This window comes from Sander lucioperca, chromosome 10 (genome assembly GCF_008315115.2).
Source record: "Sander lucioperca isolate FBNREF2018 chromosome 10, SLUC_FBN_1.2, whole genome shotgun sequence".
NCBI classification, from domain to species: domain Eukaryota; kingdom Metazoa; phylum Chordata; class Actinopteri; order Perciformes; family Percidae; genus Sander; species Sander lucioperca.
Window position 1 is genome coordinate 36741707 of NC_050182.1, and position 136887 is coordinate 36878593.

Genomic DNA, 136887 nt, shown 5'->3' on the forward strand with positions numbered 1-136887 from the left:
TTGTATCGCCATCTGGTCCACATTGGGGACTGCCACTGTCATCTGCTGATAATTACTGTCACCTGCACCTTGCGCAGTGCGATAAACACTTGGCGTTACCAGTGGCGAGCCGCGGCACCACAGCGCTTGTTTAGGATGCCTCAAAGCAAAGGGATAGAGAGCTGGCAGCAAACAGAGAGAGAGGAGAGCATCTCAATTGCAATATGATGTGCATTTTTCATAAATCTCCATCAACTGTAAAAAGACTGTACCTGTGTTAGGGTTCAGGCCAACCATTTCTAACAGGATTCATTGCCACGCTAACTTTGCCACATCCCCTGTTTGGCGTTACGGCTCTGATTTTCAGGTCAAGGCACATGTTTATACATCTAAATCACTGACCTTTGCTTGCACAGGAAACCCATCTGTGCTGATATACAGTATCTCAAATGATAAATACTTCCCTTCAAATATTTATAATAGGATCAGGAAACCACAAGAACATAATAGTTTAAATTAGGCCCATCAAATGGAAGTGGCTTGTTAGACAACATCTATTTTTTTTAAAGTTCAGGACACTCTTTTCACACGCTGTGGTGGGTACGAAAAAGAAAAGAAAAAAAAGAAAAACCCCAGGAGTCAAGGGTTGCAATCATAATGATTTAATGATGGGCTTATCCTCGCTGCAGTACAGTGTAAATCCTACCAGCCAGAGAATATAGCTTTGTCCCCTCTAGTGGTTTATCCTCCGGTGCTTTAGTCTCTAAATCTGCCGGTGACACTGACAATTATTTGACCCTTGTGAGGAAGTTGAACGCTCAACCGCTAAAAACACAAAGGTTCATAAGTTTGGAAGCAAAGCAATTATGTTTTATGTTTTAAATACATGTGCAGACTTCCTTTCGGTCTTTAAAAATATTCTGTGTGTAAAGGCGTTCTAATTTTGTTAAACAAGGACTCAAATTGTCTCTTATGCATCACAGAACATGCTGTCCTTGTTATGTTTTTTTGGTTCAAACAGTGATGTTTCATTGTTTTTGCAGTGTCATTTAGCTGTAATGTAGACCACATGTTAATATGGTTGTTTGATTGAAATAAAAAGAAGTTGAATAATACATTTCTGCAAATATGTAATTCCTATTATCTGTGTGTATTTTGGAGGGGTTCTATAGAGTATCATGTCCATTTTTTTTTAAGAATACCAACCAACAATGTTTATTCTTTTTTCTTAAAGTCAAACTGAATGTAAAAAATGGAAACTGTTTTGTATGCTATAACTAATGATTTCTATAGCTTTATTCTTTTTCTTAAAGTCAAACAGAATTTAAAATATAGAAAAAAATTTTTGTATAACTAATGATACTACAGCTTTTTCTATTTCACAAAAATAGGATAAAACAGCTTTCGGGCATGTTTGTGGAAACAGCGTCTATACTTTAATCCTCTGGGTGACTGACATTTAAGAGTCTATGTTGCTAGGAAACGCATTATCAACTGCTGTGGTGCACCAAATACTGGAGGACATCATATCCATGTATAGCCAATGAACGTTGATTACATAATGTTTTTTTTACACTTTTTAAACAAGCCCACATGGTGTTGCTTATACCACCAATCGGGAGGAGCCATCATGCTGTCACATTTGTAGGCTATGCGTTATTATGGATCCCACGTAACTTCTAGGCAAGTCCCGCCCTACGAAGCAGCTCGATTGGTTGGGGTTAGGAATTGACCTTGAGTTGGTCAGGGGATAGGACCTGAACAAATCGGGTTACGTTACCTTGCGTTAAGCATGGACGGCTGGCCAATAGTAGTGTGTGAATGCTATTGAAGGGCGGGTCTTGCCTAGAAGTTGCGTGGGTTCCGTAATAACGTGTAGGCTACTCAGAAAGTGGAGCTATTTAGCCTAGCTGGCTAACATTAGCATTGAATCCCACTAAAAGTTACTTTTTGTTCATGTTATTTCAACGCCTGCTGTGTCATCAGCAGCTCTCAGACACTGTTGTTGTCATTTTTGGTTACACAAATGAGGGGAACTAGCTAGCGTTAGCCGTCTCTGTTTCATGGGTCGTGGTTGTGGTGACGGCAAAAAACCAGAATGTGAAAACTCACAGCAACGGGCAGTCCTGTATCCTGAGCGCTCCATACTTTACTTTGTGATTTAAATCACGACACTGAGTAACGTAAAGAGTCACACAGTAATGTAGGCTTAATTTCACTTGGACTTGAGTTTGGACTTTAGTTTCAATATTTAGAGCTGCAAAGAAGACATGCATTTATTTACCCCGCAAGGGGAAATTCACATTTTCACTCTGTTGGTACGTTTTTTACACACATTACACACAGGCTTGATATACACACACATGGTCAGGACCTAAAAATGCACCAACATAAGTAAAATTAAGGGATTAGTTTATAAATATTAAATTAATCGCCAACTTTTTCGATAATCAATTAATCGGTTTGAGTCATTTTTACAAACAAAGTAAACAAAATCTCTGATTCCAGCTTCGTAATTGTGAATATTTTGTACTTTCTTTGCTCCTGTGACAGGAAACTAAATATCTTTAAGTTGTGGACAAAACAAGACATTTGAGGACGTCATCTTGTTCTGGAAAACGCTGATCGGCATTTTTCACAATTTTCGGACATTTTATAGACCAAACAACTAATTGATTAATCGAGAAAATAATCGACAGATTGACAATGACAATAAGCGTTAGTTGCAGCACCACTACGATTCCTACATTTTTGTTTAATTAATTAAAAAGTATTTGCGTCGTTACTTAATGTCTAAATGTTATCATATTTTACATGCATCAATGCTTCCAAGGGTTATAAACTTGTAGACATGTAGAGTATAAAAATCTTCCAAAGCAGCACTGGGTGCGACTCGATCTGTCTACTCTTACAGAATTACATGAATGCCTTTTCCTTGACAATTGAAGAGTGGGGAGAAAATGCCCCTGTTTGGAGTTCCTAAACTGTCCCCAGTGGCCTGAGAGCAGCTGATAATTGTGAGGGGGATATATATGTATATTAAATAGTTTACAAAATGAAGCCAGCTGTGTTTCCCTTGCATACTGTGGCTTCCTGACATGCACCATTAAACCTTATTAGCTACTTCCTTTAACTGAGATCCTCCTCACCCCATCATCCACCCCTCATATTAACGTTTTTCTGTTCCTCCAACTGGAAATTATTTGCTTTATTGCAGAGTGTCAACCTCTCACTGTAGTTTTCTGACTCGACATAATTGGCACTTTGGAATATAATCATGGATGAGAGCCGTGTGATTGTGGTCTTTTATGCACAAATTTCAGCAGATTGTTGATCACTTTGTTCTGTCTTCGTTCCCCTCAGTCTCACTGTGGACACGACTCATCTCTGATCCCCCTGTCAGTCTGGGTACCTTCTCCCAAAGGTCCTCTCTTCGCCGCGCCGCTCAACAAGCCATAAGCTTTGAAATGACTCATAAAGAATCAATTGAAAATGATCACAATAGGAAGTGAATATCAGTAGGGGACGCTGCGCGGCTCATGAACAGATGTCGGCATACACGCTGCATGTCAGACACATTATTGCTTTATACAGACATTAGTAGCGCAGCCAAATGGGAGACATAATTGCAGCGATGTTTAGATATGACAATCATTTCTTGGAATGCGAGAGAGGGGGGGGAAAGCACGCTAAAATCACTCCAAATATATGAATAGGTTGGTACAGCTAGTGGAGGGACCAGACAAGTCAGCCAATCATAAATCAGGACATGCCTTAAAGTGCAGGATGTTTTATTTTCTGGAGGTTACCATATGAAGCTCAGTCTTTCATAAGCCAAGCTATGAAGATGATGTATTGCTGGGAGTTGAGAGTGTTGCTGTAACCCAAAGATGTTGAAGTAATTACCTCTTGTACCTGGGTGGTCCCAGTGAGAATAGAGTGCTTGATATGTGCATGTGTGTGTGTGTGTGTGTGTGTGTGTGTGTGTGTGTCTACGTGTGTGTGTAGGGTTGGTGCTGGCTTCTTACAATTGATAGCTTCCTATGTGGACAGATATAGTAACAGCAAAGGCAGCACAGTTGTCTGATGATAATATAAAATTAGAGCAGTTAACCCCTGCAGCGCTGGCTGGATTGATGGAAGCCTCTTACAATGGGGCCCCTATACAGGGCAGGAAGTTATGCTGATGATTGTGAGAACCATGGGTGAAAAGTGACAACGCACCAAGTGATTCGTTATTTTGACATAATTGGTTTTTACTTCCCTGTAACATGGTTCAGGCCAACACATTCTCACTCCTAACTCGTCAAATACAGCAGTTTGGTCAGGACCCCTTTGGTGCAACACATTTTTACTTTCAATTGCGTCAGAAAGCGACACTTGGTCCGGTGCCTTTGGCATTTGTTATTGACGCAAAAAGTCTCCTGTAGCGTCACTTTTTGACGCTCTGGGTCGGGACTATTGGCGTCACTTTTTGATGCTCTGGGTCGGGACTATTGGCGTCACTTTTTGATGCTCTGGGTCGGGACTATTGGCGTCACTTTTTGACCCTCTGGGTATCCCTAGTGAAATTATTGTTGGTTTCGGCAACAAACTTGGTTAGGTTTTGGAAAAGATTGTGGTTTGGGTTAGATAAGTATGTTTTTGCGTTTGTTACATAACTTACGTATGTGACGTTAGTATGTTACATAAGTAAGTTAACTTACGTTTGTAAGTTAAAATAAGTCAACGTTGACTTAGTTTCACACAAGACACGAACAGCAGTCTCCTGGGTGAAAGTCCTGTGTTTGTTAGACCCATCCTTCCAACCCAATCTCCTCCGTACGGGAACTTTGTCAGCCTTTTTCCCAGTGGACTATGTCGCTCTTTAAACTACGTCATCTCACAGTGCCACAGTGGAAGCCCGGTGCGTGTGATATAGACACTAAAGGGTGCTTTGTGCATCGCATCAGACGCTGAGGGCCACTGACCAAGCTTCCGTATTTGATGAGTTGGGAATGAGATTTTTTTAACATAATAAAGTGATTTGATTTATGTTATTATTGTTATTTTTATCATTGCAATTATGTGTATGTTGTTAGTTGCATTTTTGGAATATTTTTTTACACCATATTCAGCATGTGCCTGGGTCAAAGGGAATTCATATTTACATCATTTATGTACACAAATGATTGCCATTATGTGTAGTATACTTAAGTGCTTGTAGCATATTTCAAGTTTCAATTCTGATGGCACTTTTTGTTTGCTGTGTTGTCGATAAGGTTTGCAACAGTCATAATGTTTCCTTGAAATTGTTATCAAATATTTAAAGGTGCCCTGCCACACGTATTTCATTACTTTGTGGTAACGTCTGAAGTTCTACCATGGACTCTGTAACATTTTTTTGTGGAAAAAAAATGCCTTGGTTACCTTGTTTCAAGCCATTCTAGCGTGGTATAGAAAGCCTGCAGTAAGACTCAGCTCGATTTGTGCCAGTTCTCATTAATATTCAATGAGCTAAGCTGCTTGACTCTTATTGGCTAACAGCTAGCCAGTGAGAGCCTAGCTATCAGCATCCATTACCCAGCGCAACTGGGCAAGCTCATGAATAGTAATGAGCTCAGGCAACACCACATCAGACTGACCAGCTTTTGTAATTGGCCTGATTCCTCGCTTATTTCTTTTCAGTGGCTAGAGCTGACAGAAGAGGTAGCAGGTAGCATTTTCACATTCACGACATAACACAAACACATATCGACCTAACATATTTCAAAAAATGCAAGTAAAAATGGGCAGGGCACCTTTAAGGAAAGGTTTTGGTCATATGTGTGAGCATGTGAGAAGATTACATAATTAATCCATGACCATAAACTCTGGATGACGCTGCAGTTACACCTGACACCGCAGCTCTTTTTGAGTAGCTGCATGGCATGAAAGCTTAGTCTACTGCAGACAAAGGAGAGGCAGGTAGCACAACATGAAGTTCTATTTAATAAAAAAAAAAAAAAATAATCTTTTTCTTTATTGCATCTTTTCGTTTTTGATATGCTGATTTTTTTTTTTCATGTCAGTCAAATGGAATTTTTTTTAAATTGAAAATATGCATAAAATCAGTTCCCTTCACTAAACTGCATCCATAATCACTTGCCACCTTTTACCATTTCTACTGGCAAGCCTCGACTCTCATTGGAGGAGAACCCATTAATGAGGAAAGTGACATGAAAGTTATATGATTGAAGCACATGAAAACTGATTCAGTAAAACAACTCTGTAGTGTAATTGCATGAGAAGAGGCCTCACTTTATTTTAATGTAATTATTTCATAATGGAAGTAAAGGTGAAATATATGGTGCACATGTACAAGAAACATATCGTCGCTGTTGGCCCGAAACCTTGCGTCTCCATATTTCATCATTTACATTTTTTTTCTTCATAAATCAGTGCCAATGGTCACCATTTACGTTTGTCTGTTAATGCTTTACAATGACTCAAACAGTGACGAGGCAATTTCGTCTGATTTTGTCTCAGGCATTTAGCTCAATAAAATGATTTCAAATTATCCTTTTTTTCCATTTCCTGAAAAGCAACGGTTTTGGACATACAAAGTTTCTGCAGCATTATTTAATAAAATAATGTAATAAGATAACATCTTTTCAGATGCCATCATCTTTCATTTTTCATTCATTAAACAATTTAGAAACAAATATGCATTACAGATATTGTTATCACTTATTAACCTTTTATCCACGTGCTCTGTAATGCATCGCTCTGCCTCACATGGGACAGCCAGATTAATGTGTAACTTGACTATATTGAGGGCTAGAAACAGATATTTCTTCCCCCTTTTGTCTTAGAGGAGCCCAACATGTCCTTGAAGCTTTGCGAAGTGTGATTTGTAAATGAGATAGGCGAGTATTACAGACCCTTGGTATTTCTCTTGGCGCCCTGCGATCAATTAAAGAGCGACAATAATAAATGTATACATTTAGAGGGATTTCTCTGTGGTGACAAATGATTTTACCCTTGAGCTATTGACATTGTCTGGGAATAAGCGGTGTCTGTCCCTGTTGTGTATTCTGTCTGAGGGTCCCTTCCTCTGCTCGGGGAGTCTGAGGACATAGCAGACACATATTCATCATTAACATGTGAGCACACAGGCGCACACACAAGCACACATTTTCTCATGCATGCAAGTATCCTCATCTTAATGGGCGGGAAGTCGCTGCGTTTTTGCACATCTCTTGGCTCACAGGTCAAAAGAAAAGTTAGGTGTAATCATTGTTCCTCCTTATTATGGGATTTAGAAAGAAATATTTGTGAGGTTGTGTTGCTCGCTGATACCATCTTTAGATGGAGGTAATTGGATCCCCTGTAGTCAACTGAATGATGATTGTGAGCGCTCTTATTAAGTGGGACGAGAAAATTGAAGACTCAATGTGTGCTTTGTTGTACGCGTGGCATTTGCTTTGCTCATTAATTTCACAACTCTCTTTTCAAATGTTTGTTCCATTTCTCTCTCTCCATGGTGAACACATTTACTCCTGTGTGCTCCAACTCGCCCACTTTTCATAATTTATTATTTCATTTTTTTTCGCACCTGACATGAAAATTGGAAAATATATCTTCTAATCCCCTTTTGATTTTTTATTCATGGCTTTGATATGTTACCTAGTTCATATGATTGATTGGTTGAGGGGTGATGGAATCGTAGTATAAGAAGTCATTAAGCTGGTGGGGATCTAATATTACCAATCTGCTAGCCCTTGAGAGATCCATCAATAGGTGAGATATTTTCTCGCGGAGGGGGGGGGGTGACACATTTAACATATTTCAGTAACGTAATTTTCATGTGAGGCAGGTCAGGCTCTGAGTACAAAGGGCAATAGTGTTGGAGTGTGTGAGTTGAATCGGGCGTATGCTAAGCAAATCAATAAAACATTAAAGGCAGCATGCAGAGCGCAGCCCATTTGGTACCTGTCTGCCAAGGGCAATGGTCTAGCCACTCAGAAAGAGAGAAGGATTGGAGTTGCTGGGCTTGAGGAATGCTCTGGCACTAACATAATTGGAAGGTAGTTGCCTTATGACTGCAAATTGGGTTTTTTGCGCTTCATCAATAGGCATTTTGACAAGCAGCGTCCATCACGGCACATCTCACTCTCGCCACGGCGAGCACAGAACAGAGTGTCTCAATAATTACATTAAATCTCTCCCTCTCGCCCACCCCCAGCAACCTTCCTTATTGTTGGACAAGAAAAGCAATATGGTATAATTAGGTTTGATTGGGATGGTGGCGGCGGTGGTGGTGGTGGTGGAAACGAGAGGGGGTTAGATACGTTTCCGGTGAGATTTGCAGATGAAAGAAGTTACCATAGCGACGTGCATCTGTGTCCACTAGTGCGTAAAGCATAAAGCAAGGCACGTGGGCACGCAGGACAACACATAGCATCTGTTAACTGAGAGCATGCCAGGCGTATTGACACTGACCCGCTGGGATAGGTGAGCTAACGGTGTCTAAATGCAGATGTGTACCAGTTCTAGATGACCTGCTGGATACATTATGTACAGTTTTTCACCTGTGACTTGCTGGGTAAAAATATGGCAGCACAAAGGTTTGCGTGTGTTGGGTTTAACTCTTTCCCTGGCAGGCTGGTGAGCTGGGGACTGGCTGATATAATAAAGGTTTATAAAAACCTGTTAATTGGTTTTATTTAGCAAGATTTCTGACTGAAAATATACAAACGAGCATGGGTTTGGTTTCAGGTGGTGAAAGGGAATTAGAGTGGCATTAGAGGTGCTTATACCAATCTAGCAAATATCAAATTATAACCGTTATCAGGCTAAAAATAAAATGTAAAACAAATCCTAATGTCGGGTGAAAACCCTGTATGTCCAAAATCGCTGTTTTTCAGGAAATGAAACGGCTCATTTGAAAACATTTTATTGAGCTATTTACCTCAGACGAAGTCAGACCAAATTGCCTCGTCACTGTTTATAAACCCACAGACAGACGTGAATCAGAAAAAAAAAAAGATTTCGAAAAAGTTGTATTGCCAGGTAGGTAGCACTTATTAGGAATTTGCCTCGGTTGATGATGCATACACAAAAACATACACACGTACAAAGGTTGACCAATAGCATTGATTAATAAACAAAAATTGATATGACGTGATATGGAGATAGAAGGTTTCTGCGTGACACTGATTATATGCATCTTTACTAAAAAATCCCTTACTGCTGTCCAAAAAGCATATTTCTTTGAGGGCCCAGTAATAACAAAAGGCCTCTCAGATGAGCTTATCAACATTTCTATCAGCTCCTCTTGTCTCTCATCTGGATTTTAGCAGCTGGACTGTTTCGCGAGATTTTATCTCTCTGTAAATCCTAGTGACACTGTAAAAGTTAACAAGAGAGAGGTTACTTTATTCTCTATTATTTCTCCCATAATTAATTATTGTAGACACATTAACAGGATTCATTCGGGTGAGCAGCATACATTCATATACTTTCAAATAAGTCCCTGACCTTTTCATTCTGTGTCTCTGTCCGTACTGTAGTTTGAAGGTGTATTCCTCTCATTTTCATGGAATGTGTAATGTAATGTGCAATACGATGTTACTGCTTAACCACAAGTGAGTTCTACAGTTGGAAAATTTCAGAAAACATCTTAGGATGACAGCGACAACTTCTTTACAGACCACTCACAGTGTTGCCAACTCGTTTCCAATGAAGGTAGCTAGCACCAGCTCCAAAAGTTGCTAAAAGTTTTCATTTGTATATTTGTGACGTCATTATGCAAACATTTGCATAAAGCTTAGTGGTTGTGTCAGCAAGGTAGATAGAAAGAAATAGAAATCTTTAGCCAAATAATCATAAATTCAATACAGGAATTTATTTTACCTTATAATTATTACTTAGGTAGCCTATCGTTGAAGTAAATAAAAGAAATTCTACAACGGGAGGGAAAAAGATCGATAAAGAATTCTCAAAGAAGGCTGGCTTGCCTAGGGCCAGGCCAGCTCAGCGGCATCTTTCTCCCGTACCTCTGTACCTACACCGGCCCTCGCACCCTGTCGCCCCTCCCCTTCTACCTGCCAGCGCAGTGAGGAGAGTGCAGAGAGGGGAGGGGCTGCTCCTCAGTCACAGAACAGAAGACTGTTTTGGCGGCCACAAGAGAGAAATACCTTGCGTGCTCGCTGGACAATACTGGCGTCTTTTCTACAGAAAGTCTCTGTCTTTTCTACAGAAAGTCGCCAGATTTGTCGCTAGTCGCTTTTTTGAAGAAAAAAAAAGTGGGGGTCTGAAAAGTTGCTAAATGTAGAAGATAAAGTCTCTAAGTTGGCAACACTGACCACTCATACAGCAGACCTGTTCCCATCCAATGAAACTGCATTTTCAGTTACGTTTCGAGAGAAAACGTATTTTGTCCCGGATTTCATTTCTCTTTGACGTATCACAAACGTTTTGAATCGAAATCTGTGAAAGTCCGCACAGGGAGGAGGTCGGGTTGGATGGACGAGTCAAACAACCACATTCACCCAAGAGACCGCTGTTTATGTCCCGCGCAAAACCTAAATCAACATTGACTTGTTTACGTAACGTACTCAACCTAACTTTACATTTGTACGTATTATACTATGTAACAAACTTGTTTTTAATATACTTATTATAAACCCAAAAATATCATATCATCAACCCAAACCACAAAACCGCAATCGTTTGTTTTTGAACGTGTTAACCGTTTTACAACGTGTGCCGGCCCGTAATTGTAATTGCATAATTGAGAATGCAGTTTTGTTGTATGGGAACTTTAATTTTTTTAGGAGACAGGGTTGCATTTGTTTGAAAAGTCAAAGTTATCACAAGTTTCTTCCGCCTCCGTAGACCAGAATCAGTCTGGTATATAGTACTTGAAAGCAATACTTGAGTAAAAGTACAAGTATCTTACCAGAAAATGACTTTGGTAGTTAAAGTCTTCTTTTAGATTATTACTTGAGTATAAAGTATCTGATACTTACTGTACTTAAGTATCAAAAGTAATTTTCTGAAATTAAATGTACTTATATATTTACGTATACGTATTAGAAGTAAAAGTAAAAAAAACTTTGATTATGAACTTTATGTGTGTAACGTTATCTTTATCACCACTGTCGTCGGGGTGGTCATCGTCTGTTACCATGGCGGCAGAGCCTGCACCAGGTGCTTTCATTATGCTTCCTCCTCCTTTTCTTCTTTAGTTTTGGCCTATGGTTTGTTTTTTTTTCCCGCTTGGCAACAAACAGGCATCAGGTCACCAACTGGAATGGAGGGTGCATTATCTTGGCAATTTAGGAGCAATAATTCGCCAAACCTGCTTTTTTCCAGTGTAACAAATTTCTTAGTAAGTAATTAAGATGCTTAGAGGAAATTTAGTGGAGTAAAATTCTACATTTTATTTAGGAAATGTAGTGGAGTAAAAGTAAAAGTTTCTGGAAATATAAATAACGAAGTAAAGTACAGATACATGAAAATTCTGTTACACTTTACTTGAAGGTATCTACATAAGAGTGACATGACACTGTCATGAAACACATAAACATTATAAACAAGTCATAAACGTTTATGACATAACGCTTCTGTCATTAAGTGTCATTCGGTTTTTGTCATGACAAGTTAGGGTTAGGGTTAGAGTTAGGGTTCATGTGTCATGACAGTGTCATGTGTTACCGAAAAATCTACTTAAGTACAGTAGCGAAGTATTTGTACTTTGTTACATGCAGCCAGTATACTGTACATTCAGTGCGATTGACAGGACTTGGTTGTTGACAGGAAAAAACAGTTTCTCCACTATCATCATCATTATTGCTGCCTGCACTCACTCATGGAACCCACAGTTGAGCGCAACACGTTAACACAGCAGGGTGAGGAAAAGTGGGTTCATCAAAGTAAATCAGAATACACTGAGATGTAACCCCTGCATTGAACAGCACAGATTGATAAGATAACAGGATTCACAGTCAAAACTAATTAACAGAATCCTCTAAACCAGGGATCTTCAACGTTTTTTGGGCCAAGGACCACTCTGCTGAAAAAGAGATGGAGCAGGGACCCCATACTATATTATACATATATATATATATATATATATATATATATATATATATATATATGTATATATATATATTTTAGCGGTCAAAAGTTTGGGGTCACTTAGACATTTCCATTCCACTCCATTACAGACAGAATACCAGCTGAGATCAGTTGCATTGCTTTTTTTTAACCAGGGCAGCAGTTTTCAGATTACATTATGTGCTTACGTAATTGCAAAAGGGTTCTCGACTGTTGTAGAAAGAAGTGGCTGATCTTTAATGCAATATCTACATGCCCATTATCAGCAAACATTCATCCAATGTTCCAAAGGCACATTCTGTTTACAAAATCATTTTAAAAGGCTAACTGAGAAAACATTGGAGAACCCTTTTGCAATTATGTAAGCAATTATGTTGTATCCATATTAATGTATATTTTCAGAAATATTTTTTTTCTTTCATTTAAATCTATCGAACAATAATTTGGTGGCCCCCATGCGGCAACTCTGAGGACCCCCCTGTAGAAGATCTCTGCTCTAACAACACCTGATTGGCCGCTGTTGATGTCACACACACGTGCACACCTTAAAGCAAGTGCTCACTGAACATATGTTCACACAGAAGCATTAAAGACGAGAAATTAGCTCTAAAGTCTTGCACAACTGTCTATTTCTGTGTGAAGTGGAGGACAGGGTACTGCATTAGCAAGTGGGAGTTTCAACTTAACTGCCCACAGGGTGGGGGGGGGCGGTGAAGGTTTTAAGGTGACGCTGTTTCTCGCAAGACTAACATGTGAATGGATGGAACTCTGAAAACATAGATTTCTTGTTGATGCGCTTGTCACTTGAAGTTGCAAAATCCTGGAACAAAGCAGTCAATCCTCACTCTATGGTCCGGGAGTTCATCATCCATCCAGATATTGTCTGGAGTGCTACGAGCCCCGTCGTCTTTGTGTCTGCTTCTTATAAACACAGAAGAGGACAAATAAAACAACAGGAAGTGTATGACAGAGTAGCTCTGCTTGGTGCACGGTTTGATGTGTCATCACATTCGGTTTATGGATGTTTCTGCTCTTGTTTTTGTTTTAAAATTGTGTAAACTTTTTTGCAAGAGATGTACACAGATGAGTGCTTGTTTGGATTGCTGCTTGTTTAGTCATCCGTGTGTCTGTTATTGCAGTTGTAATGACAAGCAATAATTGCAAATATCATTTTAACGATGAGGCTACACAGACACGTACTTTTATAGAGTACTTGAAAGCAATACTTGAGTAAAAGTGCAAGTATCTTAGCAAGAAAATGACTTTTGTAAAAGTAAAGTCACCTTTTAGAATATTACCAGAGTAAAAGTATCTGATATTTACTGTACTTAAGATTTAAAAATAAAATTCTGATATTAAATGTAAAAGTAAAAAAAAACTACTTTGATTATAGACTTTGCTGTGGCTTCCTTATAGTAAAGCATAATATTCAGGGTTTCCACACTTTCCTAAACATCAAATTCAAAATCTTTTCCAGGACTTTCCGGACACTGGATGTTAGACAATGACGGTAGATCAGATGGGACAACTGAGTGTGATATTGTGCTGTTGAATCTTTCTTAAAATTGGACCTCATTTGTTAACTAAAAGAACGTGTAAAACTACTTCCATCCTCTTCTCATTATGCATCGCCACCGCTCAGGTTTCATAACATCTAGCTTGGGTGTCATGTGCGATTTTCCTTTGCAGGAATCGCCTGAAAAAACTAAAAACAATTATCCTGCTATTTTGGAGGCATGTTTCTTTAAAATTGGACAGTCTGGGGATCTGTAATAAACCTAAGTGCAGGAATGAAGAAAAAGCTCCTTTTAAAGGCGTCCACCTTGGGGAGCATGCCACTGGAAATCCTCTGGCTCTTTTTAATTCATCAAAGCAGCAAATTAATCCTGAATACAACACATGTACAGGCAGGTAAATGAAGACAAAGCCACAGTGGACCTAGGCTACATGCCTCTTATTACAGGCCGCTGATAAACTCCACCTCAAGCCTTACAAATGGCTTATTGGGAGGTGTGGGAGAAACTTATTCTTAATAAGCCTGTCACTTTACAAGAGAAGTGTAAGCAAGAGAAAAATGGAGTTCAGAACACAAAGACAGTCTCTGCACAAACAGGTGGTGCTCTTATCTTTTCAAATACACTAAATCATGTACTTATAAATCATCAAAAGAAGAAACATGTGTTCCATAGATTAAGTAGTTAAAAGAAGGAAAGATAAAGAAGGCATCACGGTTGCCAAAAATTGCGATGGGCTCCAATCATTTGCCCACTTAGCCTCCTAAATAATACCCAAATACTGTAACTCCTCGTTATTTGTCTCCGTTCTCACTGTGACTACGCTCTTACTCATTGCCATGACAAAGAAGGACGAGCCATGGAATTGTTGTGGAAGATTTATGGTTTGGAGCAATGACTCAGGAGTGGCTGACGTGAAGCTCCAGGACGTCAGAATTGTCAACGGGCTCTTAATTGCAGTTATTAGTCAGTTTTAATTGTTGCATGATGGGGATCAGTGGATCGTCCCCTAATAAGGGATGTGCAACCCTCATTTAATGCTACAACAAACAAAGGGAAGATTTATTATCTCATCAACAACTCAACAACAAAATATATGCATATTTTTTCTAAACGGAATATTCAAAGATCAAAACAGCTGCACGTTTAAAAAAAAAAAAAAACTAGTCATGCTAATTCATTACAACAGTATGGGAAATACATGTTACTCTACATTTAGAATGTCAGTCAAGACTTTTCTCTCATTTCTGGTAGTTGACAAGAAGGGACCTAAATGTTTAATATTTTCTTTAACTTTTTAATCGCAAATTCTCTCTGAACTAGGGCTGGGCAGTATATCGATACTATATTGATATCGTGATATGAGACTAGATATCGTCTGAGATTTTGGATATCGTAATATCGTAAATGGCTTAAGTGTTGTCTTTTCGTGGTTTTAAAGGTTGCATTACAGTAAAGTGATGACATTTTCTATTACCAGACTGGTCTAGCTCTTCTGTTATTTTTACCTTTACCCACTTAGTGATTATATCTACATTACTGAAGACTATTTATCTAAAATCTCATTGTGAAGATAGTTATTAAATCACCGATTGTCAACCCTATAATATCGCCACAATATCGACATCAAGGTATTAGGACAAGAATATCACAATATCTGATTTTCTCCATATCGCCCAGTCCTGCTCTGGACAGCAGTGAGTACTCATCAAACAGAAAGTTGTGCACGGGCCTAAAACTGAGCCCTGAACCCAGCTCATACCCGCATCGGTCAGACCTGACCCACCTGCATTCTGCAGAACCCAAACCTGCCTAAGACCAAGGATATATTTTTAGTATTTCTTCTTTAAATGACAATATTATATGCTTTCTTTGGAAAAGCTCTCTCAAAAATAAAAGAGAACTAGACACAGAACACAGAATAGGTTTTATGTCAGAAAACCATATGTCAAAATAGCTTTGCAATCTACTGTACCTTTTTTAAAGTTTCAGCTTTATATCATCCATTGGTATGGGGTTAAGTGCCATTATAGAGCATGATTAATTTGCGTTGAATTAACGGGTTTATTTTGACAGCTCTAGTTTTTACTGCTCTCTACCACCTCTAACTGAGTAGGGGACCTTTTCTCCACAGACATCACTTTATTTTTTCGTTAAATAAGTAAAATATTCAAAGGTTACATGGTTATCTTTGATTGCCACTTGGGTGGTGCCAAACTGTGACGTTTTCACCAGTAATGGTGAACATTACTCATCTAGCTTTGCTACCTTTGCTGTGAAAATACATATATAGTGTGAAATGTTTCATCAATAGAATAAGGAGTATGTTGGATGTCAAAGTGAGACATATATATTGTGAGACGTAGTCATCAATCAACACGCAAACTTTCATTTGCATGTTTGTGCTTGTGCAGAAAGCGATCCAGAGTCAAAAGGCAAATCTGTAACAATAATTAGTAGTTGACAAATTCCCAGTGGTTTCATGATTTTCATTAGTGATAATACAAAGGTATTTGTTAAGAAGGATTGGCCAGTGAGGTTGACAAATGTGACGTAACCTAAGAAAATGTTTGGACCAGCCAACTGAGCCATAATGGAAAAGTGTGTCTAAAAGTTCTTTCACATTCTGGCAGATTATTAACACAACTTTCAAATGTGCTTTCATTGAGACTGAATTTCCAACTGGGGGGCCGTAATGGAATTTTATACTATTACAGTTTTGATATTTGCACCTAATTTTCTAAAGGGTCAAACAGAGTATAGTTCTGTGTCATTATTGACACAGCTGTGTGACTGAGGTGACATATTTTATTCCCTGCAGGGCTAGAGGACAGTTTAATCCCCCAGAGATGACTTCCTTTTGATAGCGCGCTCTGAAAGCTTCCTGTCACTTAGTGCAGTTTGACGGCATCATCTCAGCGGCCACTGATCCGTTTCCTTGACTCTGCATTATTAAGATGACAATTGTGTACGTGGGCGTGCGCTTTGTGTGTCCCAACTGTAATGCGTGTCTCAGATCCATTATAACCCGATTAGATTACCCTCTCCTGGAAGTGCTGCTCTGTGACAGAGAGCATAATCTTTAATGGAATTTGTGTGAAATTAAATTATACGAGCATCAATAAACATAACATAATTCAGAAGAGTAAATGGGCTTAATTTATTGGATGGGCAGGCGTAATGGCACCGGTGTGTATAGAATGAAGATGTCAGGGAGACAGGTTTGAAACAGTGGGGTAAAAGGGGTTGACAAATACATCATCAGTGTGTGTGTGTGTGTGTGTGTGTGTGTGTGTGTGTGAGAGAGAGAGAGAGAGAGAGAGAGAAAGACAGAACATTTCTATGTTAGCATGTGTGACACTTTAAGTGAGAGAGATAAATGTTAACGATGAGGCATAGCAGGTTCTTCACTGTTCTTACTGTTCTGTGTGTGTGTGTGTGTGTGTGTGTGTGTGTGTGTGTGTGTATGTGTGTGTCCAATATTCCGAGGCAGGAATTTGGAACAGCAGGAAACTGGCAGATTCTTCATCCACATGAGTGGGTAAAGAAAGTTCAACCTTTTATTAGAGAGGACTGTAATTTAATGGGCAGGGTGCACACATGGACATGGAGAGAGCCGAGCGAGAGATGAAGACAGAGGGTGGCGAGGGAGGGAAAGAGAGAGAGAGATAGAGGAAGAGAGAGAGGAAGAAAAAGATTAGATTGAGAGACAAATGAAAAGATAGCAAGAAAGAAATGGAGATGGAGAGGGAGTCAGATGGAGAAGGGGTGGAAAAAAAGGTTGAAAAGGCTGGGGTGAAAACATATTGAGGGATGGGGTGAGAAATAAAGGGTTGAAGTGTGTGTGTGTGTGTGTGTGTGTGTGTGTGTGTGTGTGTGTGTGTGTGTGTGTGTGTGTGCTTTGAAAGGAAGATTTGATGGAGTAGCTCTGCAGCTGTAACAGTCAAGTGTTTGATTGCCCGGTTGGGAATCGTGCGAGGTTGTCATTTTGCATCTTAACCTTTTCGGGGGAGCTTTTCTTTTTTTGGGTGGGAGGTTAATAATCAAAAATGATATGCTTCACTAGAGCAGATAAATAGTGTCAAACACAGCTGGGACAGAGAGGGGCTGACTGGCCACCACAGAGCTAAATTGATGGTTGTAGCTGCAGAGGAGACGGGGGGAAAAGCCCCCTCGCTCTACTGTATGACATGAATAGACTTCTAGGTGTCGCTTTATTTTCTGCTCTGTCGTTTTTGTGATGAGCCGCAGTCAGAAGCCAGGAGGCGCAGATGTAAAGTGTGTGTCGCCCGAGACATGAGAGCACGCGGCAGCTGAACCGACAGAGTGCCGACACAACGGCCTTTCAATTTACAATCTGAGAGGTTGACACTTTTATTCATTATTTTCTTCCTTTCAATCAGGTTGTGTGTGTTTAAGAAATGCTTGCCACAGTGTTGACTCTGTGTGAGGGATTATGTCATAGTCAGACACTCACACGCACACACACACAATAAGACCGAAAAGGCGCAAGCTGTTGAAGACATATGTCATTGTCACATTTTTTCTCCTCCTCCCACAAGGACTGTTTTTGAAAGATATACTGTCCACAAAAGCCTCTTCTTCTTTATCCCATAAATCTGTTTGTGTGGCGGATAAAAGGAGATGGACTGAGAGGAAAAAGAAAAGCAACTCAGTTTACTTTATCATCTTTCACTCTCCCACCCTCCCTCACCCCCCCCGTTCCGCCCACCCCTGCCCTCGCTCCAGCACCAGATTTGTGGCCATAATCGCGGATAACTTACAGTATAATCTTGTTTGTTCCTTTCTTAAATGGAGCGATAACATCTCTCCGGATCATGAGTGGAACGACAGCAGGGGGGAGAGTAGAGAAGAAGGGGGGTGGGGGGGTCCATAGTGGAGGGTTAGAAGCGGGAGGAGGGGTTGGGAGTAGAGCAACGGGGGAGGTGGGAAAGGATAGAGAGGCTGTTGCACTTCTTTTCTTTATGTGTTATATAGTGCTGGCGTTTATGACCCGCTGCCTGGCTGCTTCCACTCCAAGATTTACAAACCCCCTCTCATACACACACACACACACACACACACACACACACACTCAACTGGCAATGTAGGCACAGTGCTATCTGGAGAAAGAACAGTAATAAATATCTGCAATATAAGAGGTCAGCAAAGGTCGATCGGTGCAGGAGATCGCCTGTCATAATTTGTTTAAGGACCTGCATCCAATAGCTGTTTTGGGGATTGTCAATGTGGTGTGTGTGTGTGTGTGTGTGTGTGTGTGTGGGGGGGGGGGGGTAATGCAAACAGTTCATTATTCGGTGAAGTGAAATGGGTTTTTGTTTAGATCAGTCACAGCCGTAAGAGCTCCCAGTCACACTGCCATATAAACTGGGTTAAAAAACCCTTACTGGGAGCAGCGCTTTGTGATGATTGGTGATGTTTATCTTATTAAATACAGTGGAAATCAATGATGGTGGGTGAAGCCCATGCACTCGGTTTAGTTTAACTTTTGACTTGTGTCCTTTGGTGAACAAACTGCATGTGGTAAATTCAAAAGGTGATGCAATTGAAGGTAAAAAGGTTGAATTCTGAAGCACTATGGTTTTTGGTTGATTGTGTACATTAGATCAGGGATCATCTGTATGTTGGTCATTCATTTTACTAAAGTAATGAAAGTAGTGATGAAAGCTAAAAAGCAGAAGTGCGTAAATATGGTTATATGGTTTAAAACACACCATGATGTAGCTGTAAGCAGATATACGTGTTTACAGGAAAACACTATTATGTACTATTATTATATTAATGTTAACTAAACATTTAAAAATGTTGCATATTTGCTTACAGCTACATGATATGATAGTGTCCTATAAACCGTTTATTAAATGTTTTATAGGACTATACATGTAAAATAGGGGGGGAGTTAAAGTAACATGTTACCAGAGTAGTATAGTTTTTCACATTACAACCACTGACACATAAAACAATTCAATATTTGGAAAATCGAAAATTCTAAGATTAAATTGAAATGAAAGTGTCTCCTGACTGTGGTTTCACTGCTATCAAATGCCACAGTATAAACTTAATTCTTGGTCTTTAATTGTTGTTTTTTTTTTATTTGGGATTTTAATGAGATTGTGTATCTTATAATGCATTTGTTTTGAAAGAGTGTGATGTTCCTGTGCAAAAGTAATGCGAGGCCTGGCTGAAGCTGCACTTTCTTTCTTAAAGCCTGTTGTTTATGCCCCTGTTCCTGGGAGGACAGGAGCCGGGGCATAAACAACAGCTCTGGGCATTAAGGACAGCTCGGAGATGCAGATCCCTCATCAGGAGGGCTACAGAAAATGTACGCCTTGTTAATTATTTAAATGGCTGCGCAGGCTCAGAAGCTTTACCGATAACGTCGATCAGAGATGAGGGGTTGTTTGCTCACTGTCAGAAACACGATAAGGAAGACCCCAGCCTTTAGACCTTCCCAGCCAAACCTTTGCTGTGTTCAGGGTGGGGCTGATGGATGGGCCTGCATTTTCTAAGCTTGGGAATCGGCCTCCATAAACACACACACACACACACACACACACACACACACACACACCCTGTGCTTGCTGCCCACCCCCCCTCCAGCCTCCCCCCTCTACCCGGCTTGGACAGGTGATACAAGTGTATATTTATTTATTTCCTTTAATACTCTTCTTTATCTCCTCCGTTGTTCGTAGGCCTGTGAGATTGATCAATATTTAATTTTCTAGGGAGAAGGAGTGGGGAGGAATTGGGGGCTGCAGTGACACTCAGGAAATCTCTGCATTCTCACATCCTCTCCCTTCCTCATCCCTTGTCTCATCCCATTGCTCTATCTCCCCGACATCTTCTCTTTCACACCTTCTTCCTGTTACTCTGTTAACCACTGTTTCCCCATGCTGAACAAAAGTGCCTGCTCGCTCTGATCGCCCCACCCCCCCCGATGGAACAAAAGGGCTGAGGTTAACCTCTAATGTAATGAAGGATCATAAAGGGAGTTGCTGTGCCATCTTGCAGGAAGGCCTTGCTATGAACAGGGTCCTTTGGTGACCTTTGATCCCATATGGTCATTGCCCAGTGCTTGGATGTGCACTTTAATGACTGAGCAGTCTAATCAATGGATCATTTTTCACAACAGGAAAGAAGCAGAAAAAAAAAAAAAAGGTTTTTCAACATTGTCTTTTTCTAAGTCTTTATCTGTATCTGGTGGCAATCTTAGAAGATGCTGACACTTAAAAAAAAAATAAAGGATGAGCAGTGACAAAAAAAACACTGCGTTGCTTTGGTTTGAAAATGAGAAATTGGAGGCCGGGGCCCTGCCAATAAAGCCTTGAGACAACTGCTTAGTCAGGTTCAACTTATCATGTGTTTTTGTCAATGTATTTGAAACGAGCGAATTGTCATCGGTGACATAAGCCATTATTATCTTGACCGTTGAGCCCTGTTTAATTAACCCATATGTGTGATTTAATACTGACAAAACTGAATCTTTCTCTTCTTTTTTTTCTTTTGGACATACAGATGTTACACACTGGAAAGTTTCAAAGATCTTTGTTTATTTTAAATGGCTTGAAATCTTTTGATACAAATCAGAGTCTAAGCTCGCTTTAGGCATCAAAGGAACGAACACGTGTTGTGGAAAAGGAGGATATATATATATTTTTTTTTTTTTCCTTTTTGATGCCATTTTACAGAAGAATGTTAAATGGCTCTCTGCGGATTGAACACATTCTCGCAGTGACTGATGAAGCATCCCTGTTTCGCTCCTTGCATTATCAGTGCTGCTGTACAGTAGATGATCATGAAAGGGAGCTGATAGTTTTGACTGCAGGCCATCGAGAGTTCCAGATAGAGGGCAGTGCCACCGCGGCTCTCATTATGCCCCCCTTCCCTCTGCCCCTCTTGGTAATCACCACCATAAGGATGAAGGAATTTCTCAGCACATGCTGGTGGTTTCTGGCTCGTTTCAACCTCTGCTTCCCATTGAGAGACGAGGAATTTAAATTTTCATACACAGCGAGGAGAAATTACTCTCGCAAAGTTGTTCCTGTCTCAGTATGTCTGGCTTGCTTTGAAATATCCCCGCTAAAGACTTTGAAAGAGGGTGATAAAATGTTATCAGGAGGGCAAAAATAGAGGGAGGGGGGAAGGCTATTCTTTTATAGGTCTCTCACTCTCTGTGACGTGGCAGCAGCCAGTTTTAGCTCTGTCTATCTGTGATCCACATAGCTGACTAATAGTGTTGTGCAGCATGTGGTCTCTGGAGCTTCAGGCCAGGTGTTGCTGTTAATGCTGGAGCCCTCACAACACCTGTTAGGGCCAGCTTCAGCATCCATACAGATGTCTGCTCTGGTTACCCTGCTGCTTAACCAACTGGACGTACTCTCACTGAGACGTTAAGTCATCTGGAAATCATTACAAAGGAAGTCATATTGCCAACATTTTTATTAAATGTAGGAGTTATTTTGTCATAACTACTATCATATTACTTTCATTGAGTGACACGAGCAGGTTATTTCATTTGATTGCTTGGAATTAAGTAAGAGAATAAGTGCAAGACGGATTAGTAATGGTTCCTCCAACCTGAAGGCCACACTTACCTCATACATACAAAAAAAAGATAATTTGCCATTACCTTCCAAAACAACTCATAAGACTTGTTAACCCTAAACCTAACCCATAACCCCTAACCCCATACGTTTTTTTAATAAAAAATATCTTAACGCAAGGTCCACTTTTCTTTTAGCTTGCAGCCTTCATCGATGGATGGAGATAGCTCAGTTGACATTATGACCTGTACCAGGTTTTCCCAGTAACCAACCTACACTCGCCAATGGTATCACCACGCACAAGGAAGCGTACTCATGAGAGGCTCATGGTCCGACATTGCTAGCTTGTGGAGATTAGTTTATAGCTAGTCTTGCATTGCCAGCCCTTCCTCCACAGCGCTGCGGAGGAGGGTCTGGCTAGTCCCCACAGCATTCCAGGATTAGGGAAAAATGTGCTCTGGTTTATTTTCATTTGTTTTAACCAATCACAATCAACTTGTGCGATACTAAGCGCTGAACGGAGCAACCGTGCCACTGAAAAATAGCTTCGGGAAGGAACTTGTTTTCATGGAACGTGTATGTTCAGTAGTTGTTTTAGTCATGCAACAGAAAACTCAGATTGGACAGATAGTATAGCTAGCTGTCTGGATTTACCCTGCAGAGATCTGAGAAACAGTTAACCATAGTCCTCATAAATCGACCGGAGTTTAGAATGCCAACACAAAGAAAGCGGAAGGCCGAAATGAGGGACATCCAACAGACTTTCCAGTGGCACCTGAACAATCCCGGAAATTAAACGTTGTCGATATAGACTAGTAGCCTGGAAATCCAGACCCAAATCCGAAAGATTAAGGGTCTGGCAATGAGTAATGAAAATGGCCCAACTCGAGGGGCGGCACCAAGAATGCATTTGAAAATCTCACTGCACACATTTGGATAACACTACGACCAATCACAACAGTACACGGGGTGACGTATCCACAGTGTACCCATACGCTTAGCTACCAGGGGAGCTAACTGGTAGATTAAACTCTTGCTGTATCCGGTCGGCAAAACAGCAAAAACGTCCTTCTTGCAAAGGAACGATTCGAGCGCCGTCTTCTGTTCCTCTTTTAGATAAAAAGCCAAGTCTAACTCGTTCATTTCAGCGGCCAAAGCCGTTTCAAACAACTGGTGTTCATCCGTAGCCATCTTGCAATGTTTACTAATGACTTTGACGTTGCAGCGCTATCGTCATCTGTTTAGCTCGCCTCTGGCCCACCTATATCAGATACACCGATGTGATTGGCGCAGCTCGGCTACAAGGTTATAGTTAATAAGCATCATTACTGAATGCCAGAGTGACTCGCTGAGCAAATTCAAATTGTGCTCTCGTGAGAACTCTGGATTTCCAGGGTAATAGACTAGTTTATAGCTAACTGATACTGCTACCTCACCTGAGCTAGCTAAGGTTACAGCTCAGCTGAGAAGGACGCCGTTAATCTTTACATCTCGCGTTACAAGCCTCTTGTCCATGAGTACGCTTCCTTCTGCGCGGTGATATGGTTGGCAGGTGTAGTTTGGCAGAAAGAAAACAGTTTCTACATGAAACTGCTCACAACCAGGTCTGTGGATGATCATAGGTATCTTGACTGGCCAGGTAATGATTTCTGGAAAGAGACATTGCTGTTCGGTATCAGACGCTGATGGCCGTGTCAAACGTACACTGTAAAAAAAAAAAAAGTGTTGCATAAAAATACAGAAAAATACTTTTATAAAAAAAAAAAAATATTAAATAAAGGTTGTAATCTGTAAATTGATATAATGAGACAATATAGTTGTTTAACAGGATAATTACAGTGCTTAATGGTCTTGAAAGTTACATTGAAAATTACATTGAATTTTATGTAAAAAGACAAAAAATACACATTGTTTCTCTGGGTGAAAATTGAGGCATCTTTCTGTTTTTTTGTTTTTTTTTACAGTTTAACCTTCAATTTAATGTAAAGAAACAAAAAAAAAAAAGTCTGGCAGCAAAAATTGCCAACCACTTACCGTGAAGTGACAGTAAAAAACATTATTCTGCAAAGAACCTCTTCTTAAAATACAGATATTTACTGTACATTTTCTGCATTGTCACAGTCCAACTGTAGAATTAAAAAGAATTGTAATCATAAAACATATTTAGAATGTTAAACAAATGTATCAATCTGAACAAAATATTGCAAAATACCCTAAAAGTACATAATTTAAATAATTACATTTTCTTTGGTAAAACAACTTCTGTAAAAATACAGGAAATAACTGTATTTAAAAAAGAAAAATTCTGTAAAATAATCTAATGTTTTTTACTGTCATTTGACGGTAAGTGCTTAGCAACTTTGCTCCCAGACATTTTTACCGTTTTTTTACAATTCTTTAGCAAGTGGCATGGTCACAGGTTATCATTTGTCCTATTGATTGGCTAGACAAATGTCAAGTAGGCGGGTCTTATCTAATATGAACTTGTCAGAGGGCAAACGTCACAGGAGAAAAAGAAAAGAGAAAGAGAGAGGGAGGAGGAAGGAGGCATTTTAAAATTGGTGTGTGGCAAATATAGCAAGATGGTTGTGACCGTAATGGACAGTGTATGATTACTCATCCCTGCCTGAATTATTTTTGTTTTATCTGTGTTCGTGAGTTAAACTAAATGAACTGAAACCAACGCAGAGCACTGAGCCGTCAGGGTTCGTTCACTGACGCAAAAGGACACGACACAATACACTTTGTCCAAGTTGTCCCCTTAACACTTCTTCTTGTTTTGATCTTCTTGTTTTAAAAGGGTGATAGAATGCAAAACCGATTTTACCTTGTTATAGCTGAATAACGACAGTTTGGTGAGTAAATAGGACATACATAGAACCTTAAAATCCCAATGACACCTCTTTCCTCTGCAAATCTCACAATTTGAAACTGCCTCTGAAAACGGGCAAATCTCAACGGTGGCTCCTTCTTATTTGGCTCTAGTTTCTACCTTTGTCACGCCCCAACATTTACGTAGGCTACACCACTGATCTGCGATCAGGTAGTCTTCTGAATAGGTCGCTCAGATCTCAGAAATGTATACATTGTTCGTCTGCTATTTCATCACTAAATTCACTCCTGAGACTTTTTTATGTGAGAAATCAACTATGTAGAGGTCAAATATGGGCCCTTTTACGAAAATTGATGGCTCATTGCAAATTTTGTCCGACTGTGTGTCGGAGTTCAGCGACCGGTGCTGCCTGTGTTGCTGCCTCGCCACCCGGCCTGTCCTCCTTCACAGACCCCGGCCCGCTGTGAGCTAGATGGAGCTCTGTCACGGCCGACAGCCCGCGGCGCTCCATACCCGCGCAAAGTCACCGTTTCTGGGTTACTGGACTACCAAATGCTGCTGCCCTGACAGAGCTCCAGGGCCTGCAGCTCCCCTCTTCCTGCTAAATGGCCGGTGTGTGTGAGTGAGAGCGCGGTCAGCGAGCTTGTTACGCCAGCAATCTCTTACCACAGGTTCCACTTAATCTTATAATGGATATGTGTGTTGAGTTATTTAAACAAACGATCGGGGAAATAAACGCATCTTGTCCGCGAGTGAGCTGGATGGAGCTCTTATCAATGAAAGCTAGCTAGCCTCCTCCTAACGAACCTCAGAAATTCACAAAAATGCATTAAATTGAAATCGGACAAAAGTGTTAGCTAAGCTTTGTATGACCTTAGGGTAGTTGTGATATACATACCATGACAAAATTCAAAGTGTAAATATACTATAGTTATGCCAAAAGTGTATCCAGGGTCTGTGAAAGGACAGGTCGGGCGCCGAGGCAGCAACCGAGGCAGCACCGGACAAAATTTGCAATTATCCATACATTTTCGTAAAACGGCCCATATTTGATCTCTACATAGTTGATTTATCACATAAAAAAGTCTCAGAAGTGAATTTAGTAATGAAATAGCAGACGAACATTGCAGTGTCTGAAATATGAGACCTGCTGTCTCGTCTCCACTGTATGTGTATGTGGTTCGCTCAACCAATCAGCGCGCAGCTCATCTAAATATTCATGAGCATATCATATTTGGAAGAAAAGCTCTCGTTCCAAATAGGGCCAAAACACAGGGATGCATTAGGACCCATAGAATAGCACCCGGGCCATTTTCAGCCCAACCAATGTTACATACCCTGTAAGGAGACAGTGTGAAATACCCTATATAATCATTCTTTCACCCCTTTAAGATTGACCTCAATTTGGAGAAACTCTGCAAAAAGAGAGCTAGTGGGAAAATAATGCCTGTAGACATCGAGAGAGGATTACAGAGTGGGACAGCACTATTCTTTATCTAACCATGAGAATGGGAAGGGTCAAGAGTGAGGCCGTATGAAGGAAGTTTGACACAGAGTGAAACACAGAAAAAGGAGAATTTCCCCATTGGAAAGAAGGTATATTAAATCATATTCAATGCTCCACAGCTTGCCCTTTGGCTCTTCTCTCCGATATCATTATGTGACCCAGCAGCAGCCACACACAGCTTTACAAGATGTTATGACCTCTTAAACAGTGGCACTTTAAAGTATTCCTCTCCTGCTCAATGGTCCACAGAGGCCAAGTTCTTGCCAGGGATTATCAAAGTTAACAGGATTTTAATGGGTCCGGGGAGACTGGTAAAGACCCTACCAGGGCCAGGTATAGTGCCGTTCTCCTGCTACCCCTCTCGCTCCCTAATGCAGTCAGGCTGCACATCCAAGCACCAGCTAAATAATAAACAGATGGCCACTACCAAATATAGCCAGCCCCAGTTCAAACTACAAAGGGACCCCAAAATGAAATGATAGGGTATTAAAGGGGAGATACAATTTGCAGGTCAAAATGTAATGGTAACCCTTCACTGTGCAAATTGAAAATTAACCTTTGGTGGCACTGAATCATTCACAGCTGATGTGGTACATGCACGGGAGGTGTTTTTCCCGCTGTGGCAGAGAAAAAGCTGTAGGGGGAAACGGTGAAATCGCTGATGATGAAGTTGAATCGTGTTTATGACTTTGGAGTTTTTCTTTCATTTGTCTCCCGTCTTCAGGACCCATTGCAGACAAGAAAATCATGAACGGGACGGAATGCTGAGAGAGCACATGTAGTGCCTTTGAGTTCTGCGGCTGTCCTGTGGTCACATTTTATTCCCACCGCATATCACTTTTAAAAAGTGTTGCTTTGCGCCCCGCTGATCATAAATCTGCCATTTTCAGTGTGGCTAGAAGGTACGAGAGCTACATTTCCAAATTATTACGTTTGCAAAACAAAATGCCACTCATTTTTCAACGAATTATGGAATCCAAAAAACAAATGAGCCATGGTCCAGTGTAATTTTTCCCCTGGATTAATGCCATTATACAAATAGGATAACCTCTTTTCACTGTTCCTCGGGCATTAATCCATGCCCTAAACCCCCTCTGCAAGAAAAGGCTTATGATGCTAACCTTGTCATATTCAGCAGCTGTCAGCGAAATGGCCACTGTACCGGGCCAAGCTGGTAAAGTGGCCTATTCATTATCCTAATCTGATTAGTTAAGATCTGTTAAGTAGAGACCGGTTTTAATGCATGCTTTTCCCTTTTAATTATTGACCATAAATACATTGGAGTGCATTAGGGTTCCTGGGGCGAAGAGCAGAGCGGCTCCTAATAGATTAGGGGACAAGCACATTATCTAAATGTATATATCTAACTAATCATGCATCAGCCGCAGCCATGTGAGCATTGTGACATCAATTGCAGTTTGACCATTGACCCCCGACTGCGCCTCTCAGAGGTCCAGTCACAATAAGGTCTGACGTCAGGATTGCAGTAAACGGGCTTACAAACGCAGCCCCCCCCCACACACACACACACACACACACACTTAGTTTCCCATAATGATTAAGACTATAGTGTTATTTCTGAATGCTAACAGATTATTTCTAAATTGCTCCATGGTTAACCATGTTACAGATTAAATCATTTGGGGATTAGCTTTGAATATGTGAATAAGCATTGTACTGTACTGTGCTGCATGTTTGCCTGCATGCTGCTGATTGGGGGAGGTCTATCTCTCTTGTCTCTCCTTTCTCCTGCTTTCCTTTTTCTTTTTTGTCACTTTAGCTTTCCATCTGTCTTATACGAGCATTTCTCTCTTTCTCTCTCTCTCTCTCTCTCTCTCTCTCTCTCTCTCTCTCTTTCTCTCTCTCTCTGCTTCTACAACACACACACTCAGACACACATTCATTCTCTCAGTGATGAGGGAGAGAAGTGCTCCGTTTGCCACAGAGGGGCTCTTTTACAGTTGTGAGAGGCCATTGTGTAAAACAAGAGCGAGGGCATGCTGCTTAGAAGTAGCATCCCAGCTGAGGATCATGCTAGCCTTGTGTGTGTGTGTGTGTGTGTGTGTGTGTGTGTGTGTGTGTGTGTGTTATACTGTATATACTTTTTATTCTCTCTCTGTAAGCACATGGATGTATTTCCAGTATCCTTTGGACTAAAAGTCAAAGGAGCTTTTATTACGTTCTCATAATTTTGCCTGACGCACATCATTATGATTTACATATGACCTTGTTTTATTTTTTTATTTTACCATGAGGCAATGATGAATCTATTTCAAGATAACCTCCTCACAATAGTGGATCCTGATTGGCCAACTATGCCCTCTTTCAAATGGGCTAATTCCGCTGTTTAAATGCAGTCCTGATTCTTAAGGGATGGGAGACAATCATGATCAAGACCAGCTGTGATGCGTTCACTGGGAGATAATCAGAAAAAATGGCGTTTTGGACAATGGCTTTAAATTTCGAGCCTCAAGCTAAATTTAACACACAGACATTAATTCCATGAACTGACAACATCATATTTGTCATTTTATAAAATAAAGGTAATAATCGATTGAATAAAAATATAATATATATATATATAAAAGAGAGAGAGAGAGAGAGAGAGAGAGAGAGAGAGAGAGAGAGAGTAAAAAACGGCCCCTTTAAACTCGATCCCTCACCTTTATTCTGTACTTTACCTTCTGCAGGTTGACTTACTGTAAACCTTTACAAATAAAAATTATAAAAATATGTATTTTGAATCATACATCATGCTATCTAGTCAATGTATAACAAAGGAGATTTTTTTCTGAAAATATTTGTACTGGTTAATGCAGCAGCAGGCTACAGAGCAGCTGTTGAACTCACAATACAATTCTCTCCTCACTCCATATCCAGTCAGAGACGCACAGAATAACGACTATTGTCTCGTCCAGCAGATATCCGTAACAGCATACAGTGTGTTTGTGTGTGAAATAAGAGCCTCAGTGTTACTTAGCCTTAATGACAAAGTCACCAGTCGCAGTATGGTAAAGCACATGTGCAATGTAATGGAAGTAATGTGGATTCTGTGCATCTCTGCACTTTGGGTCTTACACTAACACTCAGTTTTGTGGCCTATCTGTGTCGTATTTGCATCACTGTTTCCAACAACACCTTGTAATATTCCCATATTGTCAATTCAGGGAGAAATAATTGCTGTTTTAAAAAAAAAAGAGAGAAAAAAATAATAAATCCTGCAGAATTGAATCAACTCACACAAAGATAAAAATTTGGAGTTACAGGTTTTACACATGTCGCAAACAACAGTGTCATGCTTCTACAGTCTTTTCTCTATAACACCCTTGCAGCATGTGTACGTTTAATAAGCTACTAAAAGGATTATGAGTTTTCAGCATCATTATGTATTGAGATCTCTGGTTAAAATTATACACTGCACATGCAAAAATGCAGTAATTACTGTGTTCTTTTCTAATGCTAAATACAGGTGATGCATTTGCAGTGTTTCCCTTTAATCCATTTAATTACTGTATGTATGACAACATGTGTGCGTGCATGCGTGTGTGTGTGTGTGTGTGTGTGTGTGTGTGTGTGTGTGTGTGTGTGTGTGTGTACACTTCCTTCCAACCTCTGCTTCATTATTATTAGGCTGCTTCATACATTATGGTCTATTTTAAACTGAGGCAATTATTGCTCGGCTAACATGTATGGATGGATGTCTGAGAGCGGCAGGTCATAACAGTCATATTGTATCGGCCATATTAGCGAGTCAATAAGAGCCCAGGGCAGGTTGATTTAATTACACTACTAGCCTGATTAGACTGCTGTTCCTGGGGTAAGTACAGACTATATGTCATAATCATAACAATGGTGCAAATTATGAACAGGTCAAAGTAATATCCCTTTGTGGTTTGTCATTGCTAATCATTCTGGTAAATGATTGTGTGCGGATGTGTATTCATGCTGTGCCTGCGGTGTTGATTTTATTGGGTTTTGACAAATTGTAAAGAGCATGAAAAATGACTCAATACTAGAATAGACCAAAAACACATTTAAGCGCTTTTAACTATTTCCTTTCTTCCCTATTAAAAAAGGAATAGAACAAATGAATAGTCTTAAATTGTGAGGGTAAATACAGACGTGCTTAAATGACACCCTTGGGCTCAGATATTCATATCTCCTGAAAGCATGCTGGAGTGAAAAAAAATGAAATGATTTTCTCTGTAATGTTCGGAGACTTAATGACTAATAACTAACTATCCCAATCATAGCAAACTTGACATTTAGTCACTTTCTTAAAATACGTAAATACATAAATGAATAAGGTTCATGTTTGTGTTGTCTTTGTTTTAAATGAAGGATTGTACCTACCGAACCGAGCACCCATCACAAAGCAAAATAATTAATTTGGGGGAATGTTATTTAGACACAATTTACATATAAATGTGGTTTGTATTAAAATAAAGAAACAATACAAATACACCATGGTGATAAATGACACCCTCAAGACTAAAATTTACAATTCAAATGTTAAAACATGCTGATTGTATTCGGGAACAATTTCTTCTTGACCTTTTCGTCATTCAGAGCATTTGGGCCTCAATTGAAATTTCACATTTTTCTGTTGACATCGAGATTGTCATGGTTGACTTGTCATCCTATGCAACTTCATAACAGGACTTTTGAGAATCACTATGCTTTGTGATGGTGATAATAATGAGGTGTAAGGGACGCTACAACTCATTCATATTGTAACCAGAGGGGGAAAGTGCAGTACTTTTTTAAGGTGCAAGCACTTTTTACTTCAGTATGTTCAATTCATGCTACTTTATATTTCTTCTCTGCTGTATTTTAGAGAGAGAGATGTTGTACTTTTTACTCCACTACATTAGTTGAATTGCTGTTGTTACTAATGACTTCAAATGTACATAGTAAACATATGGGCAGCTTGTTATATTATGATGTAATATTATAAATGAAAGGCCCTGCCCAGCCTCCCAGGTGTTCTCAGTCACTGGGGCTGATCAGACCTTCTCAGGTTGGAGCTGTGCAGAGCTCTGCTGGTTTTTAGGTGAGGTCATCATGCGCTTATAGGAATAATACATTATAAATTGTATCATTCCCTACAACAGTTACGTGTGTGTGCAAATGAATATCTTGTGTGCATAAGATTTAAACATATTTCAGGACCTTAGGGGCTCCATAACTTCATTTTGCATAGTGAGTTACTTTAGATACTTATTTTTGCCTCAATATTTACTACTTGCCTCTATACTTTGACTCAAGTTGAATTTTGAATGCACTTGTACCATAGTATTTTTACACTGTGGTAGAAATGTAGTACTTCTTCCACCACTGATTGTAATCAGAGCATGAAATAATGAAGACAAGGTGCACAAATGTAGGCATAATGGAAACTAAAATAATATTTCTGACGTCGGTCAGAAATATTGACCAAATATTGACCAAATATTCTTCTTAGAAATTTTTCTTTTCTTCTGCATACATACATCTCTTATGTAAGAATTAAAACAAATACAGATCACAGTATTTTAACATTGTATGATATAAATGATTTTATTAATGTAGCTCCAACCTAAATTTCTTTCACTTAAAAAAATGTGTAAGTGGATATGGACCATCAACATCCCATTTTGGCTTCCAGAGGCAGATATGTCATGTCTCATCCACATGGTGGCAGCAAAGTAATAGAATTTGCATGTGTTCACATGTGTCCCCGTGTCCCTGTGTGTGTGTGTGTATGTGTGTGTGTGTGTGTGTGTGCGTGTGTTTGTATGTTTTGGATGTGTGTGCACATGTGTATACCATCACATGTTTTGACATGCACTGATCTGACCCATGCTAATGAATGCTGCCGACATGGCTGACACAGAGTGACACCAGGACAAGAAAAAGACCCTCTTCTCTCCAACGCCTCCATTTCTGAGCCTTTAAATAGCCCCACGTAGCCTGCTGCATGTTTATTAGTCATGTATCAGACCAGTGGCTGATGGACATGGATGCTCATTACCAGTTAGTGTTGCTTCAGAAGAGACCAATACATGCCCTGTGAGGGTCATCACTCAGAAGCAAACCGTCCTGACACAGAGAGAAGTTGAACTCGAATAGAAATTATATTTAACTGAATGAAAAGGCAGGGAAAAAATGTCCCTGATCAGATCAGTCTGCATGAAGTATAATAGGTATATTGTGCTAACACTGCAGAATGTTCCCATGACAGTTTTGACTAATAATAATGCCCCTGTCCGTACTTTTACCCGCCTCTCCAGGTATTTTCTCAGTAGGTTAGGTTACCTTACATCTGCATAAGTACCACACATCCCTTTTTTTTCTATATTGAGATATCTGATATTTTGGCAATTGTGCAGTGTGACATGCACAGGCCTGCGAGGCAGACCTGCTCTCTCTCTCTCTCTCTCTCTCTCTCTCTCTCTCTCTCTCTCTCTCTCTCTCTCTCTCTCTCTCTCTCTCCCGCCTTCCATGCATGACATCACCATGTCTGCTTTTAATTAAAAAGACACAAATTGGCAGTCATGGGAAATATGAGCAAAATATGTGAATTTCAATCGCTATTACATTTCCCTTATTTCACACACACTGCATCCGTGGAATGTGCCATACTGCTGCATATCCAATGATGGGGATCAGTCACTGAGCATTAGGCCTGGGAGCAGAGCAGAAAGGAGAGGGCCGAATAAAGTTCACACAGGGACTGAAGAATGCAGTACAGTCTGTCTGTAGCAGCAGGTACTTCTTATATAGGAGGGCTCAGTGTGCAGTGATGGTCACGTTTTTACTTGATGGCCCATGGAGCCTCTACAATTCACCAGCAGAGGTACAAATGTTAAATAGTAGCAGACGAAATCGAAAAAACAAAAAACAAAAACTGTATTCTCCACCAGAGGCCACGAAGGCTCCATAACCGATTATTTTTAAGTCTTCAAATATGCATACATGAAACATGCATTTTTGAGGCAAACCGTATCAAAGTCATCCCTCATCATTATCCATTTTTTTAAACTCACCATTGGAGCACATAATAGTGCTCTAACACCCGTGTAGGGACTGATAATGGAAATTTCAGTCAGGAACCCTCACGTCATTTATTGCAACAAATGGAAATACAGTTATGCTTGGCGCTGAGGGTTCCGCTCCTAATAATGCTCCCTGGATCAGCCAGACAGCATGCTAAGCTAAGAAAATCCCTAATCAGGATACAAGAGTGGGCCCAAAGCAGGACATTGGAAACCATTTCACTCTTTGGGTCATGTTAGGACTCTGAATAAGGAAGGTAGAGGCTGGGGTGGTCCAGGCAAAGCTTTGCCAGTGGTTAAGTGACACATCATTGGTGTAGCATGGAGCAGTAAGGAGGGAGTCATATTTAAATGGACTCCCTTGATGTGAGAATGGCTGTGATTGGTGCGTGACTCATAGAAATGATCATTTGCGGGCGTATGACTTCCCTGTCCTGCATGAACTAACGCAATGCTTCATTTGTAGTACTCATAATGTACGTTTTCACACTGATGCCATTTTTGTATTTAGTCTTGTGATATTTCTTTAATATTCCTACAGGCTGTTGACAGGATGTGAAATATGTTCTATGATGTATTGTACTTGTAGTTATTTATGAGGAAGCAATTTGTCATTTTACAAACATTAAGTAAATTATTATTAGTAAATTTAAGGTGGCACATCTCAAGCTGCCACGTTGGGACAAAATACTCAAATTTTTGATCCTCATACGCTCACATTTTGTCTTCCTTAACTTGGGAACTTGAGATGTGCTACATTTTCTTCACTTTTTGAATATGCCTATTGGATTTTAGGTTTAGCACTCCACCAAGAATCTCCTTTGTGCAAGCGCAACCTTTTTTCAACTCAGTGAAGGAAATTGTCTAAGTGTAAACACAATGTAGGGTTGTTTTTCTAGTTTGTTAGTTAGTTTAGTTTTGTTATTTGTTCAGTTTATTAAAACTGTACGGTAAATACATTGACTATAATTTATTTCATGCACAAAAGAGCTTGCGGTACAGAGCAAAAATAATGTAATACATCAGTAACCCAGCAGATGGCAGCAACAACTCATGGACCAGCATCACCATTTGACAGTCCATGCTTGGAGAAAAAAAGAGCTCTCTGCAGATACCCACAACCTGTCACTGACACACCCTCAATAATGTAAAGACCATGATGCATTAACTCAGCCATACTGCTTGAAGCCTGACAACTTTCATTAGTCACGTTTAATTTCAGTCAGATGTGCTCTGTCAGTGCATTGCAAGGCCACACGATCTGTAAAGTGACAGCTCATCTAAGTTATTAATATCCCATAATACTCGATGATGGTACGGTTGATGGCAGGTGGACTGATGTGCATGAAAGCAAATTCAACCTTTCAAAACTTTTTATCTGACTACAGATTCTAAAACGTTCAATATCCTAAAAGAATATCCTGAAAAAATATAGCCCTTTAAGTGACTCCAGTTTTGCCAAATTTATACCAGAACAGTTCACCATTACAGATACCGTACTAGGCTAAGCTAAGACTGATTTTGTTTCCTGAAATGAAATCGAGTCAAACATTTGTCGGGAAATGGTTACTACTGATGTACTGAATAAATGCCTAAATGTTATGTAATGTGTGTCTGTCTGTGTGTGTGTGTGTGTGTGTGTGTGTGTGTAAAAGATTGAAACATATTTCATGGTTGACTAAACTGATTTCAAAGATGTGTTGAAGAGAATCACGGATGTTGAGATTGTTGACAGCATGAACGCTGACTGACTGCAGACTGCAGAAGATATTCCAACATACTGTACCTCTAGCTTTGTGACCGTTTCCCTTTTCAAAATGTATTCTCTGATCTTTTAACTTCAGCAAATTTAATTAAAATAATGTGTGAAGTACTTTGTCAGTATGCCGGTAATAATTTGTCACTAAAAGTAGTTCCTTTTAGTCAAGAGCCAACCTTCTCAACTGGTTTCAAATCAACTGAAAATTAGGGATGCCCCGATCGTTATCAGCCGATAATCAGCAATAACATGGAATTCGGAGATCAGCAATTTTGCTTATAGTCACCTTTTTTTTTTATTTTGTATGTAGAATGATGCACATAATGTGGAACCAAACTTCACAAGCCTGAGTTCCGGTCAGACATTTTTATTAGCTGTTAGCAACATGTACTGAAGTTAGCACAACATGCGGATTGCCGTGTAAGTCAGTCAAGGCCTCTTGACAGTCGCCGTTCAGAGGTCATGCACCACTCTATTTTTTTTCAGCGGCGCACAACAAAGCAGAAACAGGAAGCATGGACGAGCTCGAGGGCAAGCTTTCCGAGCAAGTGCGCCAATAGCAACTGCATTCTGACTGGTACCGGACGCCAGGACTCTCTGCAAGTCTCTCTTGTTAACTTACTGGGTTAAGATGCGTTCTTTTATGGTGAATGAAAGGCTTGATCTGCCATTGTTTACATTTTTCTTCTTCTTCTAGTCTGTAGAAATAGCAAAGTCGGTAGCTGAGGCGTTTCCTCAGTTGCGACACCTCTGTTCAGGAGAAGACTGCAACTAGTGTTGCCACCACCACGCGCGAGTATAAATATTTACACCGCTCCCATGACATCACAGTCGCGTGACAGGTTGGGAATGGCGAGTACAATGAGCGCTTCAGACTGTGGCAAGCGCAAATGAAACGTTCCCAGTCACCTACAACAGCAACAGAGAGAGAGTTGTGTATAAGACGAGGACGGTGTGTTGGCGTTCCTCCACCGTTGTAGTGAATAAAAACACAGCCAACATAATCCTCATTATGGAAGCACTGGGCTGCTGTCTTCTTCTCCCACTCTCCCTCGCGTAGCCAACACTCTACCAGATCGCTAATGGCAGAATGATATCAGATCAAAATATGTCCTGATTATCCAGATGACCCGCCCAGTAAATTGCCAACATCCTGTGGCAAACCCAACCAGATATGTTTATGAAAAAATGCCGTGGTTCAAGGAAATGTTCCTTGCTGCCTCCAAGATTCTGAAGTTTGAAAGACATCCACATACAGTAATTATAAAGTCAAACATGTCTGGCTAGTGTTTCCATAATCCTACTGTGTGCTTTTTCAAAGACTCATGTAAGAACAGGAGTCTATTAAAAATGAGTCGGGGGGTGGGGGGGGGGGGGGGGGGGGGGGGGGGGGGGGGAATAAATGAAACATCTATAGCGCTACATATAGGCTAGTTGTTTTTTACCCTAATTTCCTCTGTGAACTGATACAGAGCTTTTCTGCACTAACAAGGAAGATTTACAAAATGCTTTCAGCTCTACCTACAGCATACACAGCCCACTGTGCAGTAGCGGCATGTTAATAAAGGGCGCTAGGGCGCCGCCCCCGTCAAATTTCCAGAAATATAAATGTATACTTAAACACAAAAATGATATAAAAATGAAATAAAAATAAAATAAAATAGTTTACTCATACAATGTGCCTAGCTCTGGGGAGCTTATTCCCCGGAGTCCTTATGTTTTTTTCACCCAGCAGTTTTCCTTGGATTAGGGTGGCACCTAAATCATAGTTGCAGCTGTCGCCGTGGTCCTGCTCCGCGCCCTGCTACACCCTGTAACGCCCTGCAGTGCCCTGCTACGCCATGAACTACTACAACTACTATTTCTAGTCATAGTTCCATTATCTTTATTGTGACTATTATTGCCACTGTTCATCGTACGCCCAACTGGCACCGTCAGACACCGCCTACCAAGAGCCTGGGTCTGTCCGAAGTTTCTCCCTAAAAGGAAGTTTTCCTCACCACCAGAGGTTTCTCCCTGAAAGGAGTTTTTCCTCGCCACTGTCGCACTAAATGCTTGCTCTTGGGGGAATTACTGGAATTATTGGGTCTTTGTAAATTATAGTGTGGTCTAGACCTACTCTATCTGTAAAGTGTCTTGAGATAACTCTCTGTCTTGAGTTTTTTGGCAGAGTTAGCTTTGCTGAACAGCTAGATAAAGGCTACAGGATTGACATTAGATGGCACAACAAAGAGGTGACAAAAAATCGACACATACTGTCCGGAATAATAGAATGTGAAATGTTGTGGAGCCTTTGAGTTGGCTTTACCTGGCCATGAGAGTGAGAGCTCAGATAACCCGCGGGTTGGTGGATTTAGTTGCCTCTCTTGATGGAGCTTTGAAAGAGCACCTTGACAGCGCCACTGTATTTTAGGGAACGTCAAAAACTATACAGAACGAGCTTCTGGACTGAATGTTGTCTGTTACAAGAGAAAAAATAATCAACAAAGTCCAGACAAGTGCAGTGAAGACAGAGCTCAGTCTCATCTACAGCAAGGAACAGTGGTGCTGTGGAGCTATTCCAGCCGTCAATCTTTTCCAAAACTGTCACTCTCATGAAAGTTGTCATAACCACATCCATGACTACGGCTAAAGCTGAGAGGTGCTTCTCAACCTTGAAAAGAATAAAAACTTTTCTCAGAAACACCATGACCCAGGAGAGGCTGAATGCACTGGCCATGCTGTCCATGGAAAAAAAGACTTGTTACTGAGATGACTGACTTTAATCAGAGAGTCATTGTGAAATTTGCTGGCCAGAAGGAAAGGAGAGCAACATTTATGTTCGAGTAGTCAACATGCTTTATAATAGTGGGTGGGAGGATATAGTTAAAAAAAAAAAAACTCAGTCAGAGTCACTATCTTCTTATGTTTGTAACTTGAATCTTGTATCGTATTGTCTTGCTCTTCTTAAATACATAGTTGTTTAAATAAAGTAGTGCTGGTTGTTTTGCCAGTTTCAAAGTACTTCTTTGTATTTATTTGCCCCCCCCCCCAGCTCACAAAAAATAATTATCACCAGCCGCACAGCCACTGTGTACAGTATAACTCCACAGAGCCACCGCACAAACCTCAACTGCAATCTGCAAACATTCATTTGTGTGAGTGCATGTGTACCATGAAACTACTCCATCATTAATGTGGTGCTTTATAAAGACAGCCATTTGTGTGTGCATTAAAATCAAGGATGACTGAAACTGTGCAAGTAAAAAGTTACTACATGACCAATATTGTTTAGAAAGGCTTTGGCAGGCAAACTAATGGATGAAGAAAGCAGTGACTGTTGGTCAATATTACTCTGTTCTATAGTTCATTAAGGCTTAACAATGGATTTTATAGCTAAGTAAATAGTTTACACAGTCCAAAAAAAAAAATATTGTGTATGCCTTCACTGGTGGGCCCAGGAGGAACTGCTTGTTCAGCTTGGAGACTTCAGAAGACATTTCCCTCTGAAACCATATCATGGAACCATAACTGAGACATAATAACCTATTTGCTCTGTGAGTTTTGTTACTGCTTTGAAAAAAAATAAGCCACCATGGCAGTCAGTCTGAATTCTGTACTTAATGTGAAGCTAGGACACAGATATGTAAAAAACTTTCAGAGCTAATTTTTCCACTTTAAGGATCTTGGAGCTCTGTAAAGCCCACAAGAGAACACACACACACACACACACACACACACACACACACACACACACACACACACACACACACACACACACACAGACACGTACACAGACACAGATACACACACACACACACACACACACACAGACAGACAGACAGACAGACAGACAGACAGACAGACACACACACACACACACACACACACACACACACACAGAGAGACACAGTACTAATGTGTTCCGATGGGAGAGCGATCTAGAGCCCGACCGATGCAAAAGTGGGAAATCTCTGTCATCTGGAGGTCTTCTCACTCCTAGCCTGGCATGGCTTTCTGGGAAGTGCGGGAAGCCGAGGCACTGAGTCACTCTAGACGATGGGTCAGGGTGGTTTCAGGCTGTTGGAGGAGAATTATGTTGGAGGGGCTGATATGGAGTGTGTATTCTCAGCTGGGGTAGCAGGGATTCCCTCTGACAAGACCAAGAGTTTTATTTTCTTACAGAGGGAATGGAGGATGGGAGGGTGGTTGTGTGAAGGTGACGATGTGTGAAATTATATTGTCCAGATGTATTTATACATACAGACCCAATTGAGGGAGTAGAGATAGCCATTATATTTGGCAACAAACCTTTCCTGACATGTGTGGGCACGTTGCGTACATAGCTTTCTATGTACATGCACTCGCTTGTGCACATGTGTGCATTTCTCGGCATGCTTGTGTATTTATCTTTGGCAGCGTCGCGGCTCCTGATCTCCTTTTACTGGACGCTGATTATGGGCCCAGACGGTTTCCCAGAAGCCATAGCAGTTACGTAGATTGGTAAGGTTGTGACACACATGGGAAACATGGAAGCTGCTGAGTAACACTGCCTCCTGCTGCCAGAGCTGACAAACTAACAAACCATGAAGGCATGCAGGCTTTCGCAATCTCATTTCTTTCACTAGGGGTTGTGTGGGGTGGGTGGACGCTTCATTATCCCAAAATCCATCATGCATGTAGGGCTAATATTCACTAAGGCATTATTAAACCATATGCTCTGGTAAATATTATACCATACGCAGGACCGATCAATCCATCATACCACCTGTGCCGGAAAAGACAAATGTGCTTTCTCAGAATAAACTCTATATCCTGACTAATGCTTTGGATGAATAAAACAATCATCACACTGTTTAATTTGAGATATTTATGTACACACAAATGACTTAAACTGCAGCCATGCCCTGTTAGAAAACATCACAGTATGCACAGTGTAAGCTGCAACACACAACTTCTGGCTGTCCTGTCAATCAAAACGCCCAGTGCCAGGCGGGTGGGCACGCACTCCCGCCCTGCTCTTTGAAAGTCAGTGCAGTTGAGGCTAATCCTGGACACACTCGCTTGCTTGCACAGGACAGGAGGAGAGTATCCTGTTTATTGTCTGAATGTATAGAAGTGCGCAATTGGTGTTCACCTCAGCTCTACCCTGAATGTTTTATCAATTGCACAACATCCACACAACCGCGATACAATCCACATCAGGCTCTGGTCTTGTTGGAAAAGAATTGGAATTCATGATTCATTACATTTTGAGTCACTGTGCAAGAAAATATGACAATGTTTAAACTGAAAATGCTGATTTGTACTGCGGGCAGCAAATATGACTGTAACATTGGCTGCCACAACTGAGAGACTACAAAAAAAAAAATGAATCCCAGACCCCGACAGTCATTGAATACAAAATGGTAATTTGTAAATTGAGACTATTACTTACTGAAATTGTACTTTTATAATAAACCATGCAAGTTAACAGCAGAAGCAGGAGCCAGTTTTCCTACTTGAGTCTGTTTCCTGGATAGGGATCCCTCATTCCACGATTATACTATTTGGTTTCAGCATAGAGGGTCCAAACTGCAGCATCAGGGTATTCTTCCTGATTGGGATCACTGTCTGAGGTCAGGAACACCACTGTAGGATTCAAGTGAAAAACACACCGCCTGATCAGGTTTCCAGAGACTGGGGAGACGCTTAAGGCTGCAGGGTTGAAGGGAATGACTTCAGATGAAGCCACAGCAGGGCAGCATGTTCTCTCCCTGCGGAGCAGCACTTTATTATGTCTGGTTTCATCTCAACAGTGCTTTAATGGCGTAAAATGTGCTGAAAGAAGAAGAAAACGTTTCTCCTCTTGGCTTGGTGTGTGTACGAATATGTTAGTTTGTGGAACTCAGTCGTGAGTCATGAGTTTTTCATCCAGACGAAAACAATTCTAATTTGAACTGTGTGTGTCGTGCACACTGAACCCATGCTTTTAAATGTACGTATGTGTGGTGGGTGTTAAACGCCTTAAAAAGCAGAACACAGCCTGGTGTAAACCTGACATCCATCGGTGTTATCCGTACACGTGTGATGTGAGGGGATGTGCAGGTCCAGCGGAGTCTTCCAACACTTTAGCGCTACAATATGTGGCTCATTCCTCATGTGATACATTCTCGTCCCGGCCGGTGCAGAGCCAGATGGGGATGAATCAAAGGAGAGGGTTGACTAATAGCACAGTGTGAATCACAACATGGCCATAAAGGTTTTGAGTGTACGTGTTGAACAATCTACATTCCAAAACATGAAAAGGTTAGTTTGAGGAAAGAGTGAAGGTAAGATTTATGCGAACAAAAAAAATAAAAAAAATAAAATATGGTTTCAGCCCGACAGCGACGATATAATCACCTTGTAGGGAGCCAAAGTCATCCCTGAACTTCCAGTTTCTGTTCCAGAAGTGCAAAAAATATATATTCTTGATCACGCTGACATTTGCAATAAAGCTAACTAAATATCCTGCCTTGGAAGAGGGCCTTGTATGGACAATAATTAAAAAAAGGGCTGGACGATATGAGGAAAATATTCAATTGTGATTATTTTTTACTAATATTGCGATTGCGATATGAATCACGATATTTGAGGGAATGATCATTTTTGTATTATTATTATTCTCAGTTAAAAATATTGAAATTCATTTTTTTTTTAATGATTATAGTGTGATTTTTGCAAGGATCTGTACCAAACAAAGGTTTTTTTCTTTAGTCTGTAGGATAGGATTTGTAGGCTGGGACGCATCTGCAGCACTACAATACTTCAGAATGGTTTTACACATATTTTGTATGTATGTATGTATTTTGTATGTGCTAGTAAAATGTTATTGGAGCTGTAATTCTTTGTACACCAATAATTGAATTGTTGTAGTGGAGGATAATTAGCTTTAGATTATGGGGTTCATCACTGCACATTTTTCTTTGGGTAATATACAGCTTGGGGCAACTTTTATGCAAAATATGGTCAGGGATGTAGAGGCACATAAAAGATTGGTAAAGTTGGAACAGTTGATATTAATCATAACTAATATTAACAAAAATACATTGTTTTGAAACATTATGATTTAAATTTTCAAATTCCTTAATAATATAACTTTAATCAATTTGATAATGTGTATTACAATATTTTATTAAATATTGGTATCTACACATTATTTTAAGGTTAAAGCGGAGGCCAAACCAGTTTAGTTGAACAGAGCATTACTTTTGCCCATAAATCAAAATGCCAACATAAAAACTGTGAAGCATCCCACCCATATGCTGACCTCGTAACCTCCCAAACCCCCCAGTCACGCCAGTAAAAAGAAAAAGAAAATCCCTCCCAACTGGACAGCTGCCATGGTTTCCAAGCAACCCACACAAACAACAGGAAACAGAAGAGGGGATCCCATCAGAGGGGCCATGAAAGAAGGAAGGCATGGACTAGAGACAGGAAAAGGAGAGAAAAAAGAGGAAGGAGACAGGGGTTGGTCCTTCAGTTGACCCCTTCTCATAAATGTCCAGCGGGGTTATTTTTCTCGATTCCTCAGTCAGAATGACTGTCAGCCGATCTTAGACTAGAGTGTGACTTGCTGCAGCACTGTACGCCAGGATCAAGTTATTTTTAATCTTTTTATGACATGTCAATACCAACACCAAGGACAGGTCATAGAATCACAGCAACAGCAGTGTAAGTGGCCTGCCTCGAGCTTTCTCTGGGTCTGTAAATCACACCTCTGCAGCAGCACTGAAGGACACTAACTTCAACTAACATCGTCCTCCTTTCAATCGTTGTCACACTTTCAGATTCCATGAATAATACATTTAAGTAACTCATGTTAAACTTGAACTAAAGTGGGAAAGAATGCAGCACAGTACCCTGATGGATGGGATCTTGTTTTAACCTGTTCCTGAAAATCGGCTGCTCTATGAGTGTGTGGCAAAGTTAAAGAAGGTGCAAGCTGCTACTCTGAAACGTGAAAGAACATGTGGACAGTTTGGTGGAATCCATACCTCATTTGACAGAGGCATCAGTTAGTGTGACAGCACCAGGGACACCCGCCAACCTGCCAAATGCGGGTAGAAATGAACTTTGGTGGGTAACATTGTAAAGTTACTAGCCAATTTGGCTGGTGATGACTGAAGCAAAGCGTCTGTTTGATTCGGCAGGCTGCAGAAACGATGCGACAAGTCAGTGTTGCCAGATTGGTCTGTTTTCCGCCAAGAAATTTGGGCGGTTTTGTGTGTGTTTGTCTTGGAAACGTTATCTTTATCTTGCAACACTGCTTGTTGAACTAATCCTACATTTCTCATTAACAACCGTTGGATACGTGCCTAACGTGTGCGGTATCGATTACGAGCTACGCTGAAACGGAGAAGACAAACAGAACGGCGCGAAACAACCCAGAGGAGCTGAAATCAATTAGTAAAGTTAGTTATAGTTAGACAGCACGCTCAGTCCCTTTTTCCAGTCAAAATCTAAGGAAGAAACATGGTTGGAGTGAATACGTATTCCTCTGTGAATGATGAATCCCAATCTACGCCAATCAGGAGGAAACGCAGAATGTTACGTTGTGGAACATGATTTATTTAAAGGGACCTATCACTTATTGGACTGAACTATTATGTGTTTATTTTTTTAGTAGATCCCATATTACAAGAAATACCAGAAGGGCACTCGGAGAACACAGACCTCCACCAAGGCTGTGCCATGTCTTGCAATGTTAACGAAAATGAAAAAATAATTTGTGTATCCACCTCGTGATTTGGATCCGCTCCAAAATGTAATGGGTTATTCCTTGGCCGATGCTACACCTCTCCACCATGTTTCATGGAAATCGGGCCAATAATTGTTGCGTAATCCTGCTGACAAACAGACAAAGAAACCGACTAAGAAACCAAACCGAAAACATAACCTCCTTGGCAGTGGTAACAATTACTGATTAGAGCAGAGGCATCCAAGAAGGCCTAAAGATCAACCCAGTTAGCTGTTACTTTTTACAGTCTTGCAATGTGTGGATGACTGAATAACTACTTTTGAGTAAGTTTGGCCTGTTGGCGGCGCTAGGAAAAAGGTCACCAAAATCAATAGGTTTCTTTCTATTGGGAGCAGAAAAGCCAACATCAAATATTGCGTGTTTCATGACCAAAGACTCAGGAGATATAGAGCTATTTGAAAATGGGAAGGTTGGCTTGATATGGTGCCAGAAAAAGAAAGGTCATGGAGTCACCAAAACTGGCTATTTTCCACCTCCTGGGATATTGAGTGTACGCAGCAAATTCCATGCCAATCAGGTCAATAACGATGGAAAATTAAATTTTTGAGGCAACAGACTAATTAATAATGGGGCCGCAACATCTTCACAGAAGTAAAAATAACAATGACATTTGAAAGAGGAACATAAACAAAAACTAACACCACATACGCAAGTTATGTAACAAACATACTTATTTTATATTTTATATACATGCTTATGTGTTGCTTCAACCTGTTCTGCACTGCAGGGGCCTGCACAGGGCCACTGATCGCTCGTCTTGCTGGACATTCATGGGAGAGAACGACAAATTTGCATACATTTTCGTAAAATATACGAACCGTTGTATGAGGATAGGTTGCACACTGATGGACCCTGAGAAAAATGTGAATACAAAGTAAAGTTGGCTACTGCGTTCTTCATGCAAGGTTTTACTGGTTATTAAATAGTGATTACACCCACTGTTCCACCCACTAACATGATTTCAAAAGAATAGTTGAACATTTTGGGAAATAAGGATATTAGCTTCCTTATGGAGAGTTAGATGATGGGATTGATACCACTCATATCAGTTAAATATGAAGCTGGAGCCAAAAGATTGTTAGCTTAGCTTAGCACAAAGACTGGGAACAGATAGCCTGCTTCTGTCCAAAGTTAAAACTATCCAAACAAAAACGGAAATTAAAAAAACATGTATTCATTTATTGGTGATGCCAGACTATTACCTGGCCGAGAGCAGTGACTTCTTGGAGTCTTGAGTCTTAAGGCAGCCAGGCACGAATCCAGGAAGTTACTGCTCCTTTTCACTTTGTTTTTTTGTACAGATTAAACAATTACAAAACAAAATGGCAACAAGTGAGCTTTAAAGGTACTGCAGAATTTTATTGTTGTACTGTTTTCCCCTGCATCTAGTCTTCATGCTAAGCTAAGCTAACTTTCTCCTGGCTCCAGCTTCATAATTAACTGACATGAGGGTGATAGTAATCTTATCATCTAACTCTCAGCAAGAAAGCAAATAAGCACATTTCCCAAAATGTCAAACTGTTCCTTTAAATATTTCTATGAGTCATCGGATCAAATTTCTGTTCAATTAACGACCCAGTGATGCCATTGAGAATTGGAAAGCAGCAGAATGGGGAATGTTTGATCCTCACCTGTGTCTGTAGCACCATGCAGCCTTGAGTAAGGTGAATGCTTGAATGATGCACCACACACTGGCAGTCAGCATAAGAACAAATATAATGCAGGTTCATCACAGCCTGTTATTCAATACTACACAACTGCTACTTTGCAAAGTAGAAAATGATCTTCGCTAATTGTAAGTGTGTATTAATTTAGAGCGCCTTGCGTTTTTCTTTAAATAAAAGACATCATTAAACCGCCTGTCCTGTCATCTTTCGATAAAACAGCAATGGAAACAATGACTGCCTGTGACAAATCACCTCTTAGTATTTATTCGACAAAATGATTCAAGACGCTGGGAGATTGAGCTCAGATTTGTGAGTGACCCTTTCGCATAAGTAGGACGCTGGCTGTGCAGGACTATATAAATGTGTTTTAATGTAGAGCAGCCAAGCTGGAGAGCCCTGCAGTAAAAATGGCCTTGGCATATATGCTTGGGTTTAAATCACCGTAATGGACCTGGATGTGACAGTCATAGGCTAGAAAAATGAAACCATCCGCCCTCATAATCCCATAACCATTACTGGGATTGCAACAAAACTGAATGGATAGACATTTTGTTCGAGGAAAAAAAAACAAAGCTCATATCGTACTGTTTAGTTTGAAACTGACAATATGGCCCTCCTCAGATGTCTTGCCTGAGTAATTATCTGCGTTAGAAGTGATGTCGGAAAATTGTCTCATAGGTCATATGTCTTTGACCTATAGAAGCTGTTATTGGCCACAGGTTTTGAATTAGCTACACATGTGGGTAAGATGCAGTACCCATGGCGGAGCTGTTATCACATCTCACACTGTCAGCAAAAGCAGTCACAGAGAAAACAACACCGACAGGGTGCAGTAATAGGTCATTAGTTTAAAAAAAAAAACTTCAACCCTGTGGAGCTGTGTTTAATCTAGACTATTTTTATTCTTCTCCTTTATTTTATAAAGGACAACACACATTAATTAACATTTCTGTAAATGTGCCAGTGTTAGCCAGCCGGCTAATTTTCAACTGTAGTCCTTTGGCCGGATGATTTTAGACCAGAGCAACAGGAAACAGCAAGACATTAGTACAGGTTAAAATATACAGACAGACGTCAATAAGACACCATACAGACAGCTAGAGCAACAAATAAGCTTTCTCAGTAAGCCATGCAGAGCTACAGGAAGCAGCAAGACATTAGCACAGTTACACATCAACAATATCCCCATTCAGTATAAGAAGCCATGAAAGCATCAAAACAGAGCCAAGAAACACAGACCCGAGCCATCTTCTTGCACCGTTCAACCATGCAAAGCAGTAACAAGCAGTAATAAAAGGATGAAATAGGCTACATCACTCACGAGGGAGGTGTTACTACAGCACAGGTTAATAAGTTAAAATACAAGTTAATCTTTCATACATACCCAAGGAATGCAGAGCGGGCTATATTTGACAACAATAACAAACAAGAGAGCCTTATCATACTTTTTCTGATTTTGTTTTCTCTCGTAGTCTTGTATTTAGGGTTTTGTATTCTGGATAGGGATGGAACAAAATAGTGATATGGCAATATATATATCGCCATTTATGTGATACGGGAATCAATACACTGGCGCCAATTATCAATATTTTAATTAATAAAATAAGGCGCTCTAAATAGATTTTCCTGCTCCCAGCATTGATACGTCGTGGCTCCTCAAGGTGGCGCTCAACACATGAATGAGGAAAACTTGAGCATAAGTTAACTAGCCGAAGAGGAAGAGGTTTTCAACGGGACGGCGGACAACAGCTTGAGGAAAATAAAAGATGCCCCAGCCACGTTTAAGTCCAAAGTCTGGACTGGCTTCAGCTTTTATACTATTGACCAGCACTTGACCTTTTCACGGGAATATTGATAGTTAGACCGATATCGGGATATATCATTATAGGATTGTCTAGCAATATATTGATTATCACAGAATTGCTGTATCGTGATATTTTGCTATCATTAGCCATGTATTGTTTATCTTATCGTGAGGTACCCTGTGGTTCCCACCCCCAATTCTGGATGCATTTGCAATGTTTTCCCATCATTTCTTTTTTTTTTATTTATTTTTTTTACAGTTTTTGTCTTTTTATTTCACTTTTAAAGCACAGTTGCAGGATATCAGCTCTATGGGAAGCAATCATACCAAACCTGCAACAAAGGGACTAGACCCCAGACACATGTTAAACAAAAGATCTGTCTGAAGTATAGCATGTAAACAACCATGACAAAGTGCCAGCCTCACACTGTTCCTTCCCTTTTTTCTTCCAGCACAGAATCTTAGTCAATGGCCGTGTGACAATGACAGCCCTGCTCCAGACATGTACGTTACTTCCTGTTCATAAGAGGAATCTCTGAAAAAAGCCAGTAGCTAAACATACAGCAGTGTCCAGACATGCCTAAGATAGCTCCAAGCAGTTCTCCATTGTGAGCCCTGAAGTACGCGCCTCCATGTGTCTAAATACTAACAAAGGGAAAAGGAGAAGTGAGGAAGTGTGTACAACTGGCTGTGCGTGTGTGCTGCACTTAAGCCAAAGGATGGACCTGACCACAGCCATTCACAACTCGCCTTCATTAACCGCAGACACAATTGCCTCTCATATCAGACGACAATCAAAAGATATGACTTGTAATCACGTCTGTAGCTGCAGTAGTAGCCACAGATCGTGCAGGGCTCAACACGGCTGAGTAACAAACTTGTATCAACAGAGTGCACACAAATGAGTGTTTACAGCTATTAAAAGCTGCATGATTCAAGTTATGGCTCATAGAAAAACTTAGAAAATAGATAATAATAGTGTAGGGAACTCAAGATGCCAGTGTGCACATTTCTCCGGATATGTCAAACATGAATTATATGTTGTAAAAAGGAGAGGATTAACTGTGCAGCTTTGAGGGAAGAGCTTGGGGTTTTTGCAGCCTTGAAAGTTATGTAGCACAGGGATTCACCCAGAGTTAGCTACACTTCTCTTGGTTTGCATGTCTTGTTAGTGTCCACATTAATATCTGCCTAAAGCTCTCTTTTAAAAATCCAAATGGTAGCATGCCTGATGTCTAGACAAACAAATACAACAAGATGAAGCCCACAGCTTGGAGAGCCTTAGATGTGATTATTTATACCTGTCAACTTTGGACATTTACATGTAATTTCTTTAAATCTTTATGGAGAGTTCTAAGAAACAGTTTCTGGCCATGCCAATATGTAGCCTGAATCCTGGGCCAAACCACTGGTAGTAAATATTATAGAAACTGGCATTAAGTACAGAACGCATACTGAAAAACCCACTCTTGTCATTTATTGTATAATTAGCACGGTTGGCAAAGATGTCCAGTCCCCTGACAGTAATGCATCATACTGAAGCAATACACCAACAGCAGAAAACAGGAGGACCTTGATCTCAGTTTTTGGCACATTATGATGTGTGTGTATCACAAATAGCCTTGTTTTATGGGATGGAACAAGGAAAGGAAAGGAAAGGAAAGGGAAAAGTGCAAAACAAAAAACATAACAGCAACATCTCAATCTGTGCAAATGTAAAAGCAGCGTGTGTCTGCTTACAAGACACGAGCAATGATTATTTTCTGTGAAACACGCGAGCGAGGAGCGAGCCGCCCATAAATCTGAGCGCAAGACGTAGTGTGTCTCTAATGCTCTCCGCAGACATGTTGTGGCTGCTCAGTACGTGCAGTGTCACAGGGCCAGATGGAGCAGCACAATAAATTAGAATCCTACACTTCCAGAGAAGATGTGAAGTGAAGGCAAATTCTTTCCGGATGCTTTATACAACCTGTTTAGAGCTTAAGCTTCACAGATAATTTGTAGCTAATCAAAGTATTAAGTCAGATAGACAGAACGACTAACTCCAACAGTAGTGCTGTCAAAGAAAATGACATATGAAGGGATAAGAGACTGGTAATTGTAGCATGAGTGGTGCATTATACAGTATAATGTATGAAGGCTCCAAATGCCATTCAGAGATAACTTCTTTTTTAAAGTGTAATACTTAGAAATAGAAACTTCACCACTGTTCAGGACACATTGTGGATTTGAACCCCTGTTAACCTGTTAATAACCATGGTAAGGGTTATTATTATTATTATTATTATTATTACATTTTCAGAAACTAGATGAATGTAGGTTTCAAATGAAGCCTCATACATACATACATACATACATACATGATATTGCAGTTCTTCTGTTAAATTTTGGGTATGGCTAATAGGTGAAACTCAGACAAAAAGAGGATATGAACAAGTTAAGTTATGATTTGGCCCTTCCTGCAAGTGCAGGAGTGTCCAACACTGTATGGTGTATTTTGGCAAGTCAACACAGTCTCAGTATGGATATTTTTTTACATAAAAACCTTACCTCATTGTGTAGTTAAACTTTAGCAGGGATTTGAACCTGAGCCTGAATCACACAGCGCCAGACTTATGAACTGATCCTGACCAAAAGGTAAAGTTACTTTACATACATTATGAGAAGCATTACACCAGCAGGTTTTTAGATTACACACGTCTTTTTAATGAAGTATAGACTGCTTAAGGACCTGATGGCGTAAATGTCTGTCGCTGTCGATGGTCTGAAGTGCTCTGACTTTTGTTGACAGACACTAATGGTACTTTCCTCAGTAGCACAGAATCCATCAAGATAAGCCTTCAGACGGCCGTCGAACCACGCCACACCACAGGGTTTTAAAGTTGTTCAACAACTACAGGGTAAGCCCATCCCAGTGACAGCGTCAATCAGTTGTGCAGCAACTTTTTTTTTTTCCTACCACTGGTTCATATCATAATTCATCTCCTAAAGTATGTGATGCCCCTTTTTCATCTTTGAGCTCACACACGTGCACGTCAGCCAAGCCGCAGCTGACGCCACAGAGCTACTGTAGGCAAAGAAAACACAGCGTACTATTACTTTCCCCCCGTGCAGTCAGCTTATGCTTGCCCCACAGCCTGCCTGCCTGCCCCCAAAACGCAGTCTGCTTCTGATTATGTGTGATCATCCCAGAGCTTGCCAGCTCCATTTCAGACTCACAGGAGTCATTTTTCTCTTCAAATCTGGCCCCGGTTCAAAAGGAATTACATTGTAGCTTGTCTAAGCCATTGTTAATTGCACTCATGGCAGCTACCAGCACTCAGCGATCCTCCTGCTCTACTTGTTTTATATGGAGTTTTTTTACTTGTCATTATCATTTCCAAACTATTTGTAGCCCACATAATGGAGACTCTATTTTCAGTGCTTTGCACTTGCCAAAAAGATATCCATTCAACGGTACCCCTCATCAGACTCTGTTAATTTTAAAAAGCCCCATCAAGTATGATGATGACACATTATCATTACAAATTAAATCTCCATTATTCTGCCAAGTGCTTCTGTTCCTATTAGGAAATCCCCGCCACCAAAGATATAAGTGTGATTTTAATTCTTAGCAATGTATATTTGAATGTATTAATATGCAATGTGTGCATGCTATTTAAATTCTATAACATGTGTTAGCCATATCTAACGACACATCCATGTGTTTTCACCTTTCTGTATCAGTTTGTATTATTAACCCCAAACTATTACAACAAAGTCATATAATGGGAACTATTACTTTGATAAATGGTGATAGGAGTGCATTTAAGGAATTAAACTGAAAAGTAAACCCCAATTATTTCCCTTAACATAGGCAAAGCAGAAGGCTTTGTGCCCGCAGAATCACAAGGGACTGACTTGATACAAAGTAGTGGAAAACAGAGATGGGGAACACGGTGTGTTTGTGCCCTCAGTGGTTCACGATAGTTATTCTGGGCGAATCTGTGAAAACCGTATTTCCCTCGAACACGAGGAAAACGCATTTGGAAGTGAAACTTGATAGCAGTTGTGTTTTGATTTGAATCATGGGGATACGCTGAATGTTTGAATGATGTTCGTGCTGATATAATAACACCATTGCCAACATTAACGAGGAAGGACATTATAGTCATATCAGTAGAAAGGACTGCAATATGATACTTTGTTTTTGGTGGAGGACACCCCCGCCCCTCTCCCTCCCCTTCCTCTGTACGGAAGTCACAGGTCAGGGTCAGCTACAGAAAAACATTGGGGAAAATGATATTCGTTGCATGTATCCTAATAATATACAGTAGCTGCCACTGCGCTATGGTACATTTATATAGCAACCCTGACAATAATGCTGGAATTATTCATCAGGCTTATTGATACTCCAGAGTGACTTTTAACCATATAATGTCATTCATAAAATTGAAATTCTATGTCAATATTTAAGCCATCGTGGAAGAAAAAAATGACAATTTAACATCTAAAATTCCTTGACAACTGGGCAAACTCCATCGACTGAGGAAGAGTGAAGGGAAGGGCACAACCGAAAGCTCCAGAACAGCAACTAAATGGACCTTGTGCTGAAATCGTTTGTTAAATATGTGTACTATAAAAAGGTCCAGCTATAAATAAATTGACAATTATTTAAATTAACTCAAGTTAGAAATATAATTAAAAAAAAACTGTTTAATTAGCAACTTAGGGATATTTAGAATCTATTGTGACTTATATACACTGTTTTGGAATTTAAATGTAATTTCAATCTAAGACTGAATATATGTACTACAGTTTTAAGGGCAGCATTATCTTGACAAAATGATGCCTAGTGATGTAAAAACAATATGAAATTGTGACTGTAGAATAAACTTTGGGGCATGCAGGGTCTCTCTCTGTTTTTCTCTCTGTCGCTCTCTCTCACAGACCACACACACGCACGCACGCACGCGCACACACACGCACGCACACACACACACACACACACACACACACACACACACACACACACACACCTCCCACCTCCACCGATGGGATCCCAGGGTAGAAGACATCAGCAGGCGGTCCAGGAGGTTGCAGGAGTCGGTCGCGTCATCCCTGGATGGGCGGCGCACTGACAGGAGGACGGAGGGTGTTTTCCAGCTTTAAAAGCACCGGAGCCGGCCCCTCTGACAAACCGCGCTGCGTCATCGACCTGGGGAGACTCTTGAAAACCTTCATTGGGCTAAAGAGAGAGCCAAACTCACCTCCACCGCGGTGCCCGTAGCACCCCTACCTGCGCCGCTCTCCATTTCCAACAGTACACGGTTTCTCCCCGGCCGTTCGGTGCGCACAGTCCGCCTCGCTGGGCTTTCCAAGCTGTATACTCGCTTTGCCATAACTTCGCTGCGAATTATGGTTTTATTTGATGGTGTGTGAAGTGATCTAGCTCTTGCCACAGTGTCATTGGCGTTTGCTCCTTACAGTCTCACAGCCGGAGAAAGTTGCGCACCGCTTGTTGAATGCAGGATACCTTCTGCCTGAGCGGCACTTCCAAGTTCAGCTTTGGAACAGCAGCCGGTAAGGAGCGAGGACTCCAGTTTCTCACCTCTCTCGCCGCCGATATGAAGTCTGCAGAAGAAGGTAAAAAACATATTTCTTTCATTTCGATGGCATTTTTCATCCATCGTTCATCAGCTGGCGTAGCTGTGGGCTACTCATTTGATTTTAAGCTGTGTTTACACCCGGTGCTGCGGCTATAATGCAAATTGATAGGGATCTTGTGCACTACTGTAAAGTCTAGTTAAAGCATTTGGTAGGTCATAGTACAGTGAAAAAGAGCTGTCAGTGTTGGTGAACTAAAATTTATTTTTTATTTATTAATTTAAGTAGGCCTATGTTTTTTAAATAGCCTATGAAAAAATAAAACATGATAACGAGTATTATTATTTGTTTATTTTGATGAATTATTACTAGTTATTACAAGTTGTATTACTGTTCATTTTGGATGACAGTGTGACAGTTGTTTTCTAAAGATGTCACCAAATAAATGGTAGGCCTAGACACCTTTTTGCATGATCTTTGCTCTGCATGAGGATCAAATTAGCACTCACTCAACTATGAGTGCCATGCACCCATTTTACACCCACACCATTAGGTGTCTCCAGCAGCTGTCTTTGCAGGTGCTTCTCAACATGTTCAACATGTTGATGAGGGTTACACTGTGGCTGTCATCTGCACTCCTCTTGATAAGAGCTTTAAATACTTTGATTTTTATAAAAGCCTGTTAAAAAATCAGGGAGATTGTCTATTCTCCAAATGCAGAGCGAGGTCAGAGGTCAACCATACAACAGCAACATCAGTGGTTGGTTAAGATTCTGTTTCTTGTGTGGCGATACTTTATCTTGGAGGATGATTCAGCCCTACCATTAGAAGGAAAGTCTTGTTTGTTTTTAAGCTCTTTGATTCTGCATTTATGGTAGCAAAATTTGATTTGGTCCATCAGAAGTCATTGATAGTATGTCTTGTCATAATTCACAGAGTCTTCCAGTGCTGATATAACTGGCTTTTTGTGGATTTTGATAATTTCATTTTGTCTTTGAGGTTTCAGACGGACGGGTGCAGGTTGTATTATTATTAATTTCAGTCCCTCAGTCCAAAGCCTTATAATCGGTAACAGACGTGTGTGTGTGTGTGTGTGTGTGTGTGTGTGTGTGTGTGTGTGTGTGCGTGTGTGTGTGCGCGCAAGAGAGAGAGATAGAGAGTTGTGATCTGTGCATTTAGAGATCACGGGTATAGCTAGCTTGAGACGTGCTTAACCACATACAGCTTCAGCAATATGCCAAGGCCTGCTTTATTATCACACATAAAGGCCTACATAAACTCAAACGCACAGCAGATGCAAGCACGAGACACACAGACCCTTTACTGGTGTTTTGCCATAGCCCATAGTCAGCCATGTGTGATAAGTGGCCCCTGGGTTCTTAGTTCCAGAGACTGCAGATGACTTCTGTGGGCGACCACCTATCTCTCCCTGAGGTCCTGTCAGTCTGAGCCCCAGCCTAGACCACAATCCCTGTCCATAAACCCCTCCATTCTTTAGTCACGCTGGTTTGGTTGTGGGGACAGCGTGTTTTGATCGTGATAACATAATTGAGAAAAATTGTGGAGGACAGAAAGAGCACGCTATAATCTATGTGATAGTCAGTGTTTTTCGAATGAACTGCTTACACCACATTTCAAATGCACTACAAACAATTGCAGATGCTTTGACTTGAGTGCAAGAGTGAGTCATTTTCTTTTTCTTTCATTTGTTTTTGCCCCACAAACTATGATCTGGTATCATTTCATTAGTTCAGCAGATGTGACGTGTGTGACCCGGAAAAAGCCAAGTTTCAAGATCACGAGGCACACAAGAGTGAAAGTTCCAGTGTGTGTTTGAGTGGGTGGTAGAAGAAGTCAAGTATGTTGCGGCCTTTAGCGCACTGATCGCGTATACATTCAAAAGGGAAGAAGAATAACAGCTGCAACTCTGAGCAAAGTCAGTCAGGCCTGAAGTAAGGAGGTGTCACACCGGGTGGAGTGGGCAGGAGATCATCATCTGTTTACCACTAGAAGAGACCAAACCAGAGGAGAAACACATCAGAGGAGACTGAGCTGAAGGCACATGCTAGTTTTTATGTTGAAACTTAGTGTATATTGAGGCGGAGATGAGTTTCCAACATGAAGAGCAAGAGTTTGATTTCAGCTATCTGTTTGAGTACAGCCAAGGGGTCCAGAATGAACCAGAGAGAGGTGGGTACAGTGCAGGGTGTCTTTACTTTATTTTATGTCTTGTACATTGCACAGTGTGAGGGCACTCCTGTGTACTGGGATCAAAAAGACTTCAGAAGTCAGTGTGTTTCTGTGTAGGACTGTAAACGACTCTGCATTTAGAGATGACTAGTTTTATTTGAATTTTATAATGTTCTGAAGTCTTGGTTTTGTGAATATGTGTCAAAAGTAATGAAAGGTGTGACTGAACGTATCTCATATTTCATAATCACCTCTGAAAATAGACTCGTATAAACTAATTTTAGACTGCCTACCCACATATTATGTGGTGTGTGACAGATTCATCATTTCGTGTGATGCACAGCATTGTGGTTAACAAATATAGCGCGCTGCTTTAAGGGGAATGCCCTTCACCGAGTTTCAGACCGAATGGTATTCATTCTTTGACCACTTTTAACCTCACTGACATTATCAATAAAAAGGCTGGCATTAGGTTTACAACTTATGACACAGCCAAGGCTAACTGAAGTGGCATACCTGCGAGGCTGCATGTGCTTCGACTGACTGAGTTTGTATGTCAGTGCACTTGTCTGCCCGTGATTTCGCTTGCTTGTGCCTGCCCTTTGTTTGTGTGTGCACCGCGGCGCATCTGTGTGTAACGCTGCAGCAAACTCCCTTTGACTTAATCACAAGCTCAGAGCGATGCGAGAGTGCTGTCAGTTTTCCACAGGGGAGGGCCTAATTCACTCAGTGAGTGATGCAATCAATCAAATAAAGCATCCATCAGCGCTGCTGGAGGAATTTGTGTGGAGTACATATGACGGCAGGGAGTGCCAAGTAGAGCCTTAGATGAACTGATCAAACAAACAGAGTGGCTGTGCAACTTGCGACTACACAGCAACCACATACAGTAACTGCTTTGAGATGATTGCTAAGCTTCTTCAGATGTTTATAAAGAAGGGAGGCAGTCATTCACTGCGAGACATATTGGTATGATTTGTGTAGGGGTATTGTTCTAAAATGTAATCAGAGTTCATTACCGGCATAATGTTATGGTTCTGAGCATTTGCAGTGGCATGTTGTCATATACTATATTTCAATATACTTACAGTATGCTTCTTTTTTCAGATGCATACAGCTACACACCAAATGTCAGCCTGTCCCTTCCACTGGGCATGGGCAACCCCTGTCTGGCTAATCACTACCACACCTTACAGTCCAGCCCAGTCATCTCCGTTTCCTCCTGCCACCAAACAGGCTACAGCCTCCAAAATGATAACCATGCAGCATCAGGCTATTACCTGCCCCACGGCCTGAGACCCAATGGAGCCCCTGCTCTGGAAAGCCCCCGTATTGAGATAACTGCCTACAGCCAGTACCCCGAGGATGAGGTCGAAGAGAGCAGCAGTGAGGACCACATCATCAAGCGAGGTGTAAACTCCATTGTGACGCTGACGCTGCCCAATGCAGACGGCTACCGTGACCCCAGTTGCCTCAGCCCTGCAAGTAGCATTTCCTCACGTAGCTGTAACTCAGAGGCTTCTTCTTACGAGTCCGGCTTCTACAACTACGACAACTCCCCACAGAACTCCCCCTGGCAGTCTCCCTGCGTTTCTCCCAAAGGCTCATCTTCGCTAATGTCTTGCCCACATGCCAGCGGTCCTGTAGCTTCCCCGCACCATTCACCCTCCACCTCTCCTCAGATAGGAGCCGTGGCCGAGGAAGGCTGGCCGACACAACTTCGTGGCTCCAGGCCTAACTCCCCTTCCTGCAGCGGAGGCGGTGGAGTCAACGGCGGAAGCATGGGGAAGAGAAAGTACAGCCTCAATGACACCACCTACCGTCAGACATCCTGCTCACCCAAGCAGTCACCCATCCCATCCCCACATGGCTCCCCCAGGGTTAGCATCACAGATGAGAACTGGCTCGACAACACCAACCAGTACACCAACTCTGCCATCGTGGCCGCCATCAACGCTCTGACCACAGATGGAGTGGTAGACATGGGGGAGGGAATCCCAATCAAGACGCGGAAGACCATGCTGGACCACTCCATGAGCCTGAAGGTGGAGCCTGCTGGCGAAGTGCTGGGTCTTGATGGGGAGCTCTGCCATGAGGACTACCCCTCCCGCCTGGCCCTCAAGAAGGAGAACTACTGCGGAGGGTTCCTGGATGTGCCCCAGCATCCGTACTCCTGGTCTAAACCCAAGCCTTACCTCAGGTAGGTGGAGCTGCTTCAGCAACTCAGCAAACAGTGTTAAACCAATCCAGTAGTACTTATTTGGACAGACACATTCTGTCTGAGGAATACTTTAATATTTTTCAGACAGTGCAAAGGAAAAACAATCCAATGCCACTACGTTGCCCCGTTGTTGTCTTTTCATTTCCATTTAGTGTTAATTTATTGCAAGGACAAGATTTCTAGGGCTGCAACTATCGATTAATCTGTCGATTGTTTTCTCGACAGAAAATGGTGAATAGATGAGTGAAGAAACTAGAAAATATTCCCATTTAAGAAGCTAGAATCAGATGATAATAAATAGTTGGCGATTAATTTAATAGTTGACAACTAACCAATTAATCGAGTAATCTGTGCAGATCTAAATATTTCAGTTTTAGTTTTTCATCTTCAAAGGCCTTATCAAAAGAAAGAAAGAAAGTTGAATGCTCTTCACTTCCAAAGGAATTCTCTTTGAAGATCAAAACTATTTCATAAATCATATTTCACAGGGTGGAATTGCCCAGCATGTTTGTGGCATTGTTGCTATAGCAACCCTCACACAAAAACGCATATAGACACAATCATACAAATACACACATGCCCTCACCTACATCATTGATTTTGACTTTTGAGCAAAACAAGCTTTTTCATTTCAATTGTGTCTCTTTTTCCCAAGCCAATAACACACTCGCCTGTCGGAAATCAAGTGTTTGATTAAGATAGCGGGCAACAGGAAGTATTGCTGACAGGCCTGACTGAAGGGGAAGCAGCCTGTGGGTTAATCAGCTGGCTCGCTGCTGTGGTCTGTCGCGCCATCAGCCCATCTCTTTCTGTGCAGCTAACCTGATGTCATGCACTGACTGGGCAGATAAAGCCCCGCGGGGGGAAATCAGTTCGTTTTGGGTCAACAAACAGCCCGCAAGTTCCACAAAGATGCCAGAGATTGTTTTCAGTTGAGCCACCCTTCGGGTCAGGGCTTTGCCTTTACCAGGCATCCGGCATATCGAAATATTGTCTTGCAAATGTTTGTTTTGGTTTAGATATCTCCACGGTGTTCACATGGGAAGCTCTGACTCTCCATCTCGAGAACAATGATGTTAAAAGAGGCCAGCTGTAGCTCTGAGAAAGAGATATCATGCTTCAAGGCAGGGTGTGCTGCTGACCTTATTCCATGGTATAACACTATTGTCTTTAATACTTGTGTGGCTGTTCTTTAGAATTATACAATCATTAATTTGGAATGGTTAATAATTGTATCAAAGGACGATTGCCAGTTTGTGAGATTTGTTTTTGTGCCCTAGAAATGTCTGTCCTCCCACTGTCACTCACTTAACTCCCTGTGTCTGTTTCCACCTGTCACACCATAATACAAAACACACTGCTGTGTAATCAGGGCACATTCGTCTCTCATTTATTTTTCATAAAAAGGGCCACTAATTATTACCCAGGCCAGAGGAATTACACACGTCAACGTATGACTTCAATTGATTAGATTACAGAGCATGATGAAATGGAGAAGGATCAAGCCAGGTGGATTACAACAAAGTGTCCTAATTTGAGGCTAATTTAAAAGCAAGTTTAGAACTTTTTGATTCCAGTAACCATGGCAAAAATGCAAGCACGCTGTTACTACATTGGCAAATCAAATGTGACTATGGTTTTAAGAATATAATAGAATCAAATAAAATACAGAAAGAAACATAAACATAACCATGTTCCATGTTTTATTCTAAGCAGAGAATATTAGACGCTGAGTTTTTAGCACAGAAAGTACAAATCGTGCATGGACTAGATACAAGGTAATTTACTATGATAGCAATCAGTGGTAGAGTAAGAAACAGACATTGTGTGTATTGTTATTTTATCCTAATAAAAATGTGTCATGTAATTGCAGCCCATCTATGCCAGCTCTTGACTGGCAGCTTCCGTCCTGCTCTGGCCCATACAACCTACAGATCGAGGTGCAGCCAAAGTCCCACCACAGGGCCCACTATGAGACTGAAGGCAGCCGCGGGGCGGTGAAGGCGCTGTGTGGTAGCCACCCTGTAGTACAGGTATGTCACCAGCACTGTGTTAGCCAGCAAATGTTTTTCAGATTCACTGTGCACACTTGTGTTTATCAGAGAGGAGGTTAGCTTTGTGTGTTTAAGTACCAAGTAGAGAAGTGCATGCTGACTGATTAAAGACTGTCCAACAACGAGCTAGCTAAGTTTGGCTGTTGTTGACTTTATGACAGCATGTAGTCTCCGAGCAAAGTCAGAGCAGCCATGACATGTCTTTCATTAGTCTAGACTCTGACATTATCTTGCTATTTATTTCTTTATTTTTTCTTTATTCAGAGAAATCTTGGTTACGCTTTACTTGAAGGTATCTACATAAGCGTGACATGACACTGTCATGAACGTGTCATAAACATTATAAACAAGTCATAAACGTTTATGACATAATGCTTCTGTCAGACAGTGTCATTCGGTTTTTGTCATGACAAGTTAGGGTTAGAGTTAGGGTTAGGGTTCATGTGTCATGACAGTGTCATGTCACTCTTATGTAGATACCTTCAAGTAAAGTGTTACCGAAATCTTTAAATCCACCAACAGATTTGAGCAGCAGGTCTTTATCTATTAAAGTTTGCATTAGACTATTATAAACTTTTTGGAAAAATAAACCACTAGTCAAATATAACTTTACAGAATATTCAATGTGTCATTCAATTAGCATTGCAAACTTGTCAAACCACTTGACAACAGCAGATCTCAAAAGCCCTTAAGCCATTCCTGTAACTTTTCCATACGCACTTCACTGTCTATATGTGTCCGTATGTGCTCGTACGCTATGTTATTAATGCTCCCTGAAGCCGGGAGTCAATCTACTGCTGCAAAAGGTCGCCCTGACCAGCAGCAGTGCATGCTGACTCAATTAGTATAGAGCAGGACCCTCGCCTCTCACTATTGTGCTTGGCGAACACTTAAAGAGCACACGTCAGCCTCACTGGCAGCGCACCACAGAGCTCCTTTCTCTTCTACACTGTCATCACACTGCGCTGACATCTTGGTTTACTCAAGGTGGAGATCCAGCGGTGTGTTTGCTTGTCCTTAGGGTTGAGCGTCAATTTGCCTTTAATCCTTTGAACTCTGCAATAGAAATAGTCCGCCCGTGCCTACATTGGTATTTTTGCTTATTGCGATGTCATCTCTTGTAGTAAATGCTCCATATCCCTAAAATCAGTACAACCTAAGCTAAAAGGTTACGTAGGTCAATAAACCATAATACTTATTACAAGTATTTATCATCAATAAAAAGAAATACAAAAATCTGTGTTTTCATCAAATATGACTCAATAAACACACAAAACGTTTTGATCCAAAAGATTTCTAAATGTAGAAACATGGACAAAATACTTCTTAACACTCCAGAAGTTATCATCATCACAAGTGTAGAACGTAATGGCGCAAAGACAGAAGCCTTAGCTTTCGGCTGCAGTAAGAATGAATGCTCTAGCTGTTATGGTTTTTAATTTTAATCGATTTAAACAGGATCATGGAAACAATGATCTCTTGGGCCGCCAGCCAGAGGTCGGTTCTCTAAGGGTTAATGTCAAAATGAAACTGCATTTAACCCTAATAATATATGTTCATTGATTATGATTTTGTTACTGGATTTAAAGATTTCAGGTAGCATTATGTTCTATTATATATCATGCATGCGGCCAAAGCAAACACTGCACCCTGAGAATTTTTTTTTCCGAATCGGTACACTTTCAGGTTGGTGGTCCATCCTTGTCACACACGTAGCAATAGACGTCGTTAGCACCCCAGCTGTTTTGTAAATAGATGTTGTCAGCACACCCTGGTCTGCTCCACGTCAAACGCACTTGACAGCAGCTGTTGGCCAACGTGGTGTTATAAACACAGGCCTGTCAGCCTTCAGGTTCTCTCTGTAAATACAGGTAATCATTCCCCTTCATTACAAATCTTTGTATATCAACATGCGGGTGGATCAACGTTTTACCCTCGCACCTCCCCCATGAGGCTGACCAGACTGGGCCAGCCATGCACGGCTGTGGCAGGTGAGGCTGGTTTTGATTTCGGTTACATTACTTTCTGACTCTCTTTCGAGGGCCAGAGTAAAAAGTCCTGAGTAAGCGTCCTGTGTCTCTTTGCATACACAATGTTGTCCAGATTTAGATGGATGACTCAAGTTGTTTATTTCATACTACGAAGGCACTGATTTATTTGCCAACTTTGCGAGGTTGGTTATTAGTAAGTAGAAGTCATGGAGAAAATATGATGACAGCTGCTTTATCATCACCCCCCCCCCCAACACACCCACACCCACACACACACACACACACTTGCATACCTCACAATTTACTCTTACTTTTGAGTGAGGAGTGATTTATGCATGTGCAGTCAATTGGAATATCTTAAGGGTTTCATAACGGTGGAAACCACTGGAAGCATGGCAGTTGGTAGAGAGACAAATTTGTAAGGACTACGCAATCATGTGTACATGCTCAAGGGTACAGTGTAGAAAAAAAGAGCATGTAGTGTATCTTTCAGGGATGTTTTTGCACAGTTTGGGAGTACAAATCCTAAATCAGACTGCCTCGCTCTCTGTTGCTCTCTTAGTCTTTTGTTGTGGTGTTGGGTTAAACTGTGTTGTCTTGGAGGATAGAGCATGCTGTAGTCCCCAGTGCCCTATGATAATGAGTGGCAGTCGCTGGATGGGTGAGGCGCAGTCAAGGAGAATGAGCGTATAATGACACAGAGACATGGGTGTAGGAAGCAGCTAAAGGAAGTGTCTCTCTGTGTGTGTGTGTGTGTGTGTGTGTGTGTGTGTGTGTTTGGTGTGTGTGTGTGCTTAAGATTGGAGCGAGTAGAGAGAAAGAGAGGGTAGGGGCAGAGGGAGGCACCAGGCAGCTGGGGCTTGGCTACCCCTGGAGATGTTCTGTATCCTGCTGATTAGGGCCTGGGTGGTACTGAGGTTGGATGAGCATAGCAGTGGTGGGGGGTGGTGGTGGATAGGAGTCCCAGCACCCATCGGACACCACCTCCCCTTTCCATGCACCGGTGCCTCTCTGCCTCCCTGGGGGGCCTGAGGATGTCACTCCTTGTGAACCGTTCATCCTTCAACCATCTCCCAAAACCCACACCAGCGGGCCTCCCTCGGTCCAAGCCCAGTCATCCACAGCGCTTTCGTGTTTTTAGCTCATGGACGATCAGACTCGCGCGCTATGAGCGATAGTGACATGACAGATGAAAAACATGAAGGGACACACTGTTTCTACAGCTTCCAGTTCCCCCCGGAGAGACAGCAACTGACAGATAATCAAAGCAAGGCGCTCAACTGCACAATTACAGTTGTTGTCTTGTTCTTCAATAACGAGCAGAGGTGTTTTCGTGACAAGAGTTAAGCGTCTGTAAGGTCTGACATCATCCTAGGCTGCAGCAGATCAACCACACCACATTCAGTGCACCCATTGTGGGATGGGTGGGTGGGTGGGGAGAATGGAGTGTCTGTGCTCCAGCCACACACCGATGAAAACCTCTAGATTATAGGTTAACTCGACTCATTACCCCTCTGCTGCTTGCACCGGCTCTCTGCGCTTCCTGTTCCAAATCTCAGTCATTTATTCTGGACTCGCGCTCCGTCCTTCCATCCCCTCCTCCGCATCCGCAGCCTTTTACCCTCCTCTCTCCTGATTGGTCCACTCTGTGACCCCCGCGGCTGCTTTTCCACTTTATTTACTGCAGCAGACCACAACGCCATTAAGAGGATCTAGGGTACTCTATCGGCTCCTCTCACACTGTTCCAGTCTCTCCCCTCTCTCACCACAGCTAAGCCAAACGTCTACAGGGTGATTTTTGAAGCCGTGCTCAGAAAAAAAAACAACCTGGTCTACCTTCACTCAGAATATCACCGTGACATTGATTGATGGCTTTTTCCAGCGGAGAACTGTGGGAAAAAAGTGGAATTGCGTCAAATCATTTTCATTGAGAGTATATTGACCAAGGTGTGACCTGGCTCTGATCTAAAATGTGGGTTCAGTTGAAGATGTTGCAAAGGCTTTCAGCTTCAACCTCAGTCAGGAAACACACAGACATCCGCTAGGCCCTTTAGTAACAGCAGACAGCAACACCTGTGGAGTATTAAACCTATCGCGCAGCGCAGTCCTGCATATGGCTAGTTGGAATAGGATAATGACTGGCCTATAGGGCTTTCCCCCTCACGCATACACACACTCGAGCTCTCATTAAGTCTAAAGCAGCAACAGACATGGTGTAATTTCAGCAGGATGTGGCCATCATCCCTATTAACGTGTGCGTGACTTAATACCCATCTCCCTTCCTCTGCAAATGTATGTAATGCACATCAAATTTGCAGTATGTTTCCGCCACGACAACATGAAAGACCTTGGTAAACATGTGCTCGGTTCTTCGCATGTGCGGTTTCACCTTGGGATCCGGTGGTCGCTGGCTGCGTAATGTCTCAGAAAAAACAAAAAAAACCTGATGTACTGCATCCTATACTGTAGCTGCTAATTGCTCATTAAACCTACTGCCGCCTCTTATTTGATATTCAAAAGGCTTGGTGTACCCTGTAATGCTGTTAGAGCTTAGTCAGGGCTGTTATTCGTTGCCCAAAGGGGTATTTATGCCACTCTTAAATTGTGGTTCTCCATCTGCGGGGCTTCCCTTACACTTGTATTGGGCTACCACTAATTACCAGTTAATAGCAAGTGGAAAAAATGGAGCGATATGTGTATCGTTTTCACTGGTTTGAGGTGATAACCAGACAACCCACAGATTTATGAGGTAAGACACTGGTGGGTAGTTGTGCTATTGGGGGGCACAGCAGTCATCCGTGCATCATCTTACTCATATTCTTTGTAGGTTTGGATGATATTTCTCATGGCAGGCTATGCTGGTTCTTTTTATATGGAATTTGGACCCTCACTGGTCTAGACATGGGCTAGAGCTTGAAACTATGCCCTAAATGACATAACACTAAAGGGCTCAGTTCAACAAAAAAAACTTTGAGGGATATAGCTGTTTGGTTGCTTATAAAAAGGAGCAGCTTTCGGAGCGATGGAAATGCAGCACATTAAAGGATTGCATATGTTGCCTTATGCTTTCAATATGAGGCACTGGAGACATTACAAGGGCAGGAGGGTGATGGAGTAAAGTCTGGAAGGAGAGACAACTTGGATGAGTGTACATTTAATTGGATACAGCAAAGGCTGGCTGTGTGACTGTCAGAACTTGACAGAGAGCGGGGAGCGTGATAATGGGAAAAAGCCTGAATCTGCTGTTGTATTTCTCCTCTTCCCCCTCTCCTCTGCTGCTTCCAGTCGTCTTCTGCTTCTCCTCTCCCCAATTCTCTGCGCCACGTGGACCTCTACGAGTCATGACATTTCTCCAGGCAGTGATGAAATCACCGTGGAGGGATAGAAGGCAGCCTGCTGCAGGCCTGTAGAGTGTATTCACACTCAATTTCTAGCCAGGCCAGACACATCTAATTTACCAGCAAGTCGTTATTAAACATTGCACATTCAAAACTACTGAGGCCAGGTGCCGGCAGAATTGAGAATGTCACTTTTACTAAAGAAATTGGTGGGTAAAATGTGCTATGAAAAAAATATTCATATATTAATCAGTTAAAAACACGCCCTCTGTCATTATTTTATCACAACTGATTTTCAGTGAGTGATGTAAAAAAAATTAAGAAAGAAAAAAAAAACTTTTGGGTCCATCATCTCGATACAGATGATGGATCTGTAACGGCCCATAGGAATTGGGAGATGGATGGTGGAAAGTGGATGGGATGCAACCTTCTCTCCCTTTTTAGCTCGACACCCCTCCACATCATCACAACTGACCCAGACAATACAGCTGCATACAATTACACAATTAATGCATCAGCTGCCATATCCACAATGTTTAACTTGAGCCTCAGCTATCAGAAATGGCTCGTGCAGCAGCGGCTTGTGGTGGGAGGTGTAAATGGATCTAGCTGACACAGTGGCAGACGTTGGCACCCTGAAACAGCTGCAAATCAAGCCTTGATTCAAACTCGGTTTAGATTATCTCAAAATAAATATACAGTACGTGTGCCAGATAGGCTGCAGTTACAGCTAGAAAAGCTCATCTGGTCAAAATTAGCGGCGCTCTGGTCCAACCTCACAGGCTGCATTAGACACAAATACAAAGCTGAGGTCACAGGTGTGTGTCAAGCCTCTGTCGTCGGCCTGAACTTAGCGTTTACGACACTATCTTGACTTTTTTCCCCGTCTTATTCTCCCTTTGAGAATAAAATGAAGAAGTAAGTTTTGCGCTCTGCTCATGGTGTGCATTTGAGTGAGCATCCCAGGAGTTTAGCAGAAGCAAAGCGGGGGTCTTAGGGAGAGGGTCAGAGGAGCACATATGGTAAAGGAATCGGGGGAGGTCGCCCAGGGGGGACTAGACCGCCTTGCTTTGCTGCTGGGAAGACCAGCATCACCAAGCGGACTACCTGACCTCATTAATCACTTCCTCTCCTCCATGAGGTCACGACGGCTTTGAGTGTGTACGCCACCGTCATCCTGTGCTACCGCAAAGACGAGTGAAGGGTTAAAGACCCCCTCCTTTCCCTGCCTCTCTTGTGGGCCTCCTTACAGCCACGTGGCGGCTGAGGTAATGGTTGAAGGTCACCAAGAAAACCAAAGAGGTTTACTGAGACAAAAGTGACAGGCGACACAGCTTTGTAGCTGCATTTTTATTAAATCATAGGGGAACGTCATGCAATTTAACGCTCCGGTGTTTCAGATTTGTACCTCATGCTCCACCATAGCGGTCTCACGAGTCAATACACAAGTAACTGGTAGCATGTGTGGCTATGGATAATTACCTCTGGTGACACCATAAGTAAAATATAACAAGCAGAGCGGGGTCTGCCGGTGAGATCACCGCATAGATGAAGTGGTCCCTTGGGATGCCAAGACTTCAAGAAGCTCCTGACCTCGGCCTAACTCACTGATGACTAGCATGTGTGACTAGCTCACAGGTCAAGACAGCTGCTAGAGACACTATGCGGAGCCGAAGAGAAAAATAGGACGGTCGGAACTTGAGATGAATGACAGCCTTAGCTTTACCGCTCCCTTTGCACTTCCTCGATATCTGAATCAAAGCAAAGCCAGATAACCACTGGTGCTGTGATTATTGAGACATGTGGATATATGCTCTACTCCAGTGGCTAGTCATATCCTATTTTTATTCAGCATAATTAAGACTTAAAAGTTTTTCTACTGGGAAGGAAAAGAACACATCCTCCGCTTTGTCCCATATCCAAAAGATCTGTCATCAAGTACAGACCAAAGGCATTTAATCTTCAAGTTTATTATGAGGCCAGACAATGTTTAATACAGTATCCAAACAAATTTGTTCTCGAACCAAAGACATTAGGTGTCCATGACACTGCAGCACTAATTTCCACAGACTACTAATGATGTACTTTCGCTCTCCAGTCGTCCTATCTACCTCTTCCTCACACCCCCATCCCTGACTGCCCTCACAAAGGTGATTATAAACCCATTAATCAGATTATGTCATAGGTTACATGTGGTCTGCATTTCGTTATATGACTCAGTGTCTTAGATAAACAACAGGGTTCTTTTATTCCATCTGACGATACCACTGTTTTCACTCGAATGGAGCTCAAAGAAAATTGGCCCGAAGCGATGCGCTCGTGGGTGCTGGGGTAATTGACCAATTTGTGGGATTTTTTTTAGATGACCGTGGCTTGGGGAGCCCTTGTGTACAGTAAGTGATCCTGCACAGTAAATGTCACATGCGGTCAAGTAGCCACCTGGGTGGATCCACGGAGGTCTACACGATGAGAGGTGTCCTCTCGGTTTGAACCAGATGGATCCTGCAGTGGTCTGACATTTGGAGAGATTTCTGAGTCCACACCAACATCTGCCCAAATGACCACTTTGCACTGCATAGAGCAAGCATATCCTGGGAGGTCTCAGTTCCACCAGAAAGCCACATTTGGTTGGCAAATTATTCTGGTCAGAAATCACTCACAAAGTATCAGTTGTCCTTCACCACACTTTGGAATTTGCAACCCTGCCTCTTTGTTCATATTTTTGAGTCATTACACACTTGGTTAAATCATTAAATAATGTTTTTTTTAGACATTGTCAGAAAATGATCCAGGGATGTAAATTGGCAGTTACACTTTATATTTGAAGTGCCGTTGACCCCAAAAGTCAATAGTACTTGCTCCATAGCTATGCATAGCTATGGAGCTTTTCTTCTCTTTTTTTTTAAAGATTTGATCTTTTTATTACTTGAGCAGTAGCAGCTAATGGAGGCCTTCAAGAGGAAGTGGTAGTTGTTTGAAGTGGTGGTTGTGATACAGGAGTCTCTTTCATCACAGTGGGACACAGTCTGTGAGCTTTAATGGAAATCATAATGCATGTTCATAACTGCCCGAAGGTAAAGGGTCTGGATCCCGTCTGCATGCCAAGCTCTGCAAAGTGTTTTGGTGTTAATATATTTAGGTGTAAAGTTTGCTGAATTTGCAAGCACTGCGCCTATATAGGAACATTTATTTCGCTTTAAATGTATGTTGATATTTGTCATAGAAAGACATTTGGACATTGTGTCCACTGGTGGTTTGTTGAACACAAGTGCATGCCATGATTCTAACTCCATTTTTATTTACACAAATGATTTTAAAGTATGGTTTGTCAATGTCTGAATTTTCTTTCCACCCTTTAGATGCAACTCATATTATACAGGGGAATTGCTATTAGCCCAATCATTAGTTTCATAATGTTTAAACTTTATAGACTGTGATCATCTCATCTTGAGGCTGACCTGAGATGATTGCCCTAGTTTCTTATTCTGTGTCTGTAAGGCCACTTTCAACTGAGTCACTTTTGACTGCTTGCCTCTCTGTTGGCACTTTTTTAACAGCAGCAGTGAGATTGTAATGAACAGTGAAGTGATGGGAAGCTGGCCTCTCCATTAGCCTCCATGTCTGTACTGAGGAGATCCCTACCCCAGACAGACTCAGAGACATCCAAAAACCTTTTTTTTCACCCTCCCCTAAAGTAATGTAGAATTAGCTCAATGAAGGAACAGCAAGGACCACTGAAAATGGTCTCCAACCCAACCAAAAAACAAACAAATCAAAGGGGCATATTTCCGCAGCCCCTCTACCATGTCAAAGCTATCATTAAAGGCCCCTTTAACTGTCATTAGCCGATGTGCATTTAATTTCTATTTCCTAAATGAGGGGTTGCCTGAGATGGTGGTCTTAAAACCTGATGTTGCCTCTCACCTGGGTCCCTTTGTTCTCCCTCCAGCTTTATGGCTACATGGAAAGCGAGCCGCTCACCCTGCAGCTGTTCATAGGGACCGCAGACGACCGCCTCCTGCGACCACATGCCTTCTACCAGGTTCACCGCATCACTGGCAAAACCGTCTCCACCGCCAGCCATGAAGTCATGCAATCCAACACCAAAGTTCTGGAGATCCCTCTGCTGCCTGAAAACAACATGAGGGCCATGTGAGTGCTCTTAGACCTCCACAAGTCGCCTATCAATCTTTTTCTTTTCACATTTGTCACTGGTAACCCCTACTTTAAAATAAACCCACAAAAACACACACTCTTCTCTCTCTCTCTCTCAGCACCTTCCTCTTTGCGTTAGCTCTACAAACAGAATGCCTGATGATAGGTAATATACAGCACACACTTCTAAATAGACCTCCAAAACTGAGATCTGTGCTTTCACACCAAGAGATGCATGAGTCGACAGAGTTCATGGGTGACTCATTTCGGACCAATGTGCGCAGGGACTCCAAAGGCTATAGGCTTGCAGTTGTAAAATAAATGTCAGACCAGGAGCCCGCATGGAAGTCTATTTGGAGAAAGTTTTGCACAAATAATATCTTAAAAATGAACAGTCATGAAATGCTAAGAGTTCCATGGTTGTCATGTATGGCTTGGCCAAAATTTACTAGCAACTTGAATGTATTAGAAAACCACTAGTGGACTGAACATGTCTGGTAAAAGGAACATTGCACCCCAAAATCATGATCCAGATTGTGGGATGCTCACAATTACTCATAGCCCTGTAGCCTGCAATGTGCAATGGAAAACTGAACTGCAATAGAATAGCAATAGCAAAACAATGTTGATTAATGACCATTAAAATATATATAGCCTAGAGGAATAGAAATTGACAACTCTAAATAATTAATATAATATATAATAAATATAAGCCTTTTCCATAGCAGACATTTTGACTCGTTATAGTAGGAAAAACACAGGTGTTACTAATAACAGTAATGGTGCCGTTCAATTAATTATCATCGCGTTTTTCCTACTGTGACATGTCAAACTGTCTTCTGTGAAAAAGTCTTTTCTTATAAATGAACAAGCTGTGTTACAGGAATTAGCTCTTTTGCTTCATTCACATAGCTATACTTCAGCTAACAAACAGCAGCATTGTTAGCCAACTCTGAAGCACTTGAAGGTTGTGTTCACACACAATTTGCCATTACCTGCTCAAATTTGCTACCTGGATGTTAGCTAGCTGGGGTGGCTGTCTGCTCTTTTTGAGTTCCGGTGGTCTATGAACTCAATCAGAAATTACCGGCAATTTTTTAATTCGTGAAAGTGAATGTGTGGTTAGAATTGCATAAAATACTCTCCTAAATATAGGCTAACCATGGTTTACCTTTAAAAAACATGAGCAATTTGCTAGTCCTCTCTCATCCTTCCCCCGGACTTGCAGTAATCCAAGGGGCTGTGCTCTGCAGTGTGTCCAGGCAGTAAGCTCCTGTCCTGGGGCTCCTAGGCTGCAGTGAATTGTTTTGGACTGGGGCCCAGAACTCTGGGTTATGGATAAAACTGCTGTATCTAAACATAGGTTACATAAGACCGTTTTTAAGACCTCTTTCTGCACCTCAAGTTTATCCTTCTCCGTTTGAAATTTTAAAAACCGTAGGCCTACATGTTTATGTAAGAAAGAATCAGTAATGATTTAATACATCTCTGTTTTATTTGAATGTTTGTTTAAATGCAGGAGATTCTGAAGATATTTTTATAGGACATGAGAGTTTCCTGACTGGACAGTGGCCTTCTTTGGTTGAGCATGGATGATTTTAACATTCACTGCCTTGCAATATAATTTCCAACAATACCACAACATCCCATATTTAGGGGCGCCCCTCACCCATTTGACTTAATGTGCCCCCGAGGATGAATACAATATTGAAAAAAAATATTCAAGAGGAAGTTTCTGTTCCTCTTTGTCGTAAGCACAAGCTAAATGATGAGGAGTAAACATTCTCTCTTTCTCCACTCAACTATCTGAAAGGTCAAAGAAAAGCCTTCAACTGTCTCTTTCCACTGAGCTGTTTAACAGTCGTCTTGATAGCGCAGCATCCATCCCTCTGCTGCCGTGCCAACAATCATTTGATCGCTGTGTGGGATGCAGACAGCTGAGAACTGCAATCAAACTTTCAGAAAGTTTCAATCTGTCTTTATTTCCTCTTCTAGGAAAATTCATCTCATTCACATAGAGTAGCTTCATTTAAAGTATATTCCCTTCTGCAAATTCATATCATACTGATTAATTTTGAAGAACTTGTAACACATCAGTAAGGTGGTGCTTAGAATAAGTTGTTGACTGTTATCACTACAGTTACTATGAAACAGTTGTTTTGTAGCTCACATATTGACCATGTCTTCTTGCTGGCAGAGAAGACTACTCTCTAAACATTTCCTTGCTGGAGATTCAACTTGGGCTTGTTTTAAAACTATATCCACCACACAACACGTATATCATACAAGGCTGATAAGAAGAGGGTATAGCATTGCCTGTTATGTGTTCTTATTTATTCAGATTGTCCAAACCAAAGTCAAGGGGAGAAATGAATTGGTATAAAACCTGACATTTACCCTGTTCCAGGAAATGTGCCAAAAAAGCTACCATGTAAAATAATCTAAATGCCAAACCATATCCCATTCCCTCACTTTTTTACCAGCCACACTAGTTTTATTTAAATTCATAAAAGGCCATGTCTGAAAATGAATGCCTTTTTTCCACTAAGAAAAGGGAAAGAAAATTCACCCCTTTACCTCCCAAATTGTGAAATGACATAAAGACAGACAGCTTAGAAAAGAGTCTAATGCTACACGTGGCAATGATTAAAATAGGTTTTACCCCTAAACATATGAAGTGTAAGGCTTCAATGGCGTGAAGGCGCTGGAGAGGCTTGGTGCACTCAGATAGCAATAAAGTGACTTTGTGTATAGTGACTGCAGCTGATGGGACCTTGTTTGATGGTGGTAAGCCATGGTGTGCTCCGTCCAGAGGATCCCTCCAGAGAACTGCTAATTCTTGGGCCATTGAACCCTTTAAAACTGTGATGTGAAGTCATTAATGTCCAACTCTCTGTCTTTGATGACATGCTGGATTAATAATGACACGGTCGCGCTCCAGTGGACTTCCAGTGCCTGATCTGTAACACCAGCAGGGACTTTGCTGCTGGTCGTATAATGTGCAGCTACTCTGCTCAGTGTCTCTGTTTAAACAGCCAGAGTCGATGAATCAAATCTGCTCCCATTTTAGCCTTTGTCCATAACAGTACCTTCTGTAGAAAAGATTCTGTAGGGAATATCCTGTGTGAGTATACGTTGTGTAGCAGAGAAAGCAGCTATTGATGCTTTTAGAGACAGTTGCTTTGTAATAGCATACAGCTACGCTGTGAAACAAAACAAAACACTTTTCCATTATCTTAAATATATGTCGTATTTGAAATATGGTGTTAAATTTGACCCTTTCCTGCCTCTGTCCCAGAATTGATTGTGCAGGGATCCTGAAGCTGCGTAATTCGGACATTGAGCTTCGCAAAGGAGAAACAGACATCGGACGCAAGAACACACGCGTGAGATTGGTGTTTCGCGTGCACATCAACCAGCCCAACGGCAGGACAGTGTCCCTACAGGCTTCTTCGAACCCCATTGAATGTTGTAAGTCACACACTCACAAACTGGCATGCCTTTTCTATTGGCTTTCCACTTAAGCAAAAGGTGGCATCTATTGTTGTAATCCAATAAACTGAGCTACTATTTTATTACTTGCTGGAGAAAATTCAGTGCCTCTGCAGCCAATAAGCTTTATATGATCAAAGCAATTTGCCAAGGCAATAGATGCATTGTACATGATGCCAGACACACGTGTTATCTATCTCAATTCGCAGTTTACGACTGAATGCACACGTTATTGTGGTAAGACTACCCCATTAGCGCAGGTTCCACAAAGGTCATTTGCCAGCCCTAGTTTTGGCACGGGTGAAGGAGCGCATTGAAAGAAAGCTCTGTTTCTTTGTCATTCATTTGTTTATATAGGTGTGATGTTATTTGCACCCATGGAAGCCAATTAAAGTTAGATGGTGAGACGGAGCTGGCGTTACAGTTTATGGTCTAAAGTGGATGTTAATCCGAGTTGGTTCATCATTACAGAGAAGGTTCATTAACTTGATTTTAGAAGTCATATGTGCTTTAGTGAGTTGTTATTCTAAAATTATGCAATGGGATAATATATGAAATGCACAGTTATGTGATAATACATACATGTGACTCTGGCTGTTAATCTGGTCACCAAATCCCAGAGGCTAAAGGTGACTAGCTAGCCACAGTTATAGAAAGCAGAGACAGGTGGCTGGCGGTAGGCTTCCCAATGGAAAATAATGACTAAGGATCAGATCATGAAAGTATTGTTTTGATCAGTAGTGCGCCTTTTTTGGCATCATTTAAAGAGCAGCTGTTGGCTGAAAACCTCTTAGCTAGGGGTCATGAAATCATCATAATAAAGTTGATAAGCCTGTTTCCATGACCTAGAAAAGCTGTATCACTGGCTTTGTGCCGGGTCTCTGCTTCTTGGAATGGATGGAGTTCGGGTTGTGAGTTTATGCGGGCTAACACACTGTTTTGAAATGTGTGTGTGTGTGTGTGTGTGTGTGTGTGTGTGTGTGTGTGTGTGTGTGTTCCCTCCAACAGCCCAGCGCTCAGCTCAGGAGCTTCCCTTGGTGGAGAAGCAGAGTGTGGACAGTTACTCTGCCACCGGAGGCAAAATGATGCTCCTGAATGGCCTCAACTTCCTCCCTGACTCCAAGGTGGTGTTCGTAGAGAAGGCCCAGGGTAAGCTGCCGTCACCAGACCATGTTTACTGCCTCTCAATTTCCCCAATATCTCTTTCAAATATCTCTCTCGCTCTCTCTCTCTCTCTCTCTCTCTCTCTCTCTCTCTCTCTCTCTATCTTTCTGCCTCCATCGCGTTTCCTCAGTCTCTTCTCCCGTCAAAATAGAGCAGGCCCTGCCAGAGAGCCACATGTGGTGTGCATTAAGCCACTATATTTTTAACCAAAGCGTATTTACATTTGCTGAAGTTTCCATTGCCTGTTCACTGGTGCTCGCCACAAGTTAAGGAATGAATCACAACCAGGGCATGTGCAACGTCTCTTTTTCTCACTTTCCCTCTCTCTCTCCCTCGCTCTCTCTACCTCCCTTACTCCCTTTGCTTTTGCCATTTAACCCTCTCGCTTACTTTCACTACTGTAGCTCCCTCTTCCACCCATTTTACCGGATGCTCACCACGGCTGCTTGTCACTGACTCATGATTAAGACGCAATGTCTTCCTCATTTCGTCCAGGTTTTTCGGCCATTGGTTTCCTCCCTGTGTGGGAGGGAGCAATGGTAAAACACTACTGATTAAGTTTGCAAGTGAATGATCATTTGCTTGACTGCACTCATTAAATCAAAGCACAGTGATACCTCTGAAGTCTGGTGAAACACTATGCTGCTGCTCATGATAACGATGAGTAATAAGTAAGGAAGGATAAGGGAGGCATCTCTAATAGTATCCGCGAATTGATTAATCATACATTTCCCAATTTGTGGTTTTGGTTAAGAAACCCCAAGTTACACACAAAAAAACTTACCTTGCCATTCACAACATCAAAACCTTTTTTTCCTTTACTAGACCAAGGTCACTAACAGGTTTTTAATCGGGGGAGGTGAAATAGAGAAAACAAATAAAACAAACCCTGGATATTAGAAGATAACCTTCTTTGCCAGATCCAGACTGCTGTGAATACATTTACTACAAAAAAAAAAAAAAAAAACTTCACATCCATGGAGCCCTCTCATGGAAAAATTGTCATTTTATGTACTATGTACAGTACATAAGAAAATGGGACTTGCTTCTCCCAAATCACATTTCAATTGTTTACATGCCAACTATATTTACCAGGTTATTCAGGTGAGAAGGCTACAATTGGTTGGGAAACTACAGAATCCATTGCGCGTATCTGTAGAAAATACTTAAACTCTTTCATCGCTGCTTCAACAAAGTTCAAAAAAAATTGAGTCTCAACACATGCCAGGCTTCGATCATGGCTACATTTCCAGCCCAGTTTCATGGCAGTTCGTGATATGGTCACGTTATTGAATCTATTGATTTGTGTACTGACGTTAATGTCGTTATTTTCATGTGGTGAGCATGAATTTTAAAGTAATGTATTTCAATGGGAAGTATATTTCGTGATTACAGAACGATTACGGTAGCGAGTAGTATTGATAAGGCGAAAATCCGCGCAGGGAGGTTGGTTGGGGTGGTGGATTGGTCAAACAACACAGGACTTTCACCCCGGAGACCGTGGGATCGTGTCCGGCGTGTTGCAGTTCCTTTCCACGTTATTCTCTTCCTAACCACAACTGTCCCGTTGTTGTCGGCATCTCCTGTGCGTGACGGTTCCCTTCCCCGTTCTTCTTTTCCTAACCTCAACAGTCCTGTTGTTGTGGCCGGCGTGTGGCGTTTCATTTTCCCATTGTTGCGTGCCACAGAGACCGCAACAGAGACCGTGAGATCGTGTCCCTGCGCCCGGGGATCGCGTCCCGCGTGTGGCGGTCCGTCCCATTGTTGTCGCCGGCATGTGCCGTTTAATTTCCCCATTGTGGCGTTTCATTTCCCCATTGTTGCGTCCCCCAGAGCAGCCCAGTGTCATGGCAGTTCGTTAAATGGTCATGTTCGAAAATCGTGACCTGTACACGAAATAAACGAGAAAATCGTGACCTGTACACGAATCAATAAATAAAAATAACGTGACCATTTCACGAACTGGCGTGAGACCGGGTTGACATTTCGGTGTTTGGTTTTATTTACGACGGTTGCAGCGCTGCCTTGAAGTCAACGTTGGGGGCTTAAAACGCCATCGAGCCTAAATTTCCACCAAAATTTATAGAAGTTTTTTTTAAGTGACTTAAAAAAAGAAAACTTTGCCTCCCCCGTGTGAGAGTATTCTTAAGCACCTCAGGGGTTAAGGGATAGGTAGAGATGGGGTGAGGGGAGGGGAGGTGGATGAACTTGGTAATATGGGGTCTCCCTCCTCCTGGCTTTACTTAGTCATGAAGGGGGATCCCCTGGAGAGGAAAGACCATACATACATACATACATACATACACAACACCTTTACCTCTCCACTCCCTGCTATTTGAGACTCATGACCCTTTCAAGGCTGTGTTACCCTTTTTTCAACCTCCTCTCTCTCCCTTCCTCTCTGCTTCTCTGTTTCCTCTTATTCTTTCCTTTCACTCCCTCATCCGCCATTCTTCTTACCTCTATCCCCGATACCCGTTAAAGACATTAGCCGGCGTGAGGCTCTGCGCTAGCGGGATCCCCACACTCGTGCCTGCCATCGACATTTCAGTGGTTTGTTTTCCGTCTCTGTGGTGTCGAGAAGGAGAGAGAGAGAGATCGAAAGAGAGGTTGTCCGTCTACTACTTAGTCTGCTTTTATGTAAACTTTAATGACCCACCACTTCCAGGGCCTCCTAAGTCAAAAAAACCCATTACAGACAGACCAACACACTCCACATGCATGCACACACACACACAGGAACACACACGTCACTCACTAATGGCAACTATCTATGAACGAGTATGAGTATGTTAAAGTACTTATGTCCCACATATACAGAAAATGATCATCTTTTGGCATTTTAATCAGAGAACTCCGCTGTTTCATGAAGGTTCTCAGACTTTAAATGTCCCTGATTGTTGATTTAGAAGGACCAAACTGGAATGAGGAAAAAAAAAAAGAAACCAATAAAATTATAATTATATTACAGATTTATTCTATAACGTTGGTTTTATTTTCCTCTGGAAAAGTTCATGATTAAATGCACCAATGAAATACAGAGCATTGCACCGCAATAATTACTATTTGCAGACACATGCTTATACACAGAATGGGACACATGCGCATGCACAGCCATGCTTTTTATACAGCACAACACCAATCACTGCTTTCACCACAGTGGTGACAGCCATTACTGTTGCTGCCATCGAAGGTCAGGACGGCTGCTCATTTTCCAAAATTGACTCCAATAAACACCTTCCAGAAAATTCCGCAAATCCTAAGGAGCAGGAGACGGCTTTTGAGTGTCCCAGTTCAACTTGTGTGAATAATTACACACTGTTACAATCATCCAAGTTGAGTCAGAATGGAGATCACACAGAGAACAAAAGCCTGTTAGCCCAAATGAGACAGCCATAAATCATAAATACATGTATTTCTTTAACTGTTTCCATTTGCTTTCACACACTCAATGATGTCGCTGTTTTTAGGACAAACTCACCCAGATGCCTGTTTTCTGAATTGCCTGCTCTGAAAACAACAAGAGCAGATGTCAATTCATTCCTAAACTTTTTAAATACTGGAAAATATCAACATTTGAGAGAACAGAGACACCAAAAACATCCAATAGTCCCACTGGTGCTCCGTGTTACCACTTCAGTTTAAACTTGTTTAATCTAAAGTGGTAACACGGGTCCGACCCGGGCCACTGGCATGTCTTTAAAGTGAGATTGTTATTATAAAATGCACGAAAAAGCTATCAGGGTGAAAGCAGGTGATGACAGATTCTAGATATAAAAGAATGAAAATGTGAATAGTAATCTTGGCTACATCTAAAAAGGATTTCAATTTTGAGTGAAATGTTTAAAAAGTATGTTAATTGTCTACTTCATAGATCTGCCTAATACACTGTAAGTATTTCTGGTGTGAACATACGGTAGTGTGTGCTTTAATAATGACATGTTGCACCAGTGCAAATGGTCTTTGAAGGGACAGATTTGGTGTTTTCTCTTAATGAGAAAGCAGAAAAATGGGAAACCTGCATATATGTATTCTTGTTGTACTCAATCAAATCATAGTTAAATCATAGTTTCCCTTTATCGGTCTTCTGCTGCGACTTTAATCCTCCTTTCCTTCTCTCTATGTTGTTTTGATTGTCTGTCTGTCCCCCCCCGAGATCAAATGAGCAGAGCTCATAGCTGCTGCCACTGCGGGAGACCTTAATGCGCCTAGAAAAAATAATTACCTCTACTTTTCAAACGCCACGTCCATCCCCACTGCTCCACTTTGTCACCCACAGGATAACTGATGCAAACTGTGTGCATTCATAATGTGCATGTGGTTTGTTGTTGTTGTGTACGCATGTGCGCGCTATCGCTGTTAGCCTGCGGGCCTGTTTGCGTTGTTCAGTAGGAAGTGTTTTCAGTGAGTCATCCGCGAGGGATTCCCTGTGGATGGGTGAAACGGAAAAGACGAGACCCTGAGAGAGTAGCTAGAGGAAAGAGACAGAGGGGAGGAAGAGGAGAGGGAGAAGGGACGACAGGGCTTCCTTAGAAATCCTGCTTGTGACCTCTTGTACTGAGACGTCGGAGGAGTGATCATATCCTGTTCTCATGTTGACTCGTTAAGTGAATAAATACCATGTGAAGAGTCAATTTCTAGGGTCCCAACAGAAACTTAAATGTATTCATGTGACTTGTATAAATAAACATTTTCTATTCCTCCAATGTATTCATTAATATAACAGCTTTTCCTGTTTTTTACTTCATCGCAGACCACACATAGCAGGGAGAGCAAATTGTAGCTAGATAATACTAGACTCAAGAACCTTAAGTCCACATTTTTGTTTCTGCTGTAATGTAAACATTATTTTCAATGGTAATTATTGTTGACATGTATTTTTAATAGAGCTTATCATTTTTTTCTCTGCCGTGGAGAGTTGTGCCCTTCACATAGCCGCAATGTGGGTGCTTATAAAAACTTTCCATCTTCTTTTGCATAGTTGTGCTTGGTTTTTATGTGCTGAGGTTGTGTCAGTGTTTCAGTTTGCCCAAACCGCTCTTTTTTGGCGCAGGTGTCGGAGGACATACCTGGCGCACCTATTGCAGTGTGCATTCTGGCTTGCCCTCCTTTCCATGGATGGAATGAGTGCTAGAGGCAGGAAAAATAGGGAGACAGACAGACAGACAGACAGACAGACAGACAGAGAGAGAGAGAGAGAGAGAGAGAGAGAGAGAGAGAGAGAGAGAGAGAGAGAGAGAGAGAGAGAGAGAGAGAGAGAGAGAGAGAGAGAGAGAGAGAGAGCGCTGGGGAAAGCCTACACTCTGACTCAGAGGGGAGGTAAGGGAATTCCCTGGTGAGCTGGATAGTTTTTACATCTGGTCGGATTGGAGCATTGCCTGGAGCTCGGCAGCACCACACACGCCTGGGCTGCAGTAGGGAGAAGTCTGGTCTTCTCCACCTCTGCTTCAGGCTGGTCCCGCTCACAGCCAAGACTAAGAGAATTCTGAGCTACAGTGTAATCTGTAACATTAGGACAGCAACGTCCACAGCAATACCCCAAGGCTATTTCTCTTTTCACGTGGAAAGTCCTCAGCAACAGGCTGAAATATTCAGATTCTCATACCTTCATAATTCGAACAAGGCAGGCCTTACAGACTGTGATCTGCACTATTATTCAGAGTTCATCCGTGAACTGTTTATACTTTGTTAAACACTTCTACCTAGGGCAAGTCTAAACACCAGACAAATCGGTCGATGTGTTGTACTTCTAGCGCTATGTCTAGACTGCCCTTTGGCTTTAGGCTAGGATCACCTGCATAATCTTGGCTCATATTTTGCCACTATGGCAGTCTAAAAGTCAGATTCCACCCCTGCCTCAGGCTAGAGATTAGAGACGTGTGAGTTGCAGTATCCTGTCTAATTAGGGTGGTATACTGCACCAAAATCAATGATTATGTATAACAATCGTAGTTCTAGGAGGAGCCCTTTAACAGAGCTGTCGGGGCTTAACCTCTCATGCTCCTTTACCTTCCCCATAAAGCATGCATTAGCTACTGCAGGTCCAAAGCTGTACCTAAGGGAAATGGATGGGTCAATACCCCAAAAGAACGAACCATGACATGTATTGGAGGGTGGAGACGTCACTGGCCCCTTTAATGAGATTACTTTGGCTAGCTGAGCCTGTATTATAAAAATCTTTAGTATGAGGATGCAAAGTTAAACCTTTAGTGTCCTGTTATAAGGTGAAGCTTATGTGAAATAGAACTAAAAGTGCCCTTCCTACCCTCAAAGCCTCTGGCTCATTAAAGTGGTTTTCTATTATGATGTAAAGTTTCATCAGCAACAGGCCAGTGCACCATTTTGGAATGCCTCTGCTTTGGGCACGTCTATACATCAAAGGGATCAGTTGGATAATACCGGAATCATAACAGAAAGATGTCTAGATTGTCCTGTGGCCTCCACCCTTTTTTTCAGACCTGTCAGAACATGCCATAGCCAGATAAGTGGTTTGAATCAGAGAGAGACAATTGTTTCCATTTCCCTTTCTGGGGGTAGATCTTAAGAAATTCCCTTTCCATCGAATATGAATAGTGATATATCTTGATGAAACATTGCTCAAACTTTGGGTCCAATTTGTCCGCAAACAGTTTAAGAGACCCTAGACAAATACCAAAACACCATCTAGCTGCAGTTCTCTACATCCTACACTCAGTTTAAGCCTTTGGAAGTCATGGTAGCGCAGTGACCTTCTCAACGCTCTGATATACTGTGCAACCAACCTTAATGTCTTCCATGTGAACACAAATACTATACAAATGTTAAAGTTTGGATAATCTTCCAGCCATCCCTCTCAGTCTTTAGATCAATTTCTGTCTCAATGCCTGCTACAGCTGGAGTCTTGATAAAAGGATAAAATCCGTCTCTACTGGCCGCCGTCCTCCTCAGCCTGCACCCACAGGTCAAGTCAGCTCACGCGTTCCCTGTTTTACACCCAGAATAACTCAGTGCCTGACTATAAACCCATCATAAATCGACTGTCAGGTCATAATTTATACAGAAGCCTCTCAATCTGAAGCAGATCCCCATTTCTCCAATTTCACCACTCCTCAGATTGGCAGAGGTCAGGTGCTTCAGATTGGAAAGCAGCTGCACCTCTGCGATCAGTCATGGGGGAACCCCTTTTTGGCCTTTTGGCTTTGGCTTTGTAATTGCTGTGAAAATATGTGTAAAATCACAGAAGCGCTTGCAGCGCGAGTAGCAGCAGTAGAATGGTACTAAAATGGAAAATAAACTTGACGTATGTAAACAGGAAAGAGAGAGGAAAAATACTCCTGAAAATCATCTCTGGAAAAGAGACATAGCCGCAAAATATGCCTGGGTTGTTTCATGAGACAACCTATTTGCATGTGAATCATATTTTCCATTCTCAAAAATATTCTCTTTGGTCAGTTGAAGTTGTTGTGTTTGTACACAACAACCTTTTTTTTAGCAGGAAAAACACCTCTGGAAAGCCAAAACCTGCAAGTTCATTATGAGGGCCGATATGCCATCACTCAGCTATCTGTGGCTTTGTAAAAACCCATGAAATATGATTTGCCAAAAAATATTGTTGGCATCAGCAGTGGTTGTTTGCCTTTTGATTTTGCCAGATAGAGGACACGCAGTCTCTACATCTTCATCAAAATTCGGTCCATAAAAATATGACAGATGAGAGTTTGTTTGTGTGAGATTATAACAGCAACACTGTTGCTGTGTTATCACCATGTATAGTACGCAACATAATGTGTGGTCGAGAATTGAAGAAGCCTCCAAGAAGCCTCACCCATGTGGTCTAACTGCCTGATGAATGAGTGTGTTGTCCTGCTTGTCTGTGTTGGTGTTAGTCTTTGTGGATATCATTTGCACAAGTGAGTCATGTAAGTAGAGCAATAGGCAGATGGTTGGTGTACAAAGATACAATGTGTTTCTATTTGTGTGTGTGTGTGTGTGTGTGTGTGTGTGTGTGTGTGTGTGCTTCCATTGATTTCTCTGTTGAAACGGGACTGGATTATAGTAAGACTTCTCTAGACACAGCTCCATTTACCACCTATTGTTTTGTGCTTCTCCCTCTTATCATTCAAGTCGAAGGTCTAAACATAGGTAGAGGATACTGTGGCTGCGTTTGTGCATTTGCCTGCATCTTTGTGTGTGTGTGTGTGTGTGTGTGTGTGTGTGTGTGTGTGTGTGTGTGTGTATGTATATATATATATATATATATATATATATATATATATATATATATATATATGTATGTATGTGTGCGCGCGTGTGGGTTCGCGCGCGCATTATGCGTGGGTGGAAGCTGCGTTAAGGAGGAGGTGTTGTCGGGAACAGAAGCATTTTGCAGATGTTGCAGGGAAGGAGTGAATGGAAAGTTCTGCGGTTATCAGTCATACGGCGCTCTCTGACTTGCAAAGGTATGCCACATGTGTGCCCCATGTCAATTCAGTCTCAGTTTTAGAATTTGCTAAGTCTGATGGCGTTATCATTGAAAAGTTTGCAGGAGCAAAGTGGCAGAGAGGTGTAAAAGGTGAGAGAAAATAAGATCAAGAAGAAGGTAGAGAGAGAGAGACAAAGGTGAAGAAAAACATGTTTACTAGTGGAGGTTGGGCTTGACGTCGTAGTCTAAGGTTTCCCTCTTGGAGTGTCTCCCAGAGCGGAGGCGGGTGAGATTCCCTCATGGTTCCCCTAGACGTAACATGAGGAACGCTCATCTCTGTTTGTCTCTGACCTTCTCCCTGTCTGTGCTCACTCTCATTGCCCTTCAATTCTCTGAGGCACTTCACAGCATTACGTGTGCTTTATTCTTTCTCACATCTCAATCACCTGCCACATGCACAGTATCATTGCGTTGCCCCATGGTAGTCCTATAGGACCCTGCTTCTGTCACCCCTCCGGGTCATCCACATCATCACCATTACAGCGAGGCACATTTCTCCATATGCAACTCTTATTTCCCCCAGTTCAAATAGAAAACCCTTATCTGATCTGTTCACCGTCTGTTTTTCTCTTTCTCTGAGTTTTAATATGGCCATTTTGGAAAGAGATATCTACTGATGTTCACTCTCTGAATAATAAAGCTGACCACCTGCCCCCACTACCACAGCTCACCAATAATAAGCCAAACGTGACTGGGATCCTTTATTCTTTCACTTGCTGCATGATGTAAAAAACATAATGCATTTTACATCTTCCAGAGCTGCTGGACTTCTGCTATCAGTTATTTGGAAACTGACTCTGATTATCTTATCTGATGGTGTCCTGTCCCAGAAGCAAAAGTGCAAGCATTTCAGCAGCATAAAAAGGCACAGCAGCTGCTGCTGAGCCCAGCTAACGCACAGAAGCAGTGCCACAGTCCCCATGCTGTTTCCTCACTTGGTGCGCCACTGACACAAAGACTGCTCTGTGTCAGTTCTATTTCTCACAGCCCTAATGAGTCATCAGTTCTGAAAAAAAAGGAGAAAAAAACAAAAAAACAAATGGCACTGTGGTCAGTGCTGATTGCCCTAGCAGAGCCCAGAGTCTGTTCGCTAAGGTGTGGCATGAAATCACAGAGAAAACCCAAAGAATGTGAGCTGAGCTTCTGCAGGCTCCCAACAGCTGCAGTAGCTCACAGGACTTTTATTGCATGGCAGCAAGGAAAGCCTCCCTACCACAACACGGTGGAGATGAGAAGAAAGAGAGAACAGACAAAAGCTGCTCTTTTCACAGGGCAGAGTTAAGAATAGAAGTAAAGGAGGGAAAAGCATCTAATCCAGGATTTAATGAGGGACAAAAATAGTGAAGAATTTAACAGAGGTAGACACAGAATAAGAGAGTGGGCTGTCGCAGTCGAAGATCGGAGATTAAACAGAGACAAACTTGATATTGGCACTGACCTAGGGCTACAATTCATGCTTATCTTCGTGATATTTTTGTTTAAAAAAAGTCATAAAAAAGTGAATAATACCCATAACGATTTTCCAAAACCTAAAATTACATCTTCCTTAAAGTTTTTCACTTTTCGAAGACGTAGAGGACACATTTGAGAAGTTGAAACCAGCAAATTATCTGCATTTTTACTTGATGAATAGCTTTTGATCAGTTATTAAATTATTGACTAATTGTTTAATCGACAAATTGTTTCAGAACTACACTGAACAAAATGCTAAAACCCCTAATACCCTAGTCTCGCATTGCCAGACCTTCATCCACAGCACTGCGGAGGTGGGTCCGGCTAGTCCACACAACATACCAGGACGGGAGAAAAACATTCTCTGGCCGGACAGAGCAACGGTACCTCTGCAAAATAGCCTCGGGAAGGAACTTGTTTTGGTTGGGTGCGTTCAAAAGTTGTTTTAGTCGTGCAACAGAAAACTCAGATTGGACAGATAGTCTAGCTAGCTGTCTGATATAGACTACTAATACCCTAACCCTCAGCCAGAGCACACTTCTGTTATTTTTCACAGATACAGTATGAGTATCATCTCCCAGATTATAGTCGCCTTCCATTTAAGGTCCATTGTGTTTGTGTAACAAGACAACCTAAATATTGTATTTTATTCTTTTGCCAATAGATGGGCATCATCTGTGGGAGACAGAAGCCAAAGTTGACAAGGACTCCGTCAAAAATGTAAGTGCATCTCACGGACATGACTCATTGGAAATGCTCCCTCTGCCTTCAGTCCCAGTCTCCCTTGACACTTTCTCCTTTTCCTCTCTGTCTCCTCATCATCTGTCCCCTGTAATGATGTAACCTTTGCTCAGGCATTACAAGTTGCAACGTAGACAATAATGATTAGCCCATGCAATCTTGAATGGAATTTTCACAAAATCTCTGTACCCTAACGGAGTAAACACGGGCTCTCAGATTTGTTTTTGCATCTAACATGCACAAAAACACACAAACACACACATATTACGAAATAGAAGCACAAACACATAAACACACACTCCCGTCACAGTCCTCCCACCATAGCCAGACGTTTAGTTCACAGCAAAGCGTGAATTTGGACCTAAACACCTCGTATGTAGCCAAGAAGTGGATTACACCCCTGCTTTTACCTGCTGCTTTTCATCAGAGCCATAATGAGAAAAAAAACCAGTGCACTCATTTCACTGTTGCTCAGCCACACATTCATATTGTGTTAATATAAAAACGGAATCGTCAAGATGGAACGAAGCAAATGTTGTTCTTCGTGTCACAGTAAGCTGGTTGTGCTCTGGAGTTAATTAGGACTTCATTGAGGTTCGTTAGGTCTGCTTTCAGTGCAAAGAGCCAGGAGTACAGGATCTGTGAAAAAGCGCTTGCTTGTGCGTGATGGCAGTCTGTTTTGCATTGCTGATGCCTTTCATCAGCGGCGGCTCATCCCCCCCCCCCCACTTCCCCTTTTTTTGTGTAAACTAACCGAGGCAATTTACACTTGCGCGGGGTCTAAAATAAACCACACGCATCTAAATGCTGCAACTTCAGGGTGTTTTTCTCTTTGTTGTTGCTGCTATTTCACTCAGGTAAAGGACTTGGTTGCATCAGAAGAGTAAATATTAACTCTGATGTCTAATTGGCCTGTAGGGCTGACTCATGTGCTATGGCTGGAGTCCCAGATGCTTGAAAATTAGCAGGCTTGCAAGGCTCGGCCGGGGGCGGCGGAGCGGGGAGGCAAAGTCGTTGAAAGACAAATATTACAGTGTGTTTATTTGTACATCTAACAAACAAGAAGAGAGAGACAGCAAGAGAGCCCTGGCCTTCCTCTCATGTCAGTTGCCACCAGACTACCTTAAAGTGCTCCAGACTGTCTGCCCGACTGTGTTTTTATTACCATCCAGAGCGTGCAAACTTTCATTGGTGTGGATGGAGAGGGAAAAGCCATGTGTGCACACACACACACACACACACACACACACACACACTTTACACACTCAATCAGCCACCTGCATATTTTCTTTGTCATCATCTGGAGGGCAGACCAGGGTGGAGTACGCAGGCCCCTCAACCTCCAACCCCACACCCCATGGCTCCCTCCATCCACAGTGATAACCAACAAAAACCTGCTTCCTGTCATTCTGGCCTGTTTAGACCCCCATAAGAGTGACAGCCATCCCAGGAATTAGACACATACACTCAGACAAATTTGCTCCACGGTCCCTCGTCAGAAAAAAAGCAGTTGAAAGTTCATATCCGTCCAGACATGCCGGGCTCTGGCCTACAGGGGGGGGGGTGGAGGAGGGGGACAAGCGACCCGCTCCACAGGGAGAATTGGCTGTGCAAACAAATAGGCCGGCTACCTCTCTCCTCTCCTCTGGTGCTGTACGGGGACACAGCTAAAGCCCTGGGGTTTTCCTCAGAGACAAACACGGGCACTGGACCAACCTCATGGGCTCAACTACTGCATCTACACAGTCCAGACAAGCTCATTTAATCCAGTTCCCAGTCCAGCCTCTTGGAAACAGTACCCTAAATGCAGGCCAGCTGAAAAATAAACATAGCTGTTGATTAATATGCTGCAGGAAGTCATAGTATAAACTGTAAGTGTGCCATAAAATCACACGAGTAAATACATCTGAAGGCATCAGCAGTTTTCTCATCCCATAAAGGTGTATTATCTTATTGTATCTTATTTGTTTTTAAGAGTACTCTTGTTGTGGAGATCCCGCCGTACAGGAACCAGAGAATATCCAGCCCGGTGCAGGTTAATTTCTACGTCTGCAACGGCAAGAGGAAGAGGAGCCAGTGCCAGCGCTTCACCTTCCTGCCTCAAAACGGTAATCGTCATAATTATGTCCCACCTTTTTTTGTCACCACACTGAAAGACATGTATGCTTTTCGCAAGCCACACACTTCACCTTCATCACGTAGAGTATTTCTCAATGTTTTGACATCCATCCACTGTAGTTTACCGCAGCCGTCAACGGTGTGAAATTTACGGGCCAGCTTTTTGGTCGTTGTTTTTGACGTTATTGACTGGCTGCTTGGAAGTAGCCTGTGAGTGAGAGCACAAGATGTGAGGTGTGTTTATTCTGTAGTGAGACGGCGTTCCCCAGCGATGAGGTGTACCTGCTGAGTGACAGAGCCTCCGAGCGCTGTTGATGAAAAGAAGTCAATCCCCCGGCGACCTGACTTTCACACCCCACCTCACACAATGCCCCCCCTGCTTCACCGACACACAAATCCACACACGCACACACACACACACACACACACTCACACACACACAAATGCATCTACCAGGCAGCCATTCATGTAGCAACCTGAAAAGTCCAGGAATACCTCTCGCTGTGTTCATCATGTGTCCCCGGCTTCAGTGTTTATAGATGGCTTTCACTTTGGAATTTGAAGAATGTATTGCCGAGAGTTTAGAGAAGAGTTCAGCCTCCAAGTTACATTGTGAGCTATTGACTTTTCACAACGGGCGCAGGTGAAATATCAGCATTGGTATCACTTTCAACTGGAATACTGTTATTTTATCATTACGTATTTAGAGGAAGTTGACTAAGCATGCTTGCTCTTCTTTCAGCGAAACAATGCTTCCCATTTATAGTTGCTTTGCTGTTGGCTGTTGAGCAGCAGTCGAGAGTTCAGTGCCTTTCTTAAGGCACATAACAACTTTTCTAGCACCTGATCAATAGCGGTTGAAGGCTTGTTTCCCACAGATTCACCAACCACATAGTGCCAGCTGGTTTTGAGATTCCAACCAGCAACCAGACCCGCTCTACTATCCCCCCTCGTGAAACCCTGTGATAATCCAGAGATGAAAAACAATGGTATATTGTATTTATTGATCAGTGTCTAATGGGTGTAATGCTGCTGGGAGGCATGCATTGTGTTATAAGTCTGTAGCTGTTAATAAGATGTGACAATTAGATTATCACCAGATGTATTTATGGCTACAGCAGATAAGTGATTGGGATTTTGGACGAGGCTCTGAGAGAAAGTAAAGCAAGGCCCTATTTGGAGATGCCTGATTATATGATGGGCGAGTTTATTGTGGGTAACTGGACCAATGTAGCGCTGACAAACCGTGTCCATGCTGTATAAAGCAGATCCATTTCATATACTGTTCTTCCACGGAGAAAGAGAGGGAGACAGAAAGAGAGATGTAGAGGCTTATCAGCCTCCACTATGCATCTCATTTCCCTGATGCACACAGCTCTAATTAAAAGATGACTTGTTGCGTTCTCTCTTTTGTTGCCAAGTAAACAACAAGTACAGTGTGGACCACACAAGCAGCCCAATGTCTTCACAAAGGAGGATAATTAACTCACGAGTGTTAACAGCCAAGGAGACCATGAATCACAAGCTATTGAGTTCTATTTTGAGATTTACCATGCTTTTAAAGACACACATTAACATATACAACATGTTTAAAAACTTTTCAGTATTTCAATCAAAGAGGTTATATTGAGTGTAATAATACAGCTTTGGGTGCGCCTGGATAGCTCACCTGGTAGAGCGTGCGCCCCATGTACAGGGGCTCGGTCCACATCGCGGAGGCCGCGGGTTCGGCTCCGACCTGCAGCCCTTTGCTGCATGTCGTTCCCCCTCTCTCTCCCCTTTCACATCTTCAGCTATCCTGCATAATAAAATGCCTAAAATGCCCAAAAATCTTAAAAAAAAGAAATAATAATACAACTTTGCTGTATGACAGCTGAGGCAGAACTGCTCTGAGTGCAGAAGTAAAGCTCTGCGACACCAAAACACACAGGATTTCTCTGGTGAAGTAACATCAAAGCTAGTAGATTGCAGGCAGAGTTGCAACTTGCAATGCCATTCAGTGCGTTTACATGCACAGCAGTAACCGGGGTTACCCCGGTTTATGCCTGTTCTCCCCGTATACATGAGCGGGGAAGAATGGGAAGAATGACAGGAGTAACTCTACCTGCAGTACATTAGGTGGCACTCTGCAAACGTACAACTGATCGGAATAAGGCTCTTTTGGGGAGAACATGGACAACTTTTCAGCGCTGTACATTTTGACATTTGCTAAACATTGTCAAAGAGATTTGAAGGCTGTAATGTATCATTATAGAGTTTGACTACCATAACTGTAATTATAAATGTAGATTCAAAAAATATCAATGCAGTAGAAAAAAATTACTTTCTTATTCACAATGCTTGTATAGGGCTTACTGATTGAAAAGCATTCACAAAGAAAACTGTATAATCAGTGTAAACAGACCCTCTGTGACAATTATGACTGTAATACATTCATGGTTTCAATAACAAAGAATGCGGAAATCCTAGTGAAGCTGTTTGCTTTTGAGGGTTTCAGTGTGTGTGTGTGTGTGTGTGTGTGTATGTGTCAACACTGAGAGAAACAACCAACACTGTGGCCGGGCACTCGGGGTGGGCTGGGGCGGAGGACACACACACACACACACTGTTGTCAACACTTTTTTTGCTCGCTTGTATGAAAAGACTCTTCCGGCCCGCTGTCCCACTTCAAGCACAGATGTGGTCACTGACGTTGTTTAGAGAGAACATTTCTTTCACACATTGGTGTCTGCTCTTCTATAAAAAGGCAAACCCAACCCTTTAAATAGCCTGACTTGTTTGAAACAGCGGAAGGATGAAGCAAACACTCTGGTACACATATGCTAGTGAAAACCACCTTTATTTTTCCATTCAAGTCATGTGACCCTCTTGTTTTTGTTCAGTGCAAATGCGGTTGACACTTACTGTGGTGGACTACTGATGCCTAGTTTCACTATTCTGTATGTTCCCCTTAGCTCAAAAGAGAATATTATTTTAATAGAGACTGTATTGTTTCAGACATGTAAGCAGATTATTATCTTCTCTTGGCCTCGCCCTGCCTCCAATGTGAAATAACAACATATTATCAGATGCAGTCTGTAGCGGAGTCATAGCTGCTCTCACTCTTACTAGCTGACAGCCAAAGATAAGCCTCAGTGATATGAGCAGAGGGATGCCGTAGACCTGTTGAAAAATTGCCATTGTGATGTTAAAACTCAGAAACACCTTTGAAATGTGTCATTAGCACTGTGCAGTATGTCAGAGAGAACATTGGATCTTTATGAGCAAAGTAATCCTTCACTTAGTCTTCAGTGAACCAAACAACCTGACCTTTAGCGTTCCAGAAAGTTTAATCAGATGGTTTAATTCTTCTTCTTACAAAGGAGAGCTATAGTCTTTTTGTCTGTAGTATAGCAAAATCAATACATTTATATTCGTGGGGTTTCAAATTCAGATTTGTTGAATGCAGGTGCAGCAAATTCATCTTAGGGTCAAGTGGAATGTTCACAGACAAGATGAACATCATGATCACCTCCCTCCATAAACAAAGGTCAGGTATATTACTTTTGTATTTATTCAATTTAACAGGAGTTGTGTTTGTCTGTATCAGCCAATTATATTGGAGTCAAATGGTTTAATTCTAAAGCATTTATTTAAGCTACAATCTCGAAGATCTCCGATTCGTTCTCTTTGGCCCCTATGGCGATACCCAGTTTTGCAGATGTGTTTTTGGATCTAAACTCCCAAAGATCCATACAGCGTTGCCACGTCGCCCCAACGATTCTCTATAATTAAAGATAGCGCATTACTGGGTAACACTTTACTTGAAGGTATCTACATAAGAGTGACATGACACTGTCATGAACACATGACACTGTCATGACACAGTCATAACACATGAACCCTAACCCTAACCATTACCATAACTTGTCATGACAAAACCGAATGACACTTACTAAAAGAAGTGTTATGTCATGAACGTTTATGAAATGTTTATAATGTTTATGACACGTTCATGACAGTGTCACGTCAGTCTTATGTAGATACCTTCAAGTAAGGTGTAATCCATTCCTGGCTGCACTAATGGTATGAAACAGTACACACTTCCTGTCTCCTAAATGGGCATGTCCTCGTTTGAAAGTGTAGTCATGTGGATGGATGAAAAGTTATATTTGTGTAATTTATTAATATTCTATTTTGCCAATATTAGATATCAACACATTAGATATCTGCATTTAGATTAGATATCTGCATTTTTTCATTATGAAAATTAGATTTGTTATGGTGTTCACGAACGTTAGTTGATGTTAGCTTATCTGTGTTGCCAGATCTTGCGAGAGTTTGTTCCTGAGACAAAAACAGTTCTCAAACAAAGTAAATTTTGTCTTGATGGGTCCATCCGAAAAATGCCATTTTAGTGTCTGAATGTTCAGGCGACATGTTGTTTGTGAAAAATAGGTCCAATATTTACTTTGGTGACTATGGGGCGAAAGAATAATCTGTTGACATTCACTTCTCCCATTGGAATCAATACACCCAGGACCTGTCGCTAATCTCCTAAAGAGGCATGGCAGTGGAGAAGCCCACGGGACACAGATACAGGAAATTACTCTGAGTTGGAGTGTCTCGGTTCTAAACTGTCTCTGGTCACTAACAAGTGAGTTGAAGATCAAGTATGTTGCATTAGCTCCGCCTACCCTCTCTGGCGGACCAACCACTGCTAAGTGATGGAAAACGTGTCATTAACTGTGCGCCGCTTAGGATTCTTCCCGGGAATGTCGCCAATGACATCCACTTTGTTATGCTGCAAATGGAAGGGCTTTCATCAGTGGGCCATAGGCTCAATCATCATTGTGTTACCTCATTCAGCTATAGTGACTTAACAGACATTTATTTGAATGAAAATCTACGCGATTATTACTTTCTAAGACATCAGTTAAGCCAATAATTGTCAGATTTTTGCTGCTCATGAGTTATTGAATATGAGATGAAGCTGCCTTTAGCCAATGGATTGAGGAAACATATGCTGTTGATAAATGCAGTACTATCAGCAGTATTTGTGGTGTGCTTCTCAAGCTCAATTGCTTGTCTGTGATGTTGAGATGCACACACAGTACAAGAGTCCTTGTCTGTCTCCCGGAATGAGCCCCGTTTTTTCCAAGCTCCCTTCCAATCATTCTTGCGTGAGTAGAGACGTGATGTGTCACTCTTCAAATAAGAAACAGTTTTCACCAACCACATTAAACAACAAACTGCAAAGAAAAGTCCTGGCAATGACCAAAGCTCTAGCGAAGAGCTTCTCGGAACCCCTTTATTTTCACAGGCCATTTGGAGATTCCTCTGTAATATCGAGTTCTATTCTTAACGCAAACGGGTGCCGACTCCCTCCGCTGCATTGGTTTGTGGTTGGAGTTGGAAGGGGGAAAGTCAGAAACATGTTCTGTGACACATACAGGAAAAGTTAATGAACCACACATTCTCTTTTTTTGTAACTATTTGCACAGTCATGTTTTTTCCCCCCAAAATTGGACAAAGACTGAACTGTTTCTGTCATGTCTACAGCCTGGGGCTTTGTCAGACTCACCTACAGCACACTAAGGCCAACAGTATACTGGCTGACCAGATTGCCTACACAGTGGGGCATGGTGCACCAGGTACCTTTGACTTAATGAACCACCACCTGCTCCATGTTAAATGTCACTGCAGATTCACGCTGTTAGAAGAAGATGAGTTCAGCATTTCTGCAACAAAACAGTTCCTGATTTTTTTTCGCGGGGGCATGAAAATGACAGATCCCAGACAACACGCATCGGAAATGAGAATCAGAACCTTTTGCATCCCATAATCCACCTTGCCCGATGGCTTCAAGTAGAGAGGGTATCCTTTAGAAATTAATTTACATCTGTGTAAGCCCTACTTGCTTGTCCTTCCTAATCAAATACACTGATACAGGCACACACACACACACACACACACACACACACACACACACACACACATCTATGTCCCGATTCCCATTCCCTTCAGAGGAAACAATAAAATACCCAGATCAGGCCTGATCAGTTTAATATGAGCAGACAGAGGGGGGGAACTGCCAGAGATGGAGAGAAAACCATGTGCAGAACATCAACTGTTTGTGGGCCATAACCCACAGGTTGGGAGGAAATAGAAGCCAGCTGAAGTTGGGACTCGCCTGGTGAATCTGTTTTCTCAGCTCTCATAGAAAGTGGAAAGGAGACACACAGATGGATCAAGCTGGAGGGAGACCTCTGTTTATATCCGAAGCAGAGGAGGGAGAATCTCGGCGAAAAAAAAATTGTTTAAAAGTTAAAAGAAAGACCATTTGTCCCATGTTATTTGATTTCCTGTTTGGCTTATAGTCAGAAGGCTGATGACGAATTATATCACTGGGAATTAAAACTTTAATGCAATAGACCAAACTGCTCTTTAAAAATAAGCTCTAACTGGATTACAAAGTGGGACTGCAAAGGACAACAGCATCCCGTCCCTTCTGAGCTAATGCTGATTTACCCTATTTTCCTAAATTAAATTCTCATGTTGGTTTTGGTCACAGTCAGGGAACTTGTGACTTGGTACATCAGATTTGTTTATTGTTTAAAAGGGCATCCAGAGAAAGCTACAATCATCAATATTTGCCTTTTCTTCCCTCTTTTTTGTGTAATTGTATCACTAATCAGAAGGACTGGTAAATATGAGAGGGCTTTGCTCAGTTCAAACATTTTACTTCCATTTGGATATTTCAAGTACAACCTCAAAACCATGACATTCTTGAAAAATATGACATTTCTTGTAATATTTTCACTCATGTAGCATATAAGAATATCTTACGTGCAGTATATCAGTTTTCAGGAACCATCAAGCTTGATGATAATTTAAAGGTGCCATGTCATGCTCATTTTCAGGTTCAGTCTTGTTTTTTTGGATTCTACTAGAACATGATTACATGCTTTAATGTAAAAAATACACCCACATTATTATCATACTGTCTGTCTGAATGTACCTGTATTCACCCTCTGTCTGAAACACTTTGTTTTATCGTCTGTCTGTTTAAGCCCCCCACCCTAAAAAACAATCTCTGATTGGTCAGCATTTCTGGGTCTTCGGCAACTGCGCTCGCCGCGTCCTTGCAGCCGGGGGAATGACTCTAATGACACTTTCTACCAATAGTTTAGTTGTGACAACCATACGGACATCCTGACAGTTAAACTTAAAAAGCACCATTTTTGAATATGGGCTGTGTGCATTTCTCTGTGGATTGAGCATGTTGATACTTTCACAGTATTTAAATACCATCTCAACCTGCTTTATAATCAACAAAGACATGAAAATCTCACTTTTTACAATATGGGGCTTTTAATGTTCTGACGTTATTTAGCAGGACTTTTAAAAAGATCTAATGAGGCAAAAGGTCAAAATGTGTTTTCATTCACAGAGGACAATGCAGTTCTTGGATTGAATGCGAAAATGATCAAATTTGGTTATAACCCTTCCACGTCACAACTCTGGCATCACACATCTTGGCACCATGGCACTGTGCCATCCGTTCACAATAAACGGATGCTGACAAGAGACAGAGAATCACTGTGAACACAGGGAAATGGTTGTGGATGTAGTGTGAACCATGTGACTGGCTTGTTCTATTCCCCAGGCTGTGGAGACGAGGCCTGTGCATCATGGGACTCGCCTTACGATGCTCCCCCAGACACCAGGCCTGGTCCTGGGATTTGATAGCAGACAGGGCTGACGTAAATGTGCTCCCTGCTGCGTTATACTGTAACTGCACCGCATCTCAGCAGCCCAGAGGCTACAGGCGTGATTAATGTCTTTTCAAATCCAACTCCCACATAAAAATAACATATTGAAAAGCAGCCTGTTTTTCAATGCATACATTTCACTTGCACGCTTTGCTTTTACTATCGCTCAAAGGTTTTATCCAAAGGTTCTATTAAACCTTCGAGCAAACACACAGTTCAGACACACATCTAATTCATATTAACATCTGTACGCCTTTGAATAAATGTCACTTAGAGCAAGTTTAGCCAAATGGTTGACATCAAACGCTCACCACACCCATTAACACATTTTAACAATGTGTAGAAATAGAAACAGTGTGTCTATTGTGACTCAGAAGCCTTTGCTGTGCATCTGGGTATCTTAACACTGCCCTGTTAGTTTAGTGCTGGCACAGCCTTAGCACATGTACTAACATTATAACTCAGCAGTGAGCTCGCTAATGTGGATCCCTCTCCATCGCTCAACCCAGGGCGTATAGTTCTGTTTTGGAATGTTCAATTAATAGAAAGTGTTTTTATCAATAACTACTCTTGACAGTGAACAGGAAGCATGTGATACCTGTCCGTCAGAACGAATCAGGAAACCGTGCAGACGGTCTGCACCGGATTAGAAATTAGAAGAGAGACGGCAGGATGATCAAGTGGGGTCACTGCACTCTGCTGCATTAGCTGAGGCCTGAAGCTCCTGAAACCACAGGCACAGCTCTACAGCCTCTTAAGGAGCTCAGGCGGCCTAATCAAAATCAAATCATCTCCTTTTTTTCACTCTCTGTCTCTATCTTTTGGTCCTGAGAGAAACAATTACTTCTAGAGTGTGGAGGAAACCTTGGGGTCCTGGGCTCCTTGAGCAGCAGCAGCAGCAGCCCTGTGCTTTAAAGTAGTCTTTTTATTGGATATCAGAGCTGGAGGAGAGTCCAAAGAAAATAGGTCGTATTCATTATTAGAGCCAGCTGTGGCTTTCCACACTGATGACTCATTCATTTTTTTCTTTCCCCCCTATTCTTTTGCTTTTTTTTCATGGTGTGGTAAAGAGCGGTGGCGGTTGGGAGGCGTGAGGGTTTCTCAGTTAGAGAGCTCAGCCAAGTTGACACCGAGCCCATATCCACTGGTGGTTGTTTGTTTGGATTATGGAGGGTATCGCAGCCACAATTGTGCCTGCTCACTGCTTTACTAAGCCGCACTCGTGCACTCATTGCGCCACGTGGATTCCCTGCACGTTTTTTTAATATCTCCACTTTTCTTTCTACTTTTTTTCCCACCAGTGCCGATAATAAAGACAGAACCCAATGATGAATATGATTCTCTGGGGACTGCGAGACTGCCCATGCATTCAAAGCCCTATTACAGCCGGCCCAGGCTCACTCCCATCATGCCTGTATCCGATCCTGATGCCTGCCTGGTTGGTGGTTACCCTCCCTGCCCGCCTCGCCACGCTGCAATGCCATCGTCGTCCCCCAGCTCCAGCCCCACTCTGCACGACCTGTCCCCCGTGGCTTACAGCAAGTGCCTTCCCAACAGCCCCACCCATGCGGCACCACCAGGCCCCGTGGTGCCCCCCATCCAGGAGACCCCTGGCCTCCCCAACCTCGCCCACCCAGCATCGCCAGACCACAACTCTCCCCTAGGGATGCTTCATTCCCAGGGCAGCCCCAACCACCTCAACAGCACAGGGCACCATGGTTACCACACTATGTATGCCAACAGCAGTCCCTCATCCTCCCCGGTATCCCACCCTTCCACTCCTGGGGAGAGCCCGTTCATTCAGGCCTACAGCCCGAGTCAGGCTCAGCAGGCAGCCAGCTCAGCCCAGGCCGGAGGGAGCTCACCCAGCCTGTTACCTGAGGATGCCAGCCCCCCTTCGATGGCCATTACCGTCAAACAGGAGCCCCAGGAACTGGACCAGATGTACCTAGATGATGGTGAGTTACGAGAAACAAGGTGTACAGTTTCATACGTTCATCCATTTGCTAACAATTGGAATAACGGGAGGCATTTTGTTTTTTCAAGATGAAAGCTTCTCTTTATGAGCTCTCTATCTATGCCAAAAATGGCTGTTTACGTAGAACATCACATTTATTTAACACCTTTTGCTTATCTGCAAGCCACACATAGCCGCACCCTGCTGCACCTCTCGGTATTTCCTGATGAAATTCATGGCAGCAGATTTACGTCACATTTGTTTAATTTTAGACCCCAGCAGATTTATTTGCTTTTGGTGTAACGTGCGGTCCAGCTTATGTTGTCCAAGTGTCTGCTTTACTTTAAAACGGTAAATTGCCTTGATGGGACTTTGAAACAATCTGTCAAAACATCAGAGCAGTGAGGTCAGCCGGGGTGCAGCAGAACAAAAACAGTGGCACACGCGTAGCCAACCAAACTGTTGACACAACGACTAATGAAGGAAGCAAAACAATGGCTAGGGGTTTCCTGAACCGAGCCATTTCCCCCCCCCCCATCTTTCTGGGAGGGATGCTGGGAGGCGGAAGGCAGAGGCTTTGTTTTCCCGTCTTTTCCCCATGGAGTCGACACCATGCGGCTGTCGTCATCAGGGGAGGCTGCGGGGTCACTGGTCTCCCTCTGGCAATGAAACCAGTCACACCCAAGGGACCATATGGTCGAGTTTATTGCCTCCTGGTCCATCCTACATTACGTGTTCAGGTCACCACCAACCTGTTATCTGTGTTAGCAGAGGCTCCACTTGTTATCATATACATATATATATATATATATATATATATATATATATATATATATATATATATATATATATATATATATATATATATATTCATAGAGCAAATCAATGGCATTGTGCCAGTTTGAAATTTTAAAATGCCCCTGCATTGTAATGGAGGTTGAGTGAAGACAATTTTGCACTGAACTCAAGGAATATCACCCTGTTCAGCAAACTGATGTAGTGTGTATGTGTGTGTGTGTGTGTGTGTGTGTGTGTGTGTGTGTGTTAATAGGAGCAGAGGGTTGATAGGCACGAGGGTATCAGGGGTGTTTTGCTGTGGAACTGTAATTGAGTTGAAATGCACTTGTCAGCATATCTGTCAGTCCTGATGAGTCCCATTAGTCCTCACCTCATAAACAGACAATGCAAAGACAGGGGGGGAGTGTCTGTCTGTTATCAGCTCTATAAACTGATTTCCAACTGTTTCTTTTCTCTTTCCTTTTTTTTTCTCTTTTGTTTACTTTTGCCTCATTTTCCTCAGTTCATATACAGTAGCAAAACTGCTCCTTTGAAACTCTCTCTGACTGTTTGCAACAGTTATGGCATACAGAAGCTTTCATTTCAGCATTAATTGAATAGAGTGAAACTGTAGCTTTAGTAAGCATTTTGTAATAAGGTTGGCAAGGGCTCCTTTTACACCAACAGTATGAAGATATGCCCAATGTACATAGCAGTGATAAGGTGAAATCACGTAATCTTGTTTCTCTTCCCCACTACTCCATCCACTGTCACTTTAGCAGGCTCTATCTGTCTCCAACCCAGTGGCCAAATGTATTCAGCCAGTGATTACAGTTGCATTAGGGGTGTGCAGGAATGTGTATCGATTGACCAAGGACAGTGAGGCAGCCCCTTTGAAAAACCTCAATGCGCTGCCGTTTTGCATCACCTAACGTCTGTGCGAGCATCTGTGGTGAGCTACTGGAGTCCCTGTAAGTGTGTGGTGGTAACAGCATACTCCAAAGGCCTCTACTGCTCCCAGGCCCAAGCCCTTCCCAAACCCCTCAAATGAGCCCTAAGCTAAAATAAATAAGATCGGAAGGCAGCTCACAGGGCGTCCCGCTCCCTGTCCACACGCATTACCACCGTATGTTAGCGAGCTGAGCGCTCCATTAGAGAGGGAAGACAAGCGGATGACCTCACCACAGTGGCGGTGATTTAACGCCAGCCGTGTAGAGTAGCGTTCCTCCCCAGCAATTGGGGGCCGGTGATTTGGAGTCTGCGGGAGCACACTTGATCTCCCCCAAGAGTGGAGCGCCTCCCACGCTCGAACGCTGAGGCCTCCGGCTCTCATCAGCCAGAGGAAATGTGTCTCTCTGGCCAGGCCCAGGTTTTACGCAGCCCCTGAGAAATCACTCAACTTATCAACGGTGAGCTACTGTACCGCAAGGAGCTTGGTTAGTATGGAGGGAGTCTGGGATGTAAACCCCCCCTGGCTGCATTACACAGTCTCCATTGTAATGCGCTAAACTCTTCCCTCTGCTGTGATAGAAGCTTACTAACTATAGTGCAAGACATGAGGCGATGATGAGACTGGTGTCTGCAATGAGGTTTTATCTATGTTGAAGCAGCCTTTTTTTACTCGGTGGTGTGTTGGCTCTCACATCCTTCAGCCTCACTTGTTTTAGCTGGAATAAAGCAGCAGATCAGCCATAGAAATAAAATGGCTAGAAAGGCCATTGAATTGCCGCAAGTCGGTTTATATGGAAGTTTGAGATTGTCCTCCCCCTAAAATTGCCCACATAAGTCGTTTGTCTGAGCAGAAATTACGACTCATATTTACGTTTGTAGTGGACGCGCCCTCTAGTAACCGTAGTAATTATGACGAGAGCAAAACAGGAAGTAATGTGAGTATAGTATAGTATAGTATATTATAGTATAGTATAGGAGCACCAAATTCCGCAAACAGAGTAAGGTAAGGGTTGTGGATGGGTCTAACAAACACAGGACTTTCACCCAGGAGACTATGGTTTGTGTCCCATTTTAAAAATAAAGGAAAACAGGAGTTTTACGGAACAAACAGAGCTGCATCACGCGTGTAACCGGAATTGAAGTAACGTCTGATTTTAACCTAAACCACAATCTTTTTGTAAACTAAGTAGTTTTGGTGCCTAAACCTAACCAAACTGCAACTGTTTCACAAGGTTAACCACGTGTTTAAAACCGTGACCGTTACGTTCTCTGGTTTAGATATGAGGACGGAAAACGCTTCAGTGGGTCGTATTAGACAGTAGGAATAAACGACCTATCATCGTATGGTTTGGAGAAGTTGTTGGGAAGTTTATATAAAAAGTTAGTCCGCTGCCATGGCAACAGCACACATCAACAATGGCTGCCGCTCTGACCATTCTGCTACATTAATTTGAATGAAATGGAATGAACTTTCTATCCATTTCATTTCTATGAGATCAGCTTGTTGACTCAGCATCGTAAACAACGCATGGAGGGACTCACATAAAACCGAAGTTTTCAGACATTTCCTACTTACTCACAGTCCACTATCTGTACTTTACCAGGCACATGACTGTGAGCAAAACGCCAGTCAAATGACATCAGTGTATATAACAATAGAATTTATGAAAAACACAGTCTGCAGCATTTAAGTTTGCCGTGTTGGCCGTACTAATTAGGCCAAAAAAGAACTACTAAAATGACGGAATGCTTTCTCACACGTCTGAAGGAGCAATTCTGGTGACATCATACCCCCTCTTGTCTCAAACAACCACTGACACACATGTCCATGCACACACACACACACACACACACACACACACACACACACACACACACACACACACACACACACACACACAAACACACACATGTACACTTTTGATCTCAGACTTGGCTTTTTTAACACAAACTATTTTGAAAAATCCCCCACATCACTTGTTGCAAATCCTTCACACGGACCCCTATTCCTTGTGTTTATAGATATTTTGCTGCAGATGTGTGCGTGTGTGTAGAGCAGAAGTAGTGTTCTGCCTGTGCTAAGAGTCTGGTCCTGTGAGGCTGCTGCCGTGTGTCCTGTCTCATTAGCTGCTGCTGTGATGGGTGATATCATGAAGTGCAGCTGAATGCAGCACACAGCTAAAAAACTAGCCCCAATCAGAGGGCCAGATTTCTACCAGCTGCTTCTCTGGGAAACAGAGGGCCCTTATTCCCCAAAATAAGAAAAACACAGAGTGCAACGCAGCCTCTGCCGATTTCTGACATTTGACATATGTGCTCTGATTGCCTCGTGTTTCCTTGTGATTGTTTCCTCCTCAATTCAAGGTTGGTGCATTTGAAACTCCTATACTTTTAATAGGCTTGTTTTCTCAAAATGAAAACAGAATTGTTGTCAGCCCTCCTTTCCTCCCTCCCTCCCTTCCTCCCTCCAACAACAAAAAAAGGCATTCTAACCTTCCTGAGGATCTCCGTCCACCACCGAAGCTTCTGAAGGCCACTCAAGGCTTTCCTCATGGAAACTTTTACACATCCTGGCAGGTTGCCCAGACCCCAGGATTCTGCAAAACCCCTAATGATGATTGAGAGCGCGTCCGCACCACGCTGAAAACATGCTGAGTCGCTAACATTGGAGTGTGCCGCAAGGCTGGCTCTGGGATTGGAGGGGGGCAGAAGAGAGAGAGGATTTAGGGGGGAGGGGGAAGGGGGATTCATTATAGTGGAGGTCGACCTGTCTAATGGGACCCACTAAAGCAGAGCTGCTCCTGTGTACTTAGACGGTGTGTACTGGTGTGTGTGTGTGTGTGCGTGTAAAAGATTGAAACAGACTTCATAGTTATACTACTCAGACTAAACTGATTTCAAAGATGTGTCGAAGAGAATCAAGGATGTTTAGATTGACAACAGCATTAACTGTAGACTGACTGTAGACTGCAGAAGGTATTCCAATATCCTGTGTGTGTCTCTTTTAGTTAGTAGAATCAGCGAGATGTGGAAGCGCTGTAACACAGTGACAGCCTGTGCTTTCACAACACTCCACCTCTGACCCTCCGGCCTTCAGGGAGCAGGTCAAGCTCAAGCTCAGAGTGCACAGAAAGAAAGGCTGTCTTGTGGTTAAGTGCAATGCCAAGAACATAGTCTCCTTCTAGACTCAGTGATATTGACGGGTTGTTAGAAGAAGGTTGATGGCTTTTTTATTATTTATGACTACAAAGTTACTCTTGTTGTCATTGCTTGCGTTCTCATATTAGGGTTCCTGTTTTCCTGGCAGCTCTTGACACCGTGAGATGTAAGTAAAATGTTGGGCTTTGCTGGAGAAGTTTTATAGTCGTAGGAAAAAAATTAATTGGTAGCTGGACTCAAGGATTGGCCTTTAAGAGTCATTGACCGCCTAAGCTATGATTCAACAACTACACTTTTGGGATCAGCAATAGATTTTATTCCATTTCTTCTCATTAGAATCAAAAAACATTACTTTTACTGTGTGAATAGAGCAGCTATGTCTCTTATTACCCATTATCAGATATTACAGACCTCCCCAAGTACTCGAAGGGGTGTGCTCACTCAGTAGAAAATGTGAATAGATGTTGATCTGGTTGTAGTAGAGGTTATGTTTGATATTAATTGATCAATTAGCTTATTACATTTTGCTAAAAGACACAAACTTATAACTTGATCTTACAAACTTGTTCATTCATGTAACATTGGAAAAGAGGGGGGAAAAAACGTTAGAAACTGAACTCTCATAAAGCAGATAACAGTGTGCTTAAACATTACGTTAGTTTGTAATATAAATTGTGGAAGTTACAATGGAAGTACAGTAATGGAACCCAGAGAATACCGTTGCGTCTTTGAATAGAAGAGGAATACCTTTGCAGTTGAGTGGGAGGGCTCTGGATTACCTTAGCACCCTCTGTTTCCTCTTACATCTCTTTTATCTCTGTCCCATTGGCTGAACATAAGAGCATTTAGATTCCTGGTTGTGATCAGTTTTTTCTTTTTTCTTTTTTTGCTACACAAACTATGAAACCCACCCAATTATAGACACAATTGTCCAAGATTGCTTGCAGTTCAGCAAATAATTGGATCTAAGTGGTTACATATGACCATGGCAATGGGGTCACAGTATTAGATTTTTAGCTTTTTGTAACACCATTGGGAATACTGTATATTATTAGTTTTGATACGCACAGAAAGATGAATCCGTACGAATTCAGTCCATTCATTACCGCAGCCTCGCTGGCTTTTATGTGTGTGTGCGAGCCAGAGGATCTGGTCTGGTTTCAGTCGCTCCGTCATAGTATCCACAGTCACTGAGAAAGAATGTGTCTGCTGAAAAACTGCAGCTAAATTATCTAAACAAATTGGGTTTCTTTTGTGTCTGGGATCTGATATACGCAGACATTTAGATGGGAGACTTTTGAAGGGGTTTCAGGTTTATTTTGCCCAAATGTCAGCTATGCGTGACGCAGATTTGCTACTGTAGAGATTTGTGTGATATTTTCTTTCATTATTCCAAGCTGTGTAAAAAGTGGGCTTACTACGTGGAGTTTGTATGGAAGTCAATAACCTGGCATTAATAGCAAAAGAGACTTCAGTGAAGTATACACTCAAATATAGCATGGTAAAGCCATAGGGCTTCTTTCTCCAAACAAGTTTGTTACAGTTAAATTACTTCAGTACATGATACGTCATATATATCTTATAGATTCTCCCGACGTTACCACCTCACTCCAGACACTCTCATTACTGAATCATAATATGACAAATGTCAGTGCGGTTGACAGGGTGCTGACTGAGAGCGTCTCCTTCCTCAAGGCTGTGAGGTTGTTGCCTGTGCCTTGGTCATGGTTGAATTTAAGCATGATCCAAGCCATTAGCTGCTTTCTTTCTGGCTGAATTCAATCCATTGACACTGTTTTCTGCGTCAGGTGCTCTAGGGCAAAATGTCTCTGTGGCATGGGCAGAACTCCTCATTTCATTGAAGTCCTCATTTCAGAGGTTGTGATTCGATGACGGTTTACTATGTTTACTACTTTGTTTGTGATTGATAGAACGTTCTATAATCTCCGCAAACATTTCACCACTACTATATTTACCATAAAACACTGTTCCTCTGTGGGGCTAATATCTGCGATATTGCTGCGAACTCCACAAACATTGCACAGTCACAAAATCCATAAATTTGCCTCGAAACTTGGATATTTCCTGCTGGCACTAAACATATGAGCACATGGAAAACTCATGCAGTCCAGGGAACATACTAAACACCAAACAAGCAGAATGTATTTGCAGAAAGACACATTTTTTCTTCTTTGACTCCCTACAGGGAGGTCAGGGGTTAGGATCGGAGTCTGGACGACAGCCCTGGAGCTTGTGGGGTGTCTTGCTCAAAGACACGGGCAGTTATGTGCCTCAAAGATGTGATTCTCCATTTGATCGCAACCACACGGAGATATTCTCCCCCAGCAGTTCCAGTGTTTTTGGTTTTGTATTTATGGGATGTAAATACCTGTGGCATCAGTAAACAGGAGCAGGTCTCCATCCCAGACCACTTAATAACAGCTCCCCATCTGAAATGTGTTAGCTCAGTGAAATAGTATCCTGTAGCGACGGATGTCAACAGAGAAGTCTGATCCAGCCAGTGGGGATGGGGAAAGCCGTTGGGTTTTGCAACTCATGCCAGAGTTGGCCGTCTCCTCCATGCGCAGATACCTCAGGAAGAATTGGGTGGGAGTTATTAAGAGAAAGAGGAGGAGGGGGCATGGAGACGGAAGGTGAAATACAGATGCAGATATAAACTTTGAAAGAGTGAGCGTCTCAGTAGAATCTGCCACAAGACTATAAACCAAATACACATGTCCCCTGTTTTAGTGTTACAGTCCATTGACAAATCATTCTAAACACAGACGTAAAATGCGTCAGTTCAAAATAATGAATTTGTCTAAAATTATTATAATCTCAATCTAACTATTTTTCCCCGAGACAAACACTTGAAGAAGGTGTTCTTTTTTTTGTGTGTGATATCTGTTCTGTCATAGCTTATGGCCCTAAAATGGAGAGACAGCCTCAAGCCATGAGATTTATTTTAGTGTTTTGAGATCTTGGGTCAGGAGATTCTCATCATGTCCTCACATCCAGGAATATTCAGTGAGCATGAGAAGAATCCGATCAGCCATAGGAATAAAAGAGACACAGACACACAGACAGGCTAACAGAAAGAGGGGAAAATCTGAGGTGGAAGAAAGTAGCAAAGAAGCATGCGATCTTGGTGATTTTCCCTGGCAGCTTTTCCCACTGCCCCTGTTCCTCACACGCACACACACACACACACACACACACACACACACACACACACACAGACAGACCACATGCTCCTTTCCCAGCTAAAGCTGTTCAAACCAAAAGACTAAAAGTCACAGAAAGATAAACATCTCCAAAGTTAAAGATCACATTTTCTTCCTCTCCCATCAGTGGCCGCTTGCAGTGCAGAGACTTACCAAGCAGTGGGTGAATGGGTTTATTTCAGGGAAGGGAATGATCATAACAACTGAACTGTAAGTGTCCTACTGTTGACATATGACCCATGGCAGTTATAAGGCTCAATGGGTCCCCCAACTCTCCTGATTGTACTCAGCTGAGCTCAGTTCCTCTGAAAACAACGTGCTAACAAACAGGGAAATCCTTTCACGCTCAGTAAGCCTTTTTTTTATAGCGTGAAGCATTGAGAGATTAGCTAATGAAAGGCTACAGCGGCGCTACGCAAACCTCACCATTAAGGTCTTTAGCTCAAGAAAGGCCAAGGGGCTTTTAACTAACCGCTGTGCTGCGTTTTATAGCATTGAAATATCCCAGCTTTCAAATGTTTATGCATTATAACTTTTGAGAAAATGGCATCCCTTGATGAAGGCCATGAGATGCAGCTAAAAGCCCCAGTAGAAATCTAGCAATAGGACCATTTTTTGTTTTTTTGTTTTGTTAGAGTATTTCATCTTCAAGCTTAAAATGTCTTTATGACTTCTGGGCACATTTATAAACAGTTTTTATTCTGCCTGGGAATGATCCCATTCTTACAATGTTCTAACACATTGTAAGAATGGGTGTAATCATGTACACTTTCATATGGTTACAACTATGCTATACTGTGTTAGCCATCATTCATTAACTGTCACTAGTTACTGCACCATTAGTTACAAATGCTTCATAGTTGTAGTTGTGTAAGTACATAAATAAACTCTTAAAATGCCCTAAGATCTACTTGCAGCTACATTATAGTGTGCTATCAACCATGTATTAAGTATTAATACACTGATTAATGCTAAATATAAAGGGTTAAATTGTTCCCATCTAAGGGTGTTGGTATGACTTTCTAATAAGGCCCCCTTTATAAAGTGTTTATATGGTATTATTTATTCTTTATAAATCATTCACTAATGTTTTAAAGTTATATGCCATTAATAACAACAGCTTTCAGGGTGTTTGGTATCTATTAATAGCTTATAAGTGATCAAAAAAGCATTTGTAAGTTATTTAATCACCTTCAATATAGTCTGGATCAACGGAAGTACATTTCCAGGATAATTGCCTGACATGATCATGGCTGATGATCACCTTCCGCTGTCTGTGTGTTGCGTTCTCAAAATCCCTTCGCTTCGGGAAATAACAACAAACTTCGAGCTAGCAAGCTACACGCTGAAAATGGCAAGTTTGGAAGAACATTTGGATCGTGCAACAAGGCAGGCCTGCTTGGTTCTTTCAGGGAATGATTGTAAAGATTTACAAAGAATACGTTTACAGCATTTACTCTCTAACTGGGACGTTTCAGGACCCATTGGCAGCGATTGCTGTGGACAAAGTACACACAGAGATACACTGGTAAGAGTAACTTACGTTTAAACATGTATCCAGCTAATTTATATAGCTCAGGTTACTGTATTGTGTGAACACTTCACTTAATATATGTGGCGTTTTCTTTTGCGGGCTGCAAATGTTCCACCAAAACAAGTTCCTTCCCGAGACCAATTTGCAGAGCCACCATCGCTGCGTCCAGAGCTTAGCGCCGCCCAAGACGATTGTGATTGGTTTAAAGAACTGCAAACAACCCAGAGCGTTTTTTTTCTCCTATCCAAAAATGCATGTGTGGAGGAAGGTCTGACAATGCAAGACCAACTTTATCAGGGCCATTAATTACAACTCATAAACACAGACAGAAACACCACAGAAAGTGGTACTGTTGTTTTAATATGCTGAAATGGACAACTTACTCCTGAAATCCATCGGACCTTCTAGTACCTGAAGACAAGACATTTCTTACTGCACATGTTGTAAATCAGTCACGTCAAATCTGCAGAGAGCTTGAGTTGGAAAACTTGGCCTCGAACTACTGTGTGAATTAAAATGTCATGTACATTTTAATTAAATCAGTTAGATTTACCGCTTCATAGAGTAAAATAGCAGGCTCTTGTTTCTGTTAAGGTATTTAAGTGGCGGGTTGACTCCCGAAGCGCCAGCAACTGTTAAATTGGTATGATTCGAAACAGCACGAACAGAAGCAGGTGAAAATGCGGTTCTATGATTTACAGTTGACAGCAAATGTGTGTGTCTCACCTTCTATCCCTGGAAGAGTATCACCAGTAATATTCATCTCTGACTCTGACACAGCCTGAGTTTCTTGAAAATGATACAGTTTCCAGATGGATGAAAATGTGCCTGTCTATGAAAAATCAAAGGGAAGTCGATGGAAAGGAGATAAGTGAAACTTTTGCCGAGATGGCCTCTGCCCTGCCTCCAGACTGGTCTACCTGAATAGGCCCACGATGTGCCCTGAGGCGACCTCCTCCTCTGTTTCTTTGAATCCCCGATGGCGTTGAGGATTTAAAGTTGCAGGGCAGCTCTCAGGGTCAGCAGACAGAGTGTTAATCAGATCACACTCTGCTTCAGTACTAGAGCTCAGCGGGGATGTTAAAAAAGAGAGAGGCCATGTCCTTGTGCGCAGCAGGAGCTTTTTAAGATTTAGTTACCTTTAGTGCCTTTTTCTGTGACTTTAAAAACACTCTGTCCAGCTTGTCAAGAATCGGATCAGTGGAAATGTTACTTTCATTGGAGCATGCTTTCCAAAGCTGTAAAACATTCCATAAGAGACTAGGATTGCCAGTTTGAGCAAGAGGACTGCACTGTAGTGTCCAGTGTGCTGTAGCTGTTCTTTTTTCTCGGGAAAAAAAAGAAGAAAGGAAGAGTCGAAGAACCATGCGCGGGTCCCCCGGAGGCCTGGCTGCTCCGTACAACCAGTTTGGTTTGAAACAACTGACCAACCATGTGAACAACTGAGCAGTCTTGACACTTACAGAGCAAAACTCTTGCTAGCAGATGATAGCAGGCAGAGCTTAATGCTGGAATGGCAAAACAGACAGGTTAACCAAAGTCCACGGTGTGCAGATACACACTCACAAGCAGACATGCACATTAGAAAACAGGAAGGAGCCTCTCTCAGCCTTCTGTCTGTGATGGATAGTGAACAATAAAAGTTTGCACTGAGGCAACCTTTTTGGACACAGAGAACACAGATCCTCTGCATTTAATAAAAGAAAAAAAACAATTCTGAAATCCCACATAATGACTGACAGGCAACAGGTGATTTAAAGAAGCACAGTGCAAATGCAGTTATAAATCGTAGTATATGCAGGTGCGCAGCCAAATTCTCACTCAGACAGCTGGAACCCACTGAAGTATGATCGTTTCAATATGCTCATATTTTTGTTCACCGTGTGCCATTTTCAAAACCAGTGAAATCTCGAGCCATCCAGGGGAGCATACCTTTCTAATTCTGAATCAATCACAGGGAGTTTATCAGATGGCTGAGTTATTTTTTTTTCTCCATAAACCCAATGGTAATGAGCCATACAAAGAGTTTTAATCTGTCTCCTTTCATATCTCAATCGCAAAGATGTGTGTGTTTCACTCAGTTTGGTGTATTTTCAGGCTTTGGTGTTCACTAGTTGTGTGAAACAACTTTTGATTTTCTCACACTCTTGAGTCATCCATACACACTATATGTCAGAAGCTCTTTAGCTTTGTACTTTTATGTTTGCTTTTGAGAAACACTTTGATTGTGGAGTTCTGTTGTGCTATTCCTCCACTGCAGTGAAATAAATACAACTCAATGCAATAAAACTGAACTGTGGAATGAAAAGAAATGAAACCACCGTTTTGCTGCTCAGCGTTTGAGCATCTGCAAGGCACTTGTTGACATCGCATGTCAATCAAACTGTGTGGGTGGTACTGTGGTATCCTTTCCTTTTTCCGTTGAAAAGGTACACCCTACATGTTCATGTGCAAGTGCACTTAGTGTACTAGATCAGTGGTTCCCAACTTGGTATTCTCAATACTACTCCCAATATATGTAAGGGTCACAAGATAATTAAAAGAATAAGAAAAGAAAAACATATCATTAGCTCAAACAAAAGAAAATTAGGTTCATTGTTTCTGGACAGTTACAATATATATTTTTGTATGTTGTTATTGTTTGCAAGGGAGTCAGAACTGACGGCACACTGATTACAGAGAAATCAGTGATGAGGACACTGGAGAGCAGCTCCAACCATGTAAACACCTCCCCCTCATCCTCCCTGGAGACCGACTCGAGTGAGCACACCCGTGGCCTTCTGGGGCCCGGGAGGAAATGAGAGGAGGAGGAGGAGGTGAGGGAAGCGGCAGGATCACAAAGAGAGAAAGCGTGAGGTGAGATAGGGAGAGGCACAGCACACTATGCAAGATCAAAGACAAAGGTTACGCACCGCTGTGGCCAAAATAAGCACATCAGTGACATCACCTTCAGTAAAAGTTGTTGTCTTTAGATTTCTAATTCTGGGATGCTGCTGTTTTATTGTTCTCCAGCCTGGATCACAGCATTGCTAGTAGGGCTGGGTACCGAATTCAATTCACTTTTTAGGCACCGACTGAATTGCCTCCATAGTATCGAGTATCATTCAGTACCAAATTTCAATACCTAAGGAGTAAGTCTCATCAGGTAAGGATCTCACAAATAAATCTCCCGTAGAAGGATCTGACAAATAAATGAAAAGATTTGTGTCGTAATGTGTAATGTTGTAATTTCTTTTTGTTAAACTGGATTTTTCTAAAATTGGTATCTAAAATTGTTTAGGAACCGGTATCGAAGTCACGGTATTGTTATTGGTACCGGTATCAAAAATGTATGATACCTGGCCCTTGCTAGTTAATTTGGCTGTTTTTGAGCGATTTTAGTCTGGCGTAGGCAAGACACCTAAATGCTCCTGATTCCAGCCATTTGCTTTGTGAGATTTGTTTTGTCAGATTCAGCTGAGAGCCATAAAGCATGTGCTCTGAAAAAGTCAGGCACGTTAGAGACTCGCTGGTGGAGATTAGAGACTTTGACTCTCCACATGAGGCACGGACAGTATGTCATCGTTTTTTTTCTCGACGCTGCTCCAGCTCTCTTATCCAACTGAGCCAGGAGTCCCTGTCTAAAAACAGCAGCAGACATATTGATTGGAAATCTCTTTAGTGACATCAGAGCACTCACTGTTTACACTCCATACTTTATTTCTTCTTTTCTCTTCAGCTTTCCAAAAGACGAATCATATCACTCGTCTTCTAGCATCCCTGCTCTGGACCCCTCTGTGCTGTTAAATCATGTTCAAAATCTGTCTCACTGTACCTCTGGCTCTCCTCTGTCCCACCTCTCTTCTTCGTCTTCCCTCTCCTTTTCATATCAACTATTTCTTGCTTTGTTGCTTTCTATTACTATGCACAAGGGCACCCTTGGACTCTACGTCTAAATCATACAATTAATGGCGTCATAGTTCACCTTAGCAGTGTGAGGAGATGATTGGCTCTTGGCCCCTGGCCCAGCTGTGTTTTTTGCACAGTACCAAACAGATGCTGCAGGGCAGTTGTAAAACCTCAACTCTCAGGGTAAACTCAGCTTTGTTTTTAAAACATACTGCGGCTCTGCAGCCCTATCTCGTTCACTCTTCTTCTCCCCATCTCCTCTGTCGGTCTGTGGAGACTGAGTGGTTCCTCGTGGGAAAGCCCAGGGCTTCACACATCAGCCCAGCTTGTCATCACATCATTAGGCCCAAAGGGATCCCTGCGATGGATTAGAAGCCGTCTACCTGCAAGGCTCAGATGAATTGATGAAGCACTTTATCATGATGAAGCATTAGTGGAACACTGTCTCTTTTCATTTGTGTTTATCTGCGGAGAAATATGATTGTGTCTCTCCCTCGATTTCGCTCATCCCCTCTCGGTCTCTCCATCTTAATTCCTCTCATCCTTGTCATTTATGTGTGTGTGTGTGTTCTGACCTCTGACCCCATTCCTATTTGTGACGCTGCTGGTTATCAACGCAAGATAAGTGACGCTGTCTGAGCCCCTCTCTCCGTCCAGCCGTTTGAGCTGTGTGTGGGAGGCAGCAAATGGTCCATTAAGTGTTTCTGCTGAGGCCCGAGAGAAGATTTGATATAGTGGGGAAACAAAAGTCATATGTACCAGGAAATTCAATTGTCTCTCTCCAGCAAGTTTGAGCTTTAGTTTGGCTTCCCCAGCAAATCGCATGAAAGCAGTTCATATGAGGTTTAACGTTGCGTCTGTCTCGCAGCCAGTCTCCTCTTTTGCTCTCCGCCTGCACAGATTTGATGCCGGTGTTTATCTGTGTTTATACGAGGGGGCTTCTATGACTCAGACTTACTTCCTCAAATGCTGTGGAGAGTCTTGAGGGCCACAATAGAAGGAAACGACCTCCTTGTTCTAACAAATCCCCCTTTGCTACAGCGTGAAGGTCCTTGACCCTAACACAGCTGCCGTGTATTTAATGTGTAATGTAGTGAAAGTGAGAGGAAGGTGCCCTCTTCTACTTTGGTATCAAGAGACTCCGAGTGAGAACAGAAGTCCCTTGGCAGGAAGCCTCCGTTACAGCCTTGAGTTCCGAGGTTGTGTTTTGGATAGTCAGCTGAGGGAAGCCAGGGGAAGGTGACGTCTCTCTCTGCCAGGTCATTGCCGGTCAGGTAATCTGATTTGGTCCGAGGAGATCGTGTTACGACAGCATGAACCTCCGAGCGGCTCTCGGGACTCGAGGTTCTGCGTCTCACCAAACCATAAGGGCGTCCTCTGTACTCTGAGGAAGCCTGGCTGTTATCGCACCCAAATGCACAGCGCTCTCCTCTAACAATGCTAACTAAATCCCCAATGCAGGTCAGGTTCACACTGAACTCTCAGAGAAGCCCAATGAAGTCACAACGCCCATGTGCTTGGATTACTGAATAAAAAGGAGGTCAAATTTACAGCACCATTACAGCTTGTTTATTATATAAAAAAACATATCTAGCTTTCTCAGGTTTACAAGTTGTTGTTTTTTTACAAAAAGCACAAAGTAACTTTATGTTATCATGTATCACAACATGTCTTTTAGTTTGGATTGGTTCCATAATTGCTGCTCATATTGCTATACATTGCTTTCACATATATATTTTTTTCGTATTGGTGTTAGTACCATTGATGGATTTTTCACAGTTGGAAAAACGTGTGGGTTAAAATGGGGTGTTTATCTACAAGTTCCTTTCCGCGTCAAAAATCATCCTTACTAATTTCAGACACCACTGTGTTGGCACAGTCCCGACACAGAGGTCTTCAGCTTAAAAGTTACCCTGGATTTCCACTGAATGCGGAACGGCTGCGGAGTGGCTACGCTGCATATCGGCTGCGTGCTCCACCGTCCGTCAATACCCACCAGGTCCGGATTTTTTGCGGAACGGCTGCAGCCATGACTGACAGCTGAAGTCACGAGGACCCACTAGATCTCGTGAATTCAGGGAGAATAGAACCACAAAACCAACAACAGTTTGTTTCCATCCAGAGGAGTAGAGGGGAAACAACTCTGTGCTGTGTTTTCAAGGTGTAGTGCAGGGAAATATGACCTGCCGTGAGCACGGTGTATTTTATTTTGAAAATTAACCAATGTTTTATTTTGTTTCTGTGCTCGACTTCCTGTCCCGCACTATCTGCCGTGTGCTGTATTGCTGCGGAGCTCTCCGGCGTCCGGCAAAAATAGAAGCTCTGCGTATCTGCTCTGGAGGGCTGCGGATCGCCGGAGCTCTGCCGGAGTCGGAACGCAGCCGTTCTGCAGTCAATGGAAATACACACATTGACTTTAATGGAAACCTATTGACTCCACCGCCGTTCCGCAACTGGTATAAATTGGGGGTTAATCCTGGCTCAACTTTTGCTGCAACTGTTCTACTGTTTACCTTGGGACCATCACAATGGAGATTAAATTGTCACCGTGGTAACTTTCCACAGTTGTAAAATCCTGGTTCTAGTATTATAAACTGCTTGTTTTGGCTCTGTTGTATGAGGTACTTATCCATAGTCAGTAGGGGTGCACGATTCAGAAAATGTCACTATTCGATTCAATATCGATTTTCAGGCTCAAGATTCGACTCAAACTCGATTTTCGATTCAAAAACGATTCTCGATTAAAAAAACGATTCACAGTCTGTAAATGTAGTTACTTTTCCCATGTGATTGCAGTAGACAAAAAAATATGAATCGATTTTTGGAATTCTATGAATCGATTTTGAATCGGTAGAGCTTGAATTGCAATTCGAATGTGAATCCATTTTTTTGCACACCCCTAATAGTCAGTGTATTACCTACAGTAGATGGTGGTTAGTGCGGCGCCAGTTTGGAGATGCAGGCAGGAGTACCGACATGGAAGCTTAATGTACTGCTGCGGACAGGGTCAGCAGCTAAACACATTTTAGCCCCCTCAAAAAGGCCTGCCTAAAAAAATCAATATCGGTTTAAGCAATGTTATATTTCTAATATTTTCACTGCTTTACCTTGCGGTCAGACAGCCTTTCTGACGAGGAACTGAAGCCGTTATATCTATCTATGCTTTCTGCAACGCCACCAAGCTCCTTTGACAAAAACAGAACACCAGAGTTGCTAGTCTACCGTTTGCTTTGATCGGTTAGTTTGTGTTATTTGTGTGACTTTGGTGAATCCAAACTAACCCTTTACAACACCAAAGTCACATAATAACACAAACATTCTCCAAACTGGGGGCATGCCAACCGTCCTCTATTATAGGTAATACACTGACTATAGATAAGTACCTCATACAACCCCACTTCAGAAATTCCCTACCCTCCCTTCAAGACTTCAAAAAATGGATATATTCCTCCCACTGGACTTCCTAGCTTAGATCTTATGTGTAGATCTATGTATCTTCTCCCTGTTACCTGTACCAACATGTCCACACCTACACAGCCCCTCATGTTATTTTAAAGCTGTGCTATTTTTGTTCTGAGAGCCTGCTTAGTCTGGGCCTTCGGCTATAGTCGGTCTTAGACAAGCTGTCACACATTGAGCAAATTGTTGCCCCACCTCTGTGTGTGACTGTACATAGTTGCTTTATAACTGAAATGGGTGCAGTTTATAAAAGTTGACCTGTACTGTATTGTTGATGTATGCTCGGCACAGACAGCATGTGCACTGGGGGTACTGCACCACCCCTTCTAAACAGGTAGAAGCAAATCATTTATGCGATGTCAACATTCATTCAGCCAGCAGTCACACCCGATGGAGACGTTGGGAGTGGGGGGGAGGTTAGCTCCAAGCCACTGCCAAGAAACACTGGTAGGCCTTCACAAAGGAGCTGAATTGCCCATTGAACTGGCATCAGAGTGAAACACAGTCATATTTTTGTGCCACTCTCACACCTGCCTGAAATAGATCTCCCAGCCGCCCAGCCCTAACTATAAGTCCTGACAGGTCCGGGCTGCGGTTCACTGATTGCACTGGCACAACTGCTAATAAAGGATGTCACTCTGTTTAACTAGACTAACAGGGCACGTCTCTTTTCTTCTTCTTTTTTTTTTGTACAGCAGGGGAATATTTTGAGTTCAATTTTCCACTGTTTATGTTTATTCATGAGAGGGTGTCCTCCCAGTTAAAGCTTTCCATTATTAACCTGGGCAACTGAAAAAAGAAAAAACAAAATAATTTTCCAATGCTGTTGAGCGGGATACCAGGCCACTGAGAGTTCATTTATGTACATATCTGACAACAAACATATTGTTGTGTAACATAACATAGGATTCATACTTTTTATGATAGCATATAGAAACCAGGAAAGTCAGATAAAGTCATCTGGCATGTAATTATCTGGCATGTTTTTGTTTTGCTTTAACACTGCAACTAGCTTTACAAGGCCTATTTTACAGAGCAGATATTGTGCTATACCTCTGCCTTTCCATATTATGCAAGAGGTTGAAAATGTTCCTCAGCATGTTTTACTGCCTTCCCTTATTCTGCTTGTTTGTGGTTGTCTAGTCCCTTTGTGGAAGGTGAGACAGACTCAAAAACGAAGATCTGTCATGCGGTAGAGTTTGACTTAAAAATCTTGGTTCTTCTGTCAGAGGATTTTCTTATTGTCAACACATAATCAAGACATTTTGATTAATACCCATTATGTGTATGTCAGGGTATGGTTTGTGGAAGGGTATGGCCTGTCTGTATGAATGTATACTTCTATGCACCAGAAGGAGTAGCACTTAAATTTCATTGTGACAATGCCAATGACAAATAAATGATTCTGATTATTATTCTGATTATTTGAACTAAATAAAATCGATTGAATAAATAAAATAGTTTCACTAAGTTAAACTAAATGCATTTGGAGAGCTGTTGCCAAAAACTACCTGACTGGTTTGAAATTTAGCATATGCACATTGTGTATTCATTCACAGTCATTACCTGTTTATGTCAGCCATTCAGGTTTTATCAAATGTTCTTTCGGATTTTCTTTTCGTTTCCGAGAAGTTGTTTCAACTAAATAATGCCACAAGCTACCCCTTTAAACAGCTATAAATAGCAGCTTGGTGTTATTGTGGTGTAACTGTTGGCCACATCCTGTTTCTTAGATTCTCACTTTGCTGTAAGAGTACAGAGATGAAAACACAGGGGCCAGAGTTTTACCTTTTCTTCTCTCTTTATCACTCGCTTCTTCAGAACGGAACATCATCAGGCATGCCAATGGAAAATATTAGTTGATAAAGCGCAGCAAAATAACACTGCAGTTGATATGTGGGCGGGGGAAACGTCACTATTTTCTGTACAGTGACTGCAAACAAGAAAGGAATCCACTGCTTTCCCATCTGAGAAAAATAAATGGTACGTTTGTGGCTTTTTGCCGCCGACCTTTTGGGTTTTCCCTTTCCTTCTTCAAAATGACCTGGAGCTGTTTCCTCTCATCAACCAACCAAGAAGAGCAGCAACATTATTGTCTGATCATCTAATTATTACATGTGCTTTCACTTCCTTTATGTCCTGCATTGGCAGAGCTAAAAATAACCTCAGCATGTAAATGCCTGTTGAGCCCGGAGTGGAATAGAGTTGAAAACAGCCAGCGTTGTTGGCACAGGTGGGAATTTTCCAATGGGAGTTCCTCCTGTTTAGGGAGGTGAGTCCCAAACTATCTGTGTGTGTGTGTGTGTGTGTGTGTGTGTGTGTGTGTGTGTGTGTGTGTGTGTGTGTGTGTGTGTGTGTGTGTGGGTGTGTGTGTGTGTGTGGGTGTGTGTGTGTGGGTGGATGTTTGACTGCATATAGCAAACAAGGCATGCTATTGTAGGTGTGTGGCCTACTTATTTAAGTGTCATCTTTGACACTTTATTCATGTATTTGCTTGTGTATTTCTGTCCCCATCCTTGGTAATACGTGTACATATTGCTGTGGTGTTACTACACTTCATTTCCCATGGACCAGTTTGACTAACATCGGTACCATTGTTGTACAAGAAAAAGTACATTATTGTCATTTTTATCAGCACCATAGCCGTTCAATATTGTACCGAAAATAGTTCACAGCATTGAAATGGTATCAGGATATTAAATGGACGCTGTCTTGTTTTCTCTCTTTGATGTTTTTGTCTTGGTCAGTGCAGATGCTTCACAATTCACCAAACAGTATCTAGTGATAACACACTGCAGGCCTACTCTGGGCCTCAGAGTGGGTGGACTTCCTGTCTCGGCTCCTTACTGCGGATGGTGGTTTCACCAGACTTTCTCTCTCTCTGTCTGCATCAGCGCACTTTATCACAGCAAGCTGAGGAGCTTCTTGTTTGCGTTAAGCTGCAGGGCTCGGGGTCCTCGCCATCTTCACAGTCACTTCCCTCTGTTTTGCCAAAAAACACAGAGGAGATAAAGGCTGGGGACTGATGTGTGTCTGCCCGACTGTGGGAAAGGCGCGGGCACAGGAAGTAGTGAAGGAAAGACTTCAAAACAGAGATGTGTGTATGGGGCCGATACGAGTTTTAAAGGCTGGTAACGACAGTGATATGTTTGGATTGCAGCTACTGTTATCTAGTATCTTTCAACTTGACCACATCTATGCCAAGTATTCAGGGCAGGAGTACCTCATGTGACATTATTTATTGCAGGCTGCCAAGAGTTACAATGTTTCAAGTGCTCTCTGTTGATGTGATGTCATTGGATGGATGCAAAATGTTGAAACTACCACACAACTTGTAAATAATACACAACTTACATTTATACTGTGACCAACACAGGCATTAGATACAAACTAATCACTCTTTTTTCCCCAGCATTGACAGGGATCATGGCTGGTGCAGGGGCCCAGGGCAAAAATGAGCTTCTGGGCCCCTATCCACACACACACACGCACACACACCTCCCACTCCCACTGTGCAATATGTACGGTTTTCTAAAAAAAAAAACCTGGATCCTACATTTCCAATAATGCAACTTGATAGCATCTTTTATTAGACCCTCCCTGTTTGGCAAACACCCACTTCTTTTAAAACGCCACAGCCCTAGTTTGCAACACAGGCTCTCTGTTATCAAGTCTAAAACTGAGATGTTTTCAGACTTATGGTAGCTTTAGAAAGCTCCCTTCACAGTCGCATAAGACATTACGCAACTGTGGTAATGGGTAAAATCTGTGGCTTGACCCTTTCATTTTGCACACAGCAATGGACACAAAGAGCCCTTGGGGCAGTTTCCCACTTTGCCTGATTTGAAATCCATCCTTGGCAGGAATTTAAACTGACAACCTTCCTATCACAAGCCTAGCCTTTGTGACTTCTATAGGTCACCTCTATAGCTAAGTGTAATAGTGTTTAAATGATCAGAATTTATTTCCAATGTGACTAGTTAATAATGATCTTCTCTTTTCTTTTCACAGTTAACGAGATCATCAGGAACGACCTCTCCAGCATTTCCGTGCACACTCATGCATAGACGTCCAAAAGTCTTTCGCAGCGCGCGCACACACACACACACACACACACACTCAAACAGCAGCAGCATCAACAAAAAGAGGATTAAACCCCCCAGAGATCCAGATGATGAAGAATACATTTGTGACCAGGATGTCCCACCTGACCATCAGCTCCTCCTAGCTCACAGACTTGCTGCAGACTCACATTGACAATCACTGGCTCCAAGCTCCATTTGAACAGATGAATGTTATATTTAGAAAAAAAGGGAAGTGATATCAGGGGCAAAGTATACGACTACACTTGCCTTAAGTTACAGCAGATGTTCTTTAGTGGACCAAACAGCTCAAAGAGACTGAATTACTTCTATTGTTGACAAAATGACAATCTTTCATATTCTTAGTGTGATCTGTATGTTAATGCATGGACAAGCTAATGGGACAATAAGTGTCATGCTTCATCACTTTGGTTCATTTGTTTGTGCAGTCAGTCCGCAACAACCGAATCGGTGCCTTACAGCAGTGATATTGACAGCAAACAACAGCAGCCGTCACGCTAAATGCAAATGGTTCATTGTAACCCAAAGTGGAAGTTTTTATAAGACAGTTTTGTATCATTTCAATGATTTGTTTACAGGGAAACAGAATAAAAAGGCTGGAAAATATGTAGGGAGTATGTGAATAGATTAGAATTGTATTTTTTTCTTGCTTCCTCATTATTATCTCATTGTTCATTTATACTGAATGTTATTGTATGATATTCTTTTGTATAAACATGTATTTGAAAATATGTATGCCTTATACTTATATCATGCAGTTTGCTATTTAGCTTCCCCTTTTGTTACATTTGCCCTTGATATGATTTGTACCATTTCTACTACCTTGTAATGCTTTTTCACCTTAGTGCCTATTTTTTATCATTCTGCCCCGGTCTTCCAGCCCTCCCACCCAAACCATGACATCAACAATGATGCACAGACAATCCAAGAAATATATAGTACATATCCTATGACAACAGTTCCTGGTTGCAGGGGGCTTATAAAAGGCAGGTAGAACAGGAGTTTTCTTCTCCCCCAGCTATAAAATAGTTGAACAATGGTAGGCTTACCTGCTGAATTTAGATGAGAATAATGCTGGACAATATATATTTGTCTGTTACTTCTTGCACTGCAGGTTTGCATGTAAATAGGCACAGGGATAATCAAAGTCTGCGGCTCAGTTTTACTCTTGGGTGATTCCACTGAGGAGTGGGCAGGACTGTTACTTACAGCTGGCAATAATTGATGTGAGTAAACCAAAGGATTTTATCTTTGGTGAAATTATTGTCCAAGTTTCCTTTTTCTTTCGGAGACTTTAACGTTCAGCGGTTCCCCGTACAAACAAAAACATTATGCACTTTACCGTAGAAACAGACCAAATATTGTAGATGGATTTCCAGTCATGTCATAAACGTACCTACGTCTGCTCTTCTCTCACACAGCTGCAGCCTTTTTCATGTTAACTGTCTTTTAGAGCATGCATATTGTACTAATGTTGGGGATCATTTAGCCGACATAATATAGCTTCCTTATACATTTTTTTGGACATAATATAATAGCATGATTAAACTGTATGAATAAGGTTTCTATTTTGTGCCTTACTCTCTTTTTTGGATGCAAGATCATTGCAACTCTATAATGCTTTGTCTGTGTAGGCACAAGGTGAAACATATTTATCTTTAATATGAAATATTTATGAAAAAATGAAATGTGTTTTAAGTGCATTTTAATGTGTTTCCAGCAATGAATTAATAAATGGCATAATGGTGACCATACATTACCCAAGTTCTCAATCATTTCGGTGTTGTATCAACATTTATAAGAATAAAATGATATGCAGAAACTTAAAAAGTTCTATTTTTCTAAGATAATGCATTTTGTATTAAATAATAGTAAACCAGTCAGTAATGGATTCAGTCTTTTTTCCTCTAAAAGCATTCTTTGACTATTACATGTACAGTATGGCCCATATGGCTATGCTTTAGTTTTAAGGCCTTCACTATAACTTGGCTCGGTGATTTTCTTGTGTTATTGCTTGACCTCAGTAAACCTCGGACTGTTCCAACCTGTACATATATACCTGATAAAACACAGACAGTTGGACATTGACAAGAGGAGGACAAATACAGTTTCCCCCATGCTTTTAACTTCAATGAATATTTACATTGATTCATTTATTTATTTTACTTTATTACCATTCAAATTGCTAGAAAAATTGTTGTAGGTACTCTGTCTTTTACATCTTACAATTTTACCTATGCAGTTGCCAGCAATGAGGGCACTTCAATCAATCAGAAGATGGTATTTGGTCTTCCATTTTTGTTTCAAAGTGAAATACAAACCACTGTACTTTAGCAGGATAAAATGCAAGAAGCTTCTGATATATAAGTACAAGCAAAGGGCTGTGTTTTTCCCGGTGAGTATTGTTAGTGGTGGGTATTTATGAGTGAAACAGCTCCTCGCCATGGGAGCCGTGCCACGCTCCTGTGTGCCACCTGCCAGTCCTCCACACTTTTTCCATCCAGCAAAGTTATGAAGCGCCCATCCCCATAGTAACAGAAGGCAGGCCTAGGCGGTGCTCCCCTGTACAACCGTGGTAAGCCCAAAATAACCCCACTATTTACAGATGCAGTCACGCCCCTTTTTCCTGGCACCCTGTCCTTCTTACCTTAGTCTTCCTCTGACGGCGCCATACCCTTTGACACAGTGGAGAGATGACTCCGGGCCATAGTTTCCACCAAAGCAGCAGTCAAGCAGGGAGACTAATTAAAGCGGTGGAATATACATGATATGAAAACAAATGGAGCTTCAAAATCTATTGAAATCATATTGAAAAGACCTGCATCTGTTTTCTGATGATCAAAAGTACAGAACCTGCACACAGTAGTGTAATTTAAAAAAAAAAATACTTTGTGGAAGTGTTTTGCATCATTGCATTTTATTTCATAATATTTCATTTGTAAGAGTGAAACGCTGAATTATGCATGTTTCAAAAAATGAATGCTTCAAAGGTTTATCTCCTTGACCTTTGGAGTATATAGGCCAACATTTGTACATTTAACATTTTTTTGTAAAGCACACTGAGCTCCATTTCTTCTATGCTTATTTTCAATCCGACAAGAGTCAGATGAGAAGATCGATACAACTCTCACTTGTATCTGGTTTATCAGGGTTATGTGCTGAGCTATTAATGTCCAACTGAAATGAAATAGCATTTTCTATTTCCTACAGCGTACATATCAGCTCTGTAAATCACTTAGTTCTCCAAAAATTCACCAGGGAAATTGCACTGCTAACTTCAGTTTGCAGGCCACACAGCTAATCAGCTGCTCAGCTGCAGCACATTGAACAGCATATAGCCCAAGCATGCTTGCAAACATCACTTCGGTCCGATTGGATGCGGCTATGGTCCTTAACCATTCAATACCACTCACAACACATTGTCTACCCATAACATGTAAACTACAACACGTTTGTGTACTTTGTCTTTCGCTCTCTACGGTGGCCAGCACCCTGACAGCCAGCCAGCTGCTGTCAATCAAACACCGAATCAGACCATGATTACACTCGGTTTTAAAATGCCTTTCGGTGATCCGAGCACAAGTGGACAGCCTAGACACATCGCTCTTCACACCTGTGTCTTTCGTGCGTCTCCAGCTGACCACTTGTTCTCCGAATTGTAGCTTCATATTGAATGGACACAAATGAAAGTGGTATCAATCTTCTCATTAAGGTGCTGTATAAAAAAGAGCTTGTTACAATAATAGTTTGAGAGCAGAATTTGTTATATATCACTTCATTCAACATACTATACTGTGACTTTCTATCACTTTTTTCGACGTACTATACTATGACTTTTTAACACTTTTTTTTGACATAATATACAATGACTTTTTTCGACATACTATACTATGACTTTTCAACATATAATACTATGACTTTTTATCGCTTTTTTCGACATACTATACTATCACTTTTATTGAAATACTTTATTATTACTTTTTATTACTTCATTCAACATTCTACACTATGACTTTTTATCACTTTTTTCAACATACTATACTATGACTTTTTTTACACTTTTTTTTGACATAATATACTATGACTTTTTTTCAACATACTATACTGTGACTTTTTATCACTTTTTTCAACATACTATACTATGACTTTTTTCGACATACTATACTATGACTTTTTATCACTTTTATCGACATAATATACTATGACTTTTTCATCAATTTTAATATACTATACTATGACTTTTTTGACATACTATACTATGATTTTTATCACTTTTATCGACATACTATACTATGACTTTTTTTGACATACTATACTGTGACTTTTTATAAATTTTTTCAACATACTACACTATGACTTTTTTCGACATACTATACTATGACTTTTTAACACTTTTTTCGACATACCATACTATGACTTTTTAACACTTTGTTCAAGATACCATACTATGACTTTTTATCGCCTTTTTCGAGATAGTGTACTATGACTTTGTATCACTTTTTTGGCAAAGTATACTATGACTATTTCATCAATTTTGACATACTATACTATGACTATTTCCACATACTATACTATGTCTTATATCACTTTTTCAACATACTATACTATGACTTTTTAGCACTTTTATCGACATAATATACTATGACTTTTTCATCAATTTTGACATACTATACTATGACTTTTTTGACATACTATACTATGATTTTTATCACTTTTATCGACATACTATACTATGACTTTTTTTGACATACTATACTGTGACTTTTTATAAATTTTTTCAACATACTACACTATGACTTTTTTCGACATACCATACTATGACTTTTTAACACTTTTTTCGACATACCATACTATGACTTTCTAACACTTTATTCAAGATACCATACTGTGACTTTTTATCGCCATTTTCGAGATAGTGTACTATGACTTTGTATCACTTTTTTGGCAAAGTATACTATGACTATTTCCACATAGTATACTATGTCTTATATCACCTTTTCAACATAATTTACTGTGACTTTTTATCACTTTTTTCGACATAATATACTATGACTTTTTCATCAATTTTGACATACTATACTATGACTTTTTTGACATACTATACTATGATTTTTATCACTTTTTTCGACATACTATACTATGACTTTTTTTGACATACTATACTGTGACTTTTTTATTACTTTTTTCGACATACTATACTGTGGTTCTATGGTGGCATCGTGGCAGGCACATCTGCAAATAGCACAAGCAAGTTGTCACTGCACACTTTATTCCTGGTTCGATCCCCAGTCCAGGCAAATCAATATTGTTTGGAGATTGCTTGTTCTCCGGACTTTCTTTGACATCCTATACTATGACTTCAGTTATCACTTTTTTTGACATACTATTCTATGACTTCTTTCTCACTTTTTTCAACATACTATACTATGACTTTTTATCACTATTTTCGACATGCTATACTATGACTTTTTATCACTATTTTCGACATGCTATACTATGACTTTTTATCACTTTTTTCGACATATTATACTATTCATTTTTATCACTTTTTTCAACACACTATACTAGGACTTTTATTGACATACTATACTGTGACTTTTTTTTTACTTTTTTCGACATACTATACTATGACTTTTTTTTGACATACTATACTATGACTTTTTTACCACTATTTTCGCCATATTATACTACGACTTTTTTATCACTTTTTTCGACATACTGTACTAGGACTTTTTTACCACTATTTTCGCCATACTATACTATGACTTTTTTATCACTTTTTTCGACAAATTATACTATGACTTTTTTACCACTATTTTCGCCATACTATGCTATGACTTTTTTATCACTTTTTTCGACATACTGTACTATGACTTTTTTACCACTATTTTTTCCATACTATACTATGACTTTTTTTATCACTTTTTTCGACATACTATACTATGACTTTTTTATCACTTTTTTCGACATACTATACTATTAATTTTTAACACTTTTTTCCACATACTATACTATGTCTTTTTACCACTTTTTTCAACATACTATACTATGACTTTTTTTTGACATACTGTACTATGACTTTTTATCACTTTTTTCGACATACTATACTATGACTTTTTATCACTTTTTTCGACACACTATACTATGACTTTTTCATCAATTTTGACGTACTATACTATGACTTTTTTGACATACTATACTATGATTTTTATCACTTTTTTCGACATACTATACTATGACTTTTTTTGACATACTATGCTGTGACTTTTTTATTACTTTTTTCGACAAAAAAAAAAAGTGATAGTATAGTTACTATCACTTTTTTTATCACTTTTTTCGACATACTATACCATGACTTTTTATCACTTTTTACGATATACTATACTATGACTTTTTTAATCACTTTTTTCGACATACTATACTATGACTTTTTTATCACTTTTTTCGACATACTACACTATAACTTTTGATCACTTTTTTCAACATACTATACTATTCATTTTTAACACTTTTTTCCACATACTATACTATGTCTTTTTACCACTTTTTTCAACATACTATACTATGACTTTTTTTTGACATACTGTACTATGACTTTTTATCACTTTTTTCGACATACTAACCATGACTTTTTATCACTTTTTTCGACACACTATACTATGACTTTTTTCGACATACTAAACTATGACTTTTTTCGATATACTATACTATGACTTTTTTATCACTTTTTTCGACATACTATACTATGACTTTTTATCACTTTTTTCGACATACTATGCTATGACTTTTTTATCACTTTTTTCGACATACTGTACTATGACTTTTTATCACTTTTTTCGACACACTATACTATGACTTTTTCATCAATTTTGAAGTACTATACTATGACTTTTTTGACATACTATACTATGATTTTTATCACTTTTTTCGACACACTATACTATGACTTTTTTCAACATACTAAACTATGACTTTTTTCGACATACTATACTATGACTTTTTTATCACTTTTTTCGACATACTATACTATGACTTTTTATCACTTTTTTCGACATACTATACTATGACTTTTTAATCACTTTTTTCGACATACTATACTATGACTTTTTTATCACTTTTTTCGACATACTATACTATTAATTTTTAACACTTTTTTCCACATACTATACTATGTCTTTTTATCACTTTTTTCCACATACTATACTATGTCTTTTTACCACTTTTTTCAACATACTATACTATGACTTTTTTTTGACATACTGTACTATGACTTTTTATCACTTTTTTCGACATACTATGCTATGACTTTTTTATCACTTTTTTCGACATACTATACTATGACTTTTTATCACTTTTTTCGACACACTATACTATGACTTTTTTCGACATACTAAACTATGACTTTTTTCGACATACTATACTATGACTTTTTTATCACTTTTTTCGACATACTATACTATGACTTTTTATCACTTTTTTCGACATACTATACTATGACTTTTTTCGACATACTATACTATGACTTTTTTTATCACTTTTTTCGACATACTATACTATGACTTTTTACCACTTTTTTCGACATACTATACTATGTCTTTTTTCAACATAGTAGTAGTATTTTCACAATGCAAAAATCTGTTTTTTCAGATTAGTACACATACATTTAGTGTATTATCATTATTAGCGGATCTTTAGTATTGACACATTTTCAACATACTACTACTATGCTATGCTGACTTTTTTCGACAAGCTATACTATGACTTTTAATGACTTTTTCCGACATATTATGACTTCTTTCGAGATACCATATTATGATTTTTTAATGACTTTTTTTGACATACTATGATATGTTTTTTATCTCTGATTTCAACATACTACTACTATGCTATGCTTACTTTTTTTCGACAACCTATACTATGACTTTTTATGCCGTTTTAAGACATACTATACTATGACTTTTTTTTCACTTTTTTTATTATACTATGACTTCATCCAACATATTATCCTATGTTTTCTTTCGACATGTATACTAAGACTTTTTAAGATTTGTGTATGGATATTAGGCCTTTTTTTGGTAGGACAGCTTAGACATAAAAGGGGAGAGAGAGGAGGAATGACATGCAGTAAAAGGCCTCAGGTCGGAATTGAACCGACAGCAAGTACATGTACTGGGGTGCCCACCTTACCAGGTGGGCTACTTCTTTTTTTTTTCTTCTTAAGATTATTTTGTTCGCCATTTTCGGCCTTTATTTTTGACAGGACAGCTGAAGACATGAAAGGGGGGAGAGAGAGGGGAATGACAGTAAAGGGCCGTAGGTCAGAGTTGAACCCCAGCCTACTGCTTTGAGACGTAAACAGTCTATACATGGTCGCCCACTCTACCAACTGAGCTATCCAGGAGCCACTTCTGAATCACTTGATTGACATACTATACTTTTTTCGATATACTATACTACAACAATTTTTTTCCCGACATACTATGACTTCTTTCGACATACCATATTATGACTTTTTAATGGCTTTTTTCAACATGCTATACTATACTAACACTTTCTTATCACTTTTTTCAACATACTATACTCTGACTTTTTTATTACTTTTTCAACATAGTATACTATGACTTTTTTTCAACATTCTATTCTATGACTTTTTTATCACTTTTTTCAAAATACTATAATATGTCTTTTTTCCCACCCATTTACCATTTTACCAACTCATTCTTTACTCTTTCAGTTACTTCTTCATCCAAATTAAAGCTGGCATTTCAGTTCAGCATCATCTTTTACAAAAACTTTCATACAATATTGGTATTTTTCAATTGTCTTTTCTTTTACAAATATTGTTTTAAAGACTATTTTGTGGGCATTTCCGCCTTTAATGGATAGGACAGCTAGATATATATATATATATATATATATATATATATATATATATATATATATGAAAGGGGAGAGAGAGGGGGAAGACAATTTAATATTATTAAATATTATTATTAAGTAATTGTCACAGGTCTGACTCAAACCCTGGACCTTCTGCGTCGAGAAATAAACCATTTGTATATGTGTGCCTGCAATACCAACTGAGCTAACCCGGCCACTGCTTTTACGCATTTTAACCAGCAATTCGTTGTAGAGACAGCTTTTCAAAAGAACATCAAAATATTTATACATTCGTGGTAATATTCAAAATGTCAATGAAATTCTTACTAATTAAAACCATTCCCACTTTTCCAACTATTCTCACTACTTCACCTTCTTCTTACATAATCATGCCAGCAATCCAGTTTAGCTTTAGCAATTTAGCTTTTCAGCATTCACAATCAATTTCTGCAGGAAATGCATTTTGTAGTTACCTTGTTATCTGACACAGACCAGAAAAAAACTTGACATCAGAAATGTGTAGGCGCATTGCATAAATCATTTCTTTACATACAGCTGGCTCATGTACATTGATACTGCAACTGCAGATGAAATTTCGGCTGATAGACTGACCAAATGATCAAATGACTTGCTGACACACAGACAGACTGAATGACAGACCATTCAATGGCCACAGTGGAACCAACACGCAAAACAGCCTTCCCTGACCATAATGATGGCAGCGCGTGCCATTTTCTCCCCAGGGTCCACATGCTCACAGCACCTGACAGAGGGCACGACATAGAAGTTTCATTGCACGGATTAATAGCGTCTTTACGGCCCTGCTTCCTCCCCCATTGTATTCCCACAGAGCTCTTGATTTGGGCTTTTATAAAGTGAGTGCATAGGCACAGCACTGGAGCTCCTGCCTTTGTCTCTCTTCGGCCATCTGCAAGCAGTAAATCCACATTATACCTCTGTTATGAAGGGCATGTTGAGAGAACCATGGGGGTGGCTTTAAGAGATGCTTTAAGAGATAATTGCTTGACCATACTAAGATACCTTTGATAGTTCTATAAGCCTTTTCTATATTTGATCTTTTTTGGTCCCTTGAGTCAGATTTTGTGATTTTTCTCTCTCTCCAGAGACGTGTCAGATGATTATAAACAGGCCGTCTTATCAATTACCTTTAGGATGATAAAGAAAGAAGATGAGGACCATATGTTTGGGGATTCAAGCATGTGTTTACATGTGTTTTTCAAATCTGTTTAGGGTGGGGTTTTTAGGGCTCCACAGGTGTACACGGAGCCCTTCCATGGGACCGTTTCACATGTGACAGGACCCAGCAGATGACCCGCTGACATGGTCACATCGTTGCGGACCCAAAGACAAATCACCTTTTTAAAAGACACTTTAAGAGACACTCTGAAAAGCAACCAGATGGGGCCTGGAAAATCTTGTGCCTTCTTTTATTCTCCATCTGCAATCATTCAGCTTGATTCGCTCTCTCTCTTTTGTGATGCGTGAAATGTTGTGCAAGGATTTATAAAAAATGTAGCGGCAGACAGATGTTTGAGTTTAAGAAATGTGAAAAGTGAGAATTATCTTTAAGAGTCTGTTTATATGATCACAACATGAGTTCTCTATTCTCCACATCAAAGACGATGCATTCAATACCCATTTCTAGGTCACACTAAGAGCTCTTTTTCTTCATCGAAAAATACTCCAAGACATCCCAAGCAATCATTCTTCCATTGTTTGCTGTAAATGTTTCGGTATGTATGCAGAATGTTTATGTTAAAGTACATTGTAGCGCACATTAGGGATGCTCTTAATGGGCTACAGTAAAAGCCCTGGCTAGTCAAGAGTTCAGGCAGGTGCAGACTCTTACAGTAGATAAAGGAGCCTGGCACTGGAGATGAGTTCACGACAATCACTGTGAGGCTTTTAGACGCCTTCTCCAAGCTCAATCTTCATTTCCCCTGACACTGATTTTGCAATAAGGATCCGGAGAAAAGGGGAATGTCCATCTATTCATTTTAATGATCCCTCATTATTGACTGCTGGCAGGGAGGGGGCGGGCAAAGGTAATGATTCTTTGTCTTTGCTGGCCAATCACTCCTCTTAAAGGAATAATACTCTAAATAAGGCCACTAATGGATGCCCAGTATGACCTAAAGCTGACCCCACATGCAACCAATGCGAACTGACTTCCCGACATAAAGGAGTGAGAGTCCGCTGCTTTAGTTATTTCTCTCTTTTTAGTGGGTTGGTTATGATTTGTCCAATAGGAGGAGGAATTGTTATTAAATGTCGGATGAGGGTGTGGCTAGTCCACACAGCATTCCGGGATGGGAGAAAATCGTGCTCTGGTTTATTGGCATTTCTTTAAACCAATCAAAATGGTCTTGGGCAGTGCTAAGCGCCGGACGGAGCAAGGTAAGTCTGCAAAATAGCCTCGGGAAGGAACTTGTTTTGGTGGAACGTGCTTGTTCAAAAGTTGTTTTAGTAGTGCAACAGAAAACTCGGATTGGACAGAAAGTCTAGCTAACTGTCTGGATTTACCCTGCAGAGATCAGTTAAGTTTAGAGGAGCAGTTAACCATAGTCCTCATAAATCCACCGGAGTTTAGAATGCCAACACAAAGAAAGCGGAAGGTGTGAGACATTCGGCTTAAAAAGCTGAAAACCTGAACAATCGGAACGTCGTTGATATAGACCAGGGGTCACCAACTTTTTAGAAACTGAGAGCTACTTCATGGGGACTGAGTCATACGAAGGGCTACCAGTTTGATACACTCTTCTGAAATAACAAATTTGCTCAGTTTGCCTTTAGTCATATATGATTATTAATGATTAATGATACTCATCTATGTGAAGACACTGATCACGTTAATGATTTCTCATTATCAATATTACCAGCAATGACTTAACAAGGTGGGAAACAGAAAATATCAATATTCAATTTTCATTTTTAGAACAGGCCTGAGGGCTACTCATGTGGTCCTTGGGGGCTACCTGGTGCCCGCGGGCACCGTGTTGGTGACCCCTGATATAGACTAATCTAATGGTGACGACACAGAACCATCTGAGAAGCTGTCATTGGAAACTTTGTTGGAAAAGGGCAGGCACTTTCAAAAAATACCTGGCAGGTTAGGGTCTGTCTATCAAACTCTTGCCCAAGCCAGCTGGGAGAAGAGCGCAAAACATCTTTTTCGATGAGAAAATCCTTCAGTGCTGTTCTTTTCTCTTCTTTCTCTTCAGTTCTGATATAGCTGAGGCTATTGCAGCATCTACACTGACCACTTTAGGAGCAGCCATTGTTGTTTTGGTCGAACAGTGGCCTCTCTATATCGTCACACACACCTAAACCACGACAGTAGCTCTTTGCAAGAAAGGAAACCATCAATCATCACCATAATTTCCCAAAATGTTGAGGTATTCTTTTTCCCACTGAACCTTTTTAAAATACAGATATGTTATCTGCACCCGCAGCATGTTTGTCACATATCGATTTGGAAGCCTTCGGCAAAGGACTTGCAAGAAAGTGAGCTTACATCTTAGAGCTCCAGAAACAAATTCCTTTTTTAAGTGTAGGTGTTCGGTTCCATATATATAAGATCCTATGTGTGCATAATACAAAGAGCATTGATTGCACATTATTTAGCCTTTATTTTAGTATGGGTAAATGTATGTATGTATATATGTATGTATGTATGTATATATTTGTATATGTGCGCATCTCAGCCAGTCTTGGCTGTCATCAGTCTGTCAAGGTAATGAACTCTACTTTACTGTAGCCTCCAACAGCTCTTTAAGGCCTACTTCACACCACTGCGGAAATACACTCAGGTATTAGTTCTTCTGCCTGGATCCTCCGCTGGATGATGGGTGGGCGGGGATGTTATTAAGCACATTCATCTACAAGGCTCCCCAAGCCATACTATACTGAAACTGACCACAAGACAACCCTATCATCCTCAAAGATTACCTGTCTCCTGCACTGTATATGAATGTTTTATCATAAAAGCTTTTCTTTTTTGCTAAGTGCCTCCTTGAGTGTTTGCTTTTAACTTTTGATTACTTTATGTCTTGTTGTGAAGAAAAAAAAAGAAAAAGGCCCAGCCCATTTGAATATAATGGACTTAACGGGAAAGGTAGTCTCTGTTGCTTCATTGAAAGGATATATATCGCGGAGGTGTAATCCCACACAGTGGGTGTGAAAAAGTTTGCACAAAGTTGTAATTTCAGTGTCTTGGAGTGAGACTTTTTATCTTGACATTGTCAAATGGACCAAGCAGGTGGAGTGAGTCAAGGGAAAAAACAGACATGACACAATCATATAAATAAAACAGTATGGCAGGCTTTGTATGGGATCCATATGGTTCCATCTATGAGGAAATATAGGATGTCATGCATTACAGCGTAAAAAGACTCATTTACAACCATTAAAAGCAGCCCAATTCAACATCTCTGCCTTTGATCACATCTCATTCGGCTCTGTTTATATATGATAGCTGAGTTTCACTTTTATACAGTCTTGAAGTCATTTAGAAGAACAAATATTTTTCTGTCGTTCAGCCTAGACGTTGAGGTTTCCAGCCCTTAGCCCCCCCGCCCTCCTCCTCCTCTAGGTTTTACCAGACGTCGCGTTGTGAGAGGGGAATGGTCGATTGCATAACGGAAGGCGAGACGTGATCGTTCCTGGCCTTCTCACAAAATTCAATCATTCTCAGCATACTCCAATCCCATGACGGCCCATTAAAGAGCAGCGGGGGCTAGGATTTCCCCTCATGTGTTTTAAATTGAAATTACGGTCACAAAGTCTGCCATATGCATGAATCGAGGAAGACAGAGGAGCTTGGGGAAAAGGAGATATCAAAATAGTTGGACTGAAGGAGAGACAGAGAGAGGCAGGCAGAAAGATAAGGAAGACTCTTACTTTCTCTCATGTTGCTTGTGTCATTCTGCCATTGACATTCATATTGGCCAGACTGTCCACCTGTCTGGATCTCAGTGCATTCAATTTTATCAGAATGTTTCAGAAAATAACATATTAAGAATTGACCTAATCTTGAATGTATCCCCAAACTTAAGCTATTGCCCAAATCATTCCAAACATGACTGCAGCTTTTAAACTCAGCACACCATAAGTCATAGAAACTACAGGAAGAGATAAGGAGAAAAAGTGAAGTGTGAGACACCAAATGATGACCCCAGATGTTCTCTGAGAGGACCCACTGGGATGTGAATCAGACTCTGACTGGCCATGAGTTCCTCAATCCTATTTGTCCCTGTGGAGTGGAAGAAGGATAAACACACACACACACACACACACACACACACACACACACACACACATTAATAAACATACATGAATACACCTACATGGATAAGACAATCTCTGATTTAGTGTTAGGAGGATATGATGCAGACATGGTGAGCTGGGCAAACTCTCCTGAGACATGCATCACTCCTCTATCTAAACTGAGGTTGAGCAATATACATTTGAAAAAAGACACATTATGAAGGCAAAGAGGACTGACAAGTTAATGTTTATGCTTAGTTTTTCAACCGCATTGGGTATGAAATTTTGTATAATTCAGAGGACATCCAAGATCCATTTTATACAATATTTTCTTATTGCAGATTTAGCAAATGTGACTGGATCCTAGGTTGGTTGGAATCACCAGAGGCCCCACGATACGATATTATCACGATACTTATGTCACGACACAATATTATTGTGATTTTAAACCTATTGCGATATTCTGCTATATATTGCAATTCATTACCTTTTTTCCAACTTCAAATTATGTCACCAAAGCAAAACTTTGTCAACATCTGTTTTGTCTAAAAAAAAAAAGAAATGTTTGTTCATCTCACTTCAATTTTCCATCTAGTGGACTGAAACAGAAATTGATCTTATTATTCTAGTACCAAAAGGTTAAATTCTGATGTGCAATTTATATAATAAAAGATTGATACTTGGCATCCGTGTATCGATACAGTATTGCCATGGAAAATATTGCGTTACTATGCTGAATCAATTCCCCATACCCCTACTGGATCCAACACATTTCGAGTAATTTTTTATACTTTAGTTCTGCAGATCAAAACTGTAGCATTACTTGAATCTAGAAGCTTAAGATGTACAGTCAGCTTCAGGTTCATATTAAGGATCTTTTAATCAAACAGTGACATCTAGTGATGGTTTTAAAGGTGTGCAGGCTGCTGATGCTAATGCCCAATGTCCAATAAATGTGTGCAAAAAAGTTGAAAACTACTGTAAATAGCTAGTTTATTTCATGATCAATTGTTATGTATTGGAAATTTGATCAACCATTTCTCTCAATGGCAGACCTGAGTAATACATTACTTTTCATACATTATAAAGAGCTTTTCTAACTTACATATAATTTACCTGTCTCATCTTTTTATTCTTATTCATAGCTGTGCACTGCCATGCCAACCTATGACACCTTGGAATCACTGAAGTTTTGAATTCAATTTAGTTCATCACACCTTTCATCTATGTATCTATAAAAATGCAAGATATTGCATAATATAGATATGGTTTATGTAGATTTAATAGAGTATGGACAAACTACTAATTGGAAAAGGATATGGTAAAATACGTCTTTAACTTTGCACAGTTACAATCACCAACTTTGATTAAATCTGTTTTGTCTTCAAAAGTGCCCTTTTCAACTTCTTGCTCAATTATACCACTTGAACCAACACACACACACACACACACACACACACACACACACACACACACACACACACACCAGAAGATATTTAAGACAGACTCATGCTATTTGTATCTCCCCCTATTGTCCTATCTACCATTGACCCTGCTCTGGTACTTTTTGCCCCCTGTACCCCCACTACCCTTGGGCATAAAGCCTTCTTCCCCAGCAGGCTCAGGATAAGGGGGATGTTCAGTATAATGCACTTATTCTGGTAGCAATAAAACGTGTTTTATTTGGTATTGTTGAACAGTTTCTCCACACAAGTAACATATACAAAGCAAGTTAGAATGTACAACCACCAAAAATAAGCACAAATCTTCTCAAGATCTTCTCAAATTAAGGCACCTTTTAAAGCCAAAGGTGCTGTAGGTTCTTATAAAAGCAACATCAATCAATTATACTCTCACATCATATTAACAGTTCAAGTAAACTGGCTTTGACCTCTGAATTGAGAAAGACTTGTAATGTGCTCAGCAACAAAATGTGTCAACACATTCACTAACATTAGATTGGAGTGTGTGTGTGTGTGATCTGACACATTGATAATAGTGTAATTTCATCCTTGTGCTGAGCAGCACTCCATAAGTCAATAAATATACAGATATCTGTATAAAACTAATTTACCATCTGAATCTGATGAGAACAAATCTGTTAAATAGTGTTGTGTTGTAGGTAAACAGCTCAGATATGTTCACACAAACAGGAATATGTAAAGCTCACGACACAAATGAGTTCAGTGCATCTAGAATAAGCGCAGATTATTTTTCAGTTTGGTACAGCAGTGTTTAACTTATATCTATTTACTACATTGGACACTTGGTGTTGCAGGCATCACCTGACCTGAACAGTCCATATACACTGACCAATGGGAACATGGATACAGCACCAACCATGGAGCCCAACTGAACTACTGCTCCACACCACACAAGGGCACTGTGGCCCTCATCCCTCAGAATCACCCCAATGATCACCTTCACGTAGGACAGAGTCAGGACAAACAGGATCCAGGTCAGCACCTGCAACACAGGAGAGGTCAATATTATGCATCACAATGATCTGACAGCCAGTCCATGTTATTCAGTACCAAAAATATAAGACTTAACGTGTTCAACTCACATCGAAATTTAGAAGACTTTGAAGACTGGGTGGATAATAATATTTAAACATACTTTGGACAGCACTCTAATTAATACTTTTTATTGCCAATAAAAAGTATTAATTGGTGTGCTGTCCAACGTACCTTTATATATTCAGTACCAAACACATTTGCAAAGTGTCCTAGTTTGACCTTAACATGTAAGCCTGCTCAGTGGCTTTCAATGGTTTGCCATCATTAACAGGTTGGACAAGAGGTTTTTTTTACTCCAAAAACGGACTCAGTTCACCATTTACTTCACCCTCTCTGGAGGAGGTGCTGCAGTTATCGGGTCATGATAACTGATTCACCAGTTTATTGTTTTGTGCTTAAAACATCTGATTGCAACTAAGTTTGTATCTGTTTCGTAGGAATCCCTGTATGCTACTCATTTTTACATGTTCTGATAGTCATTATTTTAGTATTTTTATTTGTTTGCTCTGTTTTACTGTTAAGCAATTTGTAACTCTTTAGATAAGCTATACATATGATATTATTGCGTTATTATTTGTGATACAAGTAGGACAAAATTGCCCACATTAACAATGGAGAAACAGAGAATATAATATATTATTATGGGAAAAATCTGATTTGGAAGAGTTGACTCTCTTGATAAGCTCACAGTTGTCAGCACTCTTAGCTTCACAGTACACCTCTTGCTCTCTCCCTCATTTTCACTGCTCGAGCAAAGATTTTCTTGGGCATAACCAGTATTCTAGTTTTGGTACACTGTGATAGAGTGATCAAAGAAAAGAAAATAGCCATATGCCTTTCCTACAACACATGCTAACATATACCCTGCTCACTCGCTATTAGCAAGATATTTTAAAGCTTCTTTTCCGGCACTATAAGCTTTTATTTTGAAAGAGTAAGGAGCCATTGACTTTTTTTTTATAGCATTTATATAGCAGCATGATGTTTTATTTTGCTAGCAGATACGGGGGGACAACAGTATTCTCTAAAGCAACCCTGTACACGAGCACCAGCTAATATACATTTGAATAAACACGTTTGTGATGGTGAAAGCTTTCCTCCGGATAATGAGTGTTCACAAATATGCCACAAACATGGTTTGACAGTATTGTCTTAATCAGGTCAGACAAGATTGCATTGACACAATTTGATATCAAAACCTGCCAATCACACAACACTCCCAAATCATGAAATCTGAAGATACGCGTGACCATAACAGGCACATTGTGTAGCGTGTACAAGACAGCACACAAGATCCAAAATGAACTGCTATTAAGTGACATATTTCACAGTCTAAATAAAACATCTGTATGTCCAAATCATTTTTAAAGATAAAGTCTTACTATGACTGCAGTTCCGGAGGGACTGTGGACCAGCAGGGGGCATGGACTAAGAGCAGCCATGGCCATGATGTAGGTTCCAAATCCAGTCCCAATTATAGCCAAGAAACCCATGAAGATGAGAGACCTGAAAACAAAAGTCGATGCATATGGTAAAACTGAGCATTTTCTGTTACACTGAAACACTTTTCTTTGTAAAACACACTAATATGAGAGTTTAAACAATTTCAGTACTCAACACTTTTAAAGCTATAGTGCGTAGTTTTTGTTGCCCCCATGAGGAATTCTAAGTAATGACAACACAACAACACTGCCGACACATCTACATGGCGCAAGCCTTCGGTGATCGTGCACCACCCCTCCTCCACACAGTTGCTAGTAGCTTTATACCGTCAAATCAAGGAGGACTAGGGTGACGTAAAACGCATCACTTGAACTTCTGCGTGTGAATGTCGCCGGACTACACCGTTTTGTACATATCCATACTGAGAAATACAGAGAGAGTTTTGTGGAGCTGATAGGCTTAATAAGCTTTGTAGCAACTCATTTGACAATGGCTTGAATGTAACGGACATCCATTAATATCAAATAGTCGCGTACTATAGCTTTTTAAAGCTATGACCTCTAAAAACTCTAGTGACCTGTAGGAGTTTCAGTTATTTGACTTTTATGTTATTGTAGGAGACTGAAAGCTCTACGTTTTTATATAAAATGATAATTTCATGTAAAGAGATGGTTCCAGTAATCATTCCTACCTAATAGGCACAAACATGGCGATGAAGCAGGCCACTGGGTTAGCAACAGCTGCCATGGTGGCAGCTAGATGGTAGGCCTTGTTCCCATAGGGCAGACAGGAGTAGGACTGGACCGAGGGCAGCACTGCATTGGTCAGAGCATTGACCCAAGCCAGTACAACAAAGATGAACACCACCTCCAGATTACTATACGTCCCCATACCAAAAGAGCTCCTTGGTTCCCTCCTGACGGCTTCCAGAGAGCTGATCATAGGCTTCTGCTCTGGTGTCTGGGTGTGCAGGGACAGACCTTGTTCTCTCTTCCCAGGTGCCAGATCACCACTGAAGTACAGGTCGTTGTTTCTCTCTCGCGCCACAGCTGGGTGATGGTTGAGTAGGATGAAGGCTACAAGGCACACAACCATCATGGCACTGAGGAACACAAAGAACACCTGGGCAGAGAATTTAGCTGGCTGGTAGATGGCTTGTAACTCTCCACTGCCAACCATAGTGGCACCTGTTGTGTTGGCTGCACCAGCCAAAGTGGCATTCTGACAGTGGACTACACCAACACCTTGAATCAGAGCCACCAGTGCGGGCACCAGACCACTGAGGCCTTCACCTGCGAAGTACGTGGTGAGGTACTGTGGACGCAGCCGCATCATGAAAGGCAGAAAGGTAACAGAGGAGGTGCAGTCCACCACAGACAGCAGGAAGCTTAACACCAGCAGGGGCACACTGTGCAAAGAACCCCCTATTGTCACCGTGTGCCTCCAGAAGAAAGCCAGCAGGAATGTAGCAACGATCCCCA

The 136887-nt window shown here is 41.2% G+C and overlaps 2 protein-coding genes and 1 long non-coding RNA gene across 6 annotated transcripts in view; 2 read left to right on the top strand and 1 right to left on the bottom strand.

The window, feature by feature from the left end:
- Nucleotides 1–17398: 17398 nt before the first annotated feature.
- LOC116035326 lies at nucleotides 17399–38005 on the top strand. The gene is made up of 3 exons (XR_004101327.2): nucleotides 17399–17409; nucleotides 26821–26824; nucleotides 37879–38005. It is a non-coding gene; the product is annotated as an uncharacterized LOC116035326 (long non-coding RNA).
- A 14533-nt stretch (nucleotides 38006–52538) lies between these two features.
- LOC116035329 (nuclear factor of activated T-cells, cytoplasmic 1-like) lies at nucleotides 52539–119024 on the top strand. 2 transcript variants are annotated; one of them, XM_031278357.2, is made up of 10 exons: nucleotides 52539–53134; nucleotides 56393–57485; nucleotides 59380–59539; nucleotides 68839–69041; nucleotides 72343–72515; nucleotides 73545–73685; nucleotides 84278–84333; nucleotides 86330–86462; nucleotides 95528–96184; nucleotides 117187–119024. In XM_031278357.2, exons 1-10 carry the CDS (start codon nucleotides 53014–53016, stop codon nucleotides 117240–117242), a joined length of 2793 nt encoding a protein of 930 aa, XP_031134217.1. In that variant the 5' UTR covers nucleotides 52539–53013; the 3' UTR covers nucleotides 117243–119024. The 2 variants fall into 2 exon arrangements, with proteins under 2 accessions (XP_031134217.1, XP_031134218.1); XM_031278358.2 differs by lacking the exon at nucleotides 52539–53134 and adding an exon at nucleotides 54975–55285.
- Nucleotides 119025–133100: 14076 nt separating this feature from the next.
- LOC116035320 (riboflavin transporter 2-like) overlaps nucleotides 133101–136887 on the bottom strand; it is a 10295-nt gene continuing 6508 nt past the window's right edge. For all 3 annotated transcript variants that reach the window (XM_031278347.2, XM_036006510.1, XM_031278346.2), the window contains exons 2-4: nucleotides 136098–136887; nucleotides 135346–135469; nucleotides 133101–133910 (exon numbers count right to left, since the gene is read on the bottom strand). The exon at nucleotides 136098–136887 is cut by the window's right edge and continues 279 nt beyond it. In XM_031278347.2, coding sequence (XP_031134207.1) covers nucleotides 133698–133910; nucleotides 135346–135469; nucleotides 136098–136887 — 1127 coding nt within the window. In that variant the 3' untranslated portion in view covers nucleotides 133101–133697. The remainder of the gene's footprint in view (nucleotides 133911–135345; nucleotides 135470–136097) is intronic.

Excerpts from the sequence above, each read along its gene's own strand:
- LOC116035329 (XM_031278357.2), top strand. The coding sequence starts at position 53,014 with ATGCAGGATACCTTCTGCCTGAGCGGCACTTCCAAGTTCAGCTTTGGA. Across the intron at positions 57,486-59,379 it reads AAACCCAAGCCTTACCTCAG|CCCATCTATGCCAGCTCTTG; the intron begins GTAGGTGGAGCT and ends ATGTAATTGCAG. Across the intron at positions 73,686-84,277 it reads GTTCGTAGAGAAGGCCCAGG|ATGGGCATCATCTGTGGGAG; the intron begins GTAAGCTGCCGT and ends TTTTGCCAATAG.